Source organism: Stegostoma tigrinum, chromosome 3 (genome assembly GCF_030684315.1).
Source record: "Stegostoma tigrinum isolate sSteTig4 chromosome 3, sSteTig4.hap1, whole genome shotgun sequence".
Classification (NCBI taxonomy): domain Eukaryota; kingdom Metazoa; phylum Chordata; class Chondrichthyes; order Orectolobiformes; family Stegostomatidae; genus Stegostoma; species Stegostoma tigrinum.
In genome coordinates, this window is record NC_081356.1 from 68,551,764 (window position 1) to 68,695,942 (window position 144,179).

Genomic DNA, 144,179 nt, shown 5'->3' on the forward strand with positions numbered 1-144,179 from the left:
GAATCAGAATGGTACTGACATGGCCGTCATTAGACTAGTAAGTACAACAACTTCTGCTCATTTGCCTTCTGAGAATTACTCTGTAAAATTATTATCTGAAAAACATGTGGTGCTGATTTCTAAGATGTTACTTAAAAGGGTAAAGGCAAGTCTATTCTCAAGAGATCTGTCCGTCTTAGATTAAGCATCTGCGAGGCCTGAAACATTTGGGATTGAAAGAGTCAATGTTAATGTAATGTCGTAACAAGAAATCCCTTGTGTTCTGCAAGTGAAATGAACATGAATTGTTATTTCATCTGAGCAATCAGTCTTCCCATAGGAACAATCACCACAATAACTTGATAGCAAGTATTTGTAATTGATAATATGACTGTGTTAATTTGGTAAGAACATCAACATAGTTTATGCTGTTAATTAAAGCACTGGTGTAGGTTCAGGTGCATCTATTCTCAGTCAATGTGCACATGTAATGCGAGGGACTTTGCAAGTGAGTTATGAATGAACTTCAGTAAATAAGTGACTACTTCATGTTTACGAACATCGCGTATACAACTCACTCATGCAAGGAAAAGCCAGAAAAACTTGCAAATGAGACATACTGATGTGACTGATCTCATATGTCTTTTTTTAATGGAGCTCCATCAAGGTCAATACATTCATTTCCATGTATTTCTGTTTTTTCTTTCCTTATAGTTGCTGCCATTGCACAGGAGAATTTTGGACTTAGATAATCACATTGCTTGAGGAATTGATTAGATTATTTTGGTTATTAGAACAAGAGAACAATAGAAAGGTTGCAACACAGAAAGAGACCATTCAGCCCATCATGTCTGCACTCAGGGAATAATCCAGCTGCCCACCCTAATCTTGCTATCCAACACCTGGTCTGTAGCTTTGCAGATTTAAGCTCTTTAAGAGCGAGCTAGTTTCCTTTTAAATTAATTGAGGTTTTCCACCTCAACCACCAAACTGGGCAGTAAAGTCCACACACCACCAGCCTCTAAGTTGAAACCGTTTTTCTTCATGCCCCCTCTAATCCTTCAGCCAGCCACCTTCAGTGTCCCCAGTAATGATTTCTCCACTTGAGAAATAGGTCTTCTCTGTACATTCTGACCAAGCCTATCATTATTGTATACTCCTTAAGTGCAATTTCAACATCTCTCAGCCTCCTCTATTTTAAGTAAAACAATTATAAAGTATCCAATCTTAGGACTTTTGTTAAAAGATACAGAAAGTTATTCTCATTCAGCATAGGCCTCATTGGACTTTGTGAATGATTCCTCCACATTTCTCGCTATACTTCATGTCACTTGAGTTCCAATAACATTCTGAAAATGCTTTGCAAACAAACTTTCCTAATTCAGCTTGTTATGCCTGCAGATGCTAAAAAAAGGATGTGCAGAATGGTTTTGTAGCAAAAGAGACCATTCAGACTCAGTTGCCTGTGTCACTTTAATTTGTCACATTTTCATGCTTTCTCCCCATTTTTTCACTTTCTAGCATCAATCCAATTCCCTTTTGAAAGTTACATTTGAATTTTCTTTCTTCAAACTTTCAGCAATCACATTCAAAATCATAATTCATGATGAAGAGCCAAATAGAAGGATATTTGATAGGGTTAGATGAAATAAGACAAGAGAAGGTCTGTGTTATATTACAAGAATTACACTTCAGAGCAGTGAAATCCAATTATTTCTATAATTTCCAATTAAAGCTTCCTAATATCATATCCCATAACCTACTTTCTATATATAACTCAGCTTTTGAACAGCACATAGAAGGTCCAAAGTTGGCATTTATTGCAAAAGGAAGAGTGTATAAACATAGGGAAGTGTTGTTGCAACTATACAATGGCATAAGTGAGACCACACTGGAGTATGACAAACAATTTTGGTCTCCTTACTTAAGGACGGATATAGTTGTATTGGAGATCATTTAGAGGGGATTCATTGTATTAATTCCAGAAGAAAGATTAAATCGTTTAGGTCTATACTTTATGGAATATAGAAGATTGACAGGAGATCTAATTGAGATATATAAGATGCTAAAAGGGGTTGACACGAGACATATAGAGGATGTTTCCTCATGTGAGGCAATCTAGAATGAGAGATCACAGTTTTGGGGTAAAGGGTAGCAGATTTAAAAAAGAGCTGAGGAGAAGTTATTTCTCTTGAAAGATCATGAATCTGTGGAATTCACTAACCTGGAGTGCAGTGGATGTGGGCCATTGGGTAAAGAAGAAGATAGACAGATGTTTAACGAGTAATGAGTTGTAGGGTCATGGAGAGCAACCAGGAAAGTAATGTTGAGGTTGAGATGCGATCAGTCACGCCAGTATTAAATGACAGAGCAGCCTACTTATGCTTTTTGTTCTTATATCCTCATGTTCTAAATTCAAAAGAAAATGAGTGACAATAAGATAGTTTTGTGTTTATTACTACAATATTCCAACTGTGCAATCAAAATCTGTCTGTTAACCATTTTTAAACTGTCTGGTAACCATTTTTAAAAAGCATGTTACATAATATTAACTTTGGTTTAAAAAAAAAGTATCAATGAAATAAACACCTTAAATTTATACAGCTGAAAAATAACTTACATCGCAACTCTGAATCTAGCCAAGTGAGCTAAGGTGTATTTAGTGGTCCAGCATTTTAACCACATTTCTAAGCATCAGACCGTTCAAACAGATTTTGCTTACGTGAAAAGGAACGCAAATGGCCAAATCTGGATGCAGAACTTGAAAATTAATTTTCTCCACACGACTCTCACCTTGCGGCACAATCAGAAACAAAAGAAAATGACTAAAGGCAAATTATTATCTGACTGATGATAGACTGGGAAAGGAGAAGGTGCAATGAGACCTGAGGGTCTGCCAGTCAATGAAGGCAAATATGTAGGTGTAACAGGCAAAGAAGACGACAAATGGTATGTTGGCCCTCATTGTGAGAGGAATCAAGTATAGCAACAGGAATGCCTTGCTGCAATTATACAGCGCCTTGGGTTAGGTGAGTTTTTTTTCTGGAAAACATGATTCAAAAAGTGAAGAGAATCTCAACAGGCTTAGTCATTAGGGCATAGCTGGTGTCAATATTAAGCAATGTGTTAGGACAACGTAAAAGTATCTTGATAAAGTTATGTCTTTTTATTCCTAATTCATTTGCTTCATCCGCTTCAACATCCAACCTCAGCATCATCAGCCTTCACTCCCACTGTTGATTTGAAGACTTAACTTTCACTGTCAACATACTTCTGTGCAAGGATCAAGATATTTAAAAGGCATTATTTTAAAGCACCAGTGGGGAAAGAAAAAAAAACTTGCAAGTGAGATATTTTGAACCATCTTACTACTAGTATTACTGTTTCTCCGTCTAAGAAAGTGCCTTTCAAAGGCCCTGTTTTTCCTCTTGTACGTTGACAATAAACTAATTCAGAACAATTCCTGCCCTTTTGTTTTTCAAACCTTGTAGAGAACAATACTGCCCTCCAATGGCAACATTTTATATTTTATTCTCCTTAAGTCAGTTTTCAAACATTAGAGATAATGGGAACTGCAGATGCTGGAGATTCCAAGATAATAAAATGTGAGGCTGGACGAACACAGCAGGCCAAGCAGCGTCTCAGGAGCACAAAAGCTGACGTTTCGGGCCTAGACCCTTCATCAGAGAGGGGGATGGGGGGAGGGAACTGGAATAAATAGGGAGAGAGGGGGAGGCGGACCGAAGATGGAGAGTAAAGAAGATAGGTGGAGAGAGTGTAGGTGGGGAGGTAGGGAGGGGATAGGTCAGTCCAGGGAAGACGGACAGGTCAAGGAGGTGGGATGAGGTTAGTAGGTAGCGGGGGGTGCGGCTTGGGGTGGGAGGAAGGGATGGGTGAGAGGAAGAACCGGTTAGGGAGGCAGAGACAGGTTGGACTGGTTTTGGGATGCAGTGGGTGGGGGGGAAGAGCTGGGCTGGTTGTGTGGTGCAGTGGGGGGAGGGGACGAACTGGGCTGGTTGAGGGATGCAGTAGGGGAAGGGGAGATTTTGAAACTGGTGAAGTCCACATTGATACCATATGGCTGCAGGGTTCCCAGGCGGAATATGAGTTGCTGTTCCTGCAACCTTCGGGTGGCATCATTGTGGCAGTGCAGGAGGCCCATGATGGACATGTCATCAAGAGAATGGGAGGGGGAGTGGAAATGGTTTGCGACTGGGAGGTGCAGTTGTTTTTTGCGAACCTCCGCTCAGTTCGCAAAAAACAACTGCACCTCCCAGTCGCAAACCATTTCCACTCCCCCTCCCATTCTCTTGATGACATGTCCATCATGGGCCTCCTGCACTGCCACAATGATGCCACCCGAAGGTTGCAGGAACAGCAACTCATATTCCGCCTGGGAACCCTGCAGCCATATGGTATCAATGTGGACTTCACCAGTTTCAAAATCTCCCCTTCCCCTACTGCATCCCTCAACCAGCCCAGTTCGTCCCCTCCCCCCACTGCACCACACAACCAGCCCAGCTCTTCCCCCCCACCCACTGCATCCCAAAACCAGTCCAACCTGTCTCTGCCTCCCTAACTGGTTCTTCCTCTCACCCATCCCTTCCTCCCACCCCAAGCCGCACCCCCCGCTACCTACTAACCTCATCCCACCTCCTTGACCTGTCCGTCTTCCCTGGACTGACCTATCCCCTCCCTACCTCCCCACCTACACTCTCTCCACCTATCTTCTTTACTCTCCATCTTCGGTCCGCCTCCCCCTGTCTCCCTATTTATTCCAGTTCCCTCCCCCCATCCCCCTCTCTGATGAAGGGTCTAGGCCCGAAACGTCAGCTTTTGTGCTCCTGAGATGCTGCTTGGCCTGCTGTGTTCGTCCAGCCTCACATTTTATTAGTTTTCAAACATTCTCGTTTTAATATTCCATTCCATTTTTCATAAAATTCCCATTAGCCTTCTCTCTTTCATTCTGAGGCACTGCTTTTAAGCTCTTGTGATCCTGAACGATGAAGCCCTGGGCAGAATCTTTAGAAAGGTGGGAGGAGGAAATTAATTGGGCCGGAGCCCTGCCATCAACTTAATGCTTTGGTACTAAGTTCTTAGAACTTCTCAGCCAGATCGTCCTTCCTGACCATAATAGTTGAGGACATCTTTTCAGTCCTTTACCATAAATACACATTACCAACCCAGTGCACTGGAATTACACTCAAGGACATAACCTTTCCAGGCAAAAGCTTGAACAAAATGTTGCAAGAACCTAATCACCTATAAGATTGACTTCTTCCTGACAACTCTAGTGAACACAGACTTCTTCAGTGGCCTGGTTGCTTTATAACCAAGGTGATTCTTTGTTTGAACTATTACAGTTCATTTTGACTGATCCACTCAGCTCATGAGGAGTCTCATTTATAACCGGTCTTGCAACGTGTAGTTGTTTTCTACAAGTCATAGTGCAACGGATGCAACTGCCCAATCCATGCAACCTGACCAAGTGAAGCAGCTGGAATTCAAAGGAAAGGGGATCAACAGGTAAGCATTGAGAGGTAAGGCAAGGAGCTTAAAGGTTGTACTTGGTGCTCAAAGGATCCTGGGGACTGTAGATAGGCAACTGGGACAGAGGAAGTGGGGGGGGCACGGAGGGCAAAAACTGTATTTTGAGATTGGAAAACAGAATAGGGTCATGAAGTGAGCTAGTGAAGATGAAGGAGCAGGAGCAAGCCTAAGGGTGGCCATGGTATGCTGGATGGGTGTTGGCTCCGGAAGATTTGGAAATTGTGAATGGGTCAAAACTTACAGAGGGAGATTCTGGCATCCACTGTATCCGCTATACGTCAGTGAGACCAAGTGGACGCTAGGAGGCCGCTTTGTGGAACACCTACGTTCGGTTTGTGGCAAACGACAACACCTCCCAGTCGCAAACCACTTCAACTCCCCCTCCCACTCCCTGGACGACATGTCCATCCTGGATCTCCTCCAGTGTCACAACGATCCCACCCAGAAACTGGAGGAGCAGCACCTTGGGAGCCTACAGCCCAATGGTCTCAATGTGGACTTCACCAGCTTCAAAATCTCCCCACCCCTGGCCTCATCCCAAGACCGACCCTCCCTCTCATCCCCACTTCCTTGACCTGTCCATCTTCTCTCCCACCTATCCATTCCTCCCACTTCACTGACCAAGACCCCACCACTACCCACTTGCACGCACCTATCGCCTTCCCACCTTTACTAGCTTCAAAATCTCCCCATGCCTGGCCTCATCCCAAGACAAACCCTCCCTCTCATCCCTGCCTCCTTGACTTATCCATCTTCTCTCCCACCCGTCCACTCTTCCCACCTCACTGGCCAATCCCTACCACTACCTACCTGCTATCACCATCCCACATACCTTGCCCTGCCCAACACCTCCACCTCTCTATTTATTGCACTGCCTCCTTCCCCTCCCCCATTTCTGAAGAAGGATCCCAACCTGAAACGTCAGCTTTCCTGCTCCTCTCATGCTGCCTGGCCTGCTGTTTTCCCCACAGTGATCCACACTGCGCTAGTTTTTCCTTTGTTTCCCATTAGATTCCTAAAACATATCTTATGCTGCTGATTACCATATCTAAGGGACCTCTTGCTCATTCCTACAGCTTGCTAACAGCGAGAATATCACTAGGAGGAATCAAGGAGCAGGCGAGTGTGGCTACAAATGAATAATGATTCCTAATAACAACTTAATTATGAGCTCTCTGAGCAATGAGTGTCCTTTATGAAATGACCTTTAGCCTTTAAGCAAAAGCAACCTTGTTATTCTTAAGAGCTGTAGCAAATTACTTCATGACGTTATTCAATGAAGCTAAAATCTGGTGGTTTATTTTCTAGTCTTTCTAATTTATTTCAACACATTAACATCACTTCGTAAAATGAGGATGATACAATGTAGACAGAATTAGTCAAAGCTGCAATTTTAGAAGAGTTCCATGGAGAGGAAAACTAAAATAAATGAATTAAAATCAGTTCAAGGTCAAATTGACAGAATTATAAATAGATACAAAGCTTTAAGCTTACGAACCAAATTATATGAAAATGTCAGAATATACCTGGTCAACATTAATAATGAATAAATCAATTAATTCTGAAAGAGAAAATGTTACTTGAGTACTAGTGAATATTAAAATAATTAATCATGCAAACAAATGATGACTTGAAATAGGCACACAATATAATTACTAACACTTTATGTATTGATTACGTTCCACCATGAGCCAACATTGGCACCCAAACATGCATGACCTTCAAAGGAGTCCATGAAAAGTTTTAACAGCCCACATTTTTCAGAATGTAAAAACAATGGAACCATTCCAGGTGCAACTTTTGTTTTCTTGTCTTGCACACAGAAGATTTGAAGGTGGTAGTGAGGAAGAGTCTTGGGAAAAAATCAAATTTGTAAGCCAAGGGAAATGCATTAGGTTTGAAGCTCGCAAGCATCAGGACTGGTTCAATAAGAATGATATACACAACATTCTCAATTGGAAACACCAAACCCCAACTGTTTTCTGTGAAAGGAATTCCAGCAATTAACAACTCTTCAAGCAAGAAAAACTCTCCCCCAGATCCATCTTAAAAATGAGATTTCATTTTCTTAATATGTCACATATTGTTCTTATCTGTCCTATAAGGGGAAACATTAAGCATAACGCTGTTGAAAACTGACCCCATAAACTCTGGGGTTTATGGAAGAGAAACAAAAGCAAAAATGACAGAGAGCAGAATCCTGATTCAAGAACAATTCCACCCCCTACTCCTCAACATGCCCCCTTTCCTTAGGACAATGCCGTCCTCTTTTCCCACTGGCTTACAGCTCCAGAATTGGCCTGCAGAGTCACATGAGGACACATGAATCATGAAGGAATTGATTATGTTCCTTTAGCGAGGTTCAGTGACTCAGGGTGAAGTAAACAAACTGCAGAAATGGCTAGAAGCTAGAACTATAAGTATGGGTCCACATTTAAGACACTGAATAAAATCTGTTACACTTGTGTCATTTCTGCAGAGTTCAGAGGTGTACAAATGTGCAACAAAGTTAATGTTGAAGAGGATCTTAGAGAAAAGTTGAAATATTCTGGCTCCAACACTGTTTATTTCTTCTCCAAGTGCAGCCATGTCATGGGATCAACAGATTTCAGAGATCAAGACAGAGATGGACAGACTGGTTACAGTAGTGTCCACAGGAAGATGCTACTCACACATTGTCTCAGAGCAGATTGCATGTGTTGATATCTTTCTTTCTTTCTTTGAGTAGTGCCAAAATGTGTCGCCTTTCAGCAAGACTCAAATTTTGTACCAGCAAATGCATTTCCTTATTGAACAGACTTGAGAAGATTAAGATGTTCTGCACTTCACATTGACATGTCAATTTCTTCACGTGCAAAACTTGTAACAGTTGCCATTCACAATCTATCTCAGTGTTAGAGGAGCTGAAATCACTGTACGCAAATGCCATATTTGAGTTCATTAACTTATTGCCGTAACTATCAAGCCAATTATGATACAACACAAAAATGCCAAATTTAGACTGTATGTCGACTTAAGACCATCAATAAAGTCATCAACCCAGACAAGTAACAACTTCCCGCAATCCAAGAAAATCAGCATCATTTCATGACTCCATCTTCCACAAAGCTCAATATTAATACAGCTCTTTCTAGATGCTTCTAGTTGAGCAACGTTAGCATCTTACAAGCTTGAGTTACTCAGAAAGATGTGTTTTAGTAGCACAGAATGGTATACATATAAAAATGTGGACATAGTACATTCCAGAAGATTGTTTCTTCCATCTTGTCAGGGCATGGAAATGTTATTTGATGGCATTGCTGTCCGTGGAAGAGACAAAGTAAAACACTATCAGTGATTATCAATAATGCTCACTTGATTTACATATCACAATTTGTGCTCAACAGGCACAACTATAGATTTGGGGCATTTAAGTTTGACTTTCTAGGGCTAAAAAGTAATAGCCTGTAGGAAAGCCTACTCATAGGTTCAAAGTCATTCAAGAGCTTGCTGTTCCATCTCATATGCAATTGTTGCAATGATTACCAACTTCCATCCCTGAGTATGGAGAGAACACAAAGTGTAAAATGGGAACGAACAATTGCACGGCAGACAGCATTTTATAGATTGAAGGAGAAAATAACATCACCTTTGATCCTGACGTTTCAGGCCTAGACCTTTCTTCAGAAATGCTATCTCTGAAACAATTTTAACCCCACTGCGAAGCCTCTAAGGATGCCTACCCCTCCCTCTGAGCATTTCTGAAGAAGAGTCTAGACCTGAAACGTCAGCCTTCCTGCTCCTCTGATGCTGCTCGGCCTGCTGTGTTCATCCAGCTCTACACCTTGTTATCTCAGATTCTCCAGCATCCGCAGATCCTGCTATCTCTCACCTTTGATCCACATCCATTTCAACCCATATGTTACGGCAGATGCATCAGAAAATTCCTTTGGAATTACACTTTCACAGAACATTGAAGGAAGTGAATGATCTACATTTACATGTCATGGCTATTGTCAGAAACTGAATACAAAGAACAGGAAGCACTTTTTCCACATTTGTGAACATTGGGGCATGTATCTCTATGATGGAAGTATCCCTCTACTCATTATCATGAAGCACTGACTATGTTGGTAATTACATCAGGCTTTCGTCATCAATATTTGCACATCTACGAATAGATCATTTTCATAAGCATATCTTCAAGGTTGGGTATGTTGCAGGACCATGCCACTGAGTTGATCATGCAGGACTACAACATCAAATTCATATATCTCAGCAATGGTATCATAGCCCTTCATATCTCAAAGACTATTTCCACGCTGAGTGAAATAAACAACATTGGTATGCTGTCATTGTCCAGTAGAGGGAGCCATTGTGCAGAGACACATGATGCGTTATTCAACAAAGCGGTGTTTACTGCAGTTGCGCAAGTTGCAATGAAAGTCAAAAGAAGAATTGCAAAGTATCAGAAGACAGAGACAACAAAATCTATGTGGTTCAACCAAACTCAAGATGGATAACTAATTCACCAGGTAATGTGGCAATGTCACTGAACTATTAATCCAAAGCCCCAGGTTAATGTGCTGGGCACATGGGTTTGATTCCCACTGGGGCAGATAGAGGAATCTGAGTTAGCCTTATAAATACCATGAAAGCATAATCAATTGCCCTTTAAAAATCAGCTGTTTCATTAACATCTTTCCGGGAACGAGAATTGCTGTTCTAACCTGGTCTGGGCTATATATGACTCCAGACTCACAGGAATGTGGTTAACCCCTGTTGCCATGCAAATAAATATTCCCAAGTACATTTAGCAGCATTTTTCCTGTATTTGTCTGTCTCTTTTCAATTCAGTACTTCAATTATGTTGGCACATACTTAAAGGCCCATTTTATCCCTTCTTAGTATTTATTTTTCCTCGCACCAGATGCAAGTGAATTTGTATCTTGATGTAAGAAAGGTGTTGAATTATTAGACTAGGTAATTTGTATCTTACCTTGTCTAATAATTCAACATCTTTCTGACAACAAGAAACCCAAGGCTGCGCACAGTACTCTAATAGAGGATTATTAAAGCTTTACGTAGTCTCATCACAACACAGAGAATTGCTGACACAGCTATTGTATGAATGTTATTTATCAATACAGATACTTAGTGAATTTCACTGTTGATGCAATTCCACAGCTTAGTCTAATAATAACTACTTTTTCACTGCCTGTTTAGTGTCTATGGTTTAAGCAGCAAAGGATCTTGCAAATCAGAAAAATTATGATTTATTCCAAATTCTTGGATACTAAGTCTTCTTAGACACTATTAACAAAGTCACTAAGAAGTATTATTGTAATATATATACTGAATTCAGTTAGAGTTTATTCTACCAGTGAGTGCCCACACAGCTTTATTACACGATATGGTTGCTTTGTTCTCGACTCATGTATTTTATTCACAAGGAATCACTCAAAACGTTAGCACATTTTAAAATTAATTTTATCTTAGGTTTAAAATAAAGTAAGTTTGCTTTCAGCCATATTTTCTCACATTATCTAAAAGCAGCACCAGTCCTGGGCATCCTCGGGTGAGCTCCATGGGACTGTTGTGGTCCAGGATAATGAAGTCGTCCTGGCAACTGGCCAGGTCCTCTTGGCCTTGGTGGTCGAGTCACGGCTACATGTGGTGGAACAGCAAGTCTCATTCTTCTTCCATTGGGTGGATAGGCTCCTTGAGCAGGAGGGTGGTTTGAAGAATTAACTGCATTTGCTTTTTTATCTGCATCTCTGCCTGTTGCTCTTTCATTGGCTGAATGGTAAATAAGAAAATTTCATGGTTGATTAGTTTAAAAAATTACTTTTAAAAGTTTTTCTCACTTTATGGCAGGGCACAGTGTATAATTAAGCAAAATCTATACTGACGTATGACCTGCAACCATTTAAAACAACAGCAAGTGTATCTCTGCATGAACATCCTGTTGTAACTACAATTTGCTGAATCATATTACAGTTTTGCTTTTCTTCTAGAGCTACAAGCTATAAATATCAGGGTAAACGCAAATAAATTTATTTTCAAATATACAGTGTGCAATTTTTACCTCACTGACCATTGAAATCAGGGACGTAAACTGTACCAATTTTATTGAGTGAGTCTCCCCTCTCTCAGGTGAAACTGAGAAGTACCTCCACAGACATTATGGAAATTTCGATACATTGTAGGGAAATTAAAAACTGCTGGAGGTGAAGCTGAAAAGAACACCACAGTCATTATGGGAATTTCCCTACACTGTAGGGAAATTAAAATTGGCTCTGTCACATCATATTCAGAATAGACTGTTTGTCTCTACTCAAGTTAGTGCTCCAAGCTTCTCATATCAATGCTGAAGGACCTTACTATTGTTTTTGAACAATCCAAATTTCAGGAGAATGGTTCATAGGTTGCAGATCAGTGTGAAGTTTACATGATGACAGCTCACAGTCTTTTGTGTAAGCTGATGATAAATTTCTCACTTCCCATACTTTTGAACTGTAAAACCAAGCAGGGCAAACTTTAAGCTGATCTAAAATAGGGACTTTCTAAGGTTTTCTCGACTTAGGTATATGGACCTGGATTTTTGCTAAGCTGGGCTGATTTGGAAGTCTTTACAAACAGAATGCAGGACCTGATTTCAAGATTCCTCCCTCAATTTCTGTTCCAGAGTCGTCTATTCATTATATTCACCATTCAAAGGTTCTGCACACAATTTGTGGAGTAAGATTCCTTCTATAATTAGATGCAGGTACGGCATTCTAGAGGAAACTGAGTCATATGTGAGAAACCAATAAACTCAGCTTTCTTCTGCTGAAAGTCTTTGCCTAACAATCTAGTTTCTTTGCAGTTATACAAAAAGTTCTTTTATTGCATGGAGCTATGATGGGGTAATTTGATGGCTGAGCCTACTATGAATGCTTAGCTAAGTTATGAAAATTGTAAAATAACACTTATTTCAGCAGGTAATGTATATATTTGGATTGTAAGTTTTGAAATGTTATTAAAGGATTATCTATCTTTGATGCGCTGAACAGATGCTTGTTTGTTTTTGCAATGTAATGACCACTTGAAGTGGATTTAAGATCCTTTTCATTGGGTCTTTCTTTTAGTATGGTGTGTATGAATGACAGCTCGACTGGATTGCTAGAATTTTTTCACATATCTATTTCAAAACCTTTGTATTGCAATTAAGTAACTCCTGAGGAGTATTGTGAATACGTGTGAGTGGCATTGGGCAATATTGCCAAGGCATGGGGTATAACAGAGCATGGAAGGCATGTCGGTGGAATGAAGGGTGAAGATTTGAGAGCTGATGCACTGGGCCAGTGTTTCACTAACCAACTGGATTTGAGTGTTCCTGACACCATTGCACCCCACTCATCTGGAAATGAAATATGGTAGGCAGGAGATGGGCTTATGGACATGGAACTTTCCTTACTCCCAGTACCCGTCTCCTTCTCAAAAACCTAATCCCCATGAAGACAGTGTGGAGAGAACCTCAAGTCTAGCCCTTTTTAAAGAGGTACTCAGACAATTTAGCACCATAGAGAAACTATGAAATAAATCTGTTAGTCCTTATTTATAAGCTAATGTTTACTTCAATTTTATAATTTGTATATGGGCTGAACACAAAGTGCATTTGGGGAGTTTATGGCTTTCTGGCTTAGTACAGGATTCAAAAGAAAACTTAATAAGCCCTTGAAGACCAAACAGGAAACCGAATGACTGCAAATTTGACTTCTCTATATCATTCATAGGTCAATAGCATTTTCTTTAAAGTAAGGCCTAATATTCAATTTGTTAAGCCCTCATGAAGAAAGTCTGCATTAGTTCTCTTCCTTCATTGTTAGTTAGAAGTTATAGAGACGAATAAAGTTCTATCATCCATATTCCGTAGAGGGAGAAGCAAGAATCATGCAGAAGTTTCTAAATTGAAGTCAGGCAATTTGACATTACCTATGTTGCTGGAGAATTTAATTTTAATGAGCTGGAATTCACCTTATGAAAGAGTGGATGAAACAAATTCAACTTTAATATTTAAAGAGGAATTGAATAAAATGTAAAAAGGAAATACTTGCAGGGGTATAGGGCAAGCATGACCTTGTGTAGTGGAATAGCTCTTTAAACGACTAAACAGAATTGTAGCTTCAATGGCTTCCTTAAGTGTGATATAGTTTATAATTTCTCAGCTGACTGTGTAAAAAGCCTTTTTTTTCTGTACATAAGTAAGGGAATAAGGCATGTATCTGTGCAAAGCCACAGAAAACAAGTCAATACAGCATCTTTTACAGTTCACCCAGATTCCTTTTCCTTACCGTTCTGCAAGGAATTCTGCAGTTCTTCCATCTGATTCGCTGCAGCTTTGGCATTCTTTTTGTTTCTCTTTTTATTTTCATCACTTTGCTACCAATAATTTCAACAAAAACAAATTAGTATCCGTTTAGTGTAACTAAAGACAGCACAGATTATATTCAATTTGCACTCGACTAAGTATTATGAAAGGAGTCTTATTCACAGACAAATCACAGAAGTGTTAAAACAAAGAAGGTCATTCAGTCCATCACATCCACATCAAACCAGTATCTTGAATTAATGCCATTCTTATGCATTTTACCCGTACACTTGCACGTTTTTACTATGTTTGAGGCATATCTGACCTTTTTTTCTCACTGAGAAGAATTAAGAATATATTAGATATTACCGCTCTGTTCGAAATTGAAAGTTTCATGCAGCACATAGTCAGTATAACTGCCAGCCGGGTTCTCACCTGAGAATGGTTTTTTCAACAACAAGCTTCTGCACAAACAGCTTCCCACAGGCTTCTACCCCAACCAGCAGCTACTGAAACAAGACCCAAGAGAAGCCAAATCGAGAGCCTGAACAGCAAAGCTGAATCGGTAAGCTGAACCAAAAGCATCACCAGATCAAAGGGCGTCTGAGAGGGGGGAGGCCAACCAAGTTCTACTCAAACAAAAGCTTCCTGACACAGGCCTGTTCCAAACCAAGAAAACTGACAGCAAGAACCTCAGCAACCGGGCAGACTTCAAAACCAGTTTTGAGTGATTAGCATAAATTCCCAAGATTGCAAAGTTCTTACCTAACTAGCAGGGAGGGGAAGGCAGGTGGTGACAATGTAGTGTGCATTGGGCCCCCAATGTAGGAATTCTGATTGAAGACTGTAATTAAAACTGGTGTTTTCAGTGTGTGTCAGTAGGATAAGTTTTTAATAGTGTTAATCTAGCTAACAGTGCATTTAATATTACAACTTTTCTCTGCATAATTAATTGTGTCAATTTCCTTGTTTATTGCATTTACCTATTTTTCTTGTATTCTACTTACCTTTTGTATTTGAAATAAACACAAGTGCCCTGAAACATCTGTCTACTGTCCTCTTCATTTCACATAAGTCGTGTCCAGAACCATGGATCTGGGGGTGATTCAAACCACTTAAAAATCAAAAAATAAGTGATTGCAAACCAAAACCCTGCAGAAGGAATTAATGTTTTAGTGAGTTAACAAGGTGTAGAGCTGGATGAACACAGCAGGCCAAGTAGCATCAGAGGAGCAGGAAAGCTGACATTTCTGGCCTAGACCCTTCTTCAAGGCTTGAAACATGAGCCTTCCTGCTCCTCTGATTATGCTTGGCCTGCTGTGTTCATCCAGCTCTACACCTTGTTACCTCAGATTCTCCAGCATCTGCAGTTCCTACTATCTCTAATGTTTTAGTGAGCCAGCTTTCCTTACTGTTTTCCACAACAACTAAGGATACTAAATAACTTGTCTCTTACTTCAAACTACAAATAGTTCACTTGAAACTTTAGCGAGTTTTGAGAAGATTTGTAGCTCAGCTTGAGGTTCTGGATGTGAGTTTGCTCACTGAGCTGGAAGGTTCGTTTTCAGACGTTTCGTCACCACTCTAGGTAACATCATCAGTGAGCCTCCGGTGAAGTGCTGGTGTTATGTCCCGCTTTCTATTTATCTGTTTAGGTTTCCTTGGGTTGGTGATGTCATTTCCTGCATTGGTGATGTCATTTCTTGTTCTTTTTCTCAGAGGGTGGTAGATGGGTTCCAAATCAATGTGTTTGTTGATGGAGTTCCGGTTGGAATGCCATGCTTCTAAGAATTCTCGTGCGTGTCTCTGTTTGGCTTGTCCTGGGATTGGGACAACACATCCATCCTAGGACAAGCCAAACAGAGACAAGCACGAGAATTCCTACAAGCATGGCATTCCAACCGGAACTCCATCAACAAACACATTGATTTGGAACCCATCTACCACCCTCTGAGAAAAAGAACAAGAAATGACATCACCAATGCAGGAAATGACATCACCAACCCAAGGAAACCTAAACAGATAAATAGAAAGCGGGACATAACACCAGCGCTTCACCGGAGGCTCACTGATGATGTTACCTAGAATGGTGACGAAACGTCTGAAAATGTACCTTCCAGCTCAGCGAGCAAACTCACATCCAGAACTTGAAACTTTATTGCTGGGTTAACAGAAGGAAATGGAAAGGATAGGCTTCACAGTATGCATGTGGATGTTTCCTCTTTTGGGAGATTCTACAACTGGGGCGTCACCATTTTTTAAAAAGTTGTCACTATTTTAGACAGCAATGAGGAGAATTTATTTTGTCGTAAAGGATTCAGAATCTTTGGAACAACCTTTCTCGAATGTTGGTGCAAGCAGACAACTGAATCTGTTTAAGGCAGATAGATCATTAATAAGCAATGGGTGAAGGTTATTTAGGGTTAGGTGGGAATGTGGAGTAATCAGGTCAGCTGCCATTTTATTTAATGGGGAAACAGGTCAAGGGGCTGACTGGCCTGCTCCTGCACCTAATCTGTACATTTGTATCACCTTCTCAGAATATATTGTCGAGTGAAAAATCTACTTTGGTTGACAAGCCGATTCTTGAATTGCAGGAAGAATTCAGAGGGCGAGTCAGAGGGAAACTTAGAAACACGGAATAAAGGAGCAGGAGTGGGTCTTTCAGCTCTTCAAACTTACTTCACCATTCAATATGATCATGGCTGATCATCTTACTCAGTACCCTGTTTCTGCTTTCACTCTATGCCCTTTGATCCATCCCTTTAACCCTGATAACCATATTTAATTCCTTCCTGAAAACATTCAATGTCCTGGCTTCAAAATTCCATGGGCTCCCCAATCTCTGGATGGTACAAAATTCTCACCAACTCATATCAAGATTGCCTATGCTGTATTCTTAGACTGTGAAGTCTGGTTCTTGTCTCCCCAGTCATAGAAACAACTTTTCTGTGTTTAATTTGACTAGAAATTTTATGTTTTTATGAGATCTCCTTCATTCTTCTAAACTCCAATTAATGTAGGCGGAACCGATCAGTTTCTCTTCAGATGTCAGTTCTGCCATCCCAGGCATCAGTCAAGTAATTACCATTGCACCTGCTCTATAACCAGAATATCTTTCCTCAGATAAGGAAACTAAAACTGCACATTATGCTCCTGGTATTTTCTCACTAAAGCCCTGAACGACTGAAGGAAGACATCCCTGCTCCTGTACTTAAATCCTGTCACTATATAGATTAACATATCATTGGCCTTCTTCAATGCCTGCTGCACCTGCATGCTTAGTTTCAGTCACTGTTGTACAAGGACAGCCAGGTCTCATTGCACCTCCCCCTTTCCCAGTCTATCGCCATTCAGATAACAATCTGCTTCCCATTCTTGCTACCAAAGTGTGGACAATACTGAAACTAATCCTGTCTCAGGCAGAAATTTGTAATGCATCAAGCAACAGAACCTTATTTTAAGAAGCATACAAAAATGTCTTCTCTTGGTCTATCACTGCTTAGTCTGACGACAAATTACAGTGACAACAGAAAACTTGACCATGCTGTTATTCTGTAAATATTTCAATAAAATTTAGGTACTGGTGTCACTGTTATAAATCATACTATTCTTTTGTTAGATAGAATACTTGCATTTTGTAGTTTCTTCTTCAATTCCAAGTTTGCAGCCTTATATGATTCTGAGGTTGCCTGTAGATAATAGATCGCCAAACTGCAAAAGAACAGCATTTACAAGAAATAATCACTTGGTATCAGAGAATATGACTATTGCTGAAAAAGGGACATATTGTCAAAGCTTTTTGATTTGTACTCATCAGGTTAGGTGCAGGCATGCCAAATTTCAAAAGGAACAATAATTTATACTGTGTGAGAAAAGTGTACTAATTTGTTGGCAAGTTGGTCGAGTTGTTGTCATGGAAAATGATCCCTATACTATCCTCATTCCAAACATATGAACCTTCAGCAGGGACATTTTCTTCCCAGCTTATGTTTAATTCAAAAAGGCATAATGCCTGAAAAAATTCCTTCTGCATGCACAGCACATATGAACATACGGAGCTTCCAGCGGGCATAATTGAGCTTCTTTGTGAGTCTAACTGAAAATCTTAAATTGCATTGTATGTGTATTTGTATGCAGGGACCTTTTCTTTGCATATAAAAGAAATTTGTTCTAGCTTTGCACTTTTGTTAAATTAAACAAAAACATACTGCACAATAGTTCTCTAATGCATTCTCCATGGCAGCACCTTGAATAAGCAGAGGTGACTAACTAACTAATCTGCACCCATTTCTCATGTAGCATAAATTGTTGCACCTATTGAATTTTAGCATTCTCTTATCTGTCCTGATAAGTACATGGCAAAAAGATGCGTCAAAATATCTCTTTTGTTTCCTTACCAATTTACAAAATAATTTAGTTCCTTAATCTGCCCATGGGATTTTGCAACACTGAAGTATACTCAGCGGATTGTCTAAGTACACAGCCTCATCAAGATCTGTACAGGTCACAAGGGCATATCACAAATAGAGGCATTCAAATTCACCAATGAGCCTTTATAATTTATTAAAAGTAACACTGGACCACAAATTTATCAACTCTTCTCATACTTTTTACCATGATTGCTTCATGAAGCTATTTCAGTGATGTGATTCAAAACCAATGACACTTCATGGCTTTCCTTATAAATACTTACTCCCAAGTACATATATATGGAATTAAATGAAACAGTCAGATCTATGATTTTGTTTGAATAACATCTTCTTAAAGTTCATTGTTTCTGCTTACTTCTTACTCCTCCTGATCTGTTGAAGGTCTGCCTGGCTTTGGTTATTCATTGCTGGTGATATCTTGTCTGAGTCAATAAGTTATCTCAGAGCCTTAGCAATGTCAGCAAATTATTCACTAATAGTTGACCACACGATTCAAACTCATACTATCCTCAGTCCAAACATTCTATATGAACCTTCAGCAGGGATATTGGGCTAGTGTTTGAATACATACTTACTTCCATAACCAAGGGCATTGAGGTCAAAATTAGCTTCCCTACTGCCAGCCAATGAAGGTCACCTAATTCAACACCACAAGTGCTCAAATCCGGAGCCTGCTGGTCTCTATAACACATGAACTGCTGCCTTAGCAACTAAGCTAGTTCAGGACCCTCCTTTACAAGTTCTACAATATTACATTTATTATAACAGACTTTGCAAATTACAAATATCAAATTTCAGAAATATTTTAAGACATTTACAGATAACAAAGATAACAAAATTCGCATGACAACAGGCACCAATTCTTTAAAAACACAGAAATTGTAAATAAAGATTAAACCCAAATACTCACGCCAGAAGTAAAATGAAAGACAGAATCAAACCGGGATTTGTTGCAGCAGTAAAAACTTTCCCAAACCATGCTGGAAAGTCATTGTCCAGTGTTTCTTGGATAACATCAAACATTCTATCTTTCCCACTGTAAAATAGAAATTAATATCATTTAGGAGTTGTATTTGACTTAACTTTGCCATGATGTTTGCTTTGCTTCGAGACAATAAATTGAAAGCATTAAAAGTTCATTTGACAGTTCATTTTGTTAAGAAAATTGGCCTGGATTGGCAAGGTGTTCTGATCACCTGTCATGACTCTTGCAGCTTTTAAGCAATCAAGGTATAAAATGCACTTTTAAACCATTTGCCCAGTTCCTCAGGGGAATTATTCTGGAAGAAAATCAGCAGAATTCCAAAAACTTTTTTTTTCAAGTGAGTAACTAAGACCAACAGGTCTTAGGTCTGAGGCCTTATTCTCAGTGAGTCAATCTCTGCCAGAGAGCAGTAGGAGTGCTACAAATAGCTTCAAACCTTGAGGAATGCTGGCTGGAATTTTTTTCGGAGTTCTTCATTGTTATCCAATGGCTGGAAAATGCATGTGTGTGAATGACAAGTGAGAATATGTATAGGTAAACTTGGTCAATTTCCAAGCAATGTTACTCACCTAAATGGCCCACAATCAAAGGATGGTGGTATTGAGACAATGGTATAAACTGCAGGCAATGTTGACAGGAACAAGATGATCAGCAGCATGGCCATGTAGAAGTTATTTGATCTTGAAGCCTTGAACACACGCTCATGTGGAACATTGGTGCACATGACTGCCCAGCACTGTAGATACATGGAAGCCAGGAGGCGCAGAACATTGATAGCTGGAAGGCATGGAGCATAAAAGGCACCCATCCTAAGGGGACAATAAAAGGAACAATTGCTTTACTTCCTATATTACAGATATAATAAAAATTTATTATAATTTGGTTCATTTAGATTTTTATTAATATATTATAATTTTATTATATATCTAAACACAGTGGAAATTCCTACTGTGTAAATATTGTTACATTAACACTTCTGGGGATGGATTTACTTGGACATATCAAGAAATAGTGTAAACAAATGGTATTTCTAACAAAAAGTGCTGTAATGAAATGAAATTATCTTTTTTTAAAAAAAATTTGAATTTTTCTGCTTTCTAAAACAACTATGAGATATGTTTTCATTATTTCTTGGCAGTACTGTTAGGAAGCTTCCAATTTCAGTATTTTCTACACTTTGGTACCAAGAACAGGAAAGCAGATTATTATTTGAATGACAATAGAATGGGAAAGGGCCTGGGGCTGGTGCAATGAAACCTGGGTGTCCTTGTACATCAACGACTCAAAGTAAGTGTGTACGTGCAGCAGGCAGTGAAGAAAGTGAATGTTATGTTGGCTTTCTTAGTGAAAGGATTTGAATACAGAAGCGGGGATATCTTGCTGCAATTCTACAGGGACTTAGTGAGACCCCACCTGAAGTGCTGTGTGCAATTTTGGTCTCCTTATCTGAGGAAGGATGTTCTGGTTATGGAAAGGGATGCAATGAAGATTTACCAGACTGTTTCCTGGGGTAGAAGGGCTGATGTACAAAGAGACATGACAGTGGTTAGGACTATATTAACTGGGGTTCAGAAGGATGTAGTGAGATCTCATTGAAACTAAGAAAATTCCAACAGGACCAGAGAGGGTAATCACAGGACAGATGTTTCCATTTACTGTGGAGTCCACGCAGGTTAGATAGGGATAAATCTTTCCCTTTAATAGAAGGGTCAACAACAATCAACAGCAACAGGTGGGATAGTGTAGGGGGAGGGGCTTAGATTAGTTCACAGGTCAGCGCAACATTGAGGGCCGAAGGGCCTGTCCTGTGCTGTATTGTTCTATGTTCCATGTTCTACGTTCTAATTTTAAAGTATGGAGCAGGAAGTTTCGAGGGAAAAAAAATTCATCCAGAGGGTTTGGGATATCTAGCACTTACAGCCTGAAAGGGTGGTTAAGGCAAGACCTTCAGCACATTTCAGAACTATTTAGATGAATACTTCAAAAGACAAATATTACAAGGCTACAGATCAAGTGCTAAAAAATGGGATTAAAATAGATGGATGTTTGGTGACCAGTGCAGACATGATAGACTGAAGAGTCTCTTTTCAACCTGTACAATCTCAATGACTCAACATTGATCCATCAGGCTATTTTGACTGATTAGGCTCCTTGCTCACAACACCAAGTTGTAAAGTTACCTATTAAGTCCCAAGTGATTCTGCCAACAGCATGCCATAATCTACAAAAAAAAATTTCTTTCAGAAAATCCCAGAATAGATGTTCTGAGATATTTTGTATGTCATTTACTACATTAATGGCAAAGATATTGAAAGGGAAGAATGACAGAAATTTGTCTTCATGTATTCTCTTGTAAGAAAGGTAGATTCAATGAATCTCCCATCCCTTTTCATACATGGAATTACAGCTGATGTACACAGAATTTGGTTTCCAGCTTCCTCTGGAGGACCACATGAAGCATGTGGATAACGTCTTATTAGTGTCTCTGAAAACAATGTGTGTTACTTTTATGCTTCACCTACCATATCATTCCTTGATTGAAGATCAGGCCCAGAACATTCCCACTGATATCAAATTCTGCATAAGATGGCTAGATAAAACAAAAGCTTTTGTTCAATGATTTATTCCAAGCAACAATTACAAATTACAGTTGCTTATATTCATCATGCATAGTAATTATATGTGTATTTGAATATAATGCCCATAATTAGTTTGTACTTACAAACCCATATTCAAGGTCCCAACACCAGCAGTAATTAACAAATCTGACAAAAACAGCACGAAGGAAATCTCCAATCAGTATGGTTATGACTGTAGTCAATGTATCAGAAACAGTGAGCCGAACAAACTCCTATGAGAAAGTGAAAATTTATTTATTGCAGTTATATTTCTCAGATTGCAAAAAAGCCCTCAGCTACCAATAACTATTGTTTATTTCATAAATTTGGACACATCTTCCCCTTTCATAAACTGGAGCTTAAATGTTCTATTTGTAGAAATGATTTATTGTTTGAAAACTTAAGCAGAAATTGTGACCAGAATTTTCTGCTCCATTGAGTGGTATGGGCAATGATGAGAAAATGACAAAATTTAAAAAAAAACAGAATCTTGAAATCAAGAAAAGTTTCTACATCTTCCCCTTCAGATTTACGCAGCAAGTTCAGAACCTTGCTAATGAGTGATGACTACCTTATCTCTATGTATGCCATGTCCACTGAAATCCAGTCAGATCAGACCTTAACCTTCCTGCCCAAAGTATTCCAGGAAGTTATGGGCAAACTGAGCGTAGCCCAGTGGAAGTCTACAGGATATCTCTCACTGTCACGGGGGCACTAGAACAGCACCACTAGATCCTAAAAACAATGATCAGGGCATACTGCCATGAGTACCTTCAAGCCTTGGATAATGGACCAGATCTTCTATTCACCATTAGGGACTCATCCAATGAGTCCATCAGTTTTACTTCATTTAAATCTAATTCTACTCAAGGAGAGATTTATTTTGGACAGAAGGAGAAAGTCTCCATAATAGACTTGTGAAATGGCCTGGGAACACTTGAAAATCTATCAAAGCAGTGATAATATGACAGGTAGACAAGCATTTCAGGGCTTAAACATTTCAGCTAGGGCACAACTATTTAGTTACTACATACAGGTGAACTCTTACATAGGAGCCGAGAAGTTCGGTGAAGTGAACTGCCTGACTGGAACCCCTCATCAAGGAGATTAAAAAAAAGCAAAGGCTGTGCCATGACAACATAGTATAGTAATACCACTGCTGAGAAGGGGACAAGCAGGGAATGGTCTGTCTTCACTGTCACCACACTAAAGGGAAGGGTAACAATGGGAATGAATTAGAGTGATGAGATAGTGAGGTTCAGATCAAATCCTCTACTACCTATGTAACTAACACAGAAACTATAGCAAACTTGCACTCTCATTGACACACCAAGTGCAGAACAGTGAGCAGAGTTAGCAAAGCTGCATCCAAGGGACTGTGCACAAGCAATCCAGTCAGCACCACTTTAACTCTACATGATTTCAATACAAATGATGCCCCTCTCATAAAGTAACATTCATATTTTTGAGGTCTGGGAAAGTTACCCCAGGTTTAGAAGGTGACTAACTTTACTAGGGAGCACCAATTGATAAATTAGGGCAATTGTGCGAGCTCCCTAGTTGTACTCAGGCCCCGTGAGGTTCTACATTGACCAATGAGAGGTTAATGCTGTGACAAGAGCCAACTGCTAGCCAATACGCCAACTAGAAGATTACATAGATTGCGTAAGTAAAGCAGCCTATGTTACCGAGATAGTTTTACTCAAGGCAGACTGACAGGTTCCCTTGACTATCTGTGTGAAGAAAATCTCTTCTTTCATAACTCCAAAGAGGTTGTACTAGTGTCAAGCCATGACATTTGGAGTCCAAAACCTATTAAAGGCTGAAAGTATTTGATACTGCCAAGCTTAACTAATTGGTGAGTGTACCTAGAAAACCTCCCAGTGTACAGTGGCTCTGGGGAAATAGACTTAGAGCGACTGGACACCCTCTTCCTGAAAGTACAATCAGCTGAGTGAGCAATCAATCTCACAAAGAATGGGTTTGCTAATACCAAAGTGTCCATCTTGGGCACATTGTGGGTCAAAAGCAAGTACTTCCCGTGGCTGAAAAGATAGAAGCAGTAGCACTGTTCTCTATCCCCATAACAAAATGGGAAATCATGAAGTCTTGGGAATACTTGGGTTCAGCAAAGGTTTGTTCTAAACCACAGTCCAATACCATGCCATTGACAGTCTGATTTCAGAAAGAAGCAAAGATAGTATGAACTGAGAAATGATAAACTGCTTTTTAACAAGAGAGGCTGTTATTGCAGCTCAAAACAGTGGTTAAAGTAGCCATTGATGTGAATGATATCAGGGTAGGGTTTTTCTCCTTCAGGAAGACAAATCCAAAATAGAGATACTCCAAAAAAAATCTAACAAATATCAGAGACAGCTGTTCACAATGGAAAAGGAAACTCTTAGTTTATTACTGGCTCTGAAAGACTTTAAGGTACTCTGAAATGAGTATAGGGAGACCAGATCTAAACCGTTGACAACTCATTAACTTTTGTGAGATATCTTAAGGTGCAGAATGCTGGGTTTGTCTGTGGAAGCTTGTTCTTCAACTGTACCACTTAAAAATCACCCACATTGCCAGGAAACTGCAGTGAATCTGTATGGAACCAAAACAGACCTGGTTGGAATCGAAAATATGGTATTGATCAAGACAAAAAGAATGAAAATGTCTACTATTGTTCTTTATATTCCATTTTTTTTCAATTACGCTGATGGTTGGGAACTTTGAAATATTACTTTATTTTTACCCCTGAAAGCCTGAAGATTCTTACATGTACCAATACATGTTCAGGTGTCAGACTGCTATGAAGGCCACAGTTGAAGCCAAAGAAACATAGGAATTAGGAGCAGGAGTAGGTAATTCAACCCTTCAAACCTATTCTGATGATGGGTGATTTTATCCTATTCTCAACTCCACTTCCTGCCTGTTCCCCAGAGCCTTTTATCCTGCTTTTCATCAGAAACGTATTTATTTCTTTCTTGAATCTGTTGATTGATCTTGCCCCCACTGCACTGAGTTCCACAGATTCACAAATCTCTAAGAGAAATAGTTTCTCCTCATCTCAGTTCTGAACGTACCTCCTCTCACTCTTCTTTTTATGACCTCTTGTTCTATACTATCCTACAAGAGGGCTCATATGTTCAACATTCACCTTATCAATCTCATTTAGCATTTAACATACCTCCATTCGATTCACCCCTCACTCTTCTGAACTCCAGCGAGCACAAGCTCAAAACAATTCAACCACTCCTCATACAACAGCCCTTCCATCCCCGAAATGTTGGCTTTCCTGCTCCTTGAATACTGTCTGACTGGCTGTGCTTTTCCAGCTCCACATTTATTGACTCTAGATTCCAGCATCTGCAGTCCTTGAGGTCTCCATATCCCTGGGATCAATCTGGTGAACCTCCTCTGAACTGCCTCCAATGCCACCACATCCTTCCTCAAGTAAAGAGGCCAAAACTTGACACGATATTCCAACTGTGGCATACCCAATGCCATATATAATTGTAATAACACTGCCTTACTTTAATAATCCAGTCCTTTTGCAATGTCAGGATTTCATTTGCCTTTCTCATTAAAATGCTGCACCTGCATGCCCATTTTCTGTGACTCATGTACAAAGACACCTAGATCCCTATCCGTCCTTTTAGTTTTCTGCCCAGAATGAATAACCTCACACTTATCCACACTAAATTCCAACTGCCAGATTCTAGCCCATTCTCCTAGCCTATCAATATCCTTCTGTTTACTCTTTATCTCCTCTTCACAGCCTGCTTTCTGACCCGTGGTATCATCCACGAATTTTGCTATGTTACACTCTGTCCTCATTGGCAGATCATTTACATTGATTGTGAATAGTTGAGATCAGCTAGTTGGCAGGCAGACAGAAGAGAAATAGAACAACAAAAGAACCCTCTCTCATCTTAAACAGTGAAACTTAATCATGACCAAAAAGGATTAGAACCACAAATACTCAACCAATCTGCAAAACCAAGGATTGTGAAACCAACTGTTCAACTACCATTGTCAGCATTAAATTTATCATTTACTGCAGTGTTTGCAATGTTCAACTATCGGTTCATCATGAACCATTCATAGACTGATCCAAATACCTGCTTTTTTTTAACCTTTTATCTTTTTGGGCTCACTTCTTATTTCTAATCTGTCTGTATGTGAATTGTGTAAATTTTGTTTCTAAAGTCTAGTAATTAATAAGCTCTTTTTTGTTTATTCAAGAAAGCCTGGTTAAATTGGCTCTGTTTTAATGCACATGTTCAGTCCATCTGGATGAAAGGTAACCAAAAGAAAAGTATCCTTACTAAATTAACTTTGCTGCAACCAACTGATAGCGTGGACGATAAAAGAAGGGGACCCAATTAATCTCTAATAACCCAACAGCTTAAACATTTGGGGGCTCCATCTGAAGCCTATCAAATGGGGGAATCTCACCTGGGAGCTGGCCACAAGACCAGGAACACCAATCCCATATACATGTGTCCAAGGCATTTCAAAGGAATGTGATCTAGAATATTGTATATACCAATCAGAGGGTTGGCACATTGACTTGTCAATCACATGAAAATTAAAACCTATTTCAATTAAGTGACTTAGTGATAAAGATCTTGGGAATCTAGGTTCAAATTATACAGACTTTAGCATTGGATCGACACGTAATTTTTTTTGACAAAAAGATACCTGCCCCACCATGGTCTCCCAGCAAGGCCCTCTGGGTACAATTGCAGGATCAATATCTAATGCAGGACGTGAAGTTGAGTTCTCCAACCAACTTCCATTATAAAGATTCTTCTCCCAAATAGTAATATTGTATTTAACAATCTTTTCTTCTTCAAGCTGAAATAAATAATGTGAAGAGATAGAAACTTCATCAGCCTGTTATTTGGGATGTAAAGTCACATCACAATAAACTATTGCATTATTCTTGCCTTAAGGTTAATTTCATCCAATAATGCGATTATAAAGGTGTAGAGGTTACCAAGAAATAATGCAAAAATGCGGCCCAATTGCCATTGGAGTGCAATCCGTGGATGGTAGTTCTCTAAAGGACTAATGATGTCGAATAGCATAGGACAGAACATGCCCAGCAGTGACATGACCATATTTACCTAATTAAAATAAGACAAGATTAATCTCATCATACAAATCCTCACAACATGAAAAATTTAGAGAAGAAACACTGTAACATTTCAGTCTTTTGACGGCACATGTAAGAGTTCACAAATATCAAGATACTCAAAATAAATCTTGCTCATTGAAATTTTTTAAGTGCAACTAACTTTAATGGATCACCGTATAAAGGTACAAGTATTTGCCAGAGATAGTAGGAAAGGCAGATGCTGGAGAATCTGAGTGACAAGGTGTAGAGCTGCATGAACACAGCAGGCCAAGCAGCATCAGAGGAGCAGGAAAGCTATTTGCCAGTTGTCTTCTCATTTGAAAATTTTTCTTATGTGCAAATAAATCTTAATACATTATTTTTATTGCATTTATAAAGTCAAAAAACATAATAATCAGAATAATGCTTCCTCCAGGATAACAGTGTGAAAATTCCCAAAACGTATACAGGCCCACCATTAATAAGGATATGAGCATGCAGGCTTTCTGTCAGGCACAGTGTTGGAAAATTTTGCTGGAATTGCATGCCCACCCACCATCTGATTGCATTACTGATCCTGGTTGGTTTATTGTAAATCACAATTACAGTAGTCAATTGCAATAAGTAAGACAAAAGGATTCCAAATTAATTTCATTTTCGATTTCAAGCATTTAGCCTATCTATCAGATCTTGTATCCATGTTACATCATAATTCCTTCTTCTCATCTCAAGTGGGCCACACTATTGTAACGCAAGAACAAGGAGCCAGCTAAAGTTATAGAAGTTCTTGCATTAAAACAGGGTGACCCAACTGATATGAGAAGAAGGAATTATGATGTAACATGGACACAAGATCTGATGGATAGGCTAAATGCTTGAAATAGGAAAGGAAATTAATTTGGAATCCCTTTGTCTTACTTATTGCAATTGATGACATTCAGTGCTTTAAAATTTAAATCCCCCTACAGCCTCATAACAACCTTAGATTGGAGAAAGGCGTTTCATTTTTAACACTCTGAGTTCATATACTATGAATGAAAAGAAATGTATTATATGACATCAGTTGAAGCTCATTTTAATAATATCACAATTACATGACCAGAAATATTATACACCTATTTGAGATTTGTGAGACATCCTCAGAGTAGTAGACATCAATGGTACATGTCTTGCCTGAGTTTCTTTCTCACCTACCTCGGGTCAGCCTACAGTAAAGTCTTCCCTAACATTTCCTTACTATAATAAGTGACATGCTTTAGCTGCAGCAGCGAATTATTGATGGATTCCTTTGATGTATATGTCTACATCAATAAGGGGAAAACTAAGTCTGAAGGGAATATCTGCAGATAGAAGAGAACAATATTGACTTTGTGTGACAGGCTGTACATTTTGTTTCAATGAAGATGAAACCTTAGGGAGGTGCATAACTGATCTACTACCTTACATTTCACACTGAATCCAAGAAGTTGAATATTGATAATCTCAGTAACAACAGATTTAAAGAATAAACATTAGCTTGGTTTTGTAATATGCAATCAAAAATAAATGCAATAAAAATGCAATAAAAATAAAAGGTAATTATCTTGTTGAAATTATTCACTCTTAGCCTGGCATTATGATGCACATTATCAATTCTGTATATATAATATACTGAGCCTACATGATGTCAATACTGTTCTAATTTTCACTTGTATTAAGACAGTTTGACTAGTAAACATCAAAATTCAACCTTCAACCATGCGCAACTGGAGATTCCAAACTCCAGTGCTAAACAATTCCAGCAACTATTCCATGTGCCTGTTGATTAGTGAGCTCCTCACCAACTATAATAAAAGGTATCAATCAGTTTAAGGTTAAACTGGTTAACTCAAACATATTTAAAGAAATAAAGACTTTATCTGGTTCCGTTTATTCAGGTTCAAATAGCCTGCATTTTTTAAGAAAAATATGCAGTTGAATATGGCTTTACTGAGAATTATCTGATCTGTTCTTGTACCAGATCGTCATTTCTCTGTATACCTACTGCATTAGATCAGCAATTGGCTTAGCCACATGGCTCCACAACTCATTGCAGGTTCCCCACTGTTACTTATGTATATATGTAACCTGTGCAGCAAACCAACAGCTCCCTTTTCAATCAATGTCCTAACTTATAACTGTCCATTTTATTCATTTCCTTTTGCAGGTATCTTTCCAAACTCTGACTCATTAATTCCATTTCAAATTTCTCCATCTATTACATGTCTGAATTATCTTTCCACCTCATAAAAGAGCTAGGTGAAAGTTCATAGCTTTGGTCAAAAAAATGACACATATATGTCACCGCAAACTGCGGTGGATGTGTGGTGAATGCTGGGACAGTGAGTAAAATTAGTGAGGAGTTAGACAGATTTTCAATTGGTAACAGGTTGAAGAGTTATCAGAAGAATGCAGGAAAATGGGGGTGAGGAGCATATCAGCCATGTTCGAATGGCGGTGCAGATTTCGATGGGCTGAATGGCCTAATTCTGCCCTAAATTTTATGAACTTATAAATTTAATAGGAATTTTGGACTTAGTTTGTAACTATCAGTTTTACCATAGTACAGGTAAAGTCATCACAGTCCTCTTATTAAAGATAGAGAGCCAGTGGTGGTTTAACCTGAGGGTCACCAAGCCTTCAGCATGGGGAGAGTTGAGAAGGAGAGTCTTTCATGTTAAGCTGTGCCAGCACAGGAACTGAATTCATGCTACTGGCATCACTCTGCATTGCAAACCAGCCATCCAAGCTAACCAACATAATAAAATGTGAGGCTGGATGAACACAGCAGGCCCAGCAGCATCTCGGGAGCACAAAAGCTGACGTTTCAGGCCTAGATCCAGCCTCACATTTTATTATCTTGGATTCTCCAGCATCTGCAGTTCCCATTATCACCAAGCTAACCAACACATGGCTTTACCTTATATTCTATGAGAAGTGATGGAAGGTATTATAATGCTTCTACTCCAGTTAAGGTGCAGATATGTAAATAATATGTTTATGTAAGCTAATTACATGAGTGTGATTCCCCTAAGTAATCCTGTGTGAAGGCAGTAGGATTTAGGCAGAAAATAGAATGCAAATGCTGAAATGCAGAATACTGCTAACGATAATTCAACTTATACTTCTCAGGCAATGCCTCTTCTGGGAACTGTGGTGGATACTCTGTTCTTTAGGATGTGGGTGAGAGTTTAAAGAGTGTTGTCATAGACCCACAAAATTTCAGTTCTATTGACCCATTCACTATTGCTTCCCAGGACCATCATGAAAAATATGGCTATTGGCCTAAGGAAGCATCAGTAATGGTACTAAAAGTTCCTTCATACAGGTTTTTGTAGTTGTGTTCTGCACATTAATCTGGCCTCCAATATGTATCTTGGTCTAGGCCTTAAAAGGTTAAGCTGCTCTGATCTTCAATTTCCTTCTGACCTTTCGACGTCTGTTGAAAGCTCTTCTAATGTTGTTTCAACTCTATTGATTTTTCCACTCTTTATACTGGTGTGTTCTCTCTTAGCAGAGAATTAACAGAATAACAAGCAGCAGTCAATCTTGAAAGCTCGGCTCATCAAACATCATTGTGAGAGATCCCCATTGCAAAAGAACTCAATCAGCAGAGTCTATCATCCTAGAAAATTATTGATTCATGGGTTATAGATCCATGCAGTTGCATTTCAGGAGGTTTCTGCATATAATGTGAAATGAACTGAAGTTTTTAGAGCAGTCACTTGTTCTAGAAGCCCTCTTGGACATAAATGCCATCGGAATGATTTCACAAAGAATTATGGTCTGGATGATCTGCATTTATTTGTCTTTTCATGATACTTGTCATTACATTTTGCAGCTGTGCACTAGGTTTTTAGCAATTTATTTACATGGACTCCAAATCCCTTTCTCCATCACAGTTCTTAGAATTTCACCATTATGAAATTGTTTGGATCTTGGATTGAAAGTGAAGAGTGTTATATTTCTCATTACAATATAGTCTCCGTAATTTTCAAAGCTCAATTAATGTATGTTCTTTTCTAATTTCTTGTTCAAATCTAACAATTACACTTTCAGTTTAATTTAATATCTGTTTGTAGTAACATCTATTGCTTTATCCGTGTATTCATTATTTATGGTAAAAGCTCAGACTCTGTACAGATCCACGTGATACGTTACTTATCACATCCCACAGAGTAGAAAGATTTCATCCCTATTCTAGGTCACCTGGTGGTGCTGCATTACAGACCACTCAGGGAGTGCAAGTTGCTGTGGCAACACGCACTTTTACATGCATTTTGTAGTCTGTGGCTGAGTAGTTACGGTAGCGGCTCCAAATTTATTTTCACCACACAGATGACTGAATTTTTGTTTTCCTCTGTATCCTGCCTCCAAGTAAGTTATTAGCCATGTGTCAAAGTTATTACTCATTCCATGTTTTCTTTATTTGATGATCATTTGATCAAGTATTTCAGAAAATGTGTTAATAAATGCTAACGTTTGAATTTGTCATCTAAATAAGAGGGAGATCCTCTGATTTTGCCTTATATAGTTTATTGGATAGTATTTATTGTTTTATTTATTTATGAATTTAAGCTGGCGACAGGTAACCAAAAATGGGAGTAATGCATCCATAGTGAAATTAAAGTCTCCATCGTCCTAGGAGACACTAGGCTGCTCTCTCATTACAGAGAGACAACTGATGGTGAGTTTAAACTGAGGGTAAGATTAACACAATTGATACACTTCAGGTATGATTAAGAGTGACCTGAGCCAGCTTTGAAATTGAGCCCTCACTGGGCTGCTGACTTGCAATGCAGAGAGAGGCATTAAAAGACAATTGGGCAGATTTAGGAATTTACAAATCATAAGGCTCCATTTAGATCAGATTGACAAATAGTCTACTTAAAATAATTAAAATCCATGTTTCAAAGTACAGTAGAATTATGTAACTGTTCCACATGTCAACCTGCTCCCAGAGTTGTGAAAAAATACTCTGTGCACTAACTTCATTTCTTTCCCACCATCCATAGTCATCCAGTCCCTCCTGTGCAAATTTCTGAGACCTTCTGACAACGAAGAAAATAAGATAGCCACTTCCAGCAAGAGTGAGGAGTACCAAGACGTTGGCGAGAACACGTAAAAATTGGGTTAAATGGATATTTCCTTCTTTCCGATTCTCCTGTTCTTCAAGTATAGATTCCTGTACGCAAATTAAGCAGAGCAAACAATTTCTAATGTGAACCTTTAATGAATACAATACTTTAGTTACATACAAGCTCGATGATCTATCAGAGTGATACAATGTTAATAATCTAGGCATGCTACCATAAAGGTCTGTGTTGTATCAAAATATGGCTTTGTACATGGATCAGCCTGCTGTCCCCAAACATCACAAACTAATTAGCAGCAGATAGATCATGGATATCTGGTGGATTTTTCATTTATTTTACTATTCTGTATTGGCAATAACAGTAGATAAAACATTTAAGAAATAACTTAATTTAGAAGGACATAGAAATAGAGAAGGTAAAATCACCATGGTCTTACTAGACTGTAAGGCAGCTCTCTCACGAGACAGAGATGACTGGAGGTGGTTTAACCTGAGGAATACCATGCCTCAGGTGAGGAGAAAGGTTGAGAAGGAGAATACTTTTCATTGTAATCTCAGTCAGTGCAAGAACGGAACTCACACTGCTGGCATCCTGCTGCATTGCAAACTAGGGTGTTCAGACAACCAAGCTAATCTCTCCCAAATAGACAAAGCATCATGTAACTGCTGCTTTTGCAGTTTGTTAAACCCGGGCCTTTATACCAAATGCTACTAGCAAAAGATACTTAAACATATATTGTAACAGAAACCTGAAAACAGAAACAGGCAATTCAGGTTCTTGATCATATCCACTTCTCAATTACATTACAGCTGTTATGTGTCTAAAGTCTATCTACTCACCTTGGTTCCCTGGCCCTTAATTCCCAAGTGTAACAAAATTCCAGGTTTTGACATTTTCAATTACTTTAGCTGCAACAGCTTTCAGTGGCAGAGAGTTTCAGATTTCCACTGCCATCTTAACGATTAATTGCTTCTCGATCATCCTTGAACTGCCTACTTCTAATTTTATGGCAATCTAAATTGATTCTGGACCTTTCATCGCTCGAAATAATTTAAACTGCCCTCTCAAATCTTTTAATCACCCCCTTAATCTTCTGTATTAATGGGAAAACAAGCCCAGCCTGTGTAATCTATCTTCGTAATTAGCTCCAATATCAAACAAGAGTTGAAAAACACGTGAAAAATGTTGTATATTCACTCATTCACAAAGTTGAAATGTAATTGTGTTGGATAATATACAATAAAACATTTACTTATATATTCTAACTGTATTCTATGGTATCTAAATATTTTAAAAATGGTTTCGTCACTGGGAAGACTTAGAATAAGTGGGGTCAGCTACAAATAGAAGTTCCACAGGAACTACTTCAGATTTCTTTCTGTCTCTGCTATCTATAAGTGATGGGAGGGCACACTTAGAAATATTGGGAGATAAATGGGTCATCATTGTAACAATTTCCTATTATCCAATGATCTTTTAGAAACATCAACTGCCATGATGATCTTGGACAGCATGCTGACCTTGGCCACCTAAAACAGTATTTGGCCCCTTGCACATGGTAATGGGGAGTCCAATACCTTTCTTCAAACCTCACAGCAAAATGAGTCTGCCCTGAATGGGGCAGGCATTCGATCTGGTGTACACAGGATTATTCATTTGAACGCTGAGGAGCAAGAGTTCTTCTGAGTTCAGAAGCACTTCTGATGACCATTGGTATCTGCAAATGCCCCCGAATCCTGTTATCCCTGCCTGTCAAACTCACCTAAAGTCCATTGCCCATGAAGCAGCCTGAAATCTATTGAAAAGAGGCACAATGATGAAATCTACATTGATCTCAGACAATACTGGCGCATATGCATGCGTGCCTAGAAAAATGCATCACCTCACATCTGTCCAGATTAAACTGCATCTGCCATTTTTCTGCCCATGCCTCCAGCTGATCTATATCCTTCTGTATCCTCTGACAATCTTCCTCACTATCCACAACACCAATCTTTGTATCATCTGTAAACTTACTAATTAGACGAGCTATGTTTTCCTCCAAATCATTTATGTAGATCATAAACAATAGAGGTCCCAGCATTGATCCCCATGGAATATCACTAGTAGCTGCCCTCTATTCTGATAGACATCCTTCTATTGCCATCCTCTGTCTCCTATGACTATTCCAGTTCTGTATCCATCTTGCCAGCTCACCCCGAAACCATGTGACTTCACCTTTTGTACCATTCTGCCATGAGGGACCCTGTCAAAGAATTTACTGAAATCCATGTAGACAACATCAACTGCTTTTCCATCAGCAATCATCTTTGTCACTTCTTCAAAAGTCTTGATCAAGTTAGTGAGGTACCACCTCTCCTGCACAAAACCATGCTTTTTATTGCTGGTAAATCCATTTGCTTCTAAATGCTTATAAGTCTTGTCACTGAGAACCTTTTCCAATAACTTCCCTACGACTGCTGTGAAGCTCACAGGCCTGTAATTTCCTGGATTATTCCTGTTACCCTTTTTAAACAATGGAACAACATTAGCTATTCTTCAGTCCTCTGGGATCTCATCTGTAGTCAAACGGAATACAAAGATGTCTGTCAATGCTCCAACAATTTGTTATCTTGCCTCCCTCAAAATTCTGGCATAGATCTCACCAGGGACCTGGGAACTTATCTCAAATATTGAAATGGTTAAGTTATGCAGAGCTTTCTGTAACTAAAGGAATGTAAAATGAAAGAAAACATGATTTGGTCCAAACCTCCTGAACTCTGCATAATCAGAGACAGACATACGATTGATAAAGTGTGTGAGGATCATACAGAAGTCCTCACAATTATGCAAATTGCCCACTAAACCTAAAATTCTGATTGAAAATTTCTCTGCTCCCTGGGACCCTCCATGAATATCTCCAACTCTAGTGCAGTCTCTACTCCAACTCTAAAGACTTACTTTAACATTTGGGTAACTCCACAACTGACCCCCATCTCCCCCACCAACCATGTGCCCCCACCGATCACCTAACTAATTCCTCTCAACCCGGAAATTGTCACCTCCCTCCCACCCCAATACATCCCTGGCAACCAGACTTTCTCCTGAACACAAATAATATTCTAACTGAATCTGACACCTCACATGATTCAACTACCATCCCCAATCTGTCCCACCTACTACCCAATGAGCTGGGACCACCCTCTGACTGAGCCTGACAACCATGACAATCAGAGTCAACTGCCAAAAGCCAGATTTGACTATCCCACTCCAACCCTGGATCACTGCCTGATCTTACAACTACCCCACCAGCCCCCAACTACAACATACCTGGCTATCCGACCACCCACGATCTGAATACACTTGTTCCTATAACCACATCACCTACCATTTCAATGTACCATTCACCTACACAACTGCTACTCACTTACTCACCTTCCCACTCACTGCCCTCACCAGTCTCTCACTCATCTATTCACTCATTCATCTGCTTATCCATTCACCCATCAATTCACTAATCCACAATCATCCATTAAAAGACTGCACTCTTAAATGTTGATCAGAAACTGGCAGCTAGTGCTGTAAAATGGTAATATATTTTCTGTATTGATCCTCTTCACAAGTTTCTGAAAAGGTAGCCGTATTAGGGGAGTTCTTCTGGAATCTGTATCAGATGTCTAGACTTTTTAAACGTATCCAGAAAAGTGCACCATTTTCTACCTGTCAGCTTCAGATGCTACAATGCTGATGCTAACTAGAAGATTTAGTCCATAGTCTTGAAATTAAAGTGAGGTTTGGATATATTGATGCTTTTGGGATTATGAAGGACTTACAAGTAGAATGGACTTTGATAAACTTAAATAATATAGGGTTCAGTTAAGTTTGAAGTTTTGCCCATTACTTCAATCATGCGGAGCCATTTCATGCAATGCCTTTCTGGAAATTTTACCAATGGACAGTTGCTTTCTTCATGCAGACCATGGAGTAGAATGGGCAGAATCTATGACCACAAGTATGAGATAATGTTTTGGACTTAATATTCCAAAGATCTTTTTTTCTGCCACACTTATGTTGTCATATTAACCGACTCATAGGCGACATGGCATTTACTTGAATGCACAAAACCATAAATGTATTTTAATAATTGTTGAGATGGATCATTTCAAATATCTATTCAAATAGAATAATTTGACATTTGATGTAATATGCTAAGCACTGAAATGCATCAATCGATTTTTTAATAAAACTATGTGACAAATGGCAAAAGAATTCTGTACCTTAAAACTGGTAGTGATGGAAGCAAACTTATTGTCTGCAGTTTCTGCATTGCCAATCAAGTAGTCCCAGCTTGTGAACATCTTCCAACTGAAATTAAAACTTGTGTCATCTCCACCACCTTCCTCATTCGCATTGCTTGCCATTCTGAGGACACATGCAAGTGTTACATCATCATCTTATGAAGGTATTATTGTTGTTATCATGTTCAAGGAAACAAAGAAATATGCACTAGGTGATGTGACACTGTTAAGCCACAATGAACTGCTACATATTTAGGGCATATCTGAACCACAGGATGAAAGTAAGAAGGCCACCCTGCCTCCGTTAACACTAGTTTGTTAGGATATGTTTTGCAAAGAGACATTAGCAAACACACAGAAGCAAAGGGACCCTCCTGCACATAGACATGCAATGATTTCTGAAATATCAAATATCTCACAAAAGAATCACTTCCTTTATCGGAGTCAGGAGGTCATGTTGCAGCGGCACAAGTCATTGCTAAGGCCACTTTTGGAATACTGTATTCGATTCTGGTCTCCATGCTAGAGGAAAAATGTTGTGAAACTTGAAAGGGATCAGAAAAGATTTACAATGATGTTGCCAGGGTTGTAGGGTTTGAGCTAAAGGGGAGACTGACTAGGCTGGGACTGTTTTCCTGGGGCATCGGAGGCTGAGGGATGGCCTTGTGGAGATTTCTAAAATCGTGAGGGGTATGGATAGGGTGAGGAGCCAAGATTTTTCCCAGGATAAGGGAGTTCAAAACTAGGGGGCATAGGTTTATGGTGAGAGGGGAGAGCTTTAAAAGGGATCTAAGCGGATACTTTTCCATGCAGAGGGTGGTGTGCGTATGGAATGAGCTGCCAGAGGAAGTGCTGGTACAATTACAGTATTTAAAAGGCATCTGGTTGGGTAGGTGAATAGGAAGGGTTTAAAGGGTTACAGGCCAAGTGTTGGCAAATGGGACTAGATTAATTTAGGATATCTAGACAGCATGGACGAGTTGGACTGAAGGGTCTGTTTCCGTGCTATACAGCTCTATGACTCTACGACTCTAAATTGTAACCAAGGGATGTGATCTGCCGCAGCAATAACGTGAGCATTTTCCTGAATATGGACAATGCTGCTAGCGACAAAGGTCATCCCAAATTTTACTATACGCCCATAAGGCAGTGATCTAGAAATTTAGAGACCCACTTTTTGGATATTAGCAATCTCACTAAGCCCCCAGTGCAAGGGGTAGGAGAAATTTCCAGCTGAAGTTTTGACCGTTATATTGAGAATGCAGGTTATATTCGTGGATCCCACACAGGCAACTGCAAATGTCAAGAACACATTATTTGAATTATGGTCCTGCACTTTTGCAAGGTCAGTTCTGGATTTTTGAACGTCCCACTATTTCAGTCGTATAGCATATCTTGGAACTGAGTGGCAGGAAGCATGTTTCCCTGGAGTTATTGAAAGGATCATGCAATACTTTGTGATTTTAAGACTCCTGAGCCTTTTTTTCTGGGTACTGCTTTAACACGTTCTATTACTCTGAACATTTCTCTATGTTGCAGGAAAAGTTTTAGATGGATTTGCAATCTTGTTGCCATTTACTACTATCTCGTGAGGAAAGAAATTTCTTCTGAATTCTTTATTTGATTTATTAATAACTATCGATTGCCCTAGTTCTGGACTGATTCACAAGTGGAAATGTCAAGCTGAGTTCGCCATATTTAGAACACTCTCAGCGGCCAGAACTATTTTCAATTCTGTGTGAAGCAAAAGTGATGTGAGATTCAATAGAAGCACACAAAAGGGAAATAGACTGTATCATGAAAAGGAATAATTTATGGGGTCAATGGAGAAGGTGAGAGAAGGGCATTCACTGAGTTGCTCATTCAGGGAGCTGATTCTGACACAATAGACCCAACAGACCTTCTCTGCGCTGTAACATTTCTTTATTGTTAGTTTACACATTAGAAATCAGGCTGCCAGCACAAGATGGTTTCTAGATCAATTTTCTGGAATAATTAGCAACCAACTCCCATTTTGTCATCCAAATAACACTGACAGTAGGGTTGAGGTGCAGGAGATCTTATACCCTCTCAATGGTTTCAAAGTCAGTGTGCGACTCAAGTGAACGCCTCAAAGGATGGTGGAACGCAATGACTGTGAGGAAAAGCTGAGCAAACTGACAGTCACCTCTATATCCCAAGCAGTGTGCCTAAGGGTAATCCCCAGGAGTTGCAATTGCAAAGGCAGGTTTCTGCTGTGTATGCCCTCAGACTCACCATCTGTACCAAACAGTCAGAGCATATTTTATTTCTATGCCACTCTGGCTTCCCACTGTCTAGCCACCTCCCCTGAGTAGGTAAAGTTCTGACACAATAGAAGTTGTGTCACCCTAGGAAACTTGCTGCCAATTGCTCAGTTAAGAAGTGCAATTGACTCAGGAGTCTGAAAATCACAAAGTACTGCATGATCCTTTCAATAACTCCAGGGAAAGCAATTGGGTCAGACTCTCACCAGTACAGCTCTGTGCCAATCTTTTAATGAGTGCATTTTTCTCTGCAGAATTAAAGAAAAGAGAAGTTGGTTCCAGAAATGTAGTGGAATGCAGTATCTACAATATATGCACTCAGCATTAATGTGGCGGTTGGAAGCTCCTGGTAACAAATTCTGCCAAGGTGTTTCTGAATTTCGCCAATACGCTGGTAACTGCTAAGTGGACATCGTTTATACCATGTAAAGTGACTAATTTGGCACTGATGAATTGATTGCATTGAATACACATTGGATTATGGCAAAAGATTCAGTCAATCTGATCCTTTTGTGTAACTAGAATCAGGACAAGATTTGTTGCTTTCATAGTCACCTCTACACCTGCTGCTGATTCACTAGAATAACTTACTCAGTTCTCAGAAAATGATAGGTAAGATGGAATCAGACTCAGTTTCAACTGTCAGCTTGAACTGACCTAATCTGACCCACATTGATTTAATATAAATGCCACCATTATCATCACAGATGGAGCTGGTAATGGAAGGATAAAGCTCAGCTCATTCCTATTGTCAGCTTGTTGCTTCATTTTTTTAAAAATGAAATATAAAACACAGAATTGCATGGTTTTTCATGAAGTGTTTCATCTTCAAACTCAAGGCTTGGATTGATGTGTGTTTTTGGTCCAATTGATGTTCAACACAAATCTAAAATACTTGAATACTGTGCTGATTATTCCTGACACACAAATTATATTACAGTTGTTCTAATGTACTGATTATACAATTCATTTGAGGTAAGATTTAATGCTGTCTGTGGAGGTGGGAACAATTTGGGGTGATGTGTTGAATTATATGGGAGGTGCCACATCAAATTTCTGACATCAGGATAAAAGCCTCAAACTATCTTTGATGGACCAAAGGGTGTCTCTATGTTGTATGACTCTATACTTCTGACCAGGAGATGGATAGGAGCTTGTACAGCACTATCGACAGCTGGAAGGCGATTTTAATGGATTAACATGTCATTATCCCTCAGTAACATTGAACATTTCACAATTAAATGATATTTTGAATTTAAATATGAGGATCATGGACTGCAGAGGGGAGGTGAGTGCATTCATGAGGGGAGGAGAAGCTATCCGGAGTTGCCAGTCACAATTCAGCAGTTTTCTTTGAAGAAAAGTGGAGGTTCAGAATCATGATGGAAGAGGACGAAGTTAATGGGAGACCTTAGATCACTGTAGACAGGAAAAGGGTCACTGCAATATTCTATTCCAATGGAACCTTCCCCAAATCTAGGGAGTTTTTTTGAAAATTAAAACCAATGCATCAACTGTCTCAACAACAACATCTTTTAAGATCCTCATATGAAGACAATCAGAACCTGGAGATTTGTGAGCCCACAGTTCCAACAATTTGCTTGCTACGCCTTCCCTGGTAATTGTAATTTTATTGCATTCCTCCCTCCCTTCCATCTCCTGATTAAGAGCTATTTCAAAGTTGTTTCTTATATTCCCTACAGTGAAAACCAATGAAAATTTCCTGTTTTGCTTATCTGCTATCTCTTTATTTTCCATTATTGATTCTCCAAACTCATTCTCTTTCAAAACAAAGTGCACAGTATTAATGATAATGGGAACTGCAGATGCTGGAGAATCCAAGATAATAAAATGTGAGGCTGGATGAACACAGCAGGCCCAGCAGCATCTCAGGAGCACAAAAGCTGACGTTTCGGGCCTAGACCCTTCATCAGAGATTCACAGATTACATCACAGTGTTAATCCTTTTTTAAAATATCTATAGAAACTCTTACTATTGAGTTTTATATTTTTAGCCAACTTTCTCTTGTACATAAATTTTTCCTCCTTTATTTATCTTTTAGCCAATCTTTGCTTTGTATATATTCTGTTCTTTCTTTTAATATGTCACCAAATTGTGCCTAGGGGCCCAATGGCTGTTAAGCTTTGTTACGATCTATGTTCAAACTCCCAGGTGGGAATTCCTCCTGATGCTGTTTGCTGAGGAAGATAGCCTCCTGCTGTTCCCAGGCAGCCTAAAAGAGAATCCACAGTGAAGCATCGCTAAACTGTAGGCTGATCTTTGTCTGCTCTGAGCGATGTGCCAATTGGGCAGTATCTTCTCGATGGAAGTCACATAACAGGCTAAATATTGAAGCAGCTGATACAATGATCACTCTAGGTTACGTGGCCATTCTGCTGCTCGAAGGTCCTGCTGCTGCAGAAGGAGTGGAAACATAGATTTGGAGGTCGGCACTGTGCTTGGAGTTCAATTGCAGAAAATAAGATGGATTCTGGACACGTGGTTGTGGATTGTTCTTTAATTCTGCAACATCAAAGCTGCTGCCTTATAGTCACTGCTGGAATGTCAAAAGCTGCATGCAATTGGCATCCAGACCTCTAACCTTATCAGCTGACAGTGGATTCAAAAACATTCTTCCCACCCCCTCTGCATTATTGGCCAAAAACCCATGCCTGCATCAGGTTTATCAGTTGGCTATTCTGGCTGCTGGTAGTAATGCCACTCCTTCCAAGTCTGCTGCCAGCACCTGGATCAAGACAAATAAATTTCACCCTTAATGTCAACTGCCTTCACATCATTCATCAAAGGTTCATCAATAAAATCTTCCACAGTGCAAAGATTTATTAAGGTACTGTATTATTTCTGGTAAATAATGGTGTTTTTTATGATAAGCAATAAAATTTTGAAAAAAATGACAACCAAAAAGGTCCACCTTTCTGTGCAAATTAATTGGTTTGGAGACTTCCAACAAGAAACGGTTGATAGATGGCTGACTTGGAAAGTCAAACTTACGTTCTAATCACCACCATGAAGCTGTATCCGATTGTACCGACTCCCACCAGGAAGTAGCCCAATGGTAGCCTGAATTTCAACCACCCAATTGTACGCTGATTATTATAGTAACCATAGAAAAGGACAGAATATTGTGCGTAGCCCTGGAAAAAGTATAGAGGTTTCTTTAAGAGATAGTTTTCATAAAAACTACATCAGCAATTGAGCTAGAATTTACGTAAGTGGTGAATAAATGTTTTCTGGAATAAATGTTTTCTACATGGACATGTCTCTAACAAAATTCAAACTTACCCCAAAATCCCACAATGTAGCAAAATTCATGGCTGAGTCTTGCTCACTGATAGGAACAGTTTTTCTTGGCATGCTGCCATATGGCTTTCCCATCAGAGCCTAAAGGCAACACATTAAAGTATACTTCACAAAGACGTCAATTGCATTCAATCACTCAGTTATTTCCCTACCTTAAAAACTGATAATTAATTATCGTGGAAAGGCTTGTTTTTAAGGATAAATATTAAACTTGCTTGGAATACAGTGATGTTTAATCAAGGCAGAAACACAGATGAGTTAGAGGGCTAGAGGTTTGGCACTTACACCAACAGTTTCCACAGGTAATCTAGTTCACCTTTGCTTACAAAGCAAATGAAGTGAACAAAAACTCTGAGCTCACTGTAACCTCTGTGAGACTCCAGTGTCTAGACAACTCATATCCAGTCATGATCCACTCTAGACAAGCGGAACAAGGAAGAAGGTTGAAAGTGACCTTGGAAGATGCCCAATAGGGAAAAGACTCAAAATAATTCATCAGAAGTAGCAACATCTAGCAACACCATTAAGGGTTATCTCAAACAAGCAACACAGATCCCTGGTAAGACCAGAACTTGCTGTCCCCACCTAATTGTTGCTGTGAAGGTAGCAATGAGCTACATTTTGCATACAACTGAGTAGCTTGCTCAGACATTCACAGAGCAGTTAACAGTCATTATACACTGGTCTGAATTTGTATTTAGTCAGACCAGGTAAGGATAACTAACTGTCTTTCTTCCCAAAAGGACGTGAAAGAACGGAGTGGGATTTTACATGACAAGCTTTATGCTTAGCATCGTTGAATTCATTTAAATTCCAAAGTTCATTTAAATACTTGAATTCAGATTTCTGGTCTGGCATTTCAACTCTGTCTTTGGATCATTAGTCTAGAATGCCAGCTCAGCTATATTGTCGCAATGCTACCACAATCCTGAATGTAAAAGTTGCTGTAGTGAACACATAGATTGATGGCTCTGATTTTAACCTGAGTGCAAAGACAAGCAGGAGTTCAGTGAAGTGAAGTGTGAGGATTTTGACAAGAGTCAATGGGATGAGCAGGGCACAAACTGTCACCAGGAGTTGACTGAAATGGTCCTTGCTTGTCAGGTAAGTGGATCCTTGGGATCCTGACATACTTATAGCATACTGTAACATATTGTAGTTGGAGCTTCATAAACAAAGGGTCTGCAACATTAAAAAAAAGGACCACCATCTTTTCAACACAATTAGGAATAGGCAATGAGTATGACCTTGCCAAGGTAATGCCAATTTTGGAAACTCATGATAAAAACAACTTTGATTCCACAGAAATTTTTCATTCATAAAGAAGTTGAAAAGCTAGCTTAGAAAACAAAAATTAATTATCTTTTGAAAACTTATTGTGTTTACTTCATAAAACATAGTTTAACTTCAAGGTATTTTAATGATGAAACTAGCAACTGTGTTTTTTGTTCAAGTTTACCTCAGGGATCATGACCAAACCAAAGGTTAAGCCAAACAGAACCATATTGATTCCATACATCCACCTCAAGAAGATGAAATATGAAGCAACTGATGAACCAAAGTGACCTGGTAAAAACAAACAAAAAATGTCATTGCACATTGTAAGTAGTTAATTATTCCAGGAGTTAAAGAAATTACTGAAATAGGAAAAAAGGGTAAAGGTGCGTGGGCCAGAGATAATGGGAACTGCAGATGCTGGAGAATCCAAGATAATAAAGTGTGAAGCTGGATGAACACAGCAGGCCAAGCAGCATCAATGCTCAAATGCAAAGGTCCCCCTCTCCATTCACATGAAACAGGTTGTGTAAACCATCCACTGTATTGTCAGAATTTCAACTGACAATTTGTGTTTTGTTGTTATAAATGAAGGATTATTTGAGTGCTGTTGCCTTAGAGATACACAAGTCCTAAATATGTAACAAGATAATCAAATTAAATGCACTTTATCTAAATGTACAAAGCATCTGCAATAATGATAGTTGAACTAATGGCACAGTTAAAAATAAATGGCTAATCACCATTACAGAGGCATGGTTTCATGGTGTGCAATGTTGAGGATTAGGTATTCCAGGATACACAATATTATGGAAAGAGAAACAGGATGGCAAAAGGGGAAGATAGCTCTGAGCATAAGGGGTAATGTAAGGACATTAGTGTGGAATGATCTTGGGCAAAAGGACTGTGAATTAGATTCAGTATGATTGAGATTGGTAATAACAAAAGTCAGAAAATGATGGATGTAGTTTAAGGCAACTACTAGTTGTTGTACCATTAGACAAGCATTGAACAATAAATTATGGTGCAACAAAGGAATGCTACATAAATTCAGCAATCTGTCCTCCAGCAGATCACTGAGATTACTGAGGCAATGCCTTCGTCATTCAACGTTAATTCTCCCACCACAAAAACGCAACCAGTGTCCATTCTGATGTTAGCAGATGCAACTGTGTGAGAAGAAGAACTGAATATTGTGTTGTTGGCATGATCTACATCAACCATCCAGCCAACTGAGACTTCTGGCACACCAAGAAGCCCACATTATTGTGTCAATGTGCATTTTTAAATGCATGCTGTAATTTGGAGATATGAATAGTGATAATAGAGGATAAAATTTTCTTTCCATCTCACGGCCGACCAGAAAAGGAAATATTTATTGTAGGGATGTTCAGCAATTTTGGAAAAACCAGTTGCCATGCCAGATCAGCTTTATTCCCTGACAATCAAATAAATTCATTTTGTAATAGACTTTATAAGACAGTCTGTTCCACCTACTTTCAATCTCTTTTATTTTCATTTCCCATGGAATACAAGCAGTTTTGAAATTCTCAAAATCACGCTGAAATTTCATCCATTTCTGAAAGTGAAAATGCAAGATATGTAGGCCTTCTATCATTGAAAATTAGAACTTTCATTTACATTTCAATTAATCCCCTCTTGAAAATGCTCTTCTTTTAATTATTTATCCACTAAATGTGACAGTAGAAATACAGCCTGATTCTAGGCAAGTAATATTCTTGAAATAGAAACAGAAAATGCTGAAAATATTCATGGGTCTGGAAGAAAAGAGGGAAACACAGTTAACATTTCATTTAGGCCCTTCATTGGAATGAATGCTTTCCGTTTTTAGTTTAGATTGTCAGCATCCACAGTATTTTAGTTCTATAATTGTACCATTCTTTGAATTAGTTATTTGGAACTAAATAATTATTTTTTTCACAACCACTGTCTGATGCTTTTTTTTATTGATTTGCAGGAGATGGATGTCACTGACCAGTTATTGTCCATCCCTGATTGCCACTGAGGAGCTGGTAATGAACCATTTTCTTCAGCTACTACGCTTTGTGTGCTATTAGTTAGGGAGTTAAAGCATTTTGACCCATTTTGATGATGAGGAAATAGTGACATATTTCCAGGTCACTTCATGTCCCCACTTGGTGGAGAACTTGGAAATTCCCATGCGTCTGCTGCCTTTCTCTTTCTAGGTGACTGAGGTCATGGGTTTGAAAGGGTTGTCAAAGGAGCTTTAGCGTGTTAGTTGCCGCACTGCATCTTGCAGTAGCACATACCGCAGTCAACATGCATCAGTAGTGGAAGGAGTGAATATTTAAACTGTTGGATGATTTAACAATCAACTGAGCTGCCTTGTCCTGGGTGAGCAAGTGAAGGTTATTTCATTCGCTGCAGACTTGTGTCTTCTCACTTTGGTGAGTCTGATGACGTGGCCCTTACTGCAGTACACCCAGTCTCTGACCTGTCCTCACAGCCCCAGTATTTACGTGGTTAGTCCAATTAGTCCAATTTAATGACAACTCTAGGTTTTTCACAGTGGTGGGTGTAAGGATGAAAATTCCAATGAGAGATATTTGGAATCTCTTCTGGAGGTAGTCATTTCTGTCACTTGTGTGATACAAATGTTGCTTGCCACATAACCCTCCAAACCTGAATGTAGTATATGCTGTGTGCAGGAACAGACAGCTTCATTATTTAAGGAAGTGTGAATTAAACATCAGCAAATATCCCTACTTCCAGCTTTTTGTTGGGAGGAAGATCATTGATGAAATGCTGATGATGGTTGGGCCTGGAAGACTGCCCTCAGGAATTGTTGTAAACCAGACTGTTGCAACTTCACATGTTATTTCATCTTGCACTGAGTTACCAATACCTTATCCTTTACATCACCAAGTCTTCTTACTTCCGTCTGTAATATCGCCCCCTTCTCCATACCTGCCTCAGCTCATCCATTCCTGAAATACTCATCCATGCCTTTTCTATCTTCAGGGTCACTTTAATCCAATTCTCTTTGGTTGATTTCCCATCTTGCACCTTCTGTAAACATAATTAACTGCAAGCATCTGGAGTTGAAATCTTAATTTGTGCCCATGGTCACTGACAATGCATTGGCTTTTGGTCACTTTCCAGCAAGGCCTTAGTTTTAAAAACTATCTTCCATGTTATTTAATTTCTTAATGACCTCACCACTTCCTATCTCGGCAAGATTCTTCACTCCTACAGAGTTCTCAGATTTTTGTACTTCTTCAGCTCTAATCTCTTGCATAATCTAGAGTTTAAGCACCCACCATTATTAGTTATGCCTTCTGCTCGCTAGGCCAAAAGCTCTAAAATTCCTTTACTAAACATTCCTTTCTCTGCATTTTTCTCCTTTAAAGTTCTTTTTTAAAAATAACAATCTGACCAAGCTTTGGATCATCTGTCCGAATATTTTGTTATGTGGCTCATTATTAAGTTAAATTCAGTTTGAGAAGGCTTCAATAAGTCATATTTGTGATGTTTTACTGTACACTAATGGAACTACAGAAATGCACACTTTTTTTAGCTTTTCTTTAGCTCTCTGTAAATAGGACTGAGTCTTTACTTGTGATTCTCAACCATCTCAGATGACCTAAAGGTTGTATTGCATAAGCAAATCAAATCTATATTTAATTCCTACTTTTAGAAACAAACATTACTTTGGATTGTGGTCAAGATTTAAACATAATCTCTGAATTTTCAACTTTAACTCCAACTTTTAACTCCAAACTTATGTTTAAAATCTGGTACATGTTCCAATGCTGTACATGGGTACTACAGTGTATTATTTGGTCCTTTAAGACTGTTTCTCCATTTGACTGGATCATGGTGAGATTAACTTCATTTACCTGCTTTTGCTCCAACTCCCAGAATACCTTTAACTAGTTAAAATTGATTGATAATAATGGATTAATCAGGTCATTCTATAAGAAATTCCCACAAAAGTGGGCCTGTTTACTAACTGATCCAAGATTAAAGAGCTCAGCAATTTTGAATAGCACTGATGACAAATGTAGGAATTATTGAGGTGAGCTGCAAGGGACCTAATGCTGAATGAATGATGGAAACATCCACATTGGTATTTGAAATGTTTCGTGAATAATGGGAATTGGGCATGGAATTCTTTGTTTACTTTTAATTCTTAATGGGACGTGGCATCAGTGGTTAGGCTAACTATTGATGCTCATCCTTAGTTGCTCTTAAAGCGGTGACAGTGAGCTGCCTCCTTCAACAGCTGTAGTCCTTAAGGTGGGGGTATATGCAAAGGTGCAGAAATTTGAGGTTCTGCCAGTCAAAGAGTTAATATTGCAGCATTGACTGAAGTTGTGCATCGGGACTGTGTAAAATCTCTAACGTAGCTGACTCAGTGAGAATTGCCCAAGAAATTAAATTTACCAATGGACAGTTCACCTGTAACTCTTTGAAAGAATCCATTGAAATCGGAAAAGCTGCAGGCTTCAACATTACTCAAGCTGATAGTCAGCCAGGAGAAGAACCTAGTTAACTTTTGGATAAATATTAAACTGACTTTTGGCTCACCACTGACACTAAGCCGTACCTCCTTTGATTCCATACACCTCTCAGGCACCAGACAATCACCTCCCAAACAAACATCAAACTAGCACTAGCCCGATCCATTTTCACACAACCTTCCAACTCCTGAACTGACCTTTCTGGACACAAACATACCAATCAAACATCCACTGCTGCTCTCTTACCCCACTGGCAACCTGACTCCTCCCCAGATCTGACACTTATCCCTCCAGAGATCTGATGCCCCTGCTCTCCTGACCTTACATCACCCTAAGATGGCACGGTTAGTGGTGACCTGTAAACTTTTCACTGTGCTCCTATGGGTAGATGTGACAATAAAGCTAATCCAATTCAATTCAATTCCATGGATACCCAATTTCAAATTGCTAATCTGTTCAAAATCTCTCCCCTTTAGCATGGTAGTCATGCCACGTAACACAATGGAGACTATCCTCAGTGTGAAAACGTGACTTAGTTTCTATAATGACTATGCAATTCCTACCTTGTCATAGACAGATACATCTGTGACAGGCGGATTTGAGAGGATGAGGACAAGTAGGTACTTCCTTCCTGTCGGTTCCCTCGTGACCTGCCACAGCCCAATCTGGCCTATCTATTTTAGTACGTGGTCAACTCAGTAAGTAATACTGTGTCATATTTCTATCATGATTTGACTTAAAACGAAGCTGTTAAGAAACATCTTTTCAAGTCAAATGACACAGTGCCCCACACATGAGACTTCTAATGCCTAAAAGGATTAGTATACCAGGGGCATGATACACCATCACCTCCAAGTTCCCTTCTAAACTTATTACCATCCTGACTCGGACATATCTTGTCACTGGATCGAAAGCCTGATGCCCCTACCTAATACCATTAGAAAAATGCTTTAACTGCATGGCCTGCAGCTGTTCGAGAAGAAAGCTCACTATCACATTCTCATTGGAAATTAGAGACAGTTATAAATGGTTAGGTTGGTTGGCCCGCCGAGCTGGTTTGTTGTTCTGCAGACGTTTGGTTACCGTGCTTGGTAACATCCTCAGTGCAGCCTTTGATGAAGCATCGGTGTGTTTTCCCACCTGGTTTTTGAACTCTGGGGTCCGTTGCGATGCATTGCCTCACTTCCAGGTTTCCTCCATAGTGGAATGTATATGAATGTATTTGTCCGATGTAGTGTTTCTCACAGTCTCTGCATGCGATCTTGTAGATGACATTGGTCCTGTCCATGGCGGGCAGTGGGTCTTTAGATCGGGTGAGCACTTGTCGGAGGGTTGATGTGAGTTTGTGTGCCACTCTGACGCCCAGCAGTCGTCAAAGTCTTGTGGTGAAATCTGACGTGTTCCTGATATAGGGTAGTGTGATGAATGTGTCAGGGCGTGTAGAATCTTTCCCATGCAGAGACTGTGACAAACACTACATCGGACGAACGGAAAGGAAACTAACTACAAGAGGAGATTAACACCAACTGGCTACAAAGAGACACGACCAATACTCATTCATCTCAATCCCCACATGGACAGGGAGAACACCAAGGTCTTGGGACACGCTAGGCAGAGACAAGCACGAGAATTCCTGGAAGCATGGCACTCCACGAAGCAGGCTATTAATAAACACATTGAACTCGACCCCATATACGTTCCACTATGGAGGAAACTCAGAAGTGAGGCAATCCATCTCAATGGACCACAGAGTTTAAAAACCAGGTGGGAAAACACACCGATGCTTCATCAGAGGCTGCACTGAACATGTTACCAAGCACGGTACTGAAACGTCTGCAGAACAACAAACTAACTTAGCGAGCAAACCAACTTCAACACCCACAACCCGAGCTACAGATCTACTCTCAAACCTTATTGTTATAAATGGCTTGAGAAGGATATCTACGTCCTGAGAATAATTTTTGAAAATATAAATTGAAAGAAAGAGGGCATGCAAACAGAAGGTGCTTCAATTATCAAACCAAATTGGAGATAATTTGACTATGAACAATTTCAAAAATATTCAAATGCATTCTGCATTTGTGGTAGTTCTTCACATCATGGCTGACATGTGCTCATGGCAAGAATCTGCACTTTATGCATTTTTAACATGGGAAGTCTGCAGTGCTACAGCTATCACACAGTTTGAAATATTCTTGTTTTTACTATACAACACAGACATAGAGTCATACAGCCATGGAGTCATACAGCACTGAAGCAGACCCTTCAGCCCAACTCATCCATGTCAACCAAATTTCACAATCTAAATTAGTCCCACTTGCCTGTTTTTGGCCCATTGCTCTCTAAACCTTTCGGATTCATGGGCCGGTCCAAATGTCTGTTAAATGTTGTAACTGAACCTGCATCTACCAACTCCTCTGGCAGTTCATTCCACATAAGAGCCACCATCTGTGTGAAAAAGTTGCCCCTTAGAGCCCTTTTAACTCTTTCTCCTCTCACCTTAAAAAGATGACCACTAGTTTGGAACTCACTCTTTCTCAGCCTTTCACGATTTTATAAATCTCCATTAGGTCACCCCTCAACCTCCTATTCTCCAGTGAAAAACGTCCCACCCTATGTCACCTCTCCCTATAATTCAAATATTCCAGTCCCAGCAACATCCTGGCAGTTATTTCTGAACCTCCTCCAATTTAATGATATCCTTCCTATAGTAGGATAACCAGAACTGTACAAAGTACTCCAAAGGGGCCTCATCAACTTCCTGTATAATCTGAACATGACGGCCCAACTCCAATACTCAACGTCCAAGTGATGAAGGCAAGTGTGCTAAACACCCTCTTCACCATCCTGTCTGCCTGCAGCACAACTTTCAAAGAACTACGTACCTGAACCCCTAGGTCTCTGTTCTACAGCACTACCCAGAGCCCTATCTTTCAAATGTATAAGTCCTGTCCTTGTTTGTTTCATCAAAATACAATACCTCACATTTATCTAAATTAAACTCCATCAGCCACTCCTCATCCCATTGGGCCAATTGATCAATTTTGTAATCTTAGGGAACCTTCTTCACTGTCCACTATACTAGCAATTTTAGTGTAGTCTGCAAACTTACTAACCATACTTCCTAAATTTTTATTCAAGTTGTTTATATAAATTATAAACAACGGTGGACCCAGCACCAATCCCTACCATTGGTCACAGGCCTCCAGGCCAAAAAATGTTCCTCGACCACCACTCTGTCTCCTACCATCAAGCGAACTTTCAGGATTTACATATTTATTGTCAGCATGTTTAGCCACGTTATGACACACCAGCCTTGACCATCAAGTCCCGAGGTAGGACTTGAACATAAACATCTGTCCCATAGGTAGAGCCACTGGAAATCACTATGACATTCTACATATACCGATTAAGTTAAGAAAGCTGAACCAGCATCACAGTAACCTCATGTAGAAATCTTGAAAGAAACATTTCCATAAAAACTAAGAGCCAGATGAAGGACAATCAATCAAAAGATACAGATGTACTTTCATCACAAGAATTGTCACTTACTTTGGTCATCATTACTTTATAGGCATAAAATCTTTTGCCTTTTCCTTTCCCAAGTGTGCCTTCAAATTTCTCCACAAATTCCTGTGCTTCTCTTAAAATTGGGCAGAAATAACACAATGAAATAAAATCTACAACTTCTTAAAGAAGTAGCAACTAATTGCAATAAAGCCGACATGTAAACATGGAATTTGAGTAGAATTTGTTTATCAAGTGACTAGTAATGACATTATCATTGTCAAAGTTTGCTTCGGATGAAACAAAGTATTGTCTCATATTCTGCTTATGATATAGCATGAAACTAAAGATAGGTAAATTCTATATGCTTAGCCAATTCATACTAGAAATGTTGGCCTTCACAAGCTAGTGGCAATTATTGGCAATTTCAATTTTGCTAGAAGGTAAACAAAATAAGACCAAAAATACAACTCTGCTAGAAAAATTCTCCCTGTACTACTCAAAATGTCAAAGGAGATTCTATACTCTAGATTCTATATTCTATTCTAAAACCATAATAATATTTAAATCCCAGCAGAAATCACTTTTCCAGTGCAGAAACTGTGCATCTACAACATAAGAGGTGTAAATTGGTGGCTAGTCAGCTAAGCCAAAAATCCAGTTCAGAGTTGTTTGCTGACAGAAAATTTAGTCACTCCCAGAGTGATGTGTGTATGCTGTCCAGAGTGGTAGTAATAGATCCTGGCTTTATTCAGATTTCTTTTAATGGAAGGTGCAGACCTAGGAAGAACTTCCTCACCCACTACTTCAGACTTGTGCCTTGATCTTTTAAGCCTTGACCATTGTCACGGCTGAAAATGATTTGTTCTGATTATCTTCAAGGTTTTTCCTGTCAGCATAATCTAGAACGACAAAACATTCCCACTGGAGCATTGCAAAGGCTTTGCATTGAGCAGCAGAGACATCCAATTTCTTTGTGGCTAGGATCCTGTACGGCTCATGTTCCCAATAAATAAACTCAACCCAGGAAAATGAATCCAGGTCAAGGTGAATATTGGGATAGTGAGCAGAAGGCCTACCTCATCACAATAATACCACAAAGGAGAGAATTCAGCCCCATAAGTTATCAGGCTGTTTCATGCTAGAGGATATCAAAGTCAGGCTCAATTCTCACCTAATAGCCACACATGCAAACTGTGCAGCTCAATGCATTTCACCACCTTAACACAGTTGTTTACAGAGAAAACAGATTAGGGTTATCAAATATGGATGGGAGAAATTCCGCTTAACTTTTGGGCAAAGAGTTTATAGTAGAGAAAGTTCATTGTTCGCAAGAAAAGATTTATAAGAAAAATCAATTTACACGCTGGTAAGGCCGCAAAGACTACTTTGGAGGAGTTATGATAGGGCTGGGGAATAAATGCCAGCCTAGCCAATGACCCCCACATCTCTTTAATGAATAAAGAATACTTCACTCCGAAATACAGACCAGGAAGAGAAATGGTTCCAGCAGATGTTTTCACCACAGAAGAAACATGATTGAAAAGATCCAAGTGTGAAGTTCCATCACCTGGTGAACACCAGTGAAACTGATTAAGACCAGACTTTGCTGACCAGCAAAGACAATAATCAACCAATGGTCACTCGGTGGGTGATTCTGGGATTGCCAAAGATACAGCTAACATTGGCAGCAATTTGGCAAAATTAATATATCAGAAAAATATATCACCAAAAGATGGTGTTTTTGTTTCTTCGTTCTTTCACAGAACTTGGGCTACCTAACAAGGTGCGTATTTATTGCCATCCCAAACTATACTAGAACTGAATGGTTTGCTAAAGCATTTTAGAGGCAGTTAAGAGTCAACTATATTGCCCTGGGTCAGGAACAACAAGCAGGCCAGACCAGGTAAGATTTCCTTCCCTAGAGAATATCAGTGAATCTGGTGAATATCTTTACGACAATTAATGCTCGTTTCATGATCACAATTACTGTATCTAACTTTTAATTCCAGATTAAACTTAAACTCCACCAGCTTCTATGGCAGTATTTGAACCCATGTGCATGGAACATTCACTTGGATCTCTGAAATAATAGGCTAGTAATGTTACCACTACACTACAGAGATAGTAGGAACTGCCGATGCTGGAGAATCTGAGATAACACAGCAGGCTAAGCAGCATCAGAGGAGCAGGAAAGTTTGACGTTTCGGGTTGGCACTCTTTTTTCTGAAGAAGGGTCCTGATCCAAAACGTCAAACTTTCCTGCTCCTCTGATGCTGCTTGGCCTGCTGTGTTCATCCAGCTTCACACCGTGTTACCACTACACTACGCTTTCTTTCTGCTGGTAGATCCAGAGCATCAGTCTCAAAGAAGGACGTCTCCAGAAAAGTCATGAAGGCCACATGAATGGAAAAGGGTAAGCTGAAAGCCAGATCAGTTGAATACTGGATAGGCATTTATGAAGTCAATGGAAAAATAGTGTCTGCATGCACTGTACTACATGCCTCAAATGCAGAAATATACAACAGAACGAGGAGATTGTAGCTACTGAAGTATTATCCAGATGATTGCAGACAGTGCCAGCCGATTTATTCACTCACAACCAAGAAATGTCCCTCAAATGTGCAGACTACTATTCAATGATTCGTTTTACTTGAAGAGTGAAAAATGTGAGAACCAAAGCATGCATTCTGCACCAAAAGATTCCTGAAAGAGTAGTATGTGACAATGGAAACAATTCACCTCCAGATGATTTTAAGGAACTTGCCTATAAGCATGTGTATCACCGCCACATTACCCAAGAGGACACAGATTTACAGACAGCAAACAAAACCCTCACGAAATTCCAAGGCAAAGGAAAACCTAACCCCTGCCTTTTTGACTCCTTCTCCATTTTTCAAAGGTGATATGCAGTCAAATGCAGAGTGTTAAAAGAAAAAAGTAGTATAAGACAATTCTGCAAAGCAAATAATTCCTCCAAGTGACCAGAATGAAGTAACAGAAAAGCTCATGGATATACAGGTAAATGGATTTAAAACTTGAAAAATACCAAATCAGAACTGTTGCAAGGACAAACTGTACTTGCACAGGATCTAATCATGAAAACCAGAAACTGAGAAAAAGCTGTTGGAGTTAAAGACATCATTGACACTGAAACTGGTGAGGAAATAAGGAGGAACAATGACTAAACTCGACTAACAACTGAGCTGGAAATACAGAAAAAAAATCATCAATAACATATCTAACCAGCAAGCCAACATCATCAGCATAAAAAAAAGTAGTGAATTATCAATATCACTGGCAAGTGGCATACAACAGTGACTCAAGCACGTCTCTTACAATGTCGAGATGAACACAAACAGTTGTCAACACCAATTTACCCTTGAGGGGAATGAACTCTAAATCCACAAGATGGAGGCAAAGCATCCTCTCACCTCAGCAATACATTATAATTTCACAAAAGAAACATTCTATAACAGACTCTAGATCCATCCTGTTTAGTTATAAAAGTTGTTGTTAGTCTTCTTTATGTAACATAAGATTTGGACATAGGTATAGCCCAAAGATCATGAAGCAAGGATTCGGTATTCCACTGGCACCAGGTCATTTCAACCATGAAGAGAAATTACGGTTAAATAAGGAAGTATTCAGATGAACTTACATTGCATTGAGGAACCTTTTGTCTTTCTGCTCTTTCTTCCTCAGAAGCATCTTTCCCCCAAAAGATATCCTTTCTTCCAGAGAAGTGCTGATGGAACCCTCTCCCACCAACATCATTTGCTGCTCAAGCACCCCACTCTCTTTCACCATTGTTATTCATTACTGAATGTTGTCTTACACTCAGTTAGGTAGAATATATTTTTTAGAAGCTTATGATTGGAACAATATAATAGATCCACATTTTTAAAAACAAAGAAGGATATGATATTGTTCTTTTATTTTGAAGAGCGAGGAATTAACTGTTATGCAAGTGTACAACCAGCCTGCTACATTCACTATTGTACCTCAGTTGGACACTGGGAATCAATGCACTGGTTCACCAGATACGTGGAGAACTAGAAGAAACACATTCAATGAAGTTTCAGCATTTTGAATCTAGAGCACGACAATGTAAACTTACGGGAACCAGAAAACCCAACACTAAGAGCTCAATTAGGGAGAATTGTGAGGTAGTGATAATGTTAGTGGATTACTATTCTAGTGGGTCCCAGGCCAATGTTTTAGGAACATATGTTCAAATACCACCATATTAGCCACCAGAATTTAAAGTCAATTAATAAATCTGGAACTAAAATTTAGTCTAATGGTGAACATGATACCACTCTCCATTATAAAAACACATCAACTTCATTGATGTTCTTTAGAAAGGGAAATCTATCGTCCTTACCTGGTCCAGTGTATACATGACTCCTGTCCTACAGCAATGTGGTTGACATTAACCACTCTCTAAAATGGCATAGCAAACCACTGAGTTGTATAAATCTGCCATGTATCCTAAAGAAAAGAAATAAAACCGGACAGATCTCCTAATTTTAAGCTAAGCTCTGGAAATTACAATGGCAGGCCCAATTTTGCCAGACAAGAAAAGTATTCCTTCCTAGCATCTGGGACTTGTGTCAAAACTGAGAGAGCTGTCTCACAGATTGGTCAAGCAATAGCCTATCATTTTCATGGAATCATACCTGAAAGCCACCAGCATCAGCACTCGGCTATGTGCCATTTCACTGTCAGGACTGACACACCAGAAATGGCACTATAGTACACAACTGGGCAAAGGTCTCCCATGAGGCTTGAACACTGACTCTGGACCTGAAAATGTCTCACAGCATTAGGTAAAACATGGGTAAGGAAATCTTCTGCTGGTTACCACTTACTGCTAGTCTCTCCCCTCCGGGTACTGCTCCATGTTGACCATTAATTCAAAGAAGCACCAAGGGTGCAAGAGCAAGGGGATTTTAATGTCAGTTTCCAAGAGTGGCTCAGTAGCACCCCAACATGCTGAGCTGAGCTGCCGAGGCTGGCATCGTTGCCAGTTTGAGGCAGGTGGCTTGTAAACCAACAAGAGGGAAAAACCTACAAGACCTTGTCCTCACAAATCTATCGATTGTAGATGCATTTGTCTGTGACAGCATTGGCAAGAGTGACCATAGAACAGTCCTTGTGGTGTTCCCATCTTCATGTTGATATTCTCCATTGTTGTGTGGCACTACCACATTGCTAAATGCGATAGATTTCAAACAGATTGAGCAAGTCAATATTTGGCCTCCAGGAAGTGCCATGGGTCATCGCTAGCAGAAAAATTGTATTCAACCACAATCTGTAACTCATGACACATACTTAATTATTATCATCAAGATAAGGAATCAACCTAGGTTCAACAAACAAATGGAGATGACTGGAGCAGCAACAGACAAAGCTAAAATGCCGTGGAAACTACGAAGTAATTGAGCCCTGACCAACATTCCTGCAACAGTACTTGTGCTCCAGAATTAGTATTGTCCATAGCCAATCTGTTCAAATATAGTTACAAACTCTGTCATCTACCTGACAATCTCAAAGGAGGGGAGGGTTTGGGATATTTGGATGGACAGGGCAGCTGTCTGCTCATTGAATGTCCACTAAAAACGTCAAGGAACAAAACTGCAACAGGGTGCCCAGAGGCATAATGTATCATGACTACATACAATCTTGCCAGAGGCCCATCATCAAACTCTCCAGCACTGATGGCTGGTCAATCTGTTTAATTAAGTGCCCATTTTTGGGCTGAATGGGTACACCCTCCCCGCGTCCCACTCTGAACCCAATGAGGAAGATGCATGAAGGCTATTTGCCAATGGATGGCTCTGAGCCCTACTATTTTTAACACCCACTGGAGTCATAGCCATCAGCAGGCCACAGCTGCAGTCACTGGCAATCCTGTGAAAAATTCTTCACTCCACAAGGGTGACGTGTGGCCACCGTTACTTTATTTAATTGTAACCTCTTTAGAAGGCATGATAATATGCAAGTGCCATCATAGACCCCTTCTGCAGAGTTACTGCCTACCTTTGTCAATGGAGCCACCACTCTTTGAAGGCCCTCGGATTGGACCTTTAAGGACACATCCTGCATCCTTACTTAGGAGCAGCCTCGAATGCAAACTCTTAATCCACCACCTCCAGGAAAAACTCCCAGGGAGGCAACCCAACAGGGAAATCAGTTGAATTCAGAATTCAGAAAAAGGTGCCACCTCACACTTACAGCATAATGGCAGAAAATTACGCTCACAGTGAACACTTTTGATATTCACCCCTGTCCTCACAAGCCAGTTTAGGCCAATACCTATTTCCATTATTTTTATTGTGTTGGTTACATTGTTTCAAAAGTGTTTTGGTCATGATTTTAGATTTGACCAGGAATTGTTATAACTTATAAAACAGGTGCACCCACTTCAGTAATTGTAATTTATGTTTCATTGGTGAGGGTTTGTTGCGTAAAGTTGCAATTAGTTTCTTTTTTTCATCAACTTCATCTTTCAGCTTGGCCACATCTTCTTCAGTAATAACTTCTTCAGATTCTTCTCCTGAACTGGAAACCAAAAGCACAATATTTATCAATACACTATAGCTTTCTGTTGCAAAGAAAAACTATCACCAAAATAAATTTAGGTAAAATCTAACAATTATGCACACGATTTAGCTATTCAGAAATATCAAAGTCTATTTTAAGCTCCTGCTCCCCAACACCACATCTTAATGTGAATCTCTCATAACTAAAATGGGTTACTTTCCCACCATCCTCCCACCCATACCTGCCTTGTTTGCCGTGAAGTTGTTCATGACATAGAATTATTTAGAAACTAGCATTCTAAAGTAAACAAAACTATGCATAGATTTAAGTCAGTTTTTCATTTCTATCCTCATATGTGTTAAGGAAAGACATAGTTTTCACTTCATTTTTGAATTCTGTGAATACTCTTGGGTTGTCTGTAAAGTTGGTGAAATGCAAAAAAGTCAGATTTATTTTAGAAACCTAAAGCTGAATAATTCAGTGCTGTTAAAAACAAGGAACAGAAGAGAGGAAAAAAAAGGTATACTGCCTAGCGACAAAGTGACCTGGGACACAAGGAGATGGAGTGAGTGAAACATTATTTTAGAAGGACAGAACTATTCAGAAGATCAGCAAGTTTCTTACAAAAAGAGGACAGGTCACTTAGAGCAGAAAGGCTTGTAACATCAATTGTCCAATTCAACAGTCTCCAGCAGAATATCATCTTTAAGTTGCTTAGAAGCTTGTAAGAGAAAAGCTCCAAAAACAGAAGGCTTGAAAGGTGTCAGAGAGGGAGACATCCTATGAGGCTGTTGAACATATGAAATTAAGGAACATGTGTCAAGGAACAAATGAGCTAGGAGATGTAGTTTTTTTTAAAGGATCTCAGGAAGAGAGACTAACTAAAGAACGTAACATTACATATATGTGGAAGTTTGCTGGAAAGAAAGGAAGTACATGTGTGTCAACTGATTAGTCAATTGTAAAAACGTCAACTTCACTGATGTTTAAGTGTCTGTAATGTTGTTCAGGGGTTTATTAAGGATATTTGTAATCAAACTGTTTCAAATAGTTCTTATGGAGTGTAAAATAGCTTTTGTTTTCTTTTTGAACACAATGGCCTTTGATGTTCTTTTGTTAAAGCTACACATACAGCCCCTTGTGAATATGTTCAGTGACAGACCACCACAATAGCCAAATTGCATAAAAAATAACTGTTGTGGTCTACCACGCCAGGTAGGCTTAGGACTCTGACTTGTCCAATATTACCGTCAGCTGGGATCAGTACACTCCCACATTATGTCGGATAGGGATTGGCTACTTACTGCTCTTATTGTCTCTCTGGCTTTATATCACAAGACAGGGGAAGGTGAAGACAAGGAGAGTAACCCGGCAACTTTCACTGTGCAGGCTACTATCAAGCAAGAAGGGATGGATATACCTTTCTTCAGAACTTCCAATGCCCTTCGGAGGCACCCCACGAAGATCAGATGCCACCTATCCTCCTTACTGGGGCTTCATAGTTAAGTTTATCCAAAATACTGGAGTTACTTGGGAGGCTGGCCACTTAACTCTTCTCTTGCCTTTATTTCTTTCAACTATTTACAGTCTCAGCTGCAGACACTACACAAACCTGATGCTGCTGACATTAACAAGCTACTGGAGGCCAAGAGGGGACAGCAGTTCCATTCGGACTCAATTCGGACTGTTCCAGCCTAATATTGCAGTGGACAGCTAACCACAGAGTCAGCGGGCTTGGAATTGACTTCTTGACAGGATTTGGGGGCAGGGAATTTGTCTCCCTGTAAAATCCAGCCCACAAACCTACCTACGTCTAACTAATGTATAACTAGTCTCTCTTAGTATCACAAGCCTTTATACAGCCCTCTCATGGCTGTCTCTGCCTGTGTATCTCCTCTTTTGCAAGCAGTTCCACGTGATGCACTACTGTTCGAACATTTACATTTGATGAGTCATCACATGAATAACACATATTCTGCCCAGAGTTCAGACACGGAAATGTCCGCACTTTACATTGCCAACCCAAATCGAAGCCCAAACCTCAGTTTCCTCTGCTAACTTTTGGCAAATTGCAAGAACAAGCCTAAATAACAGTAGATACCACTAGATAGTCTTGAATTAGCAAATTAGAACTCAATGTCATGTACACTGAACCTTGAAAATTCCTGCATTGTTTAATCTGGTAGGAATGCCAAGGAAATGGTGTTTTAGTGGTAACATCACAGAGGTTTAGCCTAATGTCCTAGGGGCACTCATTTAAATCCCAGCACAGAACTTTGTGCAATTTAAAATCAATTGACAAATGAATTTGTAGCTTGTTTCCATGACAAAAACTGTCAATGAATGACATCAAAGCCCACCACGTTCATGACTGCCCAAAAACATGTCAATATCACTGTTTCTGACACATGAAGCAGACCACTTCCACTCACAGCTCATGGGCAAAACCGAAGGAGTGTCACATATTCAAAGCTTTAAAAAAAACTACTTACCTGTGAAGTCACTCAGCCTGCAAATCAATAGCTGTCATACTTAGGATGGAATCAAGGATTTTGGAAATTGCAGTGCTTGCATGGAGAAAACAACAAACAAGAAGATTTTCCTCATGCTTATGCCTTACAGCTTTTTGAATGAGAGAATGAATAGGGCAAAATGTGTGAACTAGCCTAATTCAGATTTCTCCAAATCAACTGGAGCCTGTTTTGAACGAGAATTAATTGTAGTCAAGTAAGTTACACAGTTTTCATTTTGAAATTCTATGAATGGATATTAATGTGAAGTCATCTTGTAATACTAACTTGAAATGGCAAAACCAATAAAATGATGTAAAGGATGATTGCCTAGATTCCCTTTTTCCAGCAGCAATTAGATCCATGCCATAACCTGGGGCATTATAAATAGGTTTCTATACCTAATTTGTTGACATAGAATACCAGACGATTTCTTGAAACATTAAATCTAATGTCTTCACCTACATTTTTCTTAGATCTGAAACGACATTATTACTTTATTTGCTAAAGGCATTAAACTGATTAGCAAACCTGAGATCCCTAGCAATACATCTATGCCATTACACTCACAAATAAAAGAAAGGAAGCAAGGGTACAATTTTCTTGTTGTTCAATAATGCGAGGCCTGCAAAGTTTGTATATCAAGCTTACCACACCAATAGATTTATTTCTACCCTGTCAATCTTTATATTTGCACCATTTTTACTTTCTACAATTTATCAATCATCAAATGAGAAGTGACAAGTTGCCAAGTGAAGTATTCTTGGATCTCTGCCAATTCCCATCTGTAAATAAGAGTCAGGTCATAAAAGAAATTCAGCCAAAGAATCAGACTGTTCTAGTTTCTACGTCTGAAATGGATATAAATGAAAAGAATCTCTGCAATCTGAATTTCAAGAATCCATAAAACAGTGAAATAACTGTTTTTTTTTGTAAACATTACTAATCAGTTATGCAAACCATGACCAAGCCAGTTCTTAACTCGTAAAGTTATTCCACATATTGTATCCAGTCAATTCCAACCTTTGGAAAAACGAGACATACCTTGAACTAAATTTCTTTTTATTCCCTTTGCCTTTATTTCCATCTTTTTTACAATTCTTATCCTTTCTCTTGCCCCTTTTCTTGTTATCCTCCTTGTCACTCTCACTGTCCATTTGCTTTTTGTCACCTTTTCCTTTCTTGTTCTTGTCCAGTGACTCATCATCATGATCATCACTGTGAGAATCTTTCTTCTTAGATTTTACATTTTTGTTCTTCCTACTTTTAGTTGTTTCTTTTTCAGATTCATCTGAGTTGTTTCTGTTAGTTAACTTGTTTCTGTTTTTCACATTTTTCTTTCTACTTTGCTCTTCTTCCTCCTCCGAGTCATCAGATTTCTCCTCTGATTCTTGTTCAATCTTTCTCTTTCTTTTTCCATTTCTTCCTACTGATTCCTTGGAGTTTTGTGGCTCCACCTCTGAGCTGTCATTATCTTAAAACAAATGAACAGATTTGCAGGTTACATTTGCACTCAATCAGCAGCTCTAATCCTAAATGTACATCTAAATAATAACCAATAGGGAACAATAAAATATAAATGAATAATTCCCTGTGACATCCTTAAGACACGTAAAAGCCAAAAGGATATATTTCAACGTATCACTATTCCCAGTATGATTAAATCTATTTCAAGATTTGAGTGATACAATAATTTAGCAAACCTACAATCTTATGTTTGAAATTGCAGATTGTGGACAGCATGCTTGGTGCTCCAATGATATGTTGCATTGCCAGTTAATTTAGAGTTTATAAAATAAGCAATGTAAAAGATAAATCATAGCTCCTCAGACAGCTAATAGTTCATTCAATTACTAAGAAAATGTTACATCTTAGAAGAAATAAGTTTCAGATCTAATGTTGAACTAACATGGTCTCTGCCTGTTTCCAACCGGTCAGATGGTGTTAAAATCCTATGCTATTTAAAGGTCAAGAAATCACACTATTTCTTTTGCTGCTCCTAACATTAGCTTTTCTCCAGGAATTCAAAGTGGGAAAGCCTCTGTGCCACATTTGCCGTTGGAGAAGAATGACTACCACCTCTTTATCACAAAGACAGATGCAAGAGAACAATACATAATAAATAAGATAATTTCTTTTGCCTGCATCTAATGAAAAATGAACCCTATGGTCTTGGCACTTCATTATTGTTGTGTTTGCAATATACTCTCCCAAATAAGATCTAGCATTTCTAACGAATGACAGAACAAAGTGCATGGACATCATACTGGTGGGAAATTTGGCTATATACATCTGAAACACATTCCCTACTGATGTCTCCCAATTAACAAAACAAAATCTGGGAGTGGTGAACACAAAATCTAGGAAGTTGTACGCTCCTCATGACAAATCAGTTTTACTATGGTGACATTTCCTACTAATTCTATCTTTGTCCATGCATGGTGGACACACGGAACATGCATGGGAAAATGTCTTACCTGTGTCTTCACTCTGCTCATCATCACTTTCATCATTATCCACTTCAATGCTCACTGTTGGAAAATAAACACCAAGACATTGGTGTAATTCAATAAACCCGCAGCCTTACCTTATGTTTTAGTTTGTGACTTCTTTTGGTTAGCATCAAGTTCTCAGTAAAATGTACTGCACAGAAAACTAACTGGTTCATCATAAAACCATGATGCCTAAAGCATGAATTACAACAGATTCCACTCACCAATAACCATGTGAGGGCCAAGGAACATATGAAGCAAAATTGTCTAATTATGCAGAAAGAAATCTGAACAAATCCTCACTGATTCCGCTGGATGACGAAACTATACAGGAATCCAAACAGAACAAATATCATTTCTTTTATTGTTTCATTTGATGTGAAAATTGCAGAGAAGGCACAAATTGGATGAAACAAATTAGTAAAGATATTCTGCAAGATAGGTTCAGACAGCATATTTAAGACAGCTTCTTAGAAACAAGTACATTCACGAACCACTCAGGGAACAGTATACTTTAGATCCAGTAATATGAAATGAGACAAGATTAACCAAAGACCTCATAGTAAAGGAACTACTCAATAAGAATGCTCATGACATGATACAATTTCACATTCAGTTTGAGGGTAAGAAATGTGGATCTGAAGTTGGTGTATAAAGTTAGGTAAAAACAATGAGAAAGGTATGAAGAATTAACTGGCTAAAATAAGGTGAAAGGAAAAGTGATGGAGAAGCAGTGGCTCATTTCAGAAGATATTGCATAACTCTCAATATAAATATATTCCATGGAGAAATACTGCGCAGGAAATAAATAACATCCATGGCTAAGAAAGGGAGTTAGGGATGGTATCAGATTGAAAGAGATGTTATACAGCGCTGCAAAGATTGGATCGTAGAATGGGAAAACTTTAGAAGCTAACAAAGGATAACAAAAAAGGAGAAAAACTGGAGTACGGGAAAAAGCGAGCACAAAATATGAAACAGGCAGTTGAACTTCTCAAGTAAAAAGGAAAAAATTAGTGCATTAGATGATGAAACTATGTAAGTAATAATGGGAACAAAAGACATAGCAGAGGTTTTAAGTACATATTTTGTATTTGTCTTCATAACAGAAGGTACAAAAGGCTTCCCAATATTTGTAGAAAAAAACAAGAGGCTAAAGGAAGAGGAGCTTCAAAATTCATAACCACTGAAGGAAAAGCTCTGGGAAAACCTATGAGACTAAAAACTAACAAGTCCCCTAGAACTGAACACTGCACCCTTAAGTCTTTGATGGGGAGCAGAGATGGTGAAAAAATTGGATGCAATTTTCATAAAGTCCCTAGATTCTGAAAAGGTCCCAACAAATAGGATGGCAACAAACGTATCATCAAAATTCAAGGGAAGAAAACAGAAACCTATAGGCTAGTTATGCTAACAGCTGTCAGTGCAAAAATGCTAGAATCCATTATTGAGGAGATACTAATAGCACATTTAACCCAGGCACTAATCTAGACGTGGACATGGGATCACTCTATAGGGAACATGAAGAACAAACCAGGTAAGTTTGTTTACTGGCTGTCAAGGGTAGTTATTCATTCAAAGTTTCTAAACATTATCACGGGACTCAGCTTCAATAAGGCAGGACCCATCTCCTGTCCATCCTGTTAATTTCCCACCATCCCCTTCCCAGCAACTAACACAGTGTGAAACCCATCGTCACTCACAACAATTCTGAGGAAGAGTCATGTCAGGCTCAAGTCATTTTCTGTTTTTATATCACAGCCTCTCACCTGGGCCGAGGGCTTCAAGAGGGTTTTGCTTGAGCAGCAGCCACCACCTCCCCAGAAGCACGGCCTTTCAAAAGAGTTTTCATCCTCTGATTGACTGGCAAGGCTCGCTGGTGGGGCTTCCGTCCCCAGTATCCAGATTCCCAAGAAAGGCCTACTGCTGGCCGCTCAACCACCTGAATAACGTGCAGTACTGATGGCCTTCCTGGAAAGCAGTGACCTGGGGGTCTTGCTGATAATCCAGCCAGAGGCTGAAATACCTGTCACTGGCAGAAGGTTCTGCCCGTTATTTGAGATACAGGCCTGGGGTTTACATTCCCCTTCTACTGGGTTTCAAGGTAGAGGGGTCCATAAAATCCAGTCAATGGCCTTCCCACTGCATTTCCACCCAGTCCTAATTTGTCAGAAATATCACAGTGGGCAGAGGGTGCGACACAGTTACCATGCAACTGAAGACTCTGGTATATTACTCACACAGGATGCCTAACAGCTTTAGCTGTGAGTTGGTGTCAAGCTAGGTGGTTCATTACAGGTGTCCCCAACAAAGATCATTCCCATTTTAACCCTTCTGCAGTCTCCTGACCCAAACCCCCACTGCCCTCACTGAGAACTCTGGCCCTAGATTTGAGTCTCTCTGCATCAAACAATAGAGATAGAGGCAGAAAGCTCACCTTAAAGCAGTTTACACTGCTCCAAGTGTCAATTGCTGCTGGGCACTGGTCAGGATCATGGGCAGATTTCCTGTGACTTCTTAGTTGGGGTGGGTGAGGCAAGTGGGAGTATAAGGGACCATGGTACTGCATATTTTAACGTCTGGCACAACCAGGAAATTGTACTATTTATTCTATCACAGCTGCAATGACTGAAATATTTTCATTCTAAAGCTCACTTTAAGAATCTTGAGAAATTCTGCTATGTTAGTTGTGCTCCATAAATGCAAGTTCTTGTTGAAACAAGATTAATTCACTTTTTGCTTTTGCGCTATAATAGATGAAAGCTGCATAAGTCAATCATTGATGTGCTAAAAAAATTGTTTTCTTTTTCAACTGCTACAGCTTATTAATACATATTTAGCCTGTAAAAACTGAAGAGCAGATTGGATGAATAATCTACTCATATTAACTTTGCAGAATATTTCACTCATAGCTCACTTGTTGCTTAAATTAACCAAGGTTAACATATACCAAAGTATGCTCAGTTATTTTTGGTTATTAGTTCTACATTTTATCTTCTGTTTTCGATAACCTCACAAAACTGTTTTATCATTCTTAATACCAATGGGAAGGGATTATGTGAGCTATTGGCTTTAGTCTACAATGCTCTAATGATTATGATTGTAACAATGCAGCAGAAGATTACTGCTCTTGGATTGCTTTTTTGAGTTGATTTTCACTTTGCCCCTTATATAACATATCATTGGAAAGGACAGTTGATCAGCAGCATTTCATACCTGTGTTAACTTATTTGAAACAGAGGATGCAGATCAAATGGCACATAAAAAACTAAAACAGAAAATTGCTTTATACGTGGCAGGCCTGTGAAGCAAATTGCTGTGCTACTGCAGTTGTTTTGAGCCTTGAGTTGGAAGAAAAACTGTAGATGCGATTTAAAGTGTCATCTTAATGGCAATGCAACCATACATAATATAGAGTCTCACCAAACAGACAGTGTCTAATACTTTATTAATGTCCACATTGGAAACTTCAGTGAAGAATCAAAAAGATATGAAATGTTAAACTTTGCTGAAACCAAAAACTATAATTTATTCTGATTATATACCTAGAACAGAATGGTAAAATTGATCAGAAAACCTAATGGTGTTGAACTACAAGTACCATCAGATAACTGGTAAATAAATTAACTTCCGGCAGACTAAAGTAGGGAAAGTCATCAAAGTTATAATTTTTCACCTTGTGGATCTTATGGTCTTCTGCTGCTTCTTGAAATCTGTTTAGCACCTAATGATGAAATTTATTACTTTTACTCATTTGTTACTGTTTAATGAGGCAGGCAATACACAGAAATAAATACATGCCAAATTTTGTTTGAAGTGTTACAAAGGGGGAGATCAACCGTTCTGTTAATTAAACCAAACACAAGCCCCCAATCTGTTACGGTGGGAGTAGAGGTTCCCTTGTAATGATTAAACCTGAAACACCCAAACAATCTTGCCTCGACTTTATAATCTGTTGAAAACAGTGGTTAAATGAAAGAAAATCCCTGATATTCACTTTATAAGTAACAAGTAACAATTTATTTATTTAACCCTAACAGTGAACAAATTAACAGGATTACTAACAAACTGAACAATTCCCCCTTAACTACTAACTATTCCCTCATTGAACAAAATTCTTCTTGTATGCTGTTCCAATAAACCCAAGTACCACTTATATACACCCAAGTAATAAGAAAATAAATTTAAACTTAGTCTCTCAATGTCTACACGCCTTTCTTCTGCTGTTCTCAAGTCATAAAACCTTTCTTCCACTGATCCGGCTATCAGGGATGTATTTTTTCTGTGAAGTCTTCCGTGTGGACTCTTAGCTAGAAGTGCTGTGGTACCTTTTATGGATGGATGGATAGACAGCTTAACAATTTCTTGTGAGAGCTAAATGGTTATTTCTCAGATGGTGGCTCGCTCTCACACTGATTTTCAAAAAACCTTCTCCTTATATACCTTGAATGACATATCAACCTGCTTATAATAGCATTGGTCCAAAGCTGTCAAAACCAACAGATTTAAATTTGGTTAGCTTTCAATCACTAAGTGCTTGGCTTAAATTAATTGGCTGATCCCAGCTGGTTGCCAAAACATCAAAACAAGCTTAAGGATTCCAATCAAACAGCCAATTGATACATGTTTCAATTTCAGAACTGATTATACACTTTCAGCTACAGAAAGATACTGTTTTTTGTATAAATCTCTAAGCTTAGAAAAACACTTTATCTCTTAAAAGGAACCATGCACTCCTCTCCCCTGTCATTTTTTACAAACAAATTCTAGCTTCTGCCACTCATAGGTAGCAAAAAGTACAGATGCTAGATTCAGAGTGAGTACAGTGTGTGGAGGAACACAGCAGGTCAGGAAACATCAGAGGAGCGGGAAAGTTGAAGTTTCGGGTCAGGACATTTCATAAGGATCCTGACCTGAAACACAGAATTTCCTGCTCCTCTGATGCTGCCTGACCTGCTGCATTCCTCCAGTTCCACACTGTATTGACTCCAGCTCCCTGCCTTCCAATTCAAGATTATTCTACACAACTTCGTAACAAGAGTATTTCAATTAGTCTTGATTATTTGCAAATACTTCATTGAGAAGTATTTACACTACATGTCAGTTGGATTACTTGATTACAAGTATTTCTTCAGAATATTTGTACCCCTAAAAGTAAAAGTGTCATTGATGAAGAATGACACTTTTTCACATTGTTCACGTATTTCAGCTTTATGACACACTAGTTAGACGCAAGGTAAAATTCCTCCTTAGGTGATTCAATAAATGAAATTCCCCCTTTTTGTCGCAAGTATGCTTGAAACTAAGACAGAAAGAAAATTTGAAAAGATCACTTCAGATCAGTGATCTGGTGCATTCCTTCTTCTGGATGATCTTGCCAGGTTTAAGGTAAAGCTGGCAAGGACTACCCACCTAGAAGGACGTTTCCAGACTACAAAGTTAAATGCTAATTATGGGAAGATTAGGGACATCTTCAGGATTTTCCAAAGACGGGATAGGCTCCCCATTGAGGCCAAAGCCCAAGAAGTACCTGGACACAATTTTCCAGCAGCTGGCTAGGTTTGAGGTGTCTCCTTCACTTCCTTCCACCTCCCACCACCAAATGCACTGATTATGCAGGGATAAGGGGATCACAGCTGCAACCACCTTTCCTGCAAAGGACCTCATCCTTCATAGGAGCTCTGGTTAGTAGGGCAGGGTGGGGAGAGTTCAAACAGTTCACTCAGGCCATTAAATGAGAGAATGTAAGGCTAACAAGTACATAGGAATTTTCAAAGCCATGGGCTCTGGGGTAAATGGGGATAGTAACTGTTATGTAAAGTGGTTCAATAGAAACAGAGTGAGGATGAAAGTTTCACTGGGAACATAGCGACAACAATACAGAAGGGAACATAAAGGATGAGGGATAAATCACAGGCATCATAGGCCGAGCCTGCAAGTCGTTTCACTGAGATTAAGATGGAAAGTTGTTGGATTGAAAATTACTTGTGCAAAACTAGGCAAATGACTGACACAGCTTGCAAACAGAGCACAGTAGGTCACGAATCTTTTTCTTTAGTGGCAGAGTAAAAATCTTGGCATGTGATGCCCTTCCAATCATTAATTATCCAAAAATGCATATTAAGAGTTTATGGCATCATCACCGTTACATTATGCGCAAAACTGGCCTCCTTGTTATGTCAGCTAACAAAATGTAATCAGACAAAGGTACTTAAAATCAGCAGTTGAAATGTCCATTTACCAAACATATTCCGTAACCAGCACTGAAAGACAACAATTCATGGCTGCTACATTTGTGCACTAAACAGTGAATGGGCAAGGACTCGGTCGACAATGTAGAAGGGTGTAATTACTTTGGTTGAGAGTCTATCAAGGTGTCTTACTGCAGAGTACTACTCCACCAGAGAAGCTCGAAAAGTTTGGCTGTGGAATATATATTTGGATAAGGCAATATACCTCAGAATATCTCATACCTCATGCTCCTTATCAAAGCATGTCAATTACCTCCTCAGCAAGCCTCCATGCCAAACACTGTGTTTTATTGTGATGGATGAGGGGGATCAGGATGAAATTGTTACTTTCTGACATTTCCCACAGTTTATCACATTTCACATGGCGAGTGCTTTGGCTGAAATCCTTTTGGCCTTGGTGCTACAACTGAGACAATGTATGAGGAGATAGCAATTACTACTTTATCAGCAAACTCAGCAAGAACAGTAAATTCCAGTGGCTGCTGCATAGCCTCAACAGGGAGAAGCAGCGGGCAAAGGTAGAAGAGAATAAAACTCTTTCTTGACAGGCCTCCCTGTCATTTTCAATTATCTAAAAGGTAGTACAGATGCTGAGCCATCATCACTCAGACGTGTCATCTTCTGGAGCAGGGCTTGTACTCAGAAGATTAGGTGACAAACCCATCCCATGGCCATCTAGGTCGAACTATGTCAGCAGCTCATCTCAAAGTAACTGGGAACTGGTGTGGCACCCCCTCAAATCTCAATCCATAAATGCATCCATGATGAAACTGACACTAATTCCTCTAGAACACAGCCATTCATATTCTAGCCTGTAAATAAGGAGAATTAAGCAGTGTGAGTTGTGGAATTCTCCAGCATCACTGGCATCCTCCAGGTGCAGGGTACTAAAGATAATACGCACAGTGCTTTGACTGCCCTGTCAACAATTCTAAGAAAGGCCTTCCCTTCATCAATATTCAAATTATTTGTGACCAACCATGCCAAATCTTGGGAGACCTGCACTAGACTTCCTGGGAGCTTCCATGACTCGTATACACTAGGGGAATCATAGGCTCCTACTCCTGAATCTCTCACTATCAACATCTTGCAGGTAACTGACCAGAACTTCAACTGGACTCACCATATAAACACAGTGCCGTCAGGGCCAGATCAGAAGATAGATATATGGCAGCAAGTGACTCACCTCCTTACTTCCCAAAGCCTGCCCACCATCTGCAAGGAACAAGTTAGGAATTTGTTGGAATACTTACCCAGATGTGTACAGCTCCAAAAACACTCAAGAAGCTTGACACTGTCCAGGGCAAAGCAGCCTGCTTTATTGGCACTCCATCCACAAACAGTGCACTCTGTCCACAAGCAAAGTTTGCTTCAAACTCTTCAAAGGAGTGCACTGCCATTCAAGGCTTAAAGATGTACAATGGGCTTCTAACATGCCCATTTCCCGTCAGTGCAAATGGTTTGCCAGGAAAAGCTTCACAAAGTGTTGCTTCTCATAGGTTCAATGCTGATGAGCAACAGTTAGCCATTTCAACATCTTGCATCCTTGGGTAGTCTGAGTTTTCCAATTATCAGAGATCTTGGAGCATTTCTTCCTTGACAATCTGCAGAGATGAGTCAGTCATCCGGATAGAGAACGCACCAAGGTGAAAGTCTCCGAGCTGGTAGTTGGTGCATGTAAAAGCTTTGACAGGGCATCCTTTGAGGATTCAGTAGCTTCCTCTCAAATGTAGAGGAAGAACTTGTATAATGTATGACTGAGTTTGCACTGATGTTAATGGGAGCGCAGTATAACATAATGAAGCTTACTGGGTTAGTTGGTCATGGTAGTCCTCCCACTCACCACGTAAACAATTGTGCTGTTCTCCAGCTAAGTCCAGTATTTTCTCTTTGTAAAGAGTAAAGAGTCTGATGACCAGCACCATAACCACTGGGCTTGACTTCTCAGCCCAACTATTCCTGCAATGAGACAAAGGGTGAGATTGAATGTGATGGAAGTGGATGGAAGAGCACTTCATGGTGAAGCTGGAGCAGATGTATTGAAGTGTTCCCAGTGAGTAAGTAGCAATCACAGAGGGCAGGAAGGGTTAAGCGGTTGAGAGCTGATGAATGGACAAGTTGCATGCTGTAACGAGAATCGTAGTCCAGGAACCTTGGTGAGAGGTATTTGTTGTGGCAGAATTAAACTGAGCATTTGATAGCAGAGAGAAGACCCTTTCAGAACCCAAAAGATCATTGACTTTCTTTCCACACAGCAGTGTGTCATGTTTCACCCAGGTTACGGGCCTCGGGCCTCAAGTCGGGTGCAGGCTGGCTCAGGTTGGTGGTATTCCCTCCTGTGGCAGTCCACAGGAAAAAAGACAACCCTCCTTGTATTCAACAAGAGTTCTAGGCCCCTGTTCCTGAAGCAGGGAACTTGTTTTCCTTTTGTCCGGTCCACGTCCTGAATGGAGAGGCTTGGGAACCACAATGTGAGGGATCATTCCTGATTACAGCATCGCAAAAGGTGCACAGCCTGGTTTTAAATATGGTGTTGATGGCATGAATGCTTGAAGGTCCTTGCAGTGGTGAGTACTTCCACCACACTGCAATCCCCCAAGAAAGGCACCCAAGAGCCTGGTTGCATAAGTAGTAGACAGGGGATTCCTGAGAAGTTTGTCTACGAGCCCTGAAAAATCTGTTCTTTCATCTTGGAAACAGCTTTATTGTGGCAACAAGCCCTAATTTTACCAGGATACAGACAAAGCTGCAACAGTTTCACACTACAGATCAATTAATCAGTGTTTTTAAATCATATAGAAATACTTGCAGAAATAATGTTTCAAAGGAAACACTGGATTTTTTTTGTCAATTATTCGGTCTTTTGATTGTCACTGTTTTTCTTAAAACAAATTTTAATTTTTAAAATCTGTATAAGGTTGGCCATCAGTGCAGTATTCCAAGAACTTCCGACAGAAAACAAAAATATGGTGGACATACCATTGATTGTCCAGTCGGCAGGTTGGCCATTTGTCTTGTTTAATGCCGGACAACACTGTATTCGGCTGGTCTGTCCCCTGTCCAATACCAAACACCTTTATATTTCTTATTTCTATTTCGGAATCACTAGCAATACTTCTGATACAGAATGCATTACTGTACTGGCTCACATATGTTGATGATATTGTCTCGCTACTGTCCCAACGCTGGGCCCATGTTTGATTTGCATGATAGAAGGTCTCCTAAGGACAGAAACAAAAACAGAAATTGCTGGAAAAGGTCAGCACGTCTGTCAGCATCTGTGGAGAAATAGTCAATATAGTGTGGAGCTGGAGGAACACAACAGGTCAGGCAGTATCAGAGCCACAGGAAAGTCAATGTTTTGGGTTTACAGCCTTCACCTGTGGAGACAAATCAGAGTTAACAGTGGATGCAGTGACCCTTCCTCAGGACCGTCTTTAGGACAGACACTCTTATGGCAATAGGCATCACAGCAGTGAAAACAGGCTGTGACTCAGGATGACAAGGATGGTCAGCACAGCAAGTAAAAGACAAGACGACTTAGGCTGAAGACTGCCAGTAGTCCTTCAGCGAGACTTTAACCTGGGATAGTGGCTGGCATCAGTCCGCTACCTCCATAGATAAACTGAGCCACCTCAGGAGCGTCTAGTCTTCTCAAGCACCTCCAAAAAAAACATTAAAAACATTGGTCAGCTCATCTACAGCCCAACACTGCAATCTTCTGAAAGTTTACAAGGGTCAATTGTTTAGAAATTAAGTGGTGGTTGGATTTATATTTTTCGTAAAATATGAATCATACAGACTGCGTTCCTCACATGACTGGTCCACTTCCATTTTGCTGTTCATAACTGGTGCATTGGTGTCCAGCAATTTTCAGCCGTATCAGTGGCCACTCTACTGGTAAGTGATATAATACAATGCAGAGTCACTTGGCCTCAAGTAGCCTTAAACATATATGGCATATGAAAACAGAGGCATAGAAGTTTTCATTTGCAAGGGCGTCAGATAGTTCACAGGCTGTGAACATGTGAACAGGGTTGATAAATGGGCAAAATTCTCTTTTGCTGATCATATCTTGCATTAGTAAATTTGATTTAAAAGCCCATTATAAACTGAAGCTCTTTAAAGATCCATTACATTAGAAACTTCTACTATTAACTTCACATTTCCTTTAGATTAAACAAGTAGACCTGTATGGATGGGAAATCATGCACAGAATATTGATCTGTTGGCCTGAATTCTAAATGTATAACCCTGTCATGTGAAGCTCCACACTGGCAGTGCTAAATTTATAAATTCTACCAAAGTCTAATCTGTTTTGTCTCCTCCAAACTCATCTTGTTCATGAAACCCACGCTCTGTCCTCTTGACTCCATTGCCACTAAACACAACTTTCCTTCCCCGTCCTTCTTAATTGACATCCTGAATATTTTTTTCTTTTCAGTTATTATTCACTTCTCTTACAATGTCACTGGTATCATTCCCAGCTCGTAAGACTCCGTCTTGGTCCCTCTGTGAAAGCACAGTCCAGGTTCCAGTCTCCCTTTCCCCTTAAAATTCTTTGAATATGTTGCCACTTCCTAAATTTTCTGCACTACTGTCAAATTTTTGCAAATAGATTCCACAATGACGCAGCATCAAGACAACACTAATTAAAATCACTGGCCAGAATGTTATGTCCTTATCCGGGGTGAATTTATTTCAAGGGGGCATTTAATCAGGTGGGAGGGTCACAGTTAGGGACTTCCACTCCCCGATTGCCCATGGGCTTTCTCACAATGGGCTCAATCTTTCCATTGTGTCATCAATATCTTAATTGTACTATTTATGCTGTTTTTAACCCAACAGCGGGCATAGGAGCTTGCCACAAAGGCAGCATGACATGTAAGCCCATGCAGGGCTGCTTTCAGGCTCCTGGGATAGGAGCATCATTTAAAGATCCTCAGTGCCACATTGAGGGAACAAGCACCAGGAAGCACGAGGAGATCTAAGAACAATCCTTTGCCCTTTCTACCAAACTACCTCCATCAGTTCTGAGGAAAGGTCACCAGACCTGACACGTTAACCATGACTCTTTTTTTTCCTCAGATGCTGCCAGGCCTGCTGAGTTTTTCCAGCAATTTCTGTTTTTGTACCTCCATATAAACATCATCCACTATTAAATAACTCTTCCAGTGATCCAGTTACATTTCCTGATTGGGTACTATTTGAGCAGCAGCCACCGCCTCCCTCGTGGCACTGCCATTCAAGAAAGCTGCCCACTTCTTATTGTCCAACAACTCTTCGTGGGTAGTGCTTCTGTCTCCAGGGTCTTTTGACCATGAAAATGACTAATCACTAGCATGTCAAGTGCCTGAATTAATCAAGACGCAGGAGAAATTCCCAAAGAGGTGACAAGACGGTGTTACCATCAGTTAGTACCCCCATTGCCTTTCCAAAATTGCACCCACAGCGATTTTGACTCTGAGTCTGGTCCTTTATCCCTCATTGTTGCCTTTTCCCTCTATAAATATTTGAGTCATGCTACCTTCTCTCAGCACTTTCTTCCACTGCCCATCTCAATAAGATTACTGTGATTAGTTCCATTGCTCCCATCACAACCTGCAGGTGCATCCATCATGTGGTCATTAAACTGTAGATTTAATATAGTGCCTTTTAATTTGTAATGATTCAAATTAAGCAGGGAAGCTTTTAGTTTAATCAGACTAAAGTTTAGTGGCTGGCCGTTTTGTAGTCTGTATCTGTCTGTCCATCTGTGTGCTTGGAATTTTTCCTAATTCTAGGATAGTTTAATATTGAACCCTCTTTTTCTAGCCAGCTTGTCTTTTTAACCGTTCTTCCTGGCAAGATAGCCACTATCACAAAGTGACCTGCACCAAATAGTAGGTCAAGTTCCCAATAAGGCATTTGTATTCCAGAAACAACTCAACTCCCAGCTGTGTTTCTTACCATTGCTTCTAGTCAATGTCCAATTTACATTCTCATAATGAGTCACCAAGGAATTTCATTAACTACTGAATGAGAGGCCTTACATATCTAAGCACATCTTTCTGTAATCGATGTAAAACCAGCACTGGCATAGTGACTCTCTGATGAAGGGTCTAGGCCCGAAACGTCAGCTTTTGTGCTCCTGAGATGCTGCTTGGCCTGCTGTGTTCATCCAGCTTCACACTTTGTTATCTTGGATTTTCCAGCAACGAGAGTTCCCATTATCACTAGCATAGTTAGGTGACTTTTAACAGCCACATTTTTGTTTTCTTGCCAAGTTATAGATTAACTTTATATTTTGCAAGTGGTAGTCTTTAACAGTTCTTATTCTAAACCATACTAAACCATACAATCCTGAAACTGCCTATCCAAACGTGTCCAGGAAGTCACGAGCAACTGTTTCTCTTTTGTTCAGGTGGTAACCACTGATGTATTCCTCTTCCTGACTAAACATGCTTCCCCTTAACTCTAGAATTCCTCAAGGTACTTCATAAAACCGTTAACTTCTAATACTTCTTTCTTTGCCTTGATGTCCATTTTATTCCTGATTACTTCTATCTGAAATGTCTGCATATTTTGCTACATCAAAACACTCTATAAACTCAAGTTATGTGAATTATTTATTTATGTTTTAGAACAGTTCTAGCGTACCTTTAAATTATATAACTGCTAAAATGCATGTCTTTGTTGAAGCTAAGATTTTCAAATGGTGGCGTCCCTATTCACTACGCTGATTTAAAATTAATGAGGCCCTAAGTAGCAGGTTTCAGGTAACTAGAAAATGAAAGCTTTTGAATTAATCATTTTAAATGTATTCTATCTGCCTTAATTTAGTCAGACAATACATGAGCAGGACTGTAAATTGGGAGGCTGTAGACTTATATGGAAAAGTTTGACCAATACAGCATGAATACATTGTAAATAATTTATAGGCCAGTAACGCAATACAGTTCACAGCAGCGTGAAGTGCTTTTGGTCTCACATCAATGCAAAATATGCTTTCATCTGGGTGCAAGGTCAAATGTATATGCATAATCACATAACCCTTAAGTCAAGTTAACAGTACCCAAATAAGTCAACAGCCCAGCAAATGTCCATTTAAGCAAAGCATTTAAATTTGACAGCCTTAGAGCTGACCTTATTAAAATAAAAAAGAATTAAATCATTAGATTACTCAACAATTTCTGTTATAATAAAACCAGAAAGTTAAACTGGTAGCAGCATTTATTAGGATCTTTTCCATTTATTGACATGCACCCTCTAAAAATAAGGTTAGAAAGTAATATTAGTTGCATGTTTTACTACTGGGGCAGAAACCTATTCTGGTGTGTGAAAGGCAACTCAGAGTTATAGATTTATACAGCACAGAAAGTGGCCCTTCAGTCCAATTCATCCATACCAACCAGTTACCCTAAACTGATCGTCCATTTGCCAGCATTTGGCCCATATCCCTCTAAACCCATCCTATTCATGTACCAAGATAATAAAGTGTGAGGCTGGATGAACACAGCAGGCCAAGCAGCATCTCAGGAGCACAAAAGCTGACGTTTCGGGCCTAGACCCTTCATCAGAGAGGGGGATGGGGGGAGGGAACTGGAATAAATAGGGAGAGAGAGGGAGGCGTACCGAAGATGGAGAGTAAAGAAGATAGGTGGAGAGAGTGTAGGTGGGGAGGTAGGGAGGGGATAGGTCAGTCCAGGGAAGACGGACAGGTCAAGGAGGTGGGATGAGGTTAGTAGGTAGTTGTAACTGATGTCCATTTCAAGCCCACCGACTCCCACAGCCACCTAGAATACACCTCCTCCCACCCACCCTCCTGCAAAAATTCCATCCCCTATTCCCAATTCCTTCGCCTCCGCCGCATCTGCTCCCACGATAAGACATTCCACTCCCGCACATCCCAGATGTCCAAGTTCTTTAAGGACCGCAACTTTCCCCCCACGGTGATCGAGAACGCCCTTGACCGCGTCTCCCGCATTTCCCGCGACACATCCCTCACACCCCGCCCCCGCCACAACCGCCCCAAGAGGATCCCCCTCGTTCTCACACACCACCCTACCAACCTCCGGATACAATGCATTAGCCTCCGACACTTCCGCCATTTACAATCCGACCCCACCACCCAAGACATTTTTCCATCCCCACCCCTGTCTGCTTTCCGGAGAGACCACTCTCTCCATGACTCCCTTGTTCGCTCCACACTGCCCTCCAACCCCACCACACCCGGCACCTTCCCCTGCAACCGCAGGAAATGCTACACTTGTCCCCACACCTCCTCCCTCACCTCCATCCCAGGCCCCAAGATGACATTCCACATTAAGCAGAGGTTCACCTGCACATCTGCCAATGTGGTATACTGCATCCACTGTACCCGGTGCGGCTTCCTCTACATTGGGGAAACCAAGCGGAGGCTTGGGGACCGCTTTGCAGAACACCTCCGCTCAGTTCGCAACAAACAACTGCACCTGCCAGTCGCAAACCATTTCCACTCCCCCTCCCATTCTCTTGATGACATGTCCATCATGGGCCTCCTGCACTGCCACAATGATGCCACCCGAAGGTTGCAGGAACAGCAACTCATATTCCGCCTGGGAACCCTGCAGCCATATGGTATCAATGTGGACTTCACCAGTTTCAAAATCTCCCCTTCCCCTACTGCATCCCTAAACCAGCCCAGTTCATCCCCTCCCCCCACTGCACCTCACAACCAGCCCAGCTCTTCCCCCCCACCCACTGCATCCCAAAACCAGTCCAACCTGTCTCTGCCTCCCTAACCGGTTCTTCCTCTCACCCATCCCTTCCTCCCACCCCAAGCCGCACCCCCAGCTACCTACTAACCTCATCCCACCTCCTTGACCTGTCCGTCTTCCCTGGACTGACCTATCCCCTCCCTACCTCCCCACCTACACTCTCTCCACCTATCTTCTTTACTCTCCATCTTCGGTCCGCCTCCCCCTCTCTCCCTATTTATTCCAGTTCCCTCCCCCCATCCCCCTCTCTGATGAAGGGTCTAGGCCCGAAACGTCAGCTTTTGTGCTCCTGAGATGCTGCTTGGCCTGCTGTGTTCATCCAGCCTCACATTTTATTATCTTGGAATCTCCAGCATCTGCAGTTCCCATTATCTCTGATACTATTCATGTACCAGCCAGATGCAACAATGGCATATTGTGCCAGCTTTCACCACTTCCTCTGGCAATTCATCCAATTCCACACCATTCTCTGCATGAAAAAGTTGCCCCCTTAGGGCTCTTTGAAATATTCCCTTTCTCACCTTAAAACAATGCCCTCTAATTTTGAACTCCCCAATGCTATGAAAAAGACCTTGGCTATTCACCCTATCCACACCTCTCATGATTTTATAAACTTCCAAGATTGTTACAACAACTTAAATTGTTTGGAGGACTTAAGTTTTTAAGGATTGTGGAAAATGGATTTATTTTAGATTTTGAGGACGTAGTTAGAGTGGTTTGTTTAAAAGAGGTCATTGAAAGTTCGCTGTGGACTTGGAATTCTGGAATACACTGAAATTTTGTTTTACTAATATGTTCTTTAAATTACTGTAAATGTTAGTAACTTCATCATTTGCTGTAGACTCCTGCTACAGCGGATTTGAACAGTGACTAGATTGGAGAGGTCCTTGTTTTAGTTGGTTCAGTCAGAGGAAAGCCTGCTAGGTAGCAGGTGAATTGGAGAAAAGCCTGCTATTAACAAGCAAATTTGGACGAAAGCTTGCTAAGAACATGCTGCCTATCTGATCTCTCTCATTTCTGAAAGGACAATCTTCTTGGTGAAAACTATTTGCTCTTTAGAAAGAGTGATTAAAGTAACATTTTAACATGGTATTTCCTGAACAAATTGTGTGTGTAAAATGTCAGAGACATCTAAGTACCACTTCAACATATATGACAGAGCATCAGGCTCCACAACATTCTACAATTCTACATAATCGAATGGCCACAGTGCTTCTTTTTAAGAGAGAAATCTGTGTTATTTTTCTCTTTTTCCGAAGAACATGTGTTTGAGTATATGTTTCAGGGTATTCAGAGGGTCAAGTATATAGACATTATTACCGTGTATACTAACCAATTGTTGCAGCTTTATTGAATAAGTTTTGTTTTGATAATAACCCAACAGTTGTATTTATTAAGAAACCTGGTTAATAAATTTTGTTGCTTAAAACTGGTAGTTAACTTACTTCATTGGTCTTCTTGATAATTGGAAAAAATATTTTTATTTTATGTTGAGATTCATGAATTAGTGACGAGATCAAAGGATAGGCTCCTCCCGTCTTGGTCATAACATTGTTGAATAGTCTGTTAACAACTACCATCTACTTTCACACTTCTAAAATGTTTACTTGGACAAAGTAAAATAGAACTTTTGTTACTAGAGATGTCATATGACTCATCTTCAAAAAGGGGAAGTCAAAAACTGCAGTTTGGCAACCATGCAAATGTAGTGTGCATTCATTTCTGACAATGCCAAAGCTTAAAATTCTGTCACATATCCTGCTTTTTGCCGGAGGTTATTTTCAATGCTACAGTTAAAACAGGAAACTTAAATGAACCTTTCTATGCAGGGAAACATCTGTCTCCAAACACTATTAATGTCGAATTGAATACAAATACATTTCTCCTGGCAGACAAGCATTCTGCCTTCACTGTCTGCACAGTTACAAAATCATATCTTCAGTTTCTGTTTAATACACAATGGCAAAAATCTAAGCCAAATTTTGAAACCCAAAACTTAACTTAGAACTTAAAGGCGGAAGGTGAAAGGTGAATACACTCACCCGCACTCTTTGCTTCTGACTGTGAGAAGATTTACTGGACTAGTAGAATCCCAAAACCTGTACAGTGTGGAATGAGGCCATTTGGCCCATCAAGTCTGCACCACTCTCCAAACAGCATATCACCCAGACCCCTACCATATCCCATAACCCCACAGCCAATCCACCTAGCTTACACATCCCTGAACACTATGGACAATTTCAGAATGGCCAACCCACCTAACCTGCACAGTGTCGGACTTTTGGAGGAAACTGGAGCACCGAGAGGAAACCCAGACACGCAGTTACCCAAAGCTGGGTCCCTAGTTCTGTGATCCAACAGTATTAACCACTGTGCTGCCCAGTAGGAGGAATGACAAATAGTAATACACTTAGTGATTTGTGAATGCATCTACTCCCCCTTCCCAAAAATACAGACAACAAAACATGGGCTAAAATTTGCCATCAATCCCAATGCACCTCCTACAGTAAAATGGAAAAAATTGCACCAAGTAGTCCACATTTCTTTCGGTTGTTGGCAATAGTGTTTTTAAAACTGCAACCTTTTATCTTCAGGGGCCCAGATCCAACCCTGCCTTTCACCCCAAATTGATCAAGACACCATCTTTGGTGGTGAACCTGCACTGACCTGAACCTAGGTGCTGACTGGAGTCAAAAAACAATTCATACTGGGGCATCTGTTACTCTCCAGCCCAGATTGCAAATGACAAAAATCAACCTGCTGGGTGCAGCCAAAACACTCAGTTAATTAGGCAATAATTTTATACTAACTTGCATAGATTGCCAACAGCCAATTCCCAGAAATCTCACCTCATGAAATTCTACTCAAAACTATTGTTAATTATTAACAACATCCTTCTGGAGTGCTCATTTTGTTTATTCATGTTATTTATTAAAATCTGGATTTTATCAAGAATTCAACAAGTTGTCAGTTCTTCAGAAATTATAGCCTGGTTAAAAGAACAGCGGAACCTATGCATCACTCATTGCAGAGACGAATCACAAATCGTAATGGTATGCATTTCTGCACAAAATTATTCCAGCCAGGATGTAATCGTCAAGTTCAGTAATGAGACCCATATCTCAATGGCACATTAAATGACAGGGAGAATCGTCCCAGGCCCTGAACAATGTGAACTATTGTGAGAAATTTGGGAGAATCGTAAGATGTCAAGTGAGGCTTTTCCCACGAAGTCAAGATTCTCACAAAAGAGCAGCAGGGGGCTTATTGACGGGTATTATCACTCATTAGCAACCTCATTATTACCTAATCTTCCCTTAATAATATTCAGGTTTCCACTTTCCCACAAGTCAGGAAGAAACTAGATGCCCAGAATCCCTGATTTAAAAGTTTGAGAGGGTACTTGACAACTCCAGTTCACTGCCGCTAGCTTTGGTCCACCATGTTGGACACCTGAACCAATGACTCATGGCAACAACCTCAGGCAGTGGCCACGAGAGCCCCGTGACAAAGGGTGCTGGCATCTGATACATGCCAGCCTCTCTACATGATCATGGCACACTGTCATTCCATGTACAGTAGATTTGTGCAGCGCATTGCAACAGTTTGATGCCAGAATCTTTCACTGGAATGCCGGTGCAAAGGATACTGTGTGTACAGGGACAGGTGCCCATCTCACTGATTGGGCCAGACAACATTTCTGGTTTAACAAGGTGGAGAGCTGGATGACCACAGGAGGCCAAGCAGCATCAGAGGAGCTGGAAAGCTAATGTCTCGGCCCGAAATGTCAGCCTTCCTGCTCCTCTAATGTTGCTTGGCCTGCTGAGTTCATCTAGCTCTACACCTTGTTATCTCAGATTCTCCAGCATCTGCAGTTCATACTATCTCTGAAACATTTCTGGTTTGTTTGCTCATTCTTTGTGCCTTCCTGAATGCTCACAGCATCCTTCCCTAGCCTTTTCTTACCTTGCGCTTTAGTGCTTTGCTCACTAAGCCTCACCTTGAAAGTTCACAGTACTTAAGGTTATTAAAGGATTCAGCAGGATATAGATCAATTGGAAAGTTGGGTACAGAAACGGCAGACGGACTTTAATCTGGACAAGTGTGAGGCGATGCATTTTGGGAGGTCAGCTGCAAGGGGAAAGTGTGCTGTAAATGGCAGAACCCTTAGCAGCACTGAATAAACTGGGAAATCTTGAGGTCCAAGTCCACTTTCCCAAGAAGTGATAACGTAAGTGAATAAGGTAATAAAAAAGGCATGCTTGGCTTTTTGCTGGAGCTTCAGAAGCTAAGGGGCGATCTGATAGAAGTACAAAATTATGAGGGGCATGGACAGGATGGATGGTCAAAGTCTTTTTCCCAGGGTAGGAATGTCAAATATTAGGGGGCACAGGTTTCAGGTGAGAGAGGAAAAGTTTAAAGAAGATGGTGCGAGACAAGTGTTTTTTTTAAAACACAGAATGTGGTGGGTGCCTGGAGTGTGCTGCCTGAAGAGGTGGTAGAAGCAATTATAATAGCAATGTTTAAGAGGCATTTATATAGAGATGAACAGGCAGAGCATACAGTGGTATGGACCATGTGTAGGCAGTTGGGTTTAGAATGGTATCATAGTTGGCACAGACATGGTGGCCTGAAGGGTTTGTTCCTTTGCTCTACTATTCCATGTTCTATGTTCTACTTCTGGTGTCCAATACACGCACAAACCCAGGCAGCTAACCATGCTTGTCAGAAGCCACCAGTTAAAGGGGTGGGCGTTTTCCTGAATGGCACACTACTATATCAAACACACACCTACGCCACATGCCACAGTCACATACTGCTCATGCCAGCTGGCCATGTCTCAAAAACTAAGGGGAGTGGTTGTCAGTCAAGTCCATGGAGACAACATTCAGTCACGAGGTCCAGCATCAGACATCTGGTCTGAGCAGTCAGTGTCAACAGGTCTCTACCTCTGCAATCCAAGGAATGGGTCAAGGACAGCTTTTTAATCATGTGAAGTCCTGGGAATCGCAGGAGCGAATCCAGGGAGCCTTACAGGTATCAATCAGGGGTCTCTATGATAAGTCCTAGGACTTCGTCACCTAAAGGTCTAAAGGGGTTATCTGACTGCACTGCTGAAGCGGGAGGCTTGTTGGTGTCAGAATACTAGGATACAGAGGCGATTAAGATACTGAAGGATGGCAACCTGATACATATTCGGTGGTGGATGGCAATGACAGAGCAAGGAAGGGAATGGGGTTACACAAGAGGGAGGTGGTCAATTGTAAACAGCATGGTGGCTTCCATGGGGATGGTAGTGCATTCCTTGACATGCCTGAGGCTGGGGGTGCAGACAGAAGTAAAGTAAAGGCAGAAGAAGACTCAGATAGACATGTTGGGGAGAGACTTGGTGAAGTGCAAAACCAATGGGGTTGACAGGGAGGGCTACTGGGGAGGGGATATTTATGTTTCAGGCTTCCAAGACTGAGAGACTGTGTCTGAAGCTCACTCAAGGAGCAACCACTGTTGACTTCCATATGCTATAAATAACAAGCGCGCAAAGGAAATGAAACTTGCTGTAACCACATTGGAGAGGATGAGGTAAGTGCTTTGTTTTGTGAAGGTTCTGCGAGGCTTCGATTTCGAGCAATGTGAGTTCCTTCAAAAGACAACAAACTCTCATGCGCCGAAACTGAAACACATCTGTGAGCTCTACATGCTTTGTGAGCTCCATGCATTAGCTTACTGTGTGCAGTCCCAAGTCTTGCCCAAGCATTCCTGGCCACATTACACAAGATAATGACTGAATTCTACCAATGTTTGTGGTGCAGAAGCAATGGCTTTCTACCTAGAAAGATGGAGCCTGGTTGCCAAAATGGCAGTCACCTGCAATATAGTCATTCCTTAATGAGTATAATCATGGCTTAATGAGTGGTTTATATCTGTGTTTAGCCAGAAGGAGGATACTAACAAATATCAGAAGCAGTGAAAATGGTAGGGGTAATGGGTGCGGCTAAAACTGACAGGCAGGGGCTAGCTATGTTTCAAGTGTACAAAGTGACTGGTCTACATAATATTGCATTCAAAATTCCAAATGGAAATGGGACACAGGTAGCAAAAGGACTAATCTTTGAGACATAAGGAAGATGCTAGAGAATTACAAATTGGATAATGTGATGTCTATATTCAAAAAAAGATGTGAAGGCATTTCTACTAACTATAGGTTGGTCAGATTAACATCAATGGTAAATCATGTTTTAGAAACAATAAATCAGGAAAACTAACTAATATGCACTTCTAGATTTGTGTTAATTGAGGAAAGCCATCAGGATCTGATTTGTGTTTGACTGGTGTAATTAAATTTGTATCGAAACTACAGAGAGAAGACTAGAGATGAAGGAAGTAGAGTTGATGTCTATATGAATTTTAAGGAATTATTAATGGGTGGTCAGGAATTGGAATACTGCATGATGCACACTGGCATTAAGATAAGGCTCTTTCTTGTTTACATCATTATTGGTTTGAGTAGTCCAAAAATCTGCCCATAAGTTTTGAGGAGGATGATGACCTTGGCAAAGGCATTAACCTTTCAATACAAAGACCATGCGAAATTTGCTCAGACATAACACAGGAATAAAATCAAGCCTTCTTTGAGATAATTATCGATTGTATGAGCCCATTTTAACTTACAAGTATTCATATAAAAACTCAACATGCATTTTACAAAAAATTGCTATCAATTTGAAATTAGTGCTTGTAACTGAGATAAATTATGAAATTATATATATGCAAGGCAACAGTAATCAAGTCCCAGCAACCTACATTCATGTAGTACATTTAATGTAGAAAAACATCAAGGCATGCTACAGAAACATACTGGAAAGTGAATATCTCCTCTGTTGTTTAGAATTTTTTAGACTCTTGTCGGGAAAATTGTATACATTATTCTTTGAATATTGTAGTGTTCAGCAACTTGGGTATTCAATATACATCACAATGGATTCGTGATACTATGAACCAATAAAGTAGTAAAGAAAATTAGCTTGCACTCAAGTTAAGCACAATGCATGCTAACATCTTCAAAAGCAGAAAAAACAAGAATACTAACTTTGATAAACATACACAAACATAATTTTACTTCTTATACAAATAGAATTTTAATGGAGAGTGATTACCATCACTTGATTTGGCGTTTAGCTTTTCATGTCGTGGCATTTCACAATCTCAAAGTATCCACTTGGAGAAGTTCAGCAATAAATAAGTATCAATGTAGAGAAAAACGTTGCAGTGTTTAGGCTATGTGAATGGGAGGTAACTTAATTGAATTTGTACAAAACTTTTACCCGCTGTTGGCTGATTGTTCAACTGTATTCACTGAGTGAAATATGATGATAGGCTATTAATGCTCTGGCTAAAGAATTAATGAAGTTTCAGTTTACTATTACTGTGCAATATTGTTAAGACTATAAAATAATCAGTGAACACTATTTTTCATGAATAATTATTTTGGCATGGTTACAATTCATGAATTTAAAATGTCACGTTTACTCTGCATTTCAGATCTACTTTAATATTAAGGATTTTCTTTATTTGATCATATTGTTATTCTTTTGGGTTAAATGTTTCATGTCTTGTGTTTAAAGAATAGAACAATTCACAATTTCTGTTTTGTATGTTCACTTATTCTATTTCTAGCCATTAGTTTTAGATTAGATGGGGATCATACCTTTCAATATTAAAATTTACATAATCTGAAGTTGAGAAAATATTTATCACAATTCAGAAGTAAATTTTCTTTACTGATATTACACTAACTTCATTTTGAATGTTGAGCCTTGGCTATTGCCTAGTGGCTAAATCCATTGTCTAGAATACCACTGAGTTAAATCATGGAAGTCACACGATCAATTTTCATCTACACTAACATAGCAGTTGCACAATCATGATCTTCAATTAAAATAATCAGACAATATACTGACATCTGATTGCAACCCAGTGATCTCATTCAGGAGACCAAATGAATAGATGTTAGGTGATTACTAGATAGGACCAGCTCTACTATGTCTTGCATTCAATCAGTACTCACTGTCTGAGCTCACCATTAAAGATGTGTCCTTGATGGAGTAATGGAATGTGATTGAAGCTCTGGAACTCAATGTGAGTCAATGCCTAAAGAAGCACAATGGGGAGAAAAAAGCTGGAATACTTTTTGTAAGAACTTCTTGTACATTTGTCACATTATTTGAGGCCAACAGCCATAAACTTTTACCATGATATAATTTAACTCAATAAACAAACATTAGTACATCCAAGCAAATGTACAGCTATCAATGCTGCTCGTTAATGCCAAGATTGTGACAGAAGACAATGTACAAAGAACATTTGTCAAACAGTGGGTACAAACTTGTTGCGTCATTGCAGAAAATTATAAAATGTAATACAGAACAATACAAGGTGCCTGAGACCGACAAAGTCGAATCTGCAATAAATGCAATGGATATTCATTTGTGAACAATTGAAATAATGAACAATTTCCACATTTACTAAAACCACACTAATTAAGTATAATCCAGTGTAGTTTTTGTGCCTCTGTTCAAACAACGTTAATAATCCATTAAAATCCATGGGTCAATTTCACCAAATTATTTCTTAATGGGCATTTAAAAGCAGCTCCTCTGAAAAGTTACTGTAGTCTCAAAAAACTGACACTGGATAGAATGGAATAAGAAATCTGTAATTGTCTTCTACAGACTACCACTATTTTTTTCTAATTGAACTATGAAAGCAAGGCCCTCTGAAGCTTTATCCCTAACATGGGTTTTCGTGCTTGCCAAGGGGATAAATACAATTAAACATTCCATCCACTGATTTTGTTTTTGCCAGTATGTTCTCTTTCTCTCATACTACTAGTGAGATTCATAAAGGAGCTCAAAGCAGTTGGGTTTCTGCAATGCAACTCGAGATAAAACAGCCACAGGGATATTTTCTAGTTTCGCTTTTGTACATTATGTTCCACTGAAATTTATGTAGATAACCTACATTTCTGTAGGAAAATTTAAAATGCTTTATAAGATAAAATATGGACAGCCACAAAAAATAATGGTACAAAAAATTAGGGATGGATGTCAAATATACTGAAATAAGAGAAGTATTTAAAGGAACTTTTCAAAAGCAAGATGAAACATGGCAAGAGAAATTAAAGGGAGAATTCCAGAGAACAGGGCTTTTGCAATCAAAGGAATGATCACCAATGCTGCAGTGTGGCAACTAGCAAGGAAAAACTGGCTCAGGTTTACAGGAAACGTGTTTATGTTTTAAGTAATTCCCATTTTTTAAAATTCTGTTCCTATATTTTAAATATACAAGGTCAATAAGGTAAGAGAAAGTATTCTCTATTAGTAAAATCATCATAGAATCCCTACAGCGTGGAAGCAGGTCATTCAGCACATTGGGTCCACAGTGACCATCCGAACAGCAAACCACCCAGACCCACACCCACACCCTTACCCTATCCCTGTAACCCTGCATTTTCCACAGTTGATACACCTAGCCTGCATATCCCTGGAAACTATGGGCAATTTTGTGTGGTCAATCCACCTAACCTGTACAGCTTTAGACTGTGGGAGGAAACTGGAGCAGCCAGAGGAAACCCATGCAGACACAGGAGAATGTGCAAACTCCCAAACAGACAGTCACCCAAGGTTGGAGCCAAACCCAGGTACTGGGCACTGTGAGGCAGTAGTGCTAATCACTGAGCCACTGTGCCACCCCAAATATGGAAACTCAAGTGCTATCAAAATATTCAGCTTCCAAATGTAGCTTGTTCCAAAATGGATGTAAGTGAGAGTCGCTGCGTAACGTCAGTGACCATCCAAGCAGTGTTCTGCTTACTGCGTACCTTTCAACATGAGGCACTAAAGTGGAAGCCAGAAGTTTTCACTGAACCTTTTGCTAGCATCACTGACATAGTGCAATTTTCAAATGCTGATGAGCTGATTGGTGGTTCCAGCACCTGATCAGTGGTACTAGGTTACATCTTGGAGGCTGGACATTAATTTGAAAACTATCAAAACAGCTAGGAAAACTTTCCACAGGTATTCAGTAAAAGAGTAACTAAAGTGAACCTTGGATCATTGGTGCTGTGGTGTGAGATGGGAGAAGTAACAATACAACATAAATGGCCGAACATTGAATAAGTCTTTTTTCAGCCCTCACTGCTGAATATACAAAAGATGTCTCAAGCATACTTGAAAACAAAGAAGTAAAAAGGTAGTGGGAAAGTACACTCAAGTTTGACATGCCCCTAGATCTAATGGCCTGTATCCTAGACTGCTTAAAAGAAGTAGCTGCAGACAGTGGGTGACACTTGGAATATGTCAAGAAGCAATACATGGGGCTGACGGCAATCTGAGGCCCAGTGCAATTTGATCAGGGAGTGGGGCTACCATGTTTAAATTGAGAGGGCAGGGCAGATGTGCTCAGGTTAGATGGGGCGCATTCCACTGTGCTCAGGATGGAAATGTGGTCCCCAGAAGCAGCACCAGGTACTGTGATTCCTATCTTCGGCTACTGCCACAGAGATAGGAGGTACATTGGTTATGATTGCCCAAAAAAGGTCCTAGTCCAACACCTGTTATTGGGAAAATACTGAAATACACTATTGAAGTAATAACAGGATGCTTGTGCAATAATAATACAATCAGCTGAGTGAATGGCTTAGTAAAAGGAAAATATTGTCTTGTTAAATTATTAGAATTCTTCAAGGAAATAACAAGCAAGATGGATAAGGAACAATTTGTACTTGTGGTGCACTTGGATTTCCAAAAGGTATTCAACAAGGTGACTCATCAAAGTCTACTTGGGGATAACATATTAGCATGGATAGAGACTTGGTTAGCTAACAGGAAGTGGAGAGTAGGGAAATGGGTAATTTTTGATTTGACAAGCTGTTACTCAGTGCCACAAAGACCAATGCTAGAGCCTCAACTATCATAATTTATATCAATGACTAGGATGAAGGGACCAAATGTGAAGGAGCTAAATACGCTGAGAACACAAAGGTAGGTAGAAACAATGTTTTCAAGATAACATAAAGAGTCTGCAAAAGAATTTATGTAGGGTAAGTGATTGAGAAAAAAACGACAGATGGAGTATAATGTGGAAAATGTAAAATTGTTCACCTTGGTAGGAAAAATTAGAAAAACAGAATATTATTTGAACTGAGAGAGTTTAAAAATTTCTATATTACATAGGGATCTAATTACCCTGATACCTGAATGAGAAAAGTTAGGATGCAGGCACAACAAGTGGTTAGAAAAGCAAATTCAATGTTGGTGTTCATTTCAAGGGCAATCAGGTATAAAAATAGGAGTGTTGCTACAGCTGATGTGGCTGTGTTGAGAACTATTCAGGCTACTGTTAGGTTTTGGTCTCCTTTCTTGAGAATATGCATAATTACATAATAATAATTTCAGAGGAGGTTCACTTGACTAATTCTTGATGAAGGAGTTATCCTGTCAGGTAAGCTTGAGCAGGTTGTGCCTATACCCATTACCATCCCTTGCTTCCTCTGCCCCACTGATTCATGAAAGATCCTTGCTGCAAAGTCCTCTGCTGGAGGATACTCCTCCAAGGACCACACAGTGCCCAGTCTAATGTGAATACAGATGCAAACTACTCTTTAAAACCTCAGCTCGGTCTTCCAGATCCACACACAAATTATCATTCTGGTCTCCAATGGACATTACACTTCCCCTGGTTATTTTCTAGTCTCTAATATATTTACAAAGAAGAAAAAACTCTTGGATTTTCCTGTTATCTGACAGTGTTTTCCCTCTTCCCTCTCTGCTCAACAATTTTTTAAGCAACCCCCGACTCTCTAGTACATGCTTTGAGCCTTTGACATCTATCATAAGCTTATTTTCTCTTCCTCATCTCATCCTGTCAACTCGATTACAGTCAGGTTCTTTGAACCTTGTTGGTTCCACCTTTCACCTTTACAGGAACATACTGGTCCTGCATTCCCACTAGTACCCTTTTGAAAATCTTACACTGCTCTGATGTGGATTTTCCTGCTCCCAGTCCACTTTGACCAGAATCTGTCTTAGCTTTATAAAACCAATCTTTCCCCAAATTCAAAACCTTTATTTCCAGTTTTATGGTTGAGAGTAGTCTGATAGGGAAATAAATAGTAGATTAGGTTTGTTCTGCCTTTTGTAGGCGTCTTACTCATGCAATTTTACACATTGTACATTTGCCTATATTGTAGTAGTACTGGAATAGCTTCGCTGGGGATGTGACAAGTTCTGGAGCACAAGTCTTCAGTATTGTTGCTAAACTAATATTAATTGCCTTTAACTGTTTGTTGATACCATGTGGAGCAAACTAAATTGGCTGAAGACTGGCATCTGTGATGATGGGAACCTCAGAAGGAAGAAGACGGTAAGGTGGAGTGAGTGGTCCCAAGACACCAAGTATTGACCTGCCCGATACGGGAATTCTCAACTGAATATTAAGGGTTTTGAATTGCTATTGGATGCAGTACATCCCAGAATTGGCAGTCAGAACCCACAAGTGATATCCATGGAGTCAATGACATCCTGCAGTTGTGTGGAGGCCTGCTATCCTTTCAAAGGCAACTGTGTGCTTTCCCTCTGGAATAAAAAGAGAATGAAGCTGACTTAAGTACCATCCTATATGCAATAATAAATGGCAAGCTCAGCTGTAACCTATAAAGGTGCCAAAAAAAAAATACAGGTTCATAGCCAAGGTGACTTTCATGACCACTGGCAATGTCATCCCTGGCCTGCTATGAAGCTGCATTTTATGGAGGACCTCCTTCTTGAAGAAGAAACATTTCACACTCTACTCCTATTGAAGATTCAAGGAGAAAAATTATTCCTTAAACAATTTGGGCAAGATGGGCTCCAGTTGAAAGGCCTGCTACTCATTTTCTCTTTTCTAACAGCTTCTCCTGGTCTTTGTCAGCTCTTGTCATTCTTTTTGGAAGTACAGAATGTATGTTTGGGACCATGTCATTTATGCAGAATTCTTGATTTGGAGGTATTCAGAGCTGGTGTCAGTCTCTGCAATGTAGAGGTAAGTACGCCAGGCTACATCAGCACCAACCTTACTGGTAGGCTTAATGTCAAAGTCAGGGTTGGGTCTAATTCTTATGAAGGGTCTAGGCCCGAAACATCAGCTTTTGTGCTCCTGAGATGCTGCTTGGCCTGCTGTGTTCATCCGGCTCCACACTTTGTTATCTTGGATTCTCCAGCATCTGCAGTTCCCATTATCATTGGGTCTAATTTGATTTTTTTTCACAGATGCTGCCAGACCTGCTCAGCTTTTCCAGCAACTTCTGCTTTTGCTGCATCTTTAATCTGCTTTTAATGGTTCACTGGCTACGTGCATGTAACTGAGGCCCAGCTCCCAATATTGGTCCAATATTCCAACATCTTCTATCAGCAACTTACAACTGGACAGCTTTCTTCATGTGAATTAACATACCGCTTTAGGCTAATTCCAGAAATAAACCACAATTACTCCCTAAGCTTCTTCATCCCAATTCTACAAGGGAAATACAATTGCTCGATTCTCCAAAGCCTCAAGACTTGATAATCACCTTACAAGGGCTGATTGTCCCAACTTCTAGAGTTCATTCGTCTTTTGCTGAAACTCTTACATTGTGTGCCAGAAACAAAGACCCTCCAGACAGTCAGCAGAGCCACAACCAAATTAAAATGCAAAAAATATAAGGATCTGCTCATGTGCTTATCTTAAGAATCGATCTAATCTTCAGCTGACTATACAAGACAGGGTAAAAACTTGGGCTGCAAACTAAATGCAATCATGCATGGGTTGGGTAAGAACATGAAGTCTTTATAATGGAGTATTTCTCAAGGCATGGTCTGAGATGTAAGATAGAATTCTCTTGTAGTCTGAACTGAATATTGATATATTTGGCAGAAATATATCTTTAAAATCTTAACAAAACATCAGTGGGGAACTTGTTCCAGAAAACTAGTTATGATCAGTCAGCAAGTTCAATCTGTACAACTTATCTTTAAAGATAAGAAAGTACAGAATACAGCATACACCCTCAGTTCAATGAGTCACCTTACTTGAATCAACCAAGTGTTTTCTAAAGTTCCTCCAATATTTCTTTCTTTCTGAACATGTATGAAATATATCCCTTTTAAAAGGCCACTTTATTTGTTAGAATCCTCGCTATCTCACACTCACAGATGAAAGGAATTCCATGGACAATGGATGTAATGGAGGGAAAGGGAGCTTTCATTTCACACTTAACATGCCTTCTTGTTTAGTAGTTTTAAAACCATTTGGTGATTCATTTTCATTTAAAAAAAACAAATATCAAAAACAACTCTCTTCTTTTGCATGGTAAAAATCTTCAGCAAGAACAAATCTCTATTTCCAATTTAGGCCTCTCCTGTGTGAGTGCTACAGCCAACTCCCAAAGACTATGTACTCACCTGTTACACTACGCACATGTTAATAAGCTAGGATCCTCATGGCTCATAAATGATTTGTAATCTGTCTGATGGAAGTATAACTCGTGTGGCTGGTGTCTCTGATCTCTGTAACTTATGGTTTTGTAGATTACACAATGGACTGTTTGTATGTATTTGATTGATTCATGTGACCCTATGGCCAGAGCATTGGACACCTGGCTTCAGTTTGGAAGAGTAGGCGGGTGCTTCTATTTTATTGCAACTTGCCTCTCCTGCCCGAGCAAACCAGATAAGGATGGCAAAGTACCTTCTATAAAGGGCATTTGTGACACCTGTCATTGAGAATACAGAAACTTTTGAATAATTTGCTTTCCTTCATCGCCTACAATTCACTTGCTTGAATAAACCAGTAAATCTATCTGTTATTTCAATTTGAAATAATATGTCTTAGAAAAATTTTGAAACTCTAGTTATACAGTCATAGAGTCATAGGTTCATATAGCATGGAAACAGACCCTTTGGTCTAACTCATCCATGCCAACCAGATAGTAATTAATGTAGTCTCATTTGCCAGCATTAGCCCATATCCCTCCAAACCCTTCCTATTCATATATCCATCCAGATACCCTTCAAAAGTTGCAATTTTACCAGCCTCCACCAATTCCTCAGATTGCTCATTCCATACACACAACTGACTGCTTGAAAAAGTTGCCCCTTGGGTCCCTTTTAAATCTTTCCCCCTCATCTTAAATCTACACCCTCTAGTTTTGGACTTCCCCACGCTGGGGGTAAAATCTTTGCTATTTACTCTGTCCATGCCTCTCACGATTTTATACACCTCAACACAGTCACCCCTCAGACTCCAACGCTCCAAGGAAATATAGCTCCAGCCTATTCAGCCTCTCCCTGTAGCTCAAACCCTCCAACCCTGGTAATATCCTTGGAAATCTTTTCTGAACCCTTTCAAGTTTCACAACATCCTTCGCATAGCAGGGAGACCAGAATTGCACCAGTATGCCAAAGGGGCTTAACAAATGTCCTGTACAGCTACAACATGCCCTCCCAAATCCTGTACTCAATGGACTGACCAATAAAGGCAAGATTCTGTAACCTTATCAGATTCAGCGCAGATGCATGTATTTTATGAGATTACTTTCTTGTCCTCTCAATCACTCTTCCCTATTTACACTGCTCGATTTCTTGTCTATTATCACCTAAGTTTTCAGGAAACATCCATTTTATAACCACTTATTAAAATTCAAGGATGTACATATCTTTTAACTTCCTCATCCCAAGGGAAAAATCACAAATTTAACCTATGCATGGTGGCAAGGTTATAATTAGCATATGTTCATGCACACATCCTATAAACAGTTATCATACTGGTAATAACACATCATAAACATTCCCTACTCTGCACAGATATTCCCTGCCCTGCAATATGATGATATGCAAGTTGTGATACTTATTGATTACCCCATTTGCTGATTACCCCTGATTACTGTATTACCCCAGACCCTACCTCAATGAAGACAAGACTGTGTCATCTCACCAATCTTCTGCACCACTGTTCTTCCTACAAGTGGAGTAGAGAAAATTAACAGTATGAATAGAAAGTTATTCGACTCTTGTTTCCTCCACTACAGCACCAAGGTCACTCAGACCTCAATAATGGAGCAACCATAAACTTGTGTTTTTGTGTCCAATTGAAAATTGGACTCCAAACTATTGTGCTCTCCTTCACTAAAATGTTTGAGAGGATTAAATGTACGTTTTACACCTGAAAAGCTAAATTTGTCTTCAAACATAGTGCCATTGTAAAAAATCAGCCACCATCAATCAACATCTAGAATGAGATCCTGGAAAATATCACTAATTTACATTTCTTGATATGAGAGCCTCCTTTCAATGAAGGCAAACAGAGATAACAAACTACACCACCACATGCAATGGACCATGTCAACATTTAGCCAGCTGAAAGACAAAGTCCTCAAGGACCAGCATCTCAAATCTGGAATTAAAGAGATAATTTACCAGACAGGAATGCTCCCTGCACTCATTACGCTTGGGAGACGTGGGCAATTTGCAACAGTCTCCTCAATGCTTTTGAGAAATACCATCAACAATATTTCAGCAAAATCCTTCAAATTTATTTTCAGAATAAGTGGTCCAATATCAGGATTCTCTCTCAAGTCAATATACACAGCATTGAAACGTTCATCACACAAAACTAGCTAGATTTCTGCCTTACATCAGATTCCAAATTAATCATTTCACTGTAAACTTCATGACAGTAACTAACTTCCAAAGGGCTCAGAAAACCCATTAGGGGTGTTCTCAAAACATCCCAGAAGTGATCCAACTATTCTCAGAAATCTCTAGCCCACAACTGCACAAAGTGAACAAGGAGCATTCTAAGACACACCAAGCAACTTGAGACTGCAAGTCAACTTGCAGAAGCCAAATGCAGACATCAAAAGAAGTGTACAGCCCCTCTTAAACAATTCATCCACTTGATCCTTCAACCATACCTGGCCCATGTGGAAAAAAATACATCTCTCAAGCAAGCCATTGTTAACCTTAACCAAAATGCATAGGTCTGGACCATATGCCACTCTTTCTTAATCCTTAAGAGCTACTTAAGAAGAAGAGATCATTCATTTCTCTCACAAAGTGGAATCTTTAAAATGTAAAGTAGGCAGGAAGTTTCAGGCATTTGTTGACAGCTCAGCTTTTCACTATATAAGTGACAGTGATAAGCAAAACAAAGATATAGTGACTACTTTTGCAGAGATGGTAAGGAAAATATGTTGCAAAGAGGACACAGAGATATGGCAGAGATAATGGGAACTGCAGATGCTGGAAATTCCAAGATAATAAAATGTGAGGCTGGATGAACACAGCAGGCCAAGCAGCATCTCAGGAGCACAAAAGCTGACGTTTCGGGCCTAGACCCTTCGACTTGTCCCCACACCTCCTCCCTCACCCCCATCCCAGGCCCCAAGATGACATTCCACATTAAGCAGAGGTTCACCTGCACATCTGCCAATGTGGTATACTGCATCCACTGTACCCGGGGCGACTTCCTCTACATTGGGGAAACCAAGCGGAGGCTCGGGGACCGCTTTGCAGAACACCTCCGCTCAGTTCGCAACAAACAACTGCACCTCCCAGTCGCAAACCATTTCCACTCCCCCTCCCATTCTCTTGATGACATGTCCATCATGGGCCTCCTGCACTGCCACAATGATGCCACCCGAAGGTTGCAGGAACAGCAACTCATATTCCGCCTGGGAACCCTGCAGCCATATGGTATCAATGTGGACTTCACCAGTTTCAAAATCTCCCCTTCCCTACTGCATCCCTAAACCAGCCCAGTTCATCCCCTCCCCCCACTGCACCACACAACCAGCCCAGCTCTTCCCCCCCACCCACTGCATCCCAAAACCAGTCCAACCTGTCTCTGCCTCCCTAACCGGTTCTTCCTCTCACCCATCCCTTCCTCCCACCCCAAGCCGCACCCCCAGCTACCTACTAACCTCATCCCACCTCCTTGACCTGTCCGTCTTCCCTGGACTGACCTATCCCCTCCCTACCTCCCCACCTACACTCTCTCCACCTATCTTCTTTACTCTCCATCTTCGGTCCGCCTCCCCCTCTCTCCCTATTTATTCCAGTTCCCTCCCCCCATCCCCCTCTCTGATGAAGGGTCTAGGCCCGAAACGTCAGCTTTTGTGCTCCTGAGATGCTGCTTGGCCTGCTGTGTTCATCCAGCCTCACATTTTATTATCATAGAGATATGGCAGACTGATAGACATAGGTTGAGTGAGTAGGCATGAGTCCAGCAGAAGTATAACATAGAGAAATTGAAGCGTTTCACTTTGGCAGGAAGAATAAAGAAGCAGAGTATGACATAAATGAAGAATTCTGAAGTTGAGAGTGATCCAGGTATTCTCATGCAAAAACAGAAATTGCTAGAAAAGCACAGCTGGCCTGGCAGCATCTGTGGAGAGAAATCAGAGTTAATGTGAGCTTTTCTAGCAATTTCTGTTTTTGTTTCAGATTTCAAGCATCCACAGTTCTTGTAATGTTTATTAGGTACTCCAGTGGATGAGTCAGAAAAAGTTGACATGCAAGTAAAGCAACTGATTAATTAAGAAGTCTAATGGAATGTTCTCCTTTAATACAAAAGGAATTAAACATAAAAATAAGGATACTGTGCTTCAGTTACACAGGGCATTGCTGAGACCACATCTCAAATACTTTGTGCAGATTTGGTCTCCCTCTTTAACAAAGGATGTAAATGTGTTGGAGGCATTTCAGAAGAAGTTTATTGAATATACCTGCAATAACCTGGCTGTCATATGAGGACAAGTTGTGCCAACTGGGCTAGTTTTCCCTGGAGTTTAAAAAAGTGAGGGGGCTCGATTGAAGTACAAGATCCTAACCACAGTCTTGATGAGGTAGAAGTGGAAATGATGTTGTTTCTCGTGGATGACTCAGGAATTGGTGAAATGGTGGGGGGGAAGATGCTGCATTAAATTAAAAGTCTACCTTTTAGGGCAGAGACAAGGAAAATTTTGTTTTCAGAGGGTTGTGAGATTTTGGAATCCCCCACCTCATTGTGGTAGAGGTGGGATAACTTAATATTTTTACAAAGAGGTCAAGAAAATCTTGTTGGGCAGAGGAATAAAAAGTTATTGATGGGAGATAGGAATGCGGAATTTAAAACTCAGCAGATAAGCCATGATCCTATTGAATGGCACCGCAGGCTTCAGGGGCTGAATTGCCCATTTTTGCACCTAGTTCTTATGTCCATACGTTAATCCTTGAGACTCTTCAAACATTGATGGGAAATGGGGCTTTTAATATCACCACTTTCTTACCTTTGCATTAAATATGTCCTCTTGTTTAATGGTGAGTACTTTCTGGTTTGATTGGTGATTCAGAACAGTTGGGTGGGGAAATGTGTGACATTGATTTGTCTCACTCATCGAACAGTATGTTGTCTTATAGAAGTTTGACCGCAAATATTGCAGTGCTGCATGACAAAGATTTTTACTTGGTGTGTGATTCACACCCAGCCGGCGGTGTCCTGAAACTGCCTCTAGTTACATATATATACTGTTTGGTCAGTCTATTACGCAGTGTTGTGCTATGAGTATCAGATTACTCAGCCAACAGGAGATTCTCAGTATTTCGGGATAAACCTCACTCTTTCTCTGTTTACCATGAGCGTGCATTATGTTCAACCTACAGTACTGTTACTGCACTGCCTTTTTACCTACACTTCTTTGTTGTTCAAAACTCATTTATACGCACACCAAAATCAGATGAAAAGGAGCAGTCCTACACCGCACCATTTTATGGCCAAGCAATTGCAATAATTGACAGCAATGGAGTAGAACAACAATGACTTATAGTTATATTGCAACATTAATGCAATGTGACTTCCCAAGGCACTTCACAACTGCATCATAAAACAGAATATGACACCAATCCACATAAAAATATATTAGATCAAAGATATAGGTTTTACGGTTTGCCTTAGAAGAGAGAAAAGCAGGCAGATAGGCAGGGATGAAATGAGAATACTTTAAATTAGGTCACCAATGACACAGCAATTAGAAGTGGGAACAATCAAGAGGCTAGAATTAGAAGAGTCCAGATATCACAAGATTCTGGGATTGAAAGAAATTGCAGAACAAGTGAGGGGTGAAGCTGTTGATGGATTTGAACATGAGAATAAGAATTTTAAAATAAAAAGGATGAGAAAGGTTGTGGTTCAGAGTTTGGAAGACCTTTGTTGTTAAGTACATTATCACAGATCTTAACCTGAGAGTCAGGGAGGAGCATGGAGAGCTGGACATGGTCAAGGAGCATTGAAAGTTTGCAACTTGGCATTTTTGTTCAATGTTAGTGGCTAAGCACTGACCAATACTTTAAAACCAACATGAGAAAAAGGAAATTAACATTTCACAAACTGAAACTGAATCTTGTTACGATGGCTTAGAGATAGTAGGAACTGCAGATGCTGAAGAATCTGAGATAACAAGGTGTAGAGCTGGATGAACACAGCAGGCTAAGCAGCATCAGAGGAGCAGGAAAGCTGACGTTTTGGGCATAGGCCCTTCTTCTAAGCCCGAAACATCAGCTTTCCTTCTCCTCTGATGCTGCTTGGCCTGCTGTGTTCATCCAGCTCCACACCTTGTTGTCTCTTATTAATGTGGCAATGTGACAAGACCAATACTGGTCGTAACGCCAATCACTCAACCTAAAAAATCTGTACGTCCACTTCCCTTTCTGACTCAGTTGTTAAAGTGTGGCTTAACTGAGTGTTGCAAATATCTAGCTCATGGCTCGTTATCTTCTAAATGTAAATATTAGTTTTAGGAATTCAAGTTTAACGGTAGGAAATGGCTTATTGCAACTGAAGCAACTTGAAGTCTTGCAACTTTCACATCTTATGGAATTTCCAAATCGCTTTACAAGCATTGAATGTTTAAATAAACATAAATCACTATTACTGAGTGGAAATGTAGCAGTGAATTACATGAGATTCTATAACTGATTGAATAGCTAAATAATACACTTTTGCTGTTACTGGCAAGTTACTTTACTATTTTTCAAATGTGCCACTGGAGTTTTCTTTAAAACACTTTGACACTCCAGCACTTGTTTAGTACCAAGTGGTGCTTATCAATACCAGACTGAATGCACATAATTACATGTTCAGATCTCCGGAGCAGGAAATCAGACCATGACATTTTTTGCTCAGAAGCAGGAATGCTTCCGCTGAGCTAAAGCTAGATAGCCTAGGAGGTTGTTTTAAATGGCAAGGCATCATGGAAGTAACACTATCATAAATGAGAGACATAGAAAGAGTAGGCCATTTGGCCCAGCAAGCCTGTTCCATCTTTTAACATGGTAATAACTGATCCTCCATCTCAATACGATTTTCAGGTGCTGTCCTTACACTCCTTGATATCTTAAACTTCTAAAAATCTCTTTCATTCTTAAATATATTCAGCAACTTGGCATTAACAAACTTCAGTGGTTGACAATTTTACAGGTTCACCATCCTCTGAGTGATGAAATATTTTGTCATTTCAGTTTGAAATGTCCTCACACATATCCTGAAACCATGATCCCTGGTTCTGGACCTCTCAATCAGAGGAAACATTACTTCTGCATCCAGTATGCCCAGTCCTGCAAGAATTTTATCCATGTTAATGAGATCCTCTCTCATTATTCTCAACTCCAGTGAATACAAGGATATTCAGATCTTCAGAGAAGAATCTTGCCACACCAGAAATCTGTCTGGTGAACCTTCATAGCATTCCCCTTCTACTAAGCTTATCTTTTCTTCGGTAAAGAGACCAAAATTGCACATAATACTTCAAGTGTAGTCTCAGCAAGGTCCTGTACAGTTCCAGTAAGATTTTCTTGTTCCAGTACTTAAACCCTCTTACAATATACCATTTGCCTTCCTAAGTGCTTACCGTGTTTGCATGTTAGCTTCCAATGGCTGCTGACACCCAGACACACAGATTCCCTTGTGTTTACAGTCTACCACCATTTAAATGATACTCTGCCATTCAGTTTTTCCTACCGAAGTGGAAAATTTCATTATCCACCTTACATTGCATCTGCCATACATTTGCCCACTCACTCCATTTTCCTAAGTTGACCTAAAAATCTTCACAAACTCCTCACCTTTACACTCTTACCTAGTTTTGTGTCATCAGCAAACTTGGCAACACTACGTTCAATTCCAAATTGTTAAATTATGTTGTGAAAAGGCAAGGTCCAAGCACTCATCTCTGTGCTACCATATATCACCACCTTCCATTCTGAAAACAACCCATTTATTCCTGCTCTTTATGTACTAAGCAATTCTCAAATCATGCCATTGGCTATTCTGAATAGCACATCTGACGCTGCAGCACTTCTTTAGTACTGGGCAGTGTTTATCGACATCATATGGCATGATTCAATGCACATAATTACACATTCAGATCTCCAGAGTGGGACCTCAGGCCAGGGTTTTCTGGCTGAGAGGCAAGATTGCTCCAATAGAACCAAAGCTATATAGTCTTAACACCAGACATCTGCTTTAAATAGCAAGGCCTTGTGGAAGTACACTTTCAGAAGTGAGAAACGTAGAAACATTAAAAAGCAGAGCTGGAGTGGGCCATTTACCCCACAAAGCCTGCTCTACCATTCAACATGCTGATCCTCTATACCAATGCAATTCTCCCACGCTCTCCATATATCCCTAGACATCTTTAGCTTCCAAAAATCTATTCATTTCTTAAATCTATTCATATAATTAGTATTAATATTCACTTAATATATTATACAATGCCAATATGCTACAACCAATCCATGTGAGACTTTATCAAAAACTTTCTGAAAATCCAATATATCACCTGCACTTCATCTATTCTATTAGTTACATCTCCAAAAATTCTAGTTTGTTTCTTGAGCACAATTTTCCTTTCGCAGATTCATGTTGACTCTATGAAATACCAGAAGAAAGGGGTGCCTCAACAAAAGAAGCACCTTCTGAAGGAATTCACAAAGTGTGGAGCTGGATGAACACAGCAGGCCAAGCAGCATCTTAGGAGCACAATAACTAACATTTCGGGCCTAGACCCTTCATCAGAAAAGGAGGGTGCGGAGAGGGTTCTGAAATAAATAGGGAGAGAGGGGAGGCGGAGCGAAGATGGATAGAGGAGAAGATAAGTGGTGAGGAGAGTATAGTTGGGGAGGTAGGGAGAGGATAGATCAGTCCAGGGAGGACGGACAGGTTAAGGGGGCGGGATGAGATTAGTAAGTAGGAAATGGAGGTGCGGCTTGAGGTGGGAGGAGGGGATAGGTGAGAGGAAGAACAGGTTAGGGAGGCGGGGACGAGCTAGGCTGGTTTTGTGATGCAGTGATGGGAGGGGAGATTTTGAAGGTTGTGAAATCCACATTGATACCATTTGGCCGCAGGGTTCCCAAGCGGAATATGAATTGCTGTTCCTGCAACCCTCAGTGCGAACCATTTTAACTCCCCCTACCATTCCTTAGACGACATGTCCATCCTGAGCCTCCTGCAGTGCCATAATAATGCCACCCGAAGGTTGCAGGAACAGCAACTCATATTCCACTTGGGAACCCTGCAGCCCAATGATATCAATGTGGATTTCACAAGCTTCAAAATCTCCCCCCTCCCCACTGCATCCCAAAACCAGCCCAGCTCGTCCCCGCCTCCCTAACCTGTTTTTCTTCTCACCTATCCCCTCCTCCCACCTCAAGCCGCACCTCCATTTCCTACTTACTAACCTCATCCCGCCCCCCTGACCTGTCAGTCTTCCTCAGACTAACCTATCCCCTCCCTACCTCCCCACCTATATGGTCCTCTCCACCTATCTTCTCCCCTATCAATCTTCGGTCCGCCTCCCCCTCTCTCCCTATTTATTTCAGAACCCTCACCCCACACCCCTCTCTGATGAAGGGTCTAGGCCCAAAACGTCAACTTTTGTGCTCCTAAGACGTTGCTTGGCCTGCTGTGTTCATCCAGCTCAACACTTTGTTATCTCGGATTCTCCAGCATCAGCAGTTCCCATTATTTCTGATCCCTTCTGAAGGAATTAACTGTTTTCTTTAAAATTTAAAGCAGAGACATTGCTTGACTCCTGATCATGGAGCGGCAACCCCTCCACAGGGCTGTCAGCAGCTGCAGTTATGGCCTGGCAGCCGTGACAGGTGAAGGTTGGGAAGTGACCTCTCACAGGAATAACTGCTCAACAATCCCACGATTCCCACAGTGAAGTTACTTTGATGCATGAGCCATGCTTTGTCTCAGTGTAACACATCTGTGCTACAACGTAAAGTTCCAGTCAGTCTGGGAAAGGGGCTTTAATATGCCCTTTAATGGCCATCAATTGACCACCCAGTGTTTCTGGTTGAGGAGTAATTCTAACCGCAACCCCAGCCTGTCTAACAATGACTCAGGGTCCAGACAATGATACTGAACCGACAATACAGCCAGCAGTGCCAGATTGTGGGCTTGGCTGTACCAGAAGAATAAATAAGAATAAATAGGATAAATAAGAATCCCACCAACAACAGAGATAACAACGTGTGGAGCTGGATGAACACAGCAGGCCAAGCAGCGTCACAGGAGCAGGAAAGCTGATGTTTCGGGCCAAGACCCTTCTTCAGGCCTGCTGTGTTCATCCAGCTCTACACCTTGATATCTCAGATTCTCCAGCATCTGCAGTTCCTACTATCTCTGAAACAATCTCATCCCACCAATAACATTTGGTTCTGATAACAAGTTTTATACTTAATCTATTTCCCAGTGCAGTGATTGTAATGAGGTCATCCAGGTGGACCTCAGAATATCGGTTCCCTGACTGTACCAGGTTAACAGCCCCAATCAGGGATCCCTGGCTGACAGATAAGAACAGAAGCATCAGACATCCTGTTCGCGCTGAGAATAAAACATGCTGGAGATCACAGTTGGTCAGGCAGCATCCTTGGAAAGAAAACAAGCCTACATTTCAAGTCTTCATCAGAGCTGAATGAAGTATCGGGGGTTGGGGGGTGCTGGAGTGCTACACAAGAAAGGATATTGATAGTTCAGGTTAAGTGATTGTAGAGCTGTTCAGCCTGAGACGCTGGCTCAGTGTCCAGGACTCTCCACATTTAAATAAAGGGTGACTTGATGATGGGATATTGGCTTCTGTTATTTCACCTAGCACTATTACCTCTTATCTTTGATAACTGAAGGAACTTCACCAGCATAAAAGGAAATAATTGTTCTTTCTTGTACCATTTACTGATTAAAAGTCATAAATGACGAGTTCGTAGAAACTTCATACATCACTCCAGGATTTATAAGCACAGTCTCCAGGTACAGAGGAGGTATTTTATTACTAGAGGTCTCAGCCTTCCAACAATATTATTCTGAGGCTCTAGTGTGCCTGTACCACTGGTTGAGGTGGATATTAGTAAATCCATGCCTATATTGAGAAGAGGTGGAGTCAAAAGTGTTCTCCAATGGCCTAACCATCATTCTGCTCTCGACCAACAAATTAATCACATTGGCCTTCATGTCACTGCTCTTTGAGATCCTACTGTTACCAAAATATCTCCTACATTTGCCTCACAACAATCTTTACATTTTAAAATAATTAAATGTGTATGATGAGCTTTTAGGGTATTTGTGAAATGCAATTTGGCTCCAAATGTGTTTTGAGAAACCAATCTCCATAATCATCCACTTGTGTTCTGCATTTAGAATATGTTGTTCTTTTGCCTGTAAGATAGTATGGTGCGATCTTAGAAAGGGTAGAGTTACAGCCTCCATTCTCTTTCTTCTTGCGGGTAAAACTTTACACCTACATTTTACCTTCCCAAATAAGGCAGCTGAGGGGATAATTTGCTATTAGGAAAATTTTATGCACTCGCCAATTTAAGTTCTTACTAGATTTAACCACTCTTCCTGCAGCCTGTTTTTACTGTGGTGACCCTAGGACAACATAAACCAACCAATGACACAAGTGTTTATGAGTAACTCTCTCATGCTCAGTTGATACGTCAGAAAGTCCCTTTTGTGTGTCATCACCTTAGCCTGTTTGCAGTGCAGAGGCTAATGTAATTAAGGGATTAGGACTCAGTTAATTTTTACTCATGTATTTTATCCATATTTCACACAACAAAACAAAGACCTGTTATTTGCTATATAAAAAGGCAGAGAAAATTTTAAGTGGCCGTCGGATTTCCAAGAAATATTCATTTATCTCAATATAGCATCATGAAAATCAACTCCACTTGCATTTATCTATTAAGATATCTTTGCTTTCCTTCATTTGATCTGATGTAAAGCCAGGAGAATAGCATATCGGTAAACAAGGAAACAAAACCTGCTGGTAGGCACCATCAATTCCAGGACAGAAGAAGAGACTAGATGGCTGAAAAGTAGCAGGGTAAGCATTATAATCTGACTTTTCTGCAGATTTAGATTTGGCGATGAGCAATTTTCCTGAAATAATCAGCAATGTTTTGTTAAGAGGTGACTTAGCTAAATGAGAACCATAACATGATTGAATGTGATGTCAGGTTGCAGAGGGGTAAAGGATGGGTCATAATCAGGTTTTAAATTCATTTGAGACAGACGTGGGAGGAATAAGATGGACATAATGGTTGGGGCAGGGCTATTGGTGGGTGGACTGCAAAACAGTGGTGGGAAGTGTTTGAAGAAGTACTTGAAGAACAGGAGTCCTTTACATACACTTACAAGTTAATAACTCTACTTGTATGATGAAACAGCCACGGTCATGAAAAGAAAATTGAGGGGTAGTATGAAACTAAAGTAAAGAACTTAACTTGCAACAAACAGTCAAGACTAAGAATGATTGAAAGAACTGGAAAGTGTACAAAGAAAATCCTAAGAATCGCAAAAAGGGAATGCAAGATGAAAAAAATTTAAGAAACATAAAAGGTGTTTACAAGGAATTGATAAGACAGGCTAAGAGCAAAATGAACACACCACAGGTAACATTGCAATTGTAATTCAAGAAATTACAGACTTCCTAAATAAACACATCAATCTTCGCAGCAAAAAATGAAGATAATGCACGAGTGAATGACACAAGGTAAACTAAAAATAAATCAAGGTGAACAACTTAGTCAATTTTATATATGTTGAAAACAAAGTTCATGGAGAAAACTGCGTAATAAAAGAAAGTCAAATTTCCAAATCTCTTATGGTTTCCATTCAAAGATTAAAATTAGAATCATAAAATCATCCAATTTAGAAGAAGCCCTTCAGCCCCATCAAGTCTGTATTGCTGAAAATACACTACACCACTTAAAAGTTAATTAAAATAAGTAAGTGATGGAATTGTGGAAGCCAGAGTCATGATCATCTAAAACTGTCTTTATTCAGGAATTGTGCCCTTGGTTTAGAACACATCCAATGTAATTATACTACGAGTAATTAAAAAAGATAGGAAATAAACTAGGAAGGTGCTATCAAAGGACCCTTGTTAAGTAGCTACAATGCATCTGGTAGTAGTTACCGCCTATTGCCACTGTGCATCAGTGGTGGAGGGAGTGAATGCTTAATATGGCAGGTGGAATGTCAATTAATTGGGCTGCTATGTCCCAGATAGACTGAAGCTTCTGTAATGTCATTGAAGCAGCACTCGCCCAAGCAAATGAAGAATTTTCCATCAGACTTCTGACTTGTGGTCAGGATGTGGATAAGCCCTGAGGAATTGGAGGTTGATAATCGGCAAACATTCCAATTTCTGGTCTTAAGATAGAGGTAAGAGCTTTCATGAAACAACTTAAAATGGTTGGGCCTGTAATAATACCCCAAGGAATTCCCTCAATGATATCTTGAAATTATCTGTAAATGTGTTGAAAGGTGTAAAAATGAGCATGGTAATTCATTTGAGAATTTGGGAACTGCAGATGCTGGAGAATTTCAAGATAATAAAATGTGAGGCTGGATGAACACAGCAGGTCAAGCAGCATCTCAGGAGCACAAAAGCTGACGTTTCGGGCCTAGACCCTTCATCTGGCCCGAAACGTCAGCTTTTGTGCTCCTGAGATGCTGCTTGACCTGCTGTGTTCATCCAGCCTCACATTTTATTATCATGGTAATTCATTTGTCCAGTTTTATACTGGAAAGGCCAGTTTTTTGCAAATCTGCCCCTTTTGGTATCAAACAATTTTATGTCCTTTCTAAATATAACACCCTTGCTACTTATATATATTACAAGTGTGGCAACAAAGAAGGTTAATGTTCTAGCAAAGCAATTTTCTTTTATATCTTTGAAGTCCAATAGATGTGTTTGTAATAACAGTTTTACATGGTCAAGGATGATTCTCAACAGTCAATTGCTATGCGACAGAAATCAGCTCAGCAATCTTCTCATGAGCCACGAGTACAATTAATACATCAGGTTGCTAAGATTTTGCATTTGCATTCTGGAAATCTTCAGAGTTCTGCTTCTCAGAGAATGGAGAAAATAAGTTCCAAGAGCTAAATTGATTTAAACCAACATTACAGTCAAATCACACAATGGTTGCCTTAAAATATGAAAAAAACCCCATGGTTATGAAAAGATGATAAAACGGGGTTAGATTACTAACTCTAATGGTAGATCCAAACCATTGTGATGAAAACACACAGACTTTCTGCGTGTGTGTGTAATTACACTTAAGTACAAAATTGCAAGGTTTCTTCTAAAGCTCTGGATAATGAAATTTCTTTTCACCTGATGTTCTTATTTGTGTTCCTGAATGCAGTGTGTGCGAGGGAGAAATGGCAGGGGAAGTTCGTATCAATCATGCATAGTTATAATGGTGGTTGGCTTCTTCTATGATTTCGAAAGAATATCTAAGGTTGCCCTGTGTCAACAATCAATTCGAACAAGTTTTGGAAAACGAGAAACCCTCCTGCGTGTGTACACTGGCAGGGGAGCGTCTGTTACTCCCAACCTCTGTCAGTGGTCCCCTAAAAGTGTATTATCGATTTTATTCGTCAAAGATATTTAAGGCTACAAAACCAAGACAGGTAACTGATATTAAGGAACATATTAGCCGTGATCTATCGAAATGAGGCTAGGGCGTGAACTCGCCCCGTTCTTAAAAGTGGATTGTCAGCATTTGATCAAATGTTTTTGAGAGGTGTATGCAGACTTCAGGGAAGTTAATGATGTAGCAACCATTTATCCGAAGCCAGCAATGGCAGTGGGCCCAACAGCAGAGTGTTTACTCCAATTTTCAAATTGAAATGGGACAGCATCTGATGCGCGGGAGCATATGACTTGTTTAGGGAGCCCGTGAACAAGGTTAAGATTAATGAGCAGTCAGGTGGTGGACCTCCGAGGAGATAATGAAGTGGTGAGCATAAGAGTGCAATGGAAGAGGGGTGACAGCTGAAGGCTGAAGCCTGCTAATTTTAAAACTAAAGCCAAACATCTTAAGTAAACAAAGCGAGACAAACAGAACCATTACCAGGGCGGACACACACGTGTGTTTTCGCGGGGACACCTGCTCTTCCGGGAATGGAGTTGTCTTGGGGGGGGGAGGGGGAAAATCACGCGCAGCGACCAATCAGAGCCTAGCACGCGGGGGCCTCTTTGTGATGTCAGGCTCCTCACGCGCAAGAGAAAAAGAACGCGAGCTTCCGGGCTCCGGGATACACGGGTTTGGAGTGAGTGAGAGGGTCGAGCTGAGGGATATACCAAGGTGGAGAAGACGGTAAGGCCGCGGGATGATCAGAGGAAGGCCTGGGAGCACCGAGCGTGAGCTTCGGCAACGTAAGCGCTCCTTGTCTCTGGCCGACCGCCGGACGGAGGGCTCCGGCTGGCCGAGAAGGGACTGGAGAGGCCTAGGCGCTTCAGTAGTTGCCCCGGCCCGTGTGAGGGAGGTGTGGGCTCCGTCCCTCCGGTACTCCTCAGGCTGTTCGTGGCTTTCAACTTTATTTAATTATTCACTTTTTAAAACAAAATCAGTGTTCGAGTAGAGTTGGAAATAATTTTTCTCCTTCCCTTGGGGATTGTGATAGTTTGGATTCGATGTGGGATGAGAAGAGACACACACAGCCGTGGAGTAGCCTGTGGCTTACTCGGTGTCTCGCCCTGGCTTGTCTTCGTTCCCAATAACGTTCGTCATCCGACCCGTTAGGCAATAAAGTTGCTCTATTGAACACAAATTCCTGTCATCGACTAGGAAATACCCTCCGCTGCCCATTAAATATTATTCCGCTACTTTCTGTAGCGCCAGTAGACGATGAGTCTTGAGAATAACCTTAATCTACACACTGGGCTTTTTTTAAAATAAAAAATTATTGTCTACGTTTTAGAAGTAGGTGGCAGTTAAGGCAAACTACCGCGAATATTGGCAACCTGAAACAAACCGGACAGTCGGGTCTGACAGCTTCTGTGAAGAGCGAAGGAGGTTAAAATTTCGAGTCCAGTATGTCACTTCGGATCTGAACAATGTTAGGGTTTTCTTGTATTCGCGGCAGAGGCCCAGTGGCATAAAGTTAATTGGGTAGAGAGATGTGGCATGAGTGCACATCGGTGTGTGGAAGAGGAGAGAATTAGTTTCCTCTAATAGGGCGTCTGAGTAGCACCTGTTTTCCATAACTGTTTGTGTCCGTGATTAGTCACATTGTAGCCTTGTGATGGTCAAAATTGAATCCTTTGGTCCTTGTGATCTTCCTGGAGAAAATGTTTTAGTTGGTACCTATTTAAAGATATTTAAACTCCTCTTTTGTTCGCTATGTGAGGAAACGATGCCACCATGCAGTTATTAAACTAATCTTTGTATCTAATGCTACGCAATGAGTGAAAAACTAATGATTTTGATAACCGCGATGGCCTTTGAATGAAAGGTCCGTGATGTATATAGTTTTGATTACTTTGTATACAAGTCAGGTTGACATCCCTCTTGTGCCTGATGTGTTCTGTTTATAAATGCAAACTGCTAATTGACTATCGGTAGCCAGTTACTACGAAAATGGGTGTGACCTAACAAAAGCAGAAGATTGCTGAACTTGTTTTGCTCGCTAGTCATTTGACCTACTACTTGGTACACCGATGCATGCCTCAAGTATTTTTAAACATGAGTTTATGTACTGAGTCACCACTTGATAAGGGATTATACTAAACATACTGTCGTCATGGTGCATCTGCATTAGCACAGTTTTAAGCACATGGTTGATGTCATTAATCGTGACAGTGAGGTACCTTTTTTAAATTTTGTCTGGATATTGAGTGGCAATACTGATCTGGTGCCTAGCTGGTTTAGAAATGAACACTAAATGAGCTTTGCTCCATACATTTACTTTAGAGGCAACTAGAATCTCCCAATCAAGCCATCTGGGAAAGAGATGGCGCACAATGATGAAAGATTGACAGCTGTTGAATCACTGGGTTTTCTGTCTGTACTTAACTGGATAGCATAGTGAAGCAAACTTGTGGTTGAGACACCAAATAATTAAAGTTGGTTCTTAGCAAGATTGTCATAAATGTAGCCTTTAAAATAAAGTAACTAAGATTCCTCTTCCCTCATGTCTAATGTAAGGCCTTTCTACCTTCCTGGAAAACTTTGACTAATGTACATTTTGTACACAAGATCTAAGTTAATGTAATCTTGAACTGTAGATGACGCAGTCAGCCAGATACTGAATTTCTGTTTTTACTAGATCATAACTTGTATGGCCAGACTTTTCTGAACTGAAATTAAGACTTGGATAGAGAAGTTGTGTGGAAATCAAACTGCAAAAAGTGATTACTTTTAAAAACATGCAAATCTGTGATTTGGTGTAGCAATGCCTTGTACAGATAGAATTACTCCTAGCAATGGTGCCACATTAAAATACAACTTGCCACAATCAGTGCAATACTATAATATCTTGCATTCTTTTCCCTTTTTTGTGGGGCTGGTAGGGTTTTAAAAATGGCATGCATGAGCAAGTCAAGCAAACTAGATATAAATGGGAAACTTTTGGGTCTCAGCAGCAATTGGAACTTTGGTGGATCAACAAGACTTGATGTAACTTGGGATACTGATGCTTTCTGGAGTGTGGTATCTAGTGACCATCCAAGTAGTCAGTGGTAAGAGCTTGGATCAGGGTTTTAGCATGCTGGTTGCAACAGGGTAAAGATGTTCATGCTGGTCTGGTGCTTTGAGAATTTCAGCCCAGAGTCCAGTGCAGCACTAAAGCAACTTGTGCTTCTTAACCTAAAGACAGTGGCTAGGGAAAGACATTGCATCAATAGTAGTTGCATGTTTTTTTTGTTCCTTCCTTCCCTCCCTCCCCAAACCCAAGTGCCCATGAAGCTGCACTCACCTTTTTTTAGGGAATTAACACTGCCAGGGCTGGGGATATATTGAGTAGATTAGTGCAGAGATTGCAGGGTTAGTGAAGCTGTGGTAGAGTTTGGTGTAGGAGTGCAACTTGATGTTTGCTCCTTTCTTGTTAAGAGATCAAGATGAGAAATGGGGGCCCACGTCTGGCTGGGTCCTTCTGGGCTTCCTGGTGCAGGGATCAAATAGGAAGTCATTTTGGGAGATACACTATTCCTGACTAAGTACAGCAAACCTACGAATGCAGTCAGCTGTGAGGAGATGCATCTAAGGACATTGATTAGGAATGTTTCTATTAACACCAGCCTGTTGAGATGTTCTTATCAACCTCTGGAACAGGTAGCATTGGAACATAAGCCTCCTGGCCCAAAGGTAGGAATACTGCCCCAATATTTCATACTCCCAGGTGGCCTCCCATTTAAGTACTAACCAGGCCTGAGTCTGCTTAGCTTCCAAGATCACATGTATTTAGACTTGTCTGGTGGTCAAGACTCGTGTGTGTGTGTGTGTATATAGAATTGGGTTAGTGTGGTTCACAAAGCAATTTTGGAGTTAGATGTAACACAAGACTGGTATCTCATCAAATCCATGCTGGTTCCCCAAAGAATGAAATCAATCTCCTAATCTTGATCCCTATAAGTCTTGAAGATTGACTTCCTTCAACTGCCCAGCCACTTTGTGAAATAAATGTTTGCACAGCTTTGAGGTTTAGGTCACTATCACTTCACATATCTTGCCTACAGTTTTAAAGCCATCTCTATTCTTTGCATTATCAGTTATTGGAGTGCTTTTCTATATAGCCTAGTGGGGTAATTTGTACAACGTCACTTTTTCTGGATTATTCCCATAAGAGACCCAGATGAGCCATTAGGAGTCCTCCATTTTATGGGGAGAGTTTGTTTTCTTTTGAGGATTTGTGGCAAGTCTCTCCCAGGAAGCAATGAAGGCCAGATCACTGAACTGAACATGTTCAAGGCTGTATTATATTCCTTGATACTCCAGGAAGCTGAGGGTTCTGGACGGGCCCGATGGGATTGAGTTCAAGTCACAAACAACTTGGTTATTCTTACTGAATAGAGCTTGAGGCCTACTCCTACAGCTTTTGCTCCAGCCTTTCCAGCATAACCTAATGTCTCCAGGGAACAATTCTAGTAAATCTTTCCTTTTATGCCAGCTCAAACGTCATTTTTCCAGGGTACAGAACTGTAATTTGGGCCTAACCAGAATTTCATGTTTAGGATGTGTAATTCTTAAACTTGAAAGGGTTTAAAAAAAAATTTACAAGAATGTTGCCAGGGTTTAGAAGGTTTGAGCTAGAAGAAGCAACTGAATAGGCTTGAGCTTTTTTTCTGTGGCACATCAGAGGTTGAGGGGTAGCCTTTTAGAAGTTTATAAAATAGTAAGGGGCATGGACAGGATGAATAGCCAAGGTTTTGCCCACACAGTTGGGAGCCCAAAACTGGAGGGTATAGATTTTAAGGTAAGGGGTAGGGAGGAAGATTTAAAAGGGGCCTGAAGAGTGACTTTTTCCAAAATGGTGCCTATATGGAATGAGCTACCAAAGGAAATGGAGACTGGTACTCATCCAAATGTTGTAGTCATACACGAATAGGAAAAGTTTTTTTAGATAAATTTTGCCAAATGCTAGCAAACAGGTCTAGATTAATTTACCATATCTGGTTGGTGTGGGTCAGTTGGACTGAATAGTCTGTTCCTGTGCTGTACAACTGACTAGTGTAGTTCTGCCATGTGAAAATCTGATTTGAAAGGACTGTTTTAGATAGTTGTGAAAATATATGCTGATTAAGGTGAAAGCTTTTCAGGGTTGAAATATGCAAGTATTGAATGATCTCTTGAAGGTTAGGGTTAACAGGAGGTTATGGATGGTTAGTGGTTTCTTGGGATCTAGAGGAATGAGGAGTTTCTAAACTAGTTTTTAGTAAATTTAGTTAAGGCTTTCTTTGAACAGACTTTCTGAAGTACCAGTTCATGTGAAAATTATTTCTTTTGACCATTTAATAGTGATGAAATCTATTTGCAACTTGTGCACTCCAATGAAAATGCAATATTCTACTGTTGTCTGTGAATAGTAATGCATCATAATGAGGTATTTTAGATCATTCTATTACATGGCTATTTTAGATTCCCTTGCTGTGTGTAGTTGCTTAAAGTTCCTTTGAACTTTACCACGTCCATGAATAATACCAAGGTTTTGCCAACACTATTCAACGTCTGTCTGTCTTTGTACCCGCAGTACGCCAATATGGCTCAAGAAACAAATCAAACACAAGTGCCTATGCTGTGCTCAACTGGGTGTGGATTTTATGGAAATCCCAGGACCAATGGAATGTGTTCAGTGTGCTACAAGGAACACCTACAAAGACAGCAAAATGGTGGTCGTATGAGTCCAATAGGTAGGATATAAGCTTTTTTTTTTTGCATCTGCTCCTAGACACCACCTAACCTTGTGAAGAATAAGTTATTCTTGCAGCTCCAATTTCAGTTGCTGGTCCAAAGTGACCTGAATACTGTTACCAGCTACCAAAATAGATTGAGAATATTAGAAACAAAGAATTGGATTATGACTTCAAAGAATTTGCAAAACAAACATGCAAGCAATTTGGTGTCAGCTGTTAAAGCACAAACTTTGCACCATGGTATCAAATCCAAAACTAAAGAATTAACAGCCTTTTAAATATCATTCCCTGTTCATCAAGTTTCTGAAGAGATTATTCTTTAAGTACTCTTTAAATGGGTGTTCCTGCTATGTGTTGTAATAGAATGGTAAAGGATGCAGTTCAGTTTTACCAGGTCTGTTGGGTCATTAAAGAATGAATAGTTCAATAAATGCTTGTACGTTTTATCTCTGCAGACTTGCTTTCAAAATTTTTAATCTTGAAACCTATTATTGAATCTACAATGTCCTATCAAAGTACATTCTTAAACCCTAACCCAACATTGCCTGAAGATTTTTCTATTGACTTCCTGGTCTTCTGGTTTTCATAAATTGTTAGCCTCTAATTACTGACTCTAGGTGGAAGTTGTTGGTTTTCTTTAAAAAAACACTCTTCTTCCATCTTGTAAGAACAATCCTTGTCAGGCTTTTGGCTATCTGCTCTGAGCTCCTTGTACAATTGGGAGCATAAAGTTACCACTAAGCATTAAAACACTTGTTAATTTCTAGGTTGTGTGAAACTAGCAACATTTCTACATGAAAGCCTTGTTTGTTTCCAAAGAAACTCTTTTGGCATTTCTTTATATGATTAATACTAACTTACAAGTTAGTAAGTGGCATTCTCAAATGTAGTAGTTAGCATATAATGGCAGATCAAAGTAGAATCCTTTCCTGAAACTCATGTTTGGCTGCAAACTTTTGATATGACAGACCTGATATTTTAATTGAAATTAAAAGTAAGCCCTGAACATGAAGTAGCTACTGATAAAATTTAGCTAGGCAGTTTTACATTTTCAATTATTTTGGTTCCCTGGTGCATCTAATACACTGACTTCCAAGAACTTAGCTGGTTCAGTGCTTTATGCCTGAAACTGGAGGCAGGAGAATTGTCCCTGGAGCAACTGTGCTAAAAATCACTTTTTTATAATGTTAGAAGACTTGTGGTGAAAAAGTTCCATAGATGCCACAGATACACCAGTCAGGGGGTAGTGAAGTCAATGCTTCAAATTGATCTGAACTAGGAATAGATTGAAGTTTAATAAAATGTGAGGCTGGATGAACACAGCAGGCCAAGCAGCTGCTTGGCCTGCTGTGTTCATCCAGCCTCACATTTTATTATCTTGGAGTCTCCAGCATCTGCAGTTCCCATTATCATAGATTGAAGTTTAACAGCTTTAAAGCAAGTAAAAAAGCTGATTAAGAAAAAAATCTGTTGGAAGGAGTGACAAGGCGAGTGAAGAGACCACTGTCCTAAAGGAGGTGTAGACAAACTTCAGCAACTTGCTGCATCCTGTCTGTGGAGTTTATTTTCATTCTTTGTTCTGAGCATTGCATCCAATTGTTGCAAAACTTGATCTTAAACTGTTTTTCACTGTGGTTTGCTGTGTGTGACTCATAGCTAGCATGTTTACATGTGACCTATCCCAGTTTCATGAAACAAGATATGTTCATGCCTGACCTCTGCCAGACTTCTCATGGTTAGCTCTTTGTTTTACTGGCAAGTAATTGCAGACAGCTACTGATGTGTTTTCATTCTTTAGGTACCGCTAGTAATTCCAACAGTTCCAACCCTGACTTTGCTCACATCCAGCGAACAGAGAGCTTTAAATCTGAAGGAGCCTCCATCAATGTGACTGTCAAAACACAGTAAGTCCAACACTGCAAGTGCTTGCCTGTTTTGGATATCATTTGAGCCTTCCTTAAATGATATTGCAGATCATGTAAACATCCAACTCCATATATGACCAATGCTTGGTCACATGTGTGTTTGGGGCTACAATAGCTCATTTGGAGGCAATATTTTGTAAGCCTAGTGTTCTAGGTTTAGGGATATAGCTGATATGATCAAACAGGCAATTTCATTAACTGAATGGAATGAATTAAGCTGTACCAGAGGTTTCATTAATGTTATGTAAGTCACACCCTATTTTGGAAGCATTCACAGGTAATTATAGAAATCATGCTTCTTACAATTTTTAAAACCTTAAGTCACATTCAAACTTGTATTACAGGATAACAACGCTTGAAGCTGGATGAACACAACTGGCCAAGCAGCATCTCAGGAGCACAAAAGCTGACGTTTCAGGCCCACAACATCAGCTTTTGTGCTGCTTGGCCTGCTATGTTCATCCAGCTTCACACTTTATCTTGGATTCTCCAGCATCTGCAGTCCTCATTATCTCTTGTACTACCAGATGTTACTTGCAGGCAGGTTCCTGTGTAATATTCCTGAGGAACCTTGCAACATGTGAAATGGTTTTGGGGATCAATCACCAAGTTTAAAAGCAGTGACCTAGCCTGCTGTCAATTCTGTTTTCCCTGTCAGTTACAGCATGAATTTCAAAACAAGCTAATGAATTTATAGGGAGTTTAAATCATCCTGTTTTGTTTTGCTGGACAGTACACAAGGGGAAGCTGTCTTCCACCTGTAAAAAGGATAAATTTTAATGTACAAATGAAGCAAGGGTGATCATCATACATTAAATTATTGAAGGATGGAATGCACCACCTGGAAATGTGGAAGCTAGCTGAATTAAGGCATTCAAGACTCCTCTAGTTTATTTGGATAGTAGTAACATGCAGAAAAGTAGAAGATTCTGACTGAATAATGAGCTGAAGAAGTATGAAAGGTCACCTGTAGTGCCACTTTTTGTTTTAACATCAGCTTGATATCCATTCTAGGTAGTGGCTAGAATGGTACAGTCCTAAAGTTGCAGTCAGTGGAACACAAGAGAATCAGTACTTCTATCCATATTAGAGCAGCTATCCATCTCTGACAGCCCCAGACAAAAATCCAGCTGCCATGAGCCTAAAGATACCATGCAGTAGCCACAAGGCCATCAGGAACACGGATGACACAACAAGTGACCTGCAGCCCCTGTTCATCCACCTGTGCAAATGCCCTGGAAAGGGCTCCCCTCACTTCAGTAGCTGGCGAAGTAAATTTTTCATTTTCCTTAACCTAACAGCTCGTTTGCCAGTATGTCTTCAGTCATTTTAAAGTGCTGTATTTCAACTTGGAGGTTCCATGCATTGTTTTAACTGTTCTAAAGTCAATCCTGCAAAAGTAATTCATGTTCCATTAATTCTTATGGAACCAATGCTTATCAAAATCACCATCTGGTCACAATTTTGTCTTCAAAGTCAGATTTGCATGCCTTGTATATGTAGATATATGGCTTGTCTCAAGATGCTGGAAGTTAAAATAATAAAATTGAATAACTTTTTTGACAAATTACATTGATAAAAATGTCAGATCAACAATAGAAAATGCCTTATTCTTGACTAATACTACTAGTAATTGAGACTTGGTTTTGCATTAAAAAAATTGATTATTTTTCTATTTGGCAGAAGCATGTCAGGATCAACCTTGCCTGTGACACAGCAGATGACTGAAATGAGTATTTCCAGGGAAGAAAAACAAGAAGTTGAGGTGGCAGAGCCAGGTACCATTTTTAATGAACATCTTGAAACAATTTATTAATTGCTTTCCTTGAAGAGTTTCTAATAAAACATCTGGATGGCCCAAGGTCGAACTAACTTTGTTTCTGAAGTGGTGTAAGATCAGTTTGGGGAGAGTTGAGATCATTGTAGGGATCTGAAAATTGTTGTTTTTCCCCAAATTAAAGGGCTGCATAATTGGGCACATGAGGTGATTGGGCAGCTCTGTTATACTCAACATTTTACTGATGGCAGCAAATGTTTTATAATTCACTAACCTAACTTCAAGGATTTAAGTGCTCTGTTCCTTATTCTTCTCTCCTTGCTGGCCTAAATTCCTAATGTCAAATTCTTGAATTCTTATAGCTTCTGCCCACTTTAGTGCTTTTATCACTAAGTATTTGCTCACCTCTGCTTTCAATGTTCTATTAGTCAAGAACTTCTGCTAAAGGAACTGTATAGAGACATTTCTTTTGGGCTGGATTGCTGACATTGTGCAACTTTAATGTTGCTAGGAAAATGCTGTGTGCCCACATGACTGCTGTTTATACCATGTGTTTTGTACCTTTTATAATGTGTTGTCTTGAGTAACAAATGATGTGACATCAATTAGATTCTGAATTTTCCTTGTGCAAATATAGATAACAAACCAGGGTAACAGTTTACACTAAAACAGAAATTGTCATTATTTGATGTCTATGACAACATTGTAATGAGTTACCTACTTATGTTCAGTTATAGCACAGCCATCTGCCCTACCTGCACCAGCTAGTACATCAGAGAGTGAAGACAAATCACCAGAGGTACCCCGTCCAAAGAAGAACAGGTGTTTTCAGTGCAGGAAAAAAGTTGGTCTTACAGGTCAGTTCTCCTATAATGTGATAGTTGAGTTCTCATGTGACTTTGTTGTAGAAAATCATGTTGAGGAAAATGCTATACCTATTCAGTGCGAAGTTCACGTTATCCAAACAACATCCATTATTAACCAGTCATGTTACAGCCAATTCATGTTATAAACAGAACTACCTATACATTAACTTTGTTCATCAAGTCACTAATATTATAAATAATTGTGGTCCCAGCACTGATTCCTTTGAAACTGCATTAGCTGCAGGTAGCTATCTCTTGAATGGTATTTAAGTCTTCTAATGCCTAGCTATACTTTTTAATGTACTTGAAATAAGTCTACTTAAATGTTACAATTTCTCATCTGCTTGATTATGTATTTCTATTTTCTGCTGTTACAACTTTATAACTGACTTTTTTCTTGGTATTGGCATCAAGCAGTGACTCATCTTTACCAATTTCAATTTTAATAAAAATCTTCCAGATCAAAATTGCTCGTGGATAAACTTAAGATGGAAAATGAATGTAAATGTTGTAGCTTAGCCACTTCATTCATTACTATGATAATTCCCATTTTCTTTTTACTATGCAAGACCATATCTTCCTTTCTCTCTCCCTCTGTCCTATCAAAGATCCTAGGTGAAGAAACAAATTTTTAGTTCATCCACAACTGGCTTAGTTGTTGCCAAATCCTCCAACCATAACTCAATCCATATTAGTAAATGGTGGTCACTTTGACATCCCTACCCCTTTTAATCTATTATGCCCAAATGGATAAAAAGACAAATTGGAAGGAAAAGTTTGATTTTATGAATTCTCAAACTTGTTGCTCAACTTTCTTTTAAAGTTAGGTTCTTCACTGTGGGTTAAGATGCAGTGTTGTTGGTTTTTAATAAGACCACTTGGTAATTGAATTTAAATAACTTTAATTTCATTTTTACACATAGGTTTTGACTGTCGATGTGGGAACTTGTTCTGCGGACTTCATCGCTACTCAGATAAACACAATTGCCCTTATGATTACAAGGCAGAAGCAGCAATGAAAATCAGGAAAGAGAACCCTATTATTGTGGCTGAGAAAATTCAGAGGATTTAAACAGGCAATTGAGAGGGACAGTAACTATCAAAGACTGCATTTATTCTTTATCCCCTGATCTATTTTGGGATCCTCATAGAGCAGATGCATGGGCTGTTTTAATCCTTGTCTGTTCTCCAATTGTGCTTTAACCCTAGTTCCTAATTGTAAGGTGGCTGGACATTACTAGATGCAATTGAGCACACAGTACTAATCACAACAAGTGAAACCATTGACCTACAAAACGAACGGAATGAGCTGGTTAAATGGAGATCGCTAGTAGTGGTTCATGTGCCAAACTAGCTTAAGACAATGTGTTGTAGTGCTTTTAATTAAGTAAAATGACCAACCAAAAACTTGTTTGTTAATGTTTCTAGTGCCTAAGCAGACTTCAGTCTTTGGATGACTTCTAGAATAGTCTGTAGAATTACATAGATTCAAAGATATGATAGTTCATATGTTTGAATAACTTGGATTTTTAAGGTGCATAGTCAATTCCATTGGAGCTGCCTTCATCTTGGCATACATGGGCTCAGTTTTGTAGGTTAATGACTTTCATGCTGGTGTTTTTCAGGGAAAACCTGTGCAAATAGGGAAGGCTTTCCAAGTTTTGTTTTCTAATTAAAGTTTAAAAACATCTTTCTTGGACTAGAACACAATCAGCCTGTAAATGTTTTCAGTATTTAATTATGGGAGTCTGAATAATACAGAATGTTGTCAAGGCCAATGAATCTGAGCCTCTTACTCCTGGAGCAGTAACTCTGCCTTCATTTATTTAAGTATATGTACACTAATATGTAGATCAATATGATACATGCAGGCTGTTTACAAAAGTTGCACATGCTTTTAACAGATGTGAATGAAATAAAACTGTGTCTAAGTAACTAATTGGTAATGTCCCAATTATACTGCATCTGTTGGTGAGTCTCATTACACACTTGAAACCATGTGGCAAGTGTAATAGAATGCCAATTTTCATAGTTTGGTAGCCTCCTATCATAGAACCTGGGAGGAGAGAGCCTTGCATGGCTTGTTTGACTGCATGTGGTGCCCAGTTAGTTGTTTTTTCTTAACCCCTTTGCCTGTTAAACTGTGCACTCTGTCCAAACAGTCCAGTTAAGTTAACTTGACAGGCTATGCACCACTTAATGACAACTGTTTAAGAAGCATATTTGTCTGCTGAAAGCACACCTATCACCCAATCCCACCATAACTACAGTGCATTATAACTGGGCTATATATTCTACAGTGTTGAGTATAACATTGCCTTATTGCATGGACTGCATGTCCTCAGCAGTGTAAAATGTTGAACTGTAGAAATGACAGTATGCTGAATTGAAGCTATTGTACTTTTACATCTGTTATTAGATTTGTGGTGTACAAATTTAGTTGCATTTTAAATCCAGTACAATTTAACATGTAGCGTGATCAAATCTTATAAATTTTAACAGGCTGTGACTTCAATTACTGTTCATTCTTGCAATAACTCAGCATATTCAAATACTATACACAGCTTAAGTTTTGTTGACAAACTACAGTATGCCTTTTTAATTTTTAATCTTGGGTACGTAATTTGTACAGAAGTATTTATATTTATGTAATGCATATCATGCTCATCTGCATTTATGCGAAATTGGATGTAAATAAATATGTACAGAATAACTTCTGTTGGTTTCTTTTTTGCTTTCAGTAAGGAGTTGTATAACACTTGGGTGGCCCATGTACCTATCCCTGTTTTCTCTTCCAAACATCTTTTTCAGTGTTGCCATTTAATTTTGTGTTGTCCTCCTTGTGCCTCACCCAAGTGAGAATGGAATGAACTAGCTGCAGTAAATCTTTGGTTGGTCAAGAGTAATAGTTTTATGTTCTTAATGTGAGGTAACATCTATCCTCATTTAATTTTTTTAAAAAATGTCTCTCTGTAATCTGAATTAAAGGCTTAATCTGCTAATATGAGGAGAAAATAACTGGCTTCAAATAAGGCCTAAATGCAATCATTTGGCACTTCACTCATTGCTCTGTTCTTTGTACGAGACATACTGTTTAATCTCTTGGGTATCTGAGATCTTAAACTGATCAGTCCATTTTTAATGGACCATTTGCAGCAGTGAATATTAAGTTATTTCCAATGTTTACCACCCCTCCATCTTTCAAGATGAGCAAACTTCTCTTGTGGATGTGAGTTTGCTTGCTGAGCTGGAAGATTAGTTTTCAGACATTTCGTCACCATTCTAGGTAACAGTGAGCCTCTGAAGCACTGGTGTTATGTCTCGCTTTCTATTTATCTGTTTAGGTTTCCTTGGGTTGGTGATATCATTTCCTGTTCTTTTTCTCAGAGGATGGTAGATCGGCTCCAAATCTGTTTGATGGCATTCCGGTTGGAATGCCATGCTTCTAGGAATTGTCGTGTGTGTCTCTGTTTGGCTTGTCCTAGGATGGATGTGTTGTCCCAATCAGTGGTGTCCTTCCTCATCTATGTGTAAGGATACCAGTGACAGGGGGTCATGTTGTTTTGTGGCTAGTTGATGTTTATGTATCCTGGTGGCTAGCTTTTAAACACTACATTGGACAAAAAGGCAGAAAGCTAGCCACCAGGATACATAAACATCAACCAGCCACAAAACAACATGATCCACTATCACTGGTATCCTTACATACAGATGAGGAAGGACACCACTTTGATTGGGACAACACATCCATCCTAGGACAAGCCAAACAGAGACACACACGACAATTCCTAGAAGCATGGCATTCCAACCGGAATGCCATCAACAAACAGATTTGGAGCCGATCTACCATCCTCTGAGAAAAAGAACAGGAAATGACATTACCAACCCAAGGAAACCTAAACAGATAAATAGAAAGTGGGACATAACACAAGCGCTTCATCGGAGGCTCACTGATGTCACCATTCAAGGTAACAATGTCTGAATACTAACCTTCCAGCTCAGCGAGCAAACTCACATCCAGAACCTCAACCTGAGTGACAAATCTTCTCAACTCGCTAAACTTCTCTTGTCTTAAGTCTAACCCATTTCTCTACAAAACAGCTGTTTAAAATAAACTTAATGTACCTTCTGTTTGTTCAAACTGGCAATTATAGGCTGTTGTATCTGCAGCATGTTGTGAACATGTTTGATAATGATTCTCAAATGTAAATCCAAATAGATGGACACTCTCTCTAGGAGGCTGCCTGGTTTATTGGTTCATGGGCAAGTTAACTTTCATCAGGGCCATGAAAGTTGGCTAACATGTTGGGATAGTCATGTCTGCATCTGTTTCCAAGTTTTTTTTTTAAATAAAGCCTTCAGTTCATAAATTCCAGATATATTCATTCAAAGGTCACTTTGTACAATGAATGCAATATTTGTTGATATTGTGGAAAATTGCAATTCATTGTGTAAATGAAGCTAGAGTCTTACAGTTTACACTGCTTCCATAACATTAAACCACTTACAATATCATTGAAGCTTAATTAGTGACCTGTAGCAAGCCCATATTCAATCCTTTTGGGAACAAGGGAAAGCTAAACTGAAACCTACAAATTCCTTTCCTGTCCTTAGTGTTTGGAAGTTGGATGTGGTTTGACTATTAGCATGTAATTTGAGGACTTGATTTGTTCATGAGATGTAGATGTTGCTGGCTGGCCAGTGTTAATTGCCCATCCCTAGCTGTCCAGGAGGAGGTGGTGGTGGTAAGCTGCCTCCTTTTTGAATGGTTGCATCCGATTGCTTAGGATTGACCTACAATCATGTTTGGAAGGGAATTTCAGAATTTTGACTCCATAACAGTGAAGGAGTTGCAATTGTATTTCCAACTCAGGATGATTAGTGGCTTAGCCAACTTGCATGTGTTGTGCTTCCCTATAATAAATTGTGGGTTTAAAATAGAATGATTTCACCCAAAAGACAATACACCCTCTGCTCTCCTCCAAAAATGAATTTTGAGCAGCTTTACAAGCTGTGGCTGGGGAAATTATCTTGTCTAGCTTTTGGTGGAAAGTAAGACTGGAGGTGGTGTTTGACTTTCACAGAATGGGCTGAAGGGCCTTTTTGTGCCATAAGGCTATCTCTGGGTGCAGTGAAGATGCTTCTTTACTTGTGTTGGGTTGCTGTAGATTTTGGGAGCCTTTAAAATATTCATACACAATGTTTCCTCCAGAATCTAGACTTCTCTGCAACTGCTGTGGCTTGCACACTACAAATTACCCAACTTTTTCTATGTCTTCAAAGCTTTATTTTTAGTTTTCAGGTGCAGGGCCAATACTGTTCCACCTGGAATGACCTGACTCAAAGTCATTGATGGATTAGCTTCTCACAATTGAGGATGAATTGGTGTTTTAGTCTCATGGGAGACACGTGTTATTGGCTGAACCAAAATGGACTGCCCCTAGTCAAAAGTGGTGAGCTACCACCTAGAATTAATACAGTCCATGTGCTGTAGGTAGACCTGTAATGTCACTTCAGGAGCCTCCAGGATTTTGACCCAGTGGCCTTTAAAGGAATGATGTTTGGTCAGGCTGGTGAGTGAGTGGCTTGGAGGGAAAACTGCAAGTAGTGTCTCTGTATCTGGCTCATGCCAACCAGATATCCTAAATTAATCTAGTCCCACTTGCCAATATTTGAGACCTAATCTCTGAACCTCTTCTATTCATGTACCCATCCAAATGCCTTTTTAAATGTTGTAGCTGTACCAGCCTGGAGCGCCAAACTTATTCAATACACTATTTTCAGGAGGAGAGCGAGAGAGTGTTCCAGGAGGTTGCCGGTAAGGTTTTTCCCCACTTTAAAAAGCTTACCTCGAGCAGGATGCGGTCTTCGTTTATTTGGGCAGTGGCCGAACCCAAGACACTACACGTGTAATGTCTCCCACCCACACCCCTCTAACAAAAAAAAACTTTGTGTAGATAAGGTAAGGCTTTCTATTTCACATCTCTTGATATAGATCATGTGATTTGCCAAAAACTTTTTCACCTTTTTCATTTATCTAAGCTTAACAATGTCAGATCTCACCTGTGTGCTGCTCTAGCTCAACGTGGGAGCTCAGGAACACGGCTGATGTCCCTGACTCCTCCATGTGCAGGAAGTGTCCAGCTGCAGCTCTTGTTAGACTGCATGACTGCTCTGGAGCTGCAGATGGACTCACTTTTTGGAGCATACATGATGCTGAGGGGGTTGTGGATAGCACTTTTTTTAAGCAAGTTGGTCACACCACAGATCAGGATTGCTGAGGGAGAAAGGGAGTGGATGACCGAAAGGCAGAGGAAGAGCAGGAAGGCAGTGCAGGTGTCCCCTGCAGTCATCTCCCTCCAAAACAGGTATTCCGTTTTGGATACTGTTGGGGGAGATGGCTCACCAGGGGAAGGCAGCAGTAGCCAGGTTTATGGCAGTGTGGCTGGCTCTGCTGTACAGAAAGGTGGGAAAAAGAAGGGAAGGGCAATAGTCATTGGGGATTCAATTGTAAGGGGAGTAGATAGGCAGGTTCTGCAGTCAAAAACGAGACTCCCAAATGGTATGTTGCCTCCCAGGTGCACGGGTCAGGGATGTCTCAGATCGGCTGCAGAACATTCTGAAGGGGGAGGGTGAACAGCCAGTTGTTTGTGGTGCCTATATGTAGCAATGATAGGTAGAAAACAGGATGAGGTCCTTCAAGCAGAATTTAGGGAGTTAGGAGCCAAGTTTTTAAAAAGTAGGACCTCCAAAGGTCGTAATCTCAGGATTGCTACCAGTGCCACGTGCTAGTCAGTGCAGAAATCAAAGAATAGCCAGGATGAATGCGTGGCTTGAGAGATGGTGCAGGAGGGAGGGGTTCAGATTTTTCAGACATTGGAACAGGTTCTGGGGAAAGTGGGACTATTACAAATTGGATGGTCTACACCTGGGCTGGACTGGAACCAATGTCCTTGTGGATGCTTTTGCTAATGCTGTGGGAGAGGGGTTAAACTAATGTGGCAGGGGGATGGGAACCAAATATTGGACAGAAGTAGCTTTTTTAAAAAAAAAAAGCCTGTAGGGAGCTAGATAATGGAGTCAGTGTGACTAAAGGGAATAGGAGTCAGGGAGCAGATGAACACAAAGGGACAGGTGGTCTGAGGTGCATTTGTTTTAATGCAAGAAGTGTAGTAGACGAGGCAGATGAGCTTACGGCTTGGATCAGCACCTGGAAGTATGTTGTTGCTATTACTGAGACTTGGTTGAGGGAAGGGCATCACTGGCAACTAGTCCCAGGATATCGCTGCTTCAAGCAGGATAGAAAGGGAGGTAAAAGGGGTGGAGGAGTTGCAGTACTGGTCAAAGACGATATCACAGCTGTACTGAAGGAGGGCCCCATGGAGGATTCAAGCAGTGAGGCAATATAGGTACAACTCAAATAGGAAGGGTGCAGTAACAATGTTGGAGCTGTACTATAGGCCTCCCAACAGCAAGCATGAGAGAGAGGTACAAATATGTAAACAGATAATGGAAAAGTGTAGGAGAAACAGGCTGGTGGTGATGGGAGATTTTAATTTTCCCAACATTGACAGGGATTCACTCAGTGTTAGGGGTCAAGATGGAGCAGAATTTGTAAGGTGTCCAGGAGGGTTTTCTAGAGCAATATGTATGTAGCCCAACTCAGGAAGGGGCCATACTGGGCCTGGTGTTGGGAATGAACCCAGCCAGGTGTTGAAATTACAATAGGGGACTACTTATGGAATTCTGGTCACTATTTCTAAAGTTTTACAAGACTCATGGACAAGGATGGGAGTGGCCAAAAGGAAGAGTTCTAAACTGGGGGAAGGCCAACTGTACCAAGGTTTGGCAGCATCTGGGGAATGTAGTTTAGGAGAAACTGTTTTGAAGGTAAATCCACATTTGATATGTGGGAGGCTTTTGAAGAGAGGTTGACTAGCGTGCAGGAGAGACATTTTCCTGTGAAAATGAGGAATAGAAAAGGCAAGATTAGGGAACCATGGAAGACAGGTGAAATTGTGAGACTAACCAAGAGGGAAAAGGAAGAATAGATGAGGTGTAGACGACTGAAGACAAAGCTTTGCAAGAATATCGGGAATGTAGAGCGAATCTGAAATGAGGGATTAAGAGGACATGAGATATTGCTGGTAAACATGGTTTAAGGAAAATTCCAAAGCCTTTTATGCATATATAAAGAGCAAGAGGGTAACTAGGGAAAAAGGATTGGCCCACTAAGGACAAAGAAGGAAAGTTTATGTGCTGAGTCAGAGAACATGGGTGACATTCTTAACGAGTACTTTGCATCGGTATTCACCAAGGAGAGGGACATGACAGATGTTAAGGATAGATGTTTGCTTACTCTAGGTCAAGTTGACATAAGGAAGGAGGAAGTGTTGGGTATCCTAAAAGATATTAGGGTGGACAAGTCCCCTGGTCCGGATGGGATCTATCTCAGGCTGTTGAGGGAAGCAAGAGGAAATAGCCGGGGCCTTAACAGATATCTTTGCAGCATCCTTAGACACGGGTGAGGTCCCAGAGCACTGGAGATTTGCTACTGTTGTCCCCTTGTTTAAGAAGGGTAACAAGGATAATCCAGGTAATTATTGACCAGTGAACCTAATGTCAATGATTGGGAAGATACTGAGGGATAGGATCTATTCCCATTTGGAAGAAAATGGGCTTATCAGTGATAAGCAGCATGGTTTTGTGCAGGGAAGCTCATGTCTTACCGACTTAATAGAATTCTTTGAGGACGTGACAAAGTTGATTGAGGGAAAGGCTGTAGATGTCATATACATGGACTTCAGTAAGGCATTTGATAAGGTTCCCCTTGGCAGGCTGATGGAGAAATTGAAGTCACATGGGGTCCAGGGTGTGCTAGCTAGATGGATTTTAAAAACTGGCTAGGCAACTGGAGACGGTGGTAGTGGGTTTCTCAAATTGGAGGCCTGTGACTGGTGGTGGTCCACAGGGATCTGTGCTGGGACCACTTTGTGATATATGTAAATGATTGAGAGGAAGGTGTAAGTGGTCTGATCAAGTTTGCAGATGACACGAAGATTGGTGCAATAGCAGATAGTGAAGGGGACTGGCAGAGATTACAGCAGAATATAGATAGATTGGAGAGTTGGGCAGATAAATGGCAGATGGAGTTCAATCTGTGCGAGGTGATGCATTTTGGAAGACCTAATTCAAGGGCGAACTATACAGTAAATGGAAAAGTCCTGGGGAAAATTGATTTACAGAGAGATCTGGGTGTTCAGGTCCATTGTTCCCTGAAGGTGACAATGCAGGTCAATAGGGTGGTCAAGAAGGCATATGGCATGCTTTCATTCATCGGATGGTGTATTGAGTAAAAGAGTTGGCAGGTCATGTTACAGTTCTAGAAGACTTTGGTTTGGCCACATTTTAGAGTACTGTGTACAGTTCTGGTTGCCACATTAACAAAAGGATGTGGATGCTTTGGAGAGGGTGCAGAGGAGATTCACCAGGATGTTGCCTGGTATGGAGGGCGCTAGCTATGAAGAGAGGTTGAGTAGATTAGGATTATTTTTATTAGAAAAATGGAGTTTGGGGGGGGGGGGAGACCTGATTTTGAGGTGTACAAAATGATGAGGGGTATAGACAGGGTGGATAGCAAGAAGCACCCCCCCCCCCTCCCCCTCCCCCTCCCGGAGTGGGGGGGTCTCAATTACTAGGTCATGAATTCAAAGTGAGAGGAGGAAAGTTTTTAAGGTAGATATGCGTCTTTACGCAGAGGGTGGTGGGTGCCTGGAATGTGTTGCCAGCGTAGGTGGTAGATGCAGACATCTTAGCGTCTTGTAAGATATATCTGGACAGGTACATGGATGGGCAGGGAGTAAACAGACACAGACCCTTAGAAAATAGATGACAGGTTAGATAGAGGATCTCGATCAGCACAGGCTTGGGCTGAAGGGCCCGTTCCTGTGGTGTAATTTTCTTTCTTTTGTTCTTTTCTACTACACTCTCTATCCTCTGCATGGAAAACGTTATCCGGTGGCTGTTAAATCTTCTTCCCCCCCCCCCCGTGCCACACACGCACACACGCACACACGCCATGCTTTAATGTCTAGTTCTGGACAGCTCCATCCCAGAGAAAAGACCTTGGCTATTTACGTGATCCATGCCCCTTATGATTTTATAAACCTCTTGAGATCACCTGTCAGTTTCCAACACTCCAGGGGGAAAATAGCCCTAGCCCATTCAGCCTCTCCCTATAGCTCAGACCCTCCAACCCTGGCAACATCCTTAACCTTTTCGGAACCCTTTCAACTTTCAGATCGAAATATGGCCTAACCTATGTCCATTTCAGCTGCAACATGATTTCCCAACTACTATAATCAATGCATTGATCAATAAAGGCAACCACATGCTGCCTTCACTATCCTATCAACCTATGTCTCCACTTTCAAGGAACAATGAACTTACACTCCAAGGTCTCTTTGTTCAAGAACCTACCATTAAGTCCTGTCCTGATTTTTTTTTTTTTTCTTTCCTTTCCGAAATACAGCATCTCATTTATCTTGATTTTAAACTCCATCTGCCACTCAGCCTATTGGCCCATCTGATGAAGATCCCATTGCACTGAGGTAACCTCCTTTGCTCTCCACTACACCTCCAAATTTGGCATCATCTGCAAATTACTAACCATAGCTCCAATGTTCACATCCAAATCACTTAAATGACAAAAAGAAGTGGACCTAGGGACCTAGCACTGATCCTTGTGGTGCACTGATGGTTACAGACCTCCAGTCTGGAAAACAACCATCCACCACCACTCTTCTATCTTCAAGCCAGTTCTGTATCCAAAGGGCTAGTTGTGCCTAGATGTGATCTAACCTCACTAACCAGTCTACCATGCAGAATCTTGTTGAATGCCTTTAAAGTCCATATGGATCATCTCCACCACTCTGTCCTCATCAATCCTCTTCGTTACTTCAAAAATTCAAGTTATTGAGACACTATTTCCCATGCACAAAGTCATGTTGACAATCCCTAATCAGTCCGTACCTTTTCAGAACATGTAAATGCTGTCCCTCAGGATTTCCTCCGAACAACTTGCCCACCACCAATGTCAGGCTCATAGTCTATAGATACCTGGCTTTTCCTTACTCTCTTTCTTGAATAGTGGCACCACCTATGACTATTGATACAAATATCTCAGCAATGGACCCAACAATCACTTCCCTATCTTTCCACAGAGTTCTAGGAAACACCTGATCAGGTCCTGAGGACTTTGTTTTAAGATGGCCAGAACCACTACCTCTAATATGGACACTTTAGGATGTTGCTATTTTCTTCCCCATTTCTATCTTCCGTTTCCTTCTCCACAGTAAACACTGATGCAAAATGCTCACTTAATATTTTCCCTATCTCTGCCTAGTTATCCTTTTTGTCCTTGAATGTATTTGTAGAATCCCTTTTGTATTCTCTGGCCCTATTTGCCAAAGCTATCTAATGTTCCCTTTTTTTGCTGTCCTGTTTGTTGCATTCATCAGGAAAATTTGCAAGAATATGAACTTGAGGGAAAAGAAATTTTATACACTGCATGGGAAGTGAGTGCTAATTGGCTGGCCAATGGACAACTGTTAGAAGTGTTGTCATGGAGAATGCATTAATTAATCTTTTGTATGACCAATCATCTCCCATTTTTCTAAACTCTAATGTGCATAGACCCAGCTGGTTCATCCTTCAAGGCAACCCCTCCTACCAGGAATCTGCCTTCTGAACTGCTTCCAATAGAAATATAGTGTGCTGTCAGGAAACCAGAACTATACCTAGGAACCCTGATTGTAATCTCATCAATACCCTTTTACATTTGTCGTAAGTTTTTTTTTTAACCTTGTACTCCATTCCCTCTTACAATAAAACCCAACATTCCATTACCTTCCTCATTACTATGTGTGTGTGTATGCACTAGTGTTTTGTGATTCATATACAAGACTTCAGATTTATCGGTGCGCATTCCCACCATAATTGTGGCAGAAAATTTGCAAAAATAGTTGGGACCCTGATTTGAGATAGTGGGAACTGCAGATGCTGGAGAATCCAAGATAATAAAATGTGAGGCTGGATGAACACAGCAGGCCCAGCAGCATCTCAGGAGCCCTCTCTGATGAAGGGTCTAGGCCCGAAACGTCAGCTTTTGTGCTCCTGAGATGCTGCTGGGCCTGCTGTGTTCATCCAGCCTGACATTTTATTATCTGGGACCCTGATTTATCAGGTCTCTACAAGAAGCTGTAGAGTTGGCGATTCCATGGAGCCTTAACCTGAGAAGGTTTTCTGTGGAGACCACATGATACTTTTGAGGTCAATTTTGCTTTGAATGGATTAAGGCATGTTTTTGTAGTACCCAGTCCATTCCTTTTTTTTTGAGCAAGGAGGAGCCTAATGTCTTTTCTCCTTAATGACCCCACTGTCCTACCCCTATACACAATGAGTAGGCTTCTTGTGTGTGAGGGTCTGCACGGTAGTACAACTGACTGCTATTAGCATTCAACAGGAAACCTCTTCACCATTTTGTTTGTTTCAAACATCAAGAGCTGGCATACAGGTGCAGCAGGCAATCAGGAAGGCTAATGGAAAGTTGGCCCTTATTTCAAATGGGTTGGAGTATAAAAGTTGTGAAATTTTACTGCAACTGTACAAGGTGCTGACAAGACCACTTCTGACTACTGAGTGGTTTTGCTCCCCTTATTTAAGGAAAGATATCGTTTTGGTGGAGGTAGTTCAATGAAGGTTCACCACAATGATCCCTGATTTTGGAGAGACTGTCTTATAAGCAAAAGCTAGACACTGAGTCTTGACTCACTGGAGTTTGGGAGAATGACAGTTGATCTTATTAAAAATAAAGGATTCTTATAGGGTTTGACAGGGTAAATGCTGTGAAGATGTTTCTCCACATGGGATCGTCTAGGACCACAGCATAGTGTCAGAATAAAAGATGCCACTTCAAGAATGAGAGAATTTTCTTTTCTCAGTTGAGTCTTTGGAACTCCTTGGCACAGGGAGCAATGGGACAGAGTCCTTGTATATATTTCAGGTGTGTAATCGAGGGTTACAGAAAAAGGGCAGGAAAGTGGATATGAGGAATGTTGGATGAGTCACAATTCTATTGAATGGCAGAACAGGGTCAAGGCTGAACAGTCTGCTTCTCTTTCTTACAGTCTTCACCGTGGCCACTTTTCAAGCGACAAATACAGTAATTGGTAGTAGAGGGAAACATTTTCAATTTTAAAGAAACGGGCCTGAATTTCTCCTATGTTGTGTAACTAATTGAATTTTTTCAACCATTTACAGAGATGGTTTAATATAACAGCTGCAGTCTGCATGTATTTCAAGGAGGTGCTTGATGAAATGCCGCTTAAAAGGCATGATAAAATTGATGCTCATGAAGTAAGAAAGGCCATTGTCTACTTGGATTTTAAAAAAAATTTAAGTAGACTGCAAGAGAAGGTAGACAGTCATAAGGTCCAAGTACAGTGCAAGTACCACTGTGTTTTAGATATCACTATATAGGAAGTGAAAACTGGTAAATTGAATTATTTTATTTTCTCATCTGATCAAAATCAGTTTTAAAATTTGATTATTTTCCATTTTGAAATAAGCTGTGGTATGTTCCTCCACAAACACTTTTTTTTGTGCAGGCTTAGATAATATAGTCCAAAAAACAAAACATTCCTGTTAGTTAATCTTAGACACACTAGTGGACATTAACTTTAAGGATTTTGGCAAGAGCAACATGGGTTGTAAGGAAGAACTTTTTACATAGCAAATAGTAATAATCTGGATCTTGCTGCCTACCAGGTTGTCTCCTCTTTCATCAATCAATGATATAAAAATGAAATTGGGTGGACAATTAAAACAAGTAAACCTGCAAGACTTAAGGAACAAAACAGGGGAATGGAACTGACTTGGTTTCTCTACGTACAGCTGGCATAGGCTTGATGGGTCAAATGCCATTATGATTCTATGAATATATATGCATGTTTATGGATGGCAGCAGCAAACATTTGAATTTTATTTTCTATTTCATGACTCTGCTCTAAAGAGCACTGCTGTGATTTCCCCCAAATATCCTATGAGACTGGGAATTCACCACAAATTCACAACAGGCTGAAAGGGTGTAAACTAGTGTATAAACTTAAGCAAATTACTGATCAATGTAGAAGCCCTCTTTTTGATTCTGTTTTTGATTTATTTGTTTTGAAGAACATTCGTTTCTGAGATAGTGATTAATTATGCTGTGTTGAGATGCAAGAATTCTCTTCTGCATTTGTGACACATTAGAAGAATTGTCTGGGGATGGTGTAGTGACCTTTATATTTTCCATAGGTTCTTTAAAATGTGTCGCTATTTTGTTTCTCTGTAGTTAAAGATCCAAACAGCATAGTACTCCTGCCTCTATCCTGATGACTCATTTTCATTAAATTTGTGCTGCATTTTCTCTATCTATTGTCACATTCAGTATTGGAGCAGACCATGCTCTAAGTTTGTCATTTTTTTTTAAAGGTACTTAAAACAAGCCTATCCACAGAAAATCAGATTGTTTACAAAAATTCTCTCTTTTCAATGTAGATACAAAACCAGATTAGTGACATAAATTCACCAAGTGCACACAGGAGAGAAAGAGGCCCTTCAACACATTGTATTCAATCCAGTCATCAGATGTCCATCTAGTCTAATCCCAAATTCCACTTGGCTCACAGTTTTGTATACTATGGCATTTCAAATCATCATCTAAACACTTCCTTAACATCTTCAATATTCTTGCCTTTGCCACACTTTCAGACAGTGAGGTCCAAAGGCCTGCAATTCTTTGTGGGGAAAAAAAAACTTTCGCCCAAATTCCCTCTCAATCTCCTTCTTACCGTAAAACTGAACCCTCTACTGAAAGAAAAGACTTCTCCCTTATCTACGTCCTTCGGGCCTTGTTCACCTCAGGACACCCGCTCCTACCACTCAAATTATTCTTTTTTGCTGGATTTTTTTTTTCCTAGTGCTGGTAAAGCCAATCTCATGATAGCTGCATCGGAGCATATAGATAATTTAATCATGGATGCAATCTTTAAAAAAAATTGGCAATTTTACAGTTGCTCATAGCAGAATAAATTAAGTAAGCAAATTTATACCAAAACACACAATTGATGTGAAAGTATAGTAAATATATTTTTTCCAGATCAAACTAAGAATGTTCAATATTTCTAATTCTATGAAAGCTAACATTAAGGGAAGATGTAAACCTGCAATCTTGATCAAGTTTGATAATCCTTCTCTCTATTAATCTTTGTCTATAGTTTCTGAAATGGCTTAGCCAACCCTAAAATACAAAGATCCATTCCAGACATTACAATCCTCTCCAGCTGAGGTCCCGCAAATTATCATTATTCCCACTTGGAGCCAACAGATTTTCAAGCTTCTGGGTGAGGAGTGGTGTACTGGGTCTACCTTTTTATTTATCCATCAGTCAGTCACAACAAGACTAATTTAAAAGGATCCCTTCCCTTGTGAATGCCTTTCTCCCAGACCAAATGAATCTATGCTTTAAAAGAAACTATTTTAACCATTGGCTTCCAGTAAGCTAAAGCAATGTCATCTACCCGTCAATGTAGAAAATTGCTCAGCCAAATCTTGCACATAAAAACTAAGACAAATCCAACCCGGCCAATTACCATTCCATCAACCTACTTGCAATCACCAGTAAAGTGATGAAAGATGTTGCCACCAGTGCCTATTGTTTAAACAGGACTAAAAGGCAGATTTAAAAGAAGGAAGAGCACAACAAAAGAAAATTTAAATAGATTAACCTTGATTTTTGAGGGAAGTATTACTAAGGCCATAGTCATAAAAGTTTATTTAAAAACATTTCCAAGGGGGCATATATTATGTTTAGAGCCTTGAAAAGCAGAAAACATCTGTTTTGTTGAGAACAAAGTGAGAAACTCCATCTCGTCTGTAGATGACAGCTAAACATTTCAGAAGACAGGAAACCAGCATCCAGTTCATCATTAAAATATCTTGGAAAATCCCTGTTAGCAGTGCAGAGATGCAGTATTGTTATTTAAATTTGGAAAGAGTTAAATGTGACACGGGTTTGTTAGTTAGCTGAACTTGAATACTTTGTGGAGGAATTTCATGCAGCATTGCCACAATACAGATTCTGAAAGTTTGCATGAGGAAAATTCTGTTGCATTGTTCTACTGCAAAGCTAACAAAATTTATATAGCACCGACTTAATGCGAGAACACAAGCTTGAAGACAGCAGAATACAGCATTGAGATGCTACACATGCATGGTAAAAGAATGCTGCATGTATAAACCAGTTGGTCATTCCCAGAGAGTTTGCAGTAGGAGAACAGTTTCAGAGTACCAAGATGGGATAACATTACGGCTGTACTTTGGGAAGATATTCCTGGGAATACATCTGGTTAAGTTATTTGGGTGGAGCTGTAAAATAAGAAAGGGATGATGAACCTATTAGACTTGTACTATAAACCCTCCAATAGTCAGTAGGAAATTGAGAAGCAAAGTTGTAAGGAGATCTCAGGTATCTGTAAGAATAACAGGGTGGTTTGGTAGGGGTTTTTAACTTTCCAAACATATATTGGGACTGCCATGGTGTTAAGGGCTTGGATGGAGAGGAATTTATTAAGATTATAGATCTTAAATCTACAGTGTGGAAACAGGCCCTTTGGCCCAACAAGTCCACACCACCCCTCAGATCATCCCAGAACCATTCGTCATAACTCACCTAATCTACACATCCCTGAACACTACAAGCAATTTAGTATGTCCAATCCACCTAGCCTGCACATCTTTGGACTGTGGGAGGAAACCAGAACACCCAGAGGAAACCCACACAGACAGTCACCTGAGGGTGCAATCGAACCCAGGCCCTGGTGCTGTGAGGCAGCAATGCTATCCACTGAGCCATCATGTCTGGCAATGTGTGCAGGGGTGTGAAGCATGCATTTGGAGCTCAGAAATTCAAGTGGCTGAAGCTGAAAAATGCCAACAATTGCCAGTGATGTATGGGGCATGCCACAGCAAAATTTCGCAAGGGCACTTATAAACGGCGATGAATACTCAGCCTATCAGGTGTATGAGAGCAATCCTCAGTTCAATGAATCCCTGGATCCAAATACCTCTTATGAAGAGCCTTATCAGAATAACACTCCCCTTCATTATGCTGCCAAACATGCCTTGAGAAAGTTGCTGTGACTATTCCTTTATAACAAAGATTGGAATCCAAACAAACAGAATGTACGTAATGAGATAACAAAGTGTGGAGCTGAATGAACACAGCAGGCCAAGCAGCATCATTGGAGCAAAAAAGCTGACATTTCAGGCCTAGACCCTCATCAGAAATAGGAGAGGGGAGGAGGGCTCTGAAATAATAGGCAGCGAGGGGGAGGCGGATAGAAGATGGATAGAGGAGAAGATAGGTGGAGAGGAAACAGATAAGTTAAAGAGGCGGTGTTGGAGCCAGTAAAGGTGAATGTAGGTGGGGAGGTAGGGAGAAGATAGGTCAGTCCAGGGAGGACGGACACGTCAAGTGGGCGGGATGAAGTTAGTAGGTAGGAAATAGGGGTGCAGCTTGAGGTGGGAGGAGGGGATGGGTGAGAGGAAGAACAGGTTAGGGAGGCGAGGACGAGCTGGGTTGGTTTTGGGATGCAGTGGGGGGAGGGGAGATTTTGACGCTTGTGAAATCCACATTGATATCATTGGGCTGCAGGGTTCCCAAGCGGAATATGAGTTGCTGTTCCTGCAACCTTCGGGTGGCATCGTTGTGGCACTGCAGGAGGCCCAGAATGGGCATGTCATCTGAGGAATGGGAGGGGGATTTGAAATGTTTCACAACTGGGAGGTGCAGCTGTTTATTGCGAACTGAGTGTAGGTGTTCTGCAAATTGGTCCCCAAGCCTCCGCTTGGTTTCCTCGAGGTAGAGGAGGCCGCAATGGGTACAGCGGACACAGTACAACACATTAGCAGATGTGCAAGTGAACATCTGCTTGATGTGGAAATTCTTCTTGGGGCCTGGGATGGGGATGAGGGAGGAGGTGAGGGGGCAGGTGTAGCACTTCCTGCGGTTGCAGGAAAAGTGCCAGGTGTGGTGGGGCTGGAGCGGAGTGTGGAGCGGAGAAGGGAGTCACGGAGAGAGTGGTCCCTCCAGAAGGTAGACAAGGGTGGGGAGGGAAAAATGTCTTTGGTGGTTGGGTCGGATTGCAGATGGCGGAAGCGTCAGAGGATGATGCGTTGGATCCGGAGGTTGGTGGGGTGGTGTGTGAGACGAGAGGGATTCTTTTTTGGTTGTTATTGTGGGGATGGAGTGTGAGGGATGAGTTGCGGGAAATGTGGGAGACAGGGTCAAGGGCGTTCTCGACCACTTGGGAGGGGGAAGTTGCGGTCCTTGAACAATGAGGACATCTGAGATGTAAGGGAGTGGAATGCCTCATCCTGGGAGCAGATGTGGTGGAGGTGAAGGAATTGGGAATACGGGATGGCATTTTTGCAGGAAGATAGGTGGGAGGAGGTGTATTCTAGGTAGCTGTGGGAGTCGGTGGGCTTGAAATGGATGTCAGTTTCTGGGTGGTTGCCCAAGATGGAGACAGAGAGGTCCAGGAAGTTTAGGGAGGTGTTAGAGATAGTCCAAGTGAACTTAAGGCTGGGATAGAAGGTGTTGGCGAAGTGCATGAACTGTTCAAGCTCCTTGGGGGAGCACGAGGTGGTGCCGATACAGTTATCAATGTAACGGAGGAAGAGGTTGGGTTTAGGGCCAGTGTAGGTGTACCTGTTGTGGCCTCCTCTACATCGGGGAAGTCGCAATAAACAGCTGCACCTCCCATTCCTTAGATGACATGTCGATCCTGGGTCTCCTGCAGTGCCACAACTATGCTATCCAAAGGTTGCAAGAACAGCAACTCATATTCCGCTTGGGAACCCTGCAGCCCAAGGGTTTCAATATGGATTTCACAAGCTTCAAAATCTCCCCTCTCCCCACTGCATCCCAAAACCAGCCCAGCTCGTCCCCGCCTCACTAACCGGTTCTTCCTCTCACCTATCCCCTCCTCCAACCTCAAACCGCACACCCATTCCCTACCTACTAACCTCATCCGACCCCCTGGACCTGTCCCCTCCCTACCTCCCCACCTACACTCACCTTTACTGGCTCCATCCCCGCCTCTTTAACTTGTCTGTCTCCTCTCCACCTATCTTCTCCTCTATCCATCTTCGATCTGCCTCCCCCCCCTCCCTATTTATTTCAGAACACTCTTTCCCTCCCCCATTTCTGATGAAGGGTCTAGGCCCAAAACGTCAGCTTTCCTGCTCCTAAGATGCTGCTTGGCCTGCTGTGTTCATCCAGCTCCACGCCTTGTTATCTCGGATTCTCCAGCATCTGCAGTTCCTATTATCTCGAATGTACATAATGAGACTGCTGTACATTTGTTGTCTGTGGGACCACATATCATGCTACCTGAAGCAGCCTTGTAGCCCCGCCTTAGACAAGCCAATGAAGACGATGGCAAGAATTTGTTAAGTTTTTACAAGAAAATTTTCTGATTTGGTATGTCGATGTGCCTATTAGAGAAGGCACAAAACTTGACCTGAAATTGGGAAATAAAGCAAGGCAGATGACTGAGGTGTCAGTGGGGGAACACTTTCGGGCCATTGACCAGAATTCTGTTAGTTATAAAATGGGGATGGAAAAGGATAGACTGGACTTAAAAGTTACAGCTCTAAACTAGAGGGAGGCCAATTTTGATGGCATTCTGCAAAAACTTTCAAAAGTTGACAAGGGACAGATGTTTGCAGGTAAAGGGGCGGCTAAAAATTAGGACGCCCTCAAAAGTGATATTACGAGAGTCCAGAGATAGTATGTTCCTGTTAGGGTGACAGGCAAGCTAGTAGGTGTAGATAATTCTGGATGACTAGACAAATTGAGGTTTTGATCAGGAAAAAGAACAAAGCATTTGTCAGATATAGACAGCAGAGATTGAGTGAATTGCTAGAAGTGTAAATGCAGTAAAGTGTATAATTTAGAGGGAAATCAGGAGGGCTAAAAGAGGACACAAGATAGCATTGGCAAATAGAGTTAAGGGGAATCAAAAAGGATTCAACAAATACGATAAGGGCAACAGGATAACTTGGAAGAGAATAGTGCCCCTTAAATATCAACAAGACTGCCTATGTGTGGAACAGCAGAAGATAGGGGAGATACTAAATGAGATTTTTGCATCAGTGTTTATTGTGGAGAAGGATATGAACAATAGAGAATATGGGGAAATAAATAGTGACATCTTGAAAATGTCCATATTACAGAGGAAGTGGTGCTGGACATTTTAAAACGTATGAAGATGGATAAATCCCCGAGACCTGATCAGGTGTCCCCTATGGCAGCTAAGGGAGTGATTGCTGGACCCCTTGTGGAGATATTTATATCATTAGTAGCCACAGGTGAGATGCTGGAAGGCCAGAGGTTGGCCGATGCTGTAAAGCAGAGGTCAACCTTCATCTGATAACTAAAACCAAAACACACAGGCTCGCCTCACCCCATAATCTGTTAAGAAAAGTGTGAAAAGTGGTTTAACCTGCCCCTCATTCCTAATTGGTATAAAGGAGTGCTTAAATTAAATAAACTCCTGACACTCACTCTATAATCAACAAGTCACAATTTTTTTATCTAACTCTAACAGTGAACAAATTAACTGAATTATTATCAAACTGAACAATTCCCCTTAAACTTTTGACTATCCCCAAAAAAAAACAACTTCAATTATATAAACCAAAATACAAAATAAAATTAGCATACAGTGTCCAGAAATTATAGCCAGGTTTCTCTTCTGGAATGTTCTGTGTCTTCTCCATTGATCTTAAAGTCAGGAAAATTAACTAAGAGTACTGCAGTACTTTTATTTAAATGATGCTTTCTCTAAGAGCTGAGACAGCTGATGTCTTAGCAGTTGGCACTTCACTCTCTGCCAATTTTGCAATTATCCCCGTCTTTTATACCTTTGATGACATGTCAATTTCTTAGAATAGGATTGGTCCTGCGTCATCAAAGCATCAGATTTAAATTTAAATTCATTTTTAGTATCTATATGCCTAGTTTAAATTAATTGGCCAATTCAAAACTTGTTGTCTTAATAGCAAAGCAAAACATAAATGAGGCTTGGCCTGCTAACCATCCAGCCTTTTGATACAAATATTACAATTCAGATGCTCTGTGTACCTGCAAGCCCACAAGCTACCCACAGACTTTTGTAAAAGTCTCCAAGCCCAGAAAAGGCACATTATCTTTTTAAAGGACCACAGACTGCTTTCCCCCTGTCATTTTATAAACATCAATATTTCACAAACACCAAAATCTAATCTCCTGCCTTCAAATCAAAAAGTACTCTACACAACTTTGCAACACTAACGTAGTGCCACTACTTAAGAGACGTGGCTAAAAAAGCCGAGTACCATAGACCAGTGAGCTTGACATCAGTGGTGGGCAAGTGGTTGAAGGGAATCCTGAGGGACAGGATTTTACATGTATTTGGAAAGGTAGAGACTGTTTAGGGATAGTCAACATGACTTTGTGTGTGGGAGGTCGAGTCTTATTAACTTGATTGAGAATTTTGAAGAAGTAACAAAGAGATTGATAAGAGCAGAGCAGTGGACATGATCTATTTGAACTTCAGTAAGGCATTTGACAAAGTTCCTCAAGGTTGATTCCTGAATCCACACTACACTCAACTTCTTCAAAGGCATGCCACCCAGAAGCTGGCCCAACTCCATAAATATTAAAGAGGGTTCTCAGATACCTACACCAAAAACAAAGTTGGGTGAGTTGGGGGCACAGACTGCAGGCTTGCTTCAAACACCCTTACTCAACAGTCAAAAGAAAAACGTCAACACCAGTAATAGGGATGAGAATCCAATAGTCAAGTCCTGTTTGTAATTTTTAAAACTTCAGATTCAACTTGGCTCTGAAAATCTGCTTCCCAAGTGGACTGCAGATGTCAAATGTGTGTCTGTCCACCTTTTTCTCTATCTGTCTGCTCCTCTGCCTCAAAGATGACTTAGTCATTATCTCTTCTAACTGCCAGCAAGGTAAAGATCCATAATTTGAACGTGTGAAAATTCTCCACGTTATTCCTTGAACATTAACATGTATCCTTTCTAATCTTCTCTATTTCTCTCTACTATTTTGCTTCTCCCCTTCCTCCTCCTCATCATTTCACTACCCCTCTGGTTCAGAACTGTACTCTGTGCCCTTTTCTTTCAATGTGACTCAGGTTAAATACACTAACTAAACAGAAACAAAGTCTCGGCATGCCATCGGAACATTAATTTTTCTTCATGTTCTTCCTCACACACAAACTTTTCTTCTAATGCAGCACATAGTGGATCTGCAATTCTTTGCCGGAATAGATCATTCACAGCTGACCATGCTTGAAATCTGCAGAATTACAGCAGATTTTCTGGAAGAATAATCCTGTTTTTATCAGAAGTCTTTGCTGTAGTTTAGTCATGAATTCTATTTGCTACAGTTATAAAGGCTCTACTTAGTCTATCTCATTTGCATGGTTATTCAATTATTTTCACTCCAGACAGAGTAAATAGCTCCTGTTTGCTACAATTCTTCCTCTGAGTGCCAGCCCTTCTTTGGCTGATGCCATGTACTTTATTGGCCATCTGGGGTGGCAACAGTCATTGCTTAATATTGCAGTTTTGAATATCTAATGTTATTAGGTAAAACTTGAAAACTATTTAATCATATAAGATTATCCTGGGAAATTAGGCAATGCTCAAATTGTAAGATCCAAATGTTGTAAGTTTGAGCAAAAATGGTCAAAGCATTGGCTTTTGGGAAAGCCTAAGGCCAACAATCAAAAACTTGATTAAAAGCATTAAAGTATACATAGGATCAATTCAATTAACATATCGTCCTATTGATTAATGTATTTAATAACATTTCACTTTGTCTAAAGTTGAATTTTAGACACTCAATAGCAAAGGAAAATATTTAAGGAAAAAAAAATCAGATAGCATTTTGAGTGATTGTGGAAATCCCCAAGTCAGAATGAACACTCCCGGGATGATAGACTTTTATTATTAAAAGGTGATTACTAGGCTTCAGTTCCTTTCATAATGGTGCACCATTCTAGAATTTAATAAAATAAAAAGGTCATAAAACATCTTTGTTCTGACCTTCTTGTTTATTCCCAGCACAAATTATACCTTTCTAACCTGTCTTAAAATGAAATACACAGCAGAAATAGCACTATATTTTTAGTCTATGGCAGTTGAATAGCGCAGAGAAATTGAGCTAAAGAAGACAAACTTGCACTTATGTATTATTTTTTGTGACCACTAGAGGTCTCAAAGTGCTTTAAAACTGATTAAATACTTTCACAGTCGTAGAGCCTGTTTAAAGAATCCCATTTGAAGTATTTTTGATGTCTGGTCACTTGTGAAGGAGAAATGCAGCAGCCAACCTACACACAGCAAAGTCACTGAAGCAAAAATGAGATATTAATCAGAAATTCTGCTTCCATAATGTCTCATTTAGAGATGCCACCTCTAATAGTGCAGCAATACAATGGAATGTGAGGCTTGATGTTTGTTCTCAAACTGTTGTCTGGATCTTGAATTTAAAATTTGGTAATTTAGAGACAAGAGTGCTTCCCTCTGCACCACAACTGACAATGTGGTTAATGAGATGGATGTTCATTTCCAATAACAGCAAATTGTCAACTAATTAATGTGAAACCAACTACTAAAATGTCCTATGGTTGGTGGTAATTTACAAAAATCAAATTCTATAAGGAGGCATTTGTTATGAAGCAGAGGTGGTCCCCTCTGATAACCAAAACCAAAACACACAGGGAAGCTTACTTCACCTCATAATTTGTTAAAAGATGTGTGAAATGTGGTACAACCTGTCTCAGCACCCTCCCAATCTGTAATAAAGGAGTGGCTAAATGAAAAATAAATCCCTGATACACACTTTATAATCAACAAGTAACAATTTATTTATCTAACTCTAACAGTTAACCAATTAACAGAACTACTAACAAACTGAATAACTCTCCCTTAAGCACTAACTTTTCCCAAATGAAACAAAATTCTAATGGTATGCTGTTCCAATAGATACAATTCCCACACACATAAACAAATTTTAAAAATGAATTAAAACCTAATCTCTCAAAATTACACTAATTACAAAATTAAAAAACACTAAACAAGACCATCTCTATCTTACATATATATTTTCCCTTTAAACCTGCAATTACACATCCACAGTAACATCTTCATGACCCGCAATGTGTACAATCTGTAAATTAAATGCTTGTAACATAAGACTCCAATGAAACAATCTGGTGTTCTTGTCTTTAGTCTTTCCAAATATATCAAATGGGTGTAGTCAGTGTACACAACCGTCTCTGTTAAATTGCTTGTAAAATAAACATTAAATTAATGTAAGGCCGATATCAAACTCAATAAATTTTTTTTTCTGAAGAAGGGTCTAGGTCCGAAACGTCAGCCTTCCTGCTCGCCTGATGCTGCTTGGCCTGCTGTGTTCATCTAGCTCTATACTTTGTTAAGTCTTTTTCAATGGTTGAATATTTTCCCTGGTGTATATTGAGTTTCTTTGAAAAATAACCAATTGGCCTTTCAAAACCAAATCATCTTCCTGTAGCAGCATAGCTCCAAACCCTACTTTGCTTGCATCGATAGCAACTTTAGAGGGTTTCAAGAGATTTGGCGTGACTAAAACTGGTGCAGTGGTTAACACTGGTTTTAAGTTATTAAATGCCTTCTGGCTTTGTTCTATCCACCAGAATTTTCTGTTCTTCTTTAGCAAATCCGTCAGTGGTGCCACCATGCTACTAATGTTTGGTACAAACTTCTAGTAGAGCCCACTCAGTCCCAAAAAAAGGAGCTCCTCATTCTTCGAGGATGATCTTAGAAATTCCTCCATAGCCTTTGTCTTCATGTTCCTCAGAGTCATCCTTCCATGTCCAATGTTGTGCCCGAAGAATATCAATTCCGCCTTCGCGAATGCTGTTTTTGCCAAATTTATGACCAGCTTTGCCTTCTGTAGTCTCTCAAAGAGCTTGGCAAATACTGCATGTGATCTGTCCACGAATGGCTGAGGATCACAAATTCATCTATACATATGGCACAATTAATCAATCCTGCCACATGTTCATAAGTCTTTGAAAAGTGGCTGGTGTGTTCTTCATTCCAAAGAGCATTATTTTAATTTGATATAGCCCATTTGGGATTACAAATGCAGAAAATTCTTTCACTCTCTCTGACAAAGGTACTTGCCAATAACCACAACGTAAGTCCAACGTTGTGATGTCAGTAGCTTGTCTAACTTTTACTACACAGTCCTCCACCCTTGGAATTGGGTATAATTCTGATTTAGTCATGGTGTTGACCTTCCAATAATCTATGCAAAATTATTGACCACCATCAGGCATGGCAACCAACACAGTTGGTGAATTCCACTCGCTTTGACTTGGTTCGATGATGTCTTCTTGGAGCATAGTTTTCACTTCCTTCTGTACCTGTGCTGCTATGATAGGATTAAGCCTGTAGGGATGTTGTTTTATCAGAGCAGCATTCCCTGTATCAACCTCAGAAAGAAGCTGTTCCTGAACCTGCTTGTGTGTGTGTTCAGGCTTCTGTATCTTCTGCCATATGGAAGAGGTTGGGGAGGTCATTACTAGGGTGAGATGGGCAGTAAGTTTTACAGATTTAGAATTTAAGTTTAAAAGTGTAGAATGGTTGTATGAAATGTTAGAGATAGATTTGTTGCAGGAGCTCACTAGGAGTCAGCTCAATCTGGCGAACTTTCATCGATTTCTCACCTACACTAACCTGCCAAGATCTCCATTCCCTCCTTAAGATTTTATCCTTAAGGTAATAACATTCTGGAATACATTCTGGTTTCTTTTCTGAATAACCTTTATGATACAAGTCTATTATGGTCTCATTTTTTTGTTGTAACTCCATTAGCCTTTCAGAACTAAACACCTCTCTGATCCTTTTCCTGTTTAGGCTTTCCTTTACCATTTCATCAAACAGGGTATCAGCTAACTGGGTCTCAACTCCTTCATCTTTCTCTTTTGTTTTCCCTTCTTCGTTTAGCTTATGGCTGTGGGATCTTGTTACCATACAGTCCAGGAAAATTCCAAGCTATTTTCCTTTTAACTCAGCAGTTCCCTGGTTTTCTATTAGCTTCTCCACTACAATGGTCACCCCCTTTGATCTGGCTAGGTTGTTTCCAAGAACAAACTGTATTCCAGGAATAGACATTCTTTCAATCATTCCCACTGTCACGTCCCCAGTCTTGGTTGGGCTTTCCAGCCTTATTTTGCTCAAGGGAACACAAAATTTCTCTCTATTTATTCCACAGATCATCATTCTTTCGGGTAACATTTCAGAAGGAGTGCAAATACTTTCATCTCTTACTATTAGAGGCTCACTAGCGCTCATGTGTCTCAATATTTTAACATCTTTACCTTCTCCCCTTGTTCTTCTTGAGTAAACTTTACCCACAGAGGTGAAATGTTTGAAGAGATCAAGCACTTTCTTACTATCCACCTTGTGACTAGGCTGTGCACTCTCCTGCAGCTCCTCGATTTCTCTTAGGATTTCCTTTACTACCTCAACTAGTCCCACTGGTTTAGCCTCTTCTACCATATCCTGTGTCCCAATGCCTCTCTTAAACTATCAGCACTGTGACCTCGTTCACCACCCAAACCACTCCCCCCCCCCTCCGCCCCCACCAAATGAGTGGAAACACCTGAGGCCTTTCATCTCTTTCTCGCCCTCTTGGGTTTCTATTTTCACATGTGTGAAACTGTTCCCAGCATGATCTCCTTTTTGTTTTCATTGAAGGATCTCCCTTTTGCCCAATTTCTGTCGGAAGCTAGATTTCAATTTATACCCTAATGCGTATTCATCTGCCACCTCTGCAGCACTTCTCGCTGTTT

General features: G+C 40.1%; 2 protein-coding genes across 3 annotated transcripts; one reads left to right on the forward strand and one right to left on the reverse strand.

Annotated features, from left to right (window-relative positions):
• Nucleotides 1-7,085: 7,085 nt before the first annotated feature.
• Nucleotides 7,086-107,374, reverse strand: tmc1 (transmembrane channel-like 1). Its single transcript, XM_059644661.1, has 24 exons — nucleotides 107,316-107,374; nucleotides 93,814-93,867; nucleotides 85,917-85,986; nucleotides 66,526-66,573; nucleotides 63,074-63,173; nucleotides 62,835-62,888; nucleotides 61,402-61,831; nucleotides 57,728-57,865; nucleotides 51,344-51,434; nucleotides 44,784-44,865; nucleotides 43,471-43,577; nucleotides 41,994-42,092; nucleotides 41,703-41,845; nucleotides 36,384-36,528; nucleotides 32,022-32,216; nucleotides 26,844-27,023; nucleotides 26,596-26,751; nucleotides 22,002-22,130; nucleotides 21,802-21,869; nucleotides 19,849-20,088; nucleotides 19,205-19,330; nucleotides 17,497-17,575; nucleotides 13,845-13,932; nucleotides 7,086-11,307 (listed from the first exon to the last, which is right to left on the reverse strand). Exons 5-24 carry the CDS (start codon nucleotides 63,099-63,101, stop codon nucleotides 11,051-11,053), a joined length of 2,835 nt encoding a protein of 944 aa, XP_059500644.1. The 5' UTR covers nucleotides 63,102-63,173; nucleotides 66,526-66,573; nucleotides 85,917-85,986; nucleotides 93,814-93,867; nucleotides 107,316-107,374; the 3' UTR covers nucleotides 7,086-11,050.
• Nucleotides 107,375-107,448: 74 nt separating this feature from the next.
• On the forward strand, nucleotides 107,449-119,847 carry LOC125451286 (AN1-type zinc finger protein 5-like). 2 transcript variants are annotated; one of them, XM_048528258.2, is made up of 6 exons: nucleotides 107,449-107,561; nucleotides 112,432-112,591; nucleotides 114,393-114,498; nucleotides 116,203-116,297; nucleotides 117,028-117,153; nucleotides 118,086-119,846. In XM_048528258.2, the coding sequence occupies exons 2-6, from the start codon at nucleotides 112,441-112,443 to the stop codon at nucleotides 118,232-118,234; spliced, it is 627 nt and encodes a 208-aa protein (XP_048384215.1). In that variant the 5' UTR covers nucleotides 107,449-107,561; nucleotides 112,432-112,440; the 3' UTR covers nucleotides 118,235-119,846. The 2 variants fall into 2 exon arrangements, with proteins under 2 accessions (XP_048384215.1, XP_048384216.1); XM_048528259.2 differs by having other exon boundaries at nucleotides 107,507-107,620; nucleotides 118,086-119,847.
• Nucleotides 119,848-144,179: the final 24,332 nt, after the last annotated feature.

Coding starts and splice junctions, on each gene's coding strand:
- tmc1 (XM_059644661.1), bottom strand. CDS start 63,101: ATGTTCCTTGGCCCTCACATGGTTATTG. Junction 36,529..41,702: donor TTCATGGTGGTGATTAGAAC/GTAAGTTTGACT, acceptor ATGTGTCCTCAG/AATGGCAAGCAATGCGAATG. Junction 13,933..17,496: donor TGAAGAAGAAACTACAAAAT/GCAAGTATTCTA, acceptor AATTATTGGTAG/CAAAGTGATGAAAATAAAAA.
- LOC125451286 (XM_048528258.2), top strand. CDS start 112,441: ATGGCTCAAGAAACAAATCAAACACAAGTGCCTATGCTGTGCTCAACT. Junction 114,499..116,202: donor AATGTGACTGTCAAAACACA/GTAAGTCCAACA, acceptor TCTATTTGGCAG/AAGCATGTCAGGATCAACCT. Junction 116,298..117,027: donor AGTTGAGGTGGCAGAGCCAG/GTACCATTTTTA, acceptor ACTTATGTTCAG/TTATAGCACAGCCATCTGCC.